Source organism: Anguilla rostrata, chromosome 8 (assembly GCF_018555375.3).
Source record: "Anguilla rostrata isolate EN2019 chromosome 8, ASM1855537v3, whole genome shotgun sequence".
Classification (NCBI taxonomy): Eukaryota; Metazoa; Chordata; class Actinopteri; order Anguilliformes; family Anguillidae; genus Anguilla; species Anguilla rostrata.
Window position 1 is genome coordinate 40,436,429 of NC_057940.1, and position 144,179 is coordinate 40,580,607.

The 144,179-nt window shown below is 42.3% G+C and overlaps 2 protein-coding genes across 4 annotated transcripts; both read left to right on the top strand.

The window, feature by feature from the left end:
* The first annotated feature begins 29,742 nt into the window (after positions 1-29,742).
* Positions 29,743-37,700, top strand: sem1 (SEM1 26S proteasome subunit). The gene is made up of 3 exons (XM_064348244.1): positions 29,743-29,903; positions 30,725-30,818; positions 37,505-37,700. The coding sequence occupies exons 1-3, from the start codon at positions 29,828-29,830 to the stop codon at positions 37,545-37,547; spliced, it is 213 nt and encodes a 70-aa protein (XP_064204314.1). The 5' UTR covers positions 29,743-29,827; the 3' UTR covers positions 37,548-37,700.
* An 18,782-nt stretch (positions 37,701-56,482) lies between these two features.
* On the top strand, positions 56,483-120,450 carry LOC135261706 (electrogenic aspartate/glutamate antiporter SLC25A13, mitochondrial). Of its 3 annotated transcripts, XM_064348246.1 has the most exons (19): positions 56,483-56,610; positions 58,205-58,258; positions 65,619-65,761; positions 83,403-83,518; positions 86,145-86,284; positions 89,699-89,845; positions 91,132-91,270; positions 92,829-92,922; positions 93,852-93,936; positions 97,217-97,301; positions 98,517-98,675; positions 100,178-100,230; positions 100,557-100,637; positions 106,075-106,215; positions 109,932-110,070; positions 111,915-112,073; positions 117,434-117,524; positions 118,459-118,671; positions 118,932-120,450. In XM_064348246.1, the coding sequence occupies exons 1-18, from the start codon at positions 56,599-56,601 to the stop codon at positions 118,634-118,636; spliced, it is 2,016 nt and encodes a 671-aa protein (XP_064204316.1). In that variant the 5' UTR covers positions 56,483-56,598; the 3' UTR covers positions 118,637-118,671; positions 118,932-120,450. The 3 variants fall into 3 exon arrangements, with proteins under 3 accessions (XP_064204316.1, XP_064204315.1, XP_064204318.1); XM_064348245.1 differs by having other exon boundaries at positions 118,459-120,450; XM_064348248.1 differs by lacking the exon at positions 56,483-56,610 and adding an exon at positions 60,934-60,984 and having other exon boundaries at positions 118,459-120,450.
* Positions 120,451-144,179: the final 23,729 nt, after the last annotated feature.

A 144,179-nucleotide genomic window follows, 5' to 3' on the forward strand; every position in this document is an offset into this window, starting at 1 on the left:
CGATCAAACCCCTCGTTCTGGATTGGGCGTGTTGTGTCTGGCTGAGCGAATGGTTTTAACATGCTTAAAAGAAAACGATTGGACAGTTTGGAAATCACCCTGGTTGTGAGCTATGTTTACTTCACCTCAGAGTGACGAAGAAACAGCGCTCCGCTGCGTTAGGGCCAAAGCAGCTACAAAAACCAGACCCTTTGTGTGAAAGTGTGTGTTTTTAAAATGTCTGGGTTTCAACAAATGTAAACTCCTAGTTATTGCCTTGGATATTTAAAAAACGATGTAAACCTCAACATAGATCATAAAGAAAAATAAAACATCTGTACATTGGAATACCTTTGTTTCAGACTATCACCACTAGAGCTGGACATATATTTGTTCAGGGTCACAAACATTGTCCAGTTTTAGTAGGGCAACCTTTATTGGATTTTTAAAAAAGAGGACAGGGGCAGGCAGTTGTTATGAACATAACACTAGGCTATTTGTTTGTTTAAAAATGATCCATGGAATAGAAAAACCTAACCAGACATTTTTAGGAATTTAGAAATCCCACCAGGATGGATATTTTCGATCCCAACATCCCAGAAATTTCTGGGAAAAAGGAGGGTGTTTGGACAGCCTAAAGGTGCGTGTATTGTTTGGCTATGAATTTCATAGTTTATAAACTGTTTATGCACTGAAGCTGCTTAATGACTGCTCAATGGACCAGTCTCCTGCACTACTGTTGACTGACAACATTGAAAAGCATTTTTAAAGTGGCAACCCTTAATATTTTCATATTTAAAAATGACATATGCGATATCTTTTCATGCTGGCAGACTTGCAGCAATATTGATTAAATGAGTAAGTATTCTGAGATTTCTCCTCTATTTGTCGTTTTTGACTGGTGGTGTTGGTGTTGGTGCTCTTGCGACCATCAGTCACCACCAATATTGCCAAATCCACCAAAACGGAATAATCCAGGATACCCTCTTTATGGAGGCCTTTGTTATTATTTTTTAGTTCTCCAGGCAACACAACATATTTATTTCAGCAGAAACTGGTGAAAAGGCTTCCTTCTCGCTGTAAATTTGTTTTTCAAAGTTAAGGCCAAAATGAAAATTTTGGGGCACTTTCCATTCAATTGCCTATTGGGAGGAAAAACTAGTAAAATTTTGATCACGATGTTCTAATACGAACTTTAGTTAACACCAAAGCTGCGGGAACATAATTCCATTTTCGTGAAGAAAGCAGCCAGAAACTGAACGAGAACTCTAGCCTGCTTGTTTCTAAGGAGCACAGTCCTACTGCATATGGAACTTGCAAAATATACCAGCTATCTAGGACTGGTTTTTGATTAGTTATCAGAGAGTACTAGGCCAACATTAGGATCTGACCAGGACATACTGTAAGTAGCATTTCTCTGTCTGGAAACACCAACAAAACTTTTTTGTGCATGTAAGCACTACATAGGGTCTACGCCTACTGTTCTTATGCCGGCTGGTTTTTAAGATACTGCCGCTACTAATTTGACATAAAGAAAAGCCATAATAAGGTTTAGCGACTATTCATAAATAACAAGCTACCCCAGTGGGAATTATTTAAATGGATCCCAGCTATGATTATTGACAAAACAGAAAGCCTTTCAAAAATAATTAATTTTCCACCATTCTACGTCTCCAGTGAGGTATACAGACATCTCCAAATTATTTTGTGGGAATTAAAAGTCTTCAGTCGACTCCTAGGGATAGGTGGCAGACTGAAGTGAGAATGCTCATAAGGGTGAAGTGAATTAAGCTGCAGCCCATAAAACTAAGTAGACCATACATTTAACTGCATAACACATCCATTTCCAAATTTTGGAGTAAGCGTATTTTTGAAGAAGGAATAAACGTATAGCTCCGCTTTACACTGATGACATAATTGCACTTGCAGACTGGGCAATAAAACTTTTAATGTTCCTACTAGGACGTGAAGGTTGCTGCCTCAAAAATGATCAGTGCTCTACTATATTGTCAGCATCATTTCAGCACAGCCAAAGCTGAAGTTTTATGGAAAAGGCAATATGTCTGTATGGAAGCCACAAAACAGATTAAAACTGATATTTCTCCCAAGGACTTTTGGGGTTGTTCAAAAACATAAAGGACACAATAAAGAGATTTTAAAATCACCTTATTAATGATAATGATGGGTCAAATATCAATTCAAGGTAGCATAACTGGCTCTGTGCAACTGATTTTTTATTATTGTAGTGAGCTATTCAGGATTGGTTTCTTGGAAGAAGTATGGGCACTTTTGTACAACAAAATATAATGGGGATATCATTCTAGCCATGACAACTCACACTTTGCTCAATGTGCCCCTCAGCTCTGAAAGGTAAGAAAGGTGAACAAGGAGTGACCAGGGTTCAGACTCAAGCCAGCAGCTGTGAGCTGTTTGCCTAACTAAAAATCTGTGTATCTATCGGTTATCTGACACAGCAAAACTCACATAAGTTAGCTCTCCACTGCACAATGTTAAGAGAAACGCTAAGACTTATTATTCTTCTTCATTTAAACACATTTTAATTAAATTATTTGATAGCAAATAGAACATTTTTCCCCATGTGACTACATGACAGTGATAAAATATGTGTTTAGCTTATTTGCAACACTGTATGATAATAGAACTCTACAGTACTTTTGAAAAGGGCTCTCCAGTAGATCACCAAGCCATAACGGCGCCGATGATATGATTGCAATCATTTTATAAAGAAGAGCCTAAAATAGCACAATTTCATGTATGCATGGGTAATATAGTCATCTTTCATATTTCTTTTCTTTTCAACAATGAGCTTTGTTCTATGACCAGGAAAAAAAGACAGCTACCATTGTTGCTAACACTGATAAAAAAGCAACTAAAATGAACTTTATTTAGTCAAACACTTTGTGATAGAAAAATCATTATGTAAAAAAATCTAAAATAGGATGTTCTTTTTAATAGCATAAGCTTACATTTAAGTAAAAATGTGTTTTTCACATGTTGTGTGATCAGGGCCAGATCTGAGAGTTGGCTGCTCAGCTGTTTTTTCTTGTGTGTGTTGTCATTAGTTCATGCACAAGAAAGCTAACAAAAGGTCAGGAGTTGATTCTAGGTGTGGAGTTTGCATTTGAAGTCTTTTGCTGCTGTCTCTCAAAGGACCACTGAAGTGTCAATGGCAGTAAAGCAGGTCATCATTAGACTGAAAATCGTAATAAATTAGGCATACCCAAAAGTGTGTCAAAATTAGCTGTTTGATACACTGTTAAGAAGCAAGAACGCACTGTCGAGCTGAGCAATAGCAAACAACCTGGTAGACCACGGAAGACCTTCTGAAAGAACAATATTTTCATTGAAAGAAGCCGATACCTTTCAAATGTGTAAAAAAGAGAGAAGACTACCCTACATCAACGGGTTAAAGATCAAAAAAAGTAAATTTGAAAAACTGGGAAAAGTGTTATGGACAGATGAGATGAGTATTATCCTGTGCCAAAGTGATGGAAAGAGGAGAGTGTGAGAAAGAAAAGAACCAAACACCTCCCAGTCTGTGATACATGGTGAAGGTTGTGTTATGGCTTGTGTAACTGCTACTGGAACTAGCTCACTTGTCTTTATTGATAATGTGACTGCTCACTGCAGCAGCAGCAGGATGCATTCTGAAGTGAAAACAAACATCTTGTCTGCTCTGATCCAAGCAAATGCCTCAAAACTCATTGGATGGCACTTCACCTTGCAGCAGGACAATGAGCCCACAAACGCTGCTAAAGCAATCAAGGAGATTTTCAGGGTCAAAAAACGGCTGGCCAAGTCAATTACCCAACCTAAATCCAACTGAACATGCATTTCACTTAATAAGACATGACTGAAGCCAGAAAGCCCCTGAAATAAAAGATGGCTGCCGTACAGGCCTGGCAGAGCATCACCAGGAAAGGCACCCAGCATCTGGGGATGTCTGTGAGTCGCAGACTTCAGGCAGTTCTGGAATGCAAAGCACTTGCAACCAAGTACTAAATATGATGAGTTAACTTAAGATTATGTACATTTGTTCAGTTACTTATGGTCATATAACATGGGGGGTGCAAAAAAGGCTGTAATTCCCCCATGGATCATGCACTCTGAGATGTAATGTCTGTAAATACCCTCAAATCAGAGCTAACAGTCTGCACATTAACCTCATGTTCATTGTTTCATTTCAAATCCAATGTGCTGGAGTACAGAACAAAAATTGTGTCACTGTCCAAATACTTACGGACTTCGCTGTATATAAAAACACACTGTAGCATACAAAGGATGAAAAAATCCTGTGAACTGCATGGCACGTACTGTGTCCTGAATAAAAAGCCCCCCCCCCCAAATCAGAGCAGTCTAGAACCAGGGCTGTGTGAGATATTGAATTTATGTGAAATACTGAAAGTGCTCAAAAACCACTTGTTTATGTTTTGAAATACTCAGAGTTTATAATGATATGAATTTAATTTAATTTAATTTAGAAAATTCTAGGAAAAACATAATTCTCCTCCAATGTTGCACTCTGTCTACCTCAAAGTACCCCCCCAAACAACAACAACAACAAAAATCTTTCCATTAATGCATTTTAAGTTGTCGACTTCAAGTAATTTTGAGTGAAAAACTAATCCAACATTCATTTCTTTGGTCTACCATAATGCGCACAGTAGAAGATTAACAAAGTGCATTGCAGTGAGTCTGAGACCTCAGTAACCTATACTAACTTGAAAGCCAGTGTGGTGTGCCACAAATTCAGGGCAATGCTGTATTCTACGCCTTTCCGTCATTAGAAACAGACCTATCATTGCTCACGCTGACATAAACATAACTGTTAGCAGCTACCTTACGCAGGCTAGTTGTTCATTGATTTATTGAAATGTCCCCCAAGGCCTGTGAAGTGGTCCCCAATCAGCAGTCTATTCAAATACTCGCATGCTTCTATGTAAGCTGGGTCTGACTGGACTCAAAGCCGGTTGTATTGATTTGTACTCGGGGTGCACCAATAATACAGACTCCCAATGCAGAAAACAGAGGAAAAGATAAAAGCAATGGAAAAAAAACCATTATATCATAACCTGATTGTGCTTGTTATTTGACCGTAGAACCATGAATGTGAAATGGATAGGTGGTTGAGAGGGCGTGCTTAATTAAGAATGCTTACATGTGTGGGTGGTGCTGGGATTCAGCGGGTTAACATGAACGAAGAGTTTAGGGTTCAATTGACTGCAATGAATTCTAAAAGACCATGAGAAATGCCAAGGTAATAAACCAACAGCACATTCAACAAACTGGGCCCAATGCTCATGACACAGACATTAATATGCCATTAAAATGCTGTATCATCAATACAGTGATGTACATAGAAATAATTTGCTGGAGACAATCCCAATAGAACAGAACCCCCTGTTAGCCTAACCAATTATAATATGGTTGAACTGCCATATAATCGAGGCCACATTCATATTTTTAATCTTGATAGCAACAAGATTTTTATGTTTTGCAGCATACAAGCTATCATTTCAGACAAAAACCTATGGCATCCTGGTGAGTGGATAAACCAGATAGCTAGTCTATAGCTACTGACTCTACTGTCCAGTAGCTAATATCATTTTGCCACTACTGTCCAGTAGCAGCTAAAATTAGCCTAGATGAGAAAAATGTCTTACAACAGTTAAATAATGTTAATATAACCCATTAGTATAACCCAAAATAAACTTAACTCGATACTATACTTCAGTCTATAAGGGGATTGTCCTCTGGTCCTTTCTATATAGTTATTGAACATTAGCTAGCTCACATTAGCCAAAGATTATTGAAAATGTACTAGTGCTGAAAAGGCACTGGGCTGCCCCAGCAACAAGCGCCTGTGAAAACAATTGTCCAGTGGACAATCTTTGGGAATCCTCTGCCAAATTTTAAGAAGTTGCTTCCCATTTTTTCAGTTAGTCATTCACGATGGGAGAATCTTCTTTTAGAGAATTCTTGCACAAATACCTCAGTTTGGTGTGCGTGAGTGACAATTAAAGCAAGTTTACTTTTCCTTTGTTATTGTGAGTGTATTTAGCTAAGAGATACATTTCTAATTTGCCATTTCTGTGAGAGAATTTTGGTTTAAGCTCAGCAGTTGACATATACAGTTTCCTGAATAACTGCGGTTAGCAGGTAGCAGTATGTTGAATGCTTATTGTAGCATTATGACTCATTATGTTACCAGAAGTGTGTATTCTGGGAATATACAATGCGTTTCATAACGTTTGGGATAAATAAATATTTATTGATTTGTCTTGGTACTCCACAATTTTAGATTTATAATCAAATAATTCACATGTGGTTGAAATGCATTCTCAGCTTTTATTTAAGGATATTTTATCCACATTGGTTTCACCATGTAGAAGTTGCTGCTCTTTTTATACACTCTTTCTATACATAGGTATTATTTACACATCATTGTGGAACAAATCTTTTTGGCTGGCTGTAGGCTTACGATGCCTAAAGCCATATTCAGGTTAACACAACAAACCTCTAAGAATTAAAACATAGAAGGACAAGTTTAGACACACACGAAGACAAATTATTTTGCCTGCAACCGGGATCACTGTCAAATTCTCCAAATGCTCCACCAGTAAGGATGGTATGCCTTTTTTTTTTTTTTTGTGAGACACAACCAAGAAGCCATTTCGGCCTTCTTGGGTAATAAAATGAGGGCAAAATTGAAATATATGGAGTGGGTACATGGATTTGAATAATTTAATAGCAAATTGTACAATGAGTTAAAAATAACTTTTCATTGGTTATAAAGTATTCTTATAATGCTTATAATAACATTAGTGCCTTGGCAGCAAATTACAACTGCATGATACAGATAAGGACGATTGAGAAGGTCTGGATAATATCAGGACATTGTGGCTCCCATTCAAAAAAAGCCCTGTTGCCCAGAATTATACATGTATTCACGCTGGTGCTCTTGTAAAATATTCAGATTAAAAAGCAATAACGCTTTTGGGACAAAGGCAAAACAGAGGCAAAGCTTTATTTAATTATTCGCTGTCGTGCTTTTTTTTTTTCTTTTTTTTTTTAGAATAGAGTAGGGGCATTTTTTTTCAGAAATCATCGGATGGAAGAGAGCTCACACTTTAGATTGCGCACTTAATCCCTTTATCTTCATTTCGGCCTCTTGTTGGCACTAAGCCGTCAAGGCTGGCTGGGTTTCAAGGTGAGAGAACAGAAAGGCAATTGAGCGCGGGCCGTGGCGGCTGACTGGAGGAGCCGGGCAGCCCTGCCAGAGGTTGCGGTGGAGGGCCGTTAATGAGCATTGTAAACCTCTTAAACGTAATCATCCGGGCTTCACCCTCCAGGTAATGCCTTTCGCATGCCTGTCCCCTGGCCCCCTGCTCGCCCGCGGAATTCTCTGAACCCCCGGAGCGCCGCACGGAGAAGAGGAGGACACTGGGACAGGAAGAGGCAGCCATTCCGGGAAGCGAGTGTGGAGGCCCAGCTTTGAGTTGATGGCGAGCGTCTCACCAGGTTACCACTGCCAGCTGGGCAGCAGCACAAAGGTGTCTTTTTGGGCCTGTGGAGAGTATTTACTTCTTGATTCACTCGAAATACGGTGAGTGGGAAAGTAATGAATTTCAGTCGATGACTGGTCACAGTAGAATACACATTGATTATCACTGTTGAAATTGTCGTGTTAAAAGAAAATCTATGACAATGCGTCACGTGGCACCGCATTTGGAGCAGTGAACTATAGATTTGTTTCTTCAAATCCCAGGTGGTGCACAGCTGTCCAAAATTGTCCTGTTCCCGTGGACTGAATGGATTTCCCAGGAAAAGAATCAGCTGAATACATGTGAATGAACATACAAATAAATAAGCTGAAAGTAAATTTGATTGAACATTGATAATGCACTACATTGGTATTGTACATGTTCAAAATGTAATTATAGAGAAACCAGCTTTGTGTTGTTTTCCCACAAGGTTGGTACTGATGGTGACATCTTTGTCTGCTGTCAGCTAAACTGTTAACTCCCTAGACTGTCTGAGTGGCTCGGAAGCCAACTGTGTAGCCAAACTTCCCCTAGCCCTATGACTCAGAAGCCAACTGCCAGATGCTTGGTACAAGAGCGGGTGACACCCTTTCTTTGTGCTAAACACTATGTGTTGGAGTATGGGCTGGGAGTCTGAAGTCACGGCGAATCACAGCTGGCTCTATCTCGGCCTCTTTTCCTCAGATTTCAGATGCATATGTACGATCTAGCTCCTCATGAGACATTAGTTATAGTCAGCGAGAGATGTCTTTACATGTGGAACAGTTTAGAGGAGTGCATGCGCTTCATCTGTGGTGCTAATGGTAAGGGTGTGTGGGATGCATGAACATGGAAAAAAAAACAACAAACACTGTGGAACCTCAGAGCTACTAGCACTTTGGGAATGGGGGCTGTTTGAAAGTTTGAAATGTCTGTAACTGTGAAAGTCAAAAATAACTTCATTTGAATATTGAATTGGCATAGTCAAATTACTGAAACTCTATTTAGAAAACAGCCTTCTCTCATTAAAAGTGTACAATTTCTAGATGAATGTCAACATATAGACAGTGCAGGAGTGTTTCCAGTTCTTTATCAATCGAAAGTATTTACTCGTTTCCGTTAAATACTCACTTTTTTTGCATCACTGAAATTAACAAAGATAATCTATGATAAGGAAGTTGGAAAGGCAGAATTCCATATGCTACTTCCTGGTTCATAACCTGTTTGGTTGACTGGTCAGTTCATAACTCTGTGGTCTGTATTTCTGAGGCTCTACGGCACGTTACTTTGTATCCTCAAAGGAAAGCGCTGGGTAAACACAGGCAATAAAAGCCAGTGTAATAAAATGGGAAGGGGGAGTTGATTAGTCGATTATTCCCTCTTAACAATATTGGGCTAACTGACTGACAAAACCATTGTTGTGCATCCCGTGGTGCTGAGCTAAGAACACAAATGGCGTATAGCAGACATGATAATGCTTGTAATATAATCACAGTAACGGGAGCAAAATGCTTTCGCTCTTTCTATTATGTCAGCGAGCAGGTGCCGAGCTGATGACGTTTTTGATGACTTGTTTCCTGTTTACAAATCCGCCACAGAAACAGCCCAGTAAAGCTCACTTTCGTTGTGTAGCACGTGTCCTGGGAATGAATGTACTTTCATGAGATTTATTAGCTTTCAACACAAAGTTAAACAAGCCAATGCTTACATAACCACATGGAAAATTGCCATAATAAATTATTAGGCACTTGTAGAAGGCTCAGGTATATACAAATCCAGTCAATTTTCCTGTTAATGTGAGCAAGGAGGCAAACAGCACAGGATAAATACCCCTCTGTTCTGTACTCTTGATTACAACAAATAAGTACTTTGCATAAGATGGAGGAGGGACATCTTTTGGAAGACGACGTACTATGCTTTTGTTAAATTTTTATAACGCAGTATGAAAATGCAGTTTAAACCAGTCACAATGGCTTACATGACCAGCAGTCATATGCCCCATTTAGAGCAGCCTCATTTAGACTGTGTTGTGACGACCTGACACAAATGCATTACAAGCAGTAAAAGGGTGACTAATAAATGCCTTTTATTTGGACTCTTTGAGGTAACTTCATTAAATCAGGCGATGTACGGCATACTTGGCTCCTATGACACATGTGAAAAGCCAAGAAAAACAAGGACTGTGGAGGTAGACGGTGTGTGTGTGAGTATCGGTGTCTCTCTCTCTCTAACTGTGTGTGTGTGTATGAGTGTGTGTGCATGTGTGTGCCTCTGTGTCTATGTGTGCATGTGTGTGTGTCTCTCTGTGTGTATGTGTGTGTGTATTTCTCTTTTTGTGTGTGCATGTGTGTGCCTCTGTGTCTATGTGTGTATGTATTTCTCTTTCTGTGTGTGTGTGTCTCGCTCTCTCTTTCTGTGTGTATGCGTGTGTGTACTTGTGTGTGTCTCTCTTTCTGTGTGTGCATGTGTGTGTGTGTGTCTCTGTGTGTATGTGTGTGTGTATTTCTCTTTTTGTGTGTGCGTGTGTGTGTCTATCTGTCTCTCTATGTGTACTGTATGTGTGTGTGTGTCTCTCTTTCTGTGTGTGTGTGTGTGTGTGTGTGTGCATGTGTGTGTATGTGTGCATGCTGCGTGTGTCTCTCTTTCTGTGTGTGTGTGTGTGTGTGTGTGTGTGCATGTGTGTGTATGTGTGCATGCTGCATGTGTCCTCTTTCTGTGTGTGTGTGTGTGTGTGTGCATGTGTGTGTATGTGTGTGTTTGTCTGCGTGTGAGGGGATTAAGACATTACAATAGCAGAGGCGTGGATTTTCTGTGCGCTGGATTCGCATTACGTGTACCGGCTTCTCCCTCAGGAGTCCTTTCACTACGCCGTGGCCTGGAGCCCAGCACAGACCTGGCTGCAAACATGGAGACGCTGGGCAGAGACACCTGGGCCCGCGGCGCGGTCTCCCCCTCTGCGCCCTGACAGGGCATTCGTCAGCAGAGCGGACGGCCCACCAGATCCATTAACACAAACAACCGGGCCGGCAACCGGGAGGAAGACGGCAATAACTTAGCGTCGGGCCCTGGCTTCGAGCGCGCTTTCACAGGGGAATACAATCAAGCCCACTTTCTTTTCACGCACCTGTAATAACGCTTTGCCCCAAATTCCCCCCACCCCCAACCCCAACCCCCAAACCCCCAAACCCAACCCAGCCAGCGTTCCTTCTCCAGGCTGGGAGTGTTTTTCCTCGAAAATCCTTGACTTGCGGATCGCAGATGAACTTGGCAAACGAAATGAGAAACAGGAAACACGTGCGAGGCAGAGTTTGCAGCCCGTGTTCGGGGGGTGAATCTTCTCCTGAAAACGACGCTCCGCGCTCCTGGTTTGAAGTGCGCGCCTCACTCGGAGTGCTTTTTACATTCGACATCTTTGTTTTTTTTTTCTCTCTCTCTCCCTCCGACGATTTTTCCCCCTTTCTGCTCGTAACGAAGCGCGGGATTTGACTTGGCGCTCTGAACAGTGGGGCCTTTTCTCGAACGGCAGCGTGACACCGCGAGGGGAGCGGATGAATGCGTGCTGTCAGGCTACGGGGAGAATGAAAGGAGAGGGAAGTCAGAAAGGAGAGATGTATGGGGAGGACAAAGCTACGCGGCGTAACTGCCAAACGCAGAGGCCCGGCCTCGCGGGGCACGGGGTGCCGATTCGGCGTGACAGCCCCGAGTGAGTCATCAAAGCCCCCTCTCCCCCCCTTCCCTTTAAAAACTCCTCCGGTGAGGACCCCTCGTCCGCTTAAAAGCCCAGTCCCCCAGATCTAGAAACGACATGCGAGCGGGCCTTTCCCCTCCTCTCTTGTGTCCCTAAAACAATGCCCTGCAGCACTCTTTCTCATGAATGGACAATTGCTTTCAGACACCGGATACTGGGCAGTTCCTTCTTTCCAGAAGTATCATTAACCTCCTTGATAATGACTTTTTTTTGGGGTTACATCATGTATTCCTTTAAAGCTCCCCTTGTTGTGATTTGACGTATTTAGAAAAGGGAAAGAGTCTAAGTCTTTCATATATCTCATATACCCCTATATGTATCTATCAAGTATAAATATGTCTGGAATTCATCTGTCAGTTGCATGCCAATGAATATATGTGAACAGCCTTGATTGGATTATACTGCAGGTGAAAAAGGAGATTTACATTACTATTCTTCTTCTTCTGCTTCTGCTGTGTATTTCCTGGTTTTCTCCTTGTTTTTCATCAATTTGGGCACTATGAATTACGTTGATGTGTGAGAAGAAATTGCAGAAATAAATATGGACTGAATGAAAGGTAGCAGTATTGGAGTTTCCAGGTGCTACAATCACAGTCTCATTTTTTACAAGAAAGGATGAAATACCAGATGTACAGCTCTGGTGTGATCGAACCTGTTAACAGCTGCTACAACCTTCTAAAATTCCAAACCCCTCTAAGGCCATGTATTTTAATTTAAATCAAAATTTCTATTTTTGGAAGATAAAGCTCTCCAGAAATTTTGTTTCAAGCAGGAAGTAACAGTGATTACATGGTGGAGTAATACTTAAAGTGTGGAAATAATTCTGTTTATGTTTGTGTGTGTGTGTGTGTGTGTGTGTGTGTGTGAGTGGACTGAAGGAGCATTTCTTTCCGTTCTGGATAAAACCTAAACCTGCCTAGTGCAGGGTTAAGAGGTCAGTATCACCTACAACTGGGCAAGCACATTTGATCTTTCATCTGCTGCTTCACAATGAGATTCAAAACAGACCCACCAAATCTCTTAATTGTAATCACAGAGGAAATCTATTAAGTTTCGTTTTCTTGTTTTCAGTAATTTTGCATGAATGACTGCCATCCAAAATTGCTGCAGCCATTCCCGGCTAGACGTGACATCACTCTGAAAGGCTGCAGGTAGACACACTGTGATGTGGCTCAGAGAGAAAAATGAAAACAAAACAAAGAAAAGAAAAAGGGAAATAACAAAAATTTACACAACAGGAACATAAAAGGTCAGAGAGGGAAACATCAAGCGCACATTTATGGTAATGACCCTGGAACATGAATGACCAGAAGCATGCATCTGAAGTTGCTTAAGTCCATGACAAGTGATAGCTGGGCCAGAGGAACCATTACAAAGCCATGATGTCTACAAACAGAGCTATTTTGGTTTTTCGCCACCGTTTAAATCTTGGAGAGTGTTGTCACCCGCACTTGTTGTTTTCAGAATCCAAAACAGACAAGCACCTCCCAACCAAAAGAACCAAGAGTCTGGGCTCAATGGCATTTCCAAGAGACATTAACTGGGTGCAGATGGGTGCAGATAACTCATGGAATCGATTAGCTGCAATGTCTGTGGTCCTCTCGTGTAATTATTAATGCCATTTAGGGACACGTTTTAAACCCAAGGAATTGATCTGTGCTGTTCTCACTACTGCAGTTAGAGAAAATGCTGTTTCTGCCAGAACAGAGGCAGATGAGAGTCTCTGACCTCTCTAGGGCATTGTTACTCAGCATCCATACCCCATCATAGGCAGGTTTATGTTCAAAGTGCACGGTGGCCTCTTGTTTTTCTCTCCCTTTAAATTTTTTTTTCTCATGCTCATTGAGACAAGAAGAATCATTCACAAAGAAGAAAGCAAGGGAGGGAAAGAAAGAGAAAAAATCTTCCCAGATTGACCAGATGTACAGCCGCTTGACAGCCCTAAGTCTTTTGCAGTGGGGGGATACACTGTACTCCACCAGAAAGAGAGAGAGAGAGAGCGAGACAGAGACAGAGAGAGAGCAAGAGAGAGAGAGAGAGAGAGAGAGAGAGAGAGCGAGACAGAGACAGAGAGAGGAAACTATCTCCAAATTTGGGGGTCAGGCCCTTGCCTGGGATGGGTGAAAACCGCGCACATGTCCTGAGAAAATACAGACGGGCGAGACGTCTGGGGCCCCCGCGCCCGTGCCGGGTCCTGAGAGGAATGTTCGGTCCCTGGGGGGCGTGTGCACAATGGGACCGCTTCATGGCCAGGGCGATCTCACCAGCCCGAGGCCATACGCTTCAACACATCAACACCCTCCCACTCCAGACAGAGGTTTCTACACAACCATTATTACCAAACAATGCTCAGTGTGATGGCGTACGCTAGGCTTTTACAAGCACCAATAAGGATAACGAGAAGAAAAACTCGTAAATGCGAAAGCTATTTTGAGTCCAGTTTAATTTCAAACGGATGTTTGTGCTTTTTTGTAAACAAGTAACAAATGTACCCCGTTTGCTTGAAATGAACGTTTAACATTTATTAAAGTGAGTATCTAGGGAACGAAAGACAAACAGGTAGTCTGCTCGGCTGTTGAGTGTTTAGGTATCATTTAAACATAATCGAGCACAGACAAAGCACTCCACATTTGAACGTATTAGTTGCAAAGCAATTTCTTCAATTTGTTGATTTAATTACACAATGTTTTGTAATCTCCATGCTCACACACAATTCTAGTAATCATTTGGGCTGGTAGACAAGGATCAAGGATCTTCAAAGGTTTTGGTTCAAAATCCCTCCAAATATGCCCTCCAACCACATCAAACATTATAGGAAATAGGAAATCATACAAGCTCTCTCCAGGGTTGCACCAAGTACAAATCACAGGGGTGCCAATAACTGTGAAACCTATTTTTTTCTTGTATTATCTTTTGGAAATAAATAATATGAAAAATGTGTTATTTCAGTTGATTGCATTGCACCATTAACAAAGTGCAATGTTTTCCATGAGGACAAATGACACTATATCTCAGTTATTTGTTTTCTGCAGTTGTTTTGCACATCTTTATCAAGAGTACCAATAATTCTGGACCTCACTAATATAATTACTTGAAGAACAGGCATTGTTATACACACTCTACACCACAAAGAGTATGCAATATCTTTCTGAATGGCCATTATCCTGAACTGCACATATTCATATTGTACAGAGTTTCTATTTTGAAGTCAATGCAAGTTTAATGACTGAATACTCTTTATATTTTCTTGAACAGTACTGAACATTTGAAATGCAATCATGCAGGAAAAAGCATAATCATCATCATCATCATCATCATCAATAAAAACATGTAGTATTCATTGAGCAGGTATGCAATAAGCCTGTAAATATTTCTGTGTAGCTTCTCACTCAGGCTTGATCTCAGGCTTGATCATCTCCCTCTTCCTTTCTTCAACTTATATAGGAGTTCAATCTAATAATAGTGCTGTTTATCTGTTTATTCCTGAAGACAGAATAAATACTCATTATAAGACTGTTTAACAATGGAAAACATGGAAAGATTGTACCAATAATGGAACAGGATAATATTGCCTTAAATCTACTACTCATTTAAATAATTGCAAAAGCAGTCTGTTCCAATGAATCAAAAATTAATGATCAATTCACAGGAAAAAAGAAAAAGAAAATATTTTTAGGATATGAAGAACCCCAAAATTATCAGTACATTCAGCTCAGTGTACATGACGCTTATAGTTCTTGCAGATCTTGTGCATCACGTGCTGCTTTGCATGCATCGAGATTACTGGCTTTAATTAAGCATCACACAATTGGTTGCCTCTCTGATCAAAAGCTTGTCATTTACACAGTGCGCAACCATTATAAAGATCTCAGCACTAATATTATTTTTGGAAACAGCTGTTACATTATTAGTTGCAGTAACAGCAGTTGTGGCAGCAAAATACAGTGGGTTATGAACAGCAAAGAAGCCTATTTGTGGACATGTTTCTTATCTTTTCTTGTGTGTCTGTCCATTATCACAATACTCTCTACCTGCTTAAGACCCCCCAGTGCTAGATGTAAAATTTGAACGGTAATCAGAGTAATTGGTCATGCTTGCCAATGTCATTTATAAATGACTTTAATGTCAAATGTGTACAACCCAACTCTGTTTTATTATGCCACCCCAACAACAACAGAAGAACTGTTTCGGTCAGCGTGACCTTTTTTCCCCAGATTTAGTCCTGCATGATTGAAGTTTGTCTATATAGGGATTAAAACAGATGCACAATATACAATAATAAAGTTTGTACACTGCTGCCGCATCTCACATGTAAATGTAACATTGATACAAAGCCAATCAGAGATGTAGTTTATAGAAAGTACCTGCGATTCATTCATGTGTTAAACAACAAAGTGATAGAAAGGGACTCAACCTTTGACTGTGGCCTGAATATAATAAAAGGTATGGGCAAATGATGATTGAATTCAGGCCTATGTCTACCTCAGTGGAAGATGCAAGACATCACTGTCCTTTATTATTTTAGCTGCATACAAATAGGATACAGGGAGAATTTAGGTCGATGCTGTTGTGGGTGTGTTATGGAAAACACCATACTGGCTTAAACGTTCTGGAAAAAAAGACACTTTTATGCTTTGCTGAACAACCATATCTTTGTTGCACTAGACTTAGTTGGACAATACACCTTCATGCAGTATATTTTGAATACTTATGGAATGTACATTAGCCTGTACTGAATGTGACATCAGGAGGAGGCAGAGCTTGTTCATAACTGTGAGTACCAAAACAAACAAAAGACTACCGTTTCACAGAACATTCTACATAAATGAATGCGACCACCAAACTGTCACTTTTACTTTTACTGTTACTTTTTGTTTACTTTTATTGCTTTAAAGTCAAAATAAAAGCAAAACCTGCCTAATCCCTCAGACAAGGTTTGGTGCAGGACAAACTGCAATTAGCTTTCAAGGTAGGCTGAGATGGAGGACTCTCTTTGGGACCTGCTTCAGTCTGACATTAAGGCTCCATCACTGACCCTGGCCAATTCCCCGAGTGAGAAATGCCCCGTACATACCCGAGGAAACCGGTTCAAAGACCAAAGGGAGACGCGGCGACACAGTCCCCAGCGTAGTTATAGGTTGGGAACAGGCCTCCATTTCCTCCTTCTTCCCTTCCTGCTATCTACAGTGCAAATCTGAAGCCTGTTATTATGATTCCTGTACTTGGCATATCTGAGGCCGATTTAGAACATCAACACCATCAATCACAAAGCAAAGGGCCAACCAGCTGGGTGAACCTTGCTGTCCAGCAGGGCTATTTGTCATCCGGGCACGTCTGATTCGCACGTAACGTTCGCTCGCTCCCAGGACAATTTTCTCCCTCCCCCCCTCCGGAGTATTCCGCCTGCCCTCCGGAAGCGCATGATTAGAGCCTTAAACCACTGGTCTGGAGCAGGTGGGGGGTGGGGGAGTTGCTTACTCATGCTCACTTCCGATGATTTTTTTGTTGTTGTTGTTTTGTTGTCTGAACTATTTATATGTTTTTTTTTTCTTGAGTTCCTGTCACGTAACAAGCGAAGATACATCTCGGAGCTTAGTCCTGTCACGCTGAGCATTATTAAAACAAAGCAAAAACCCTGAAAGTAGCGCATGCTTGCAGAGTAATGGTGATCAGCAGGTCCGAGAAACATCGTCTAAGATGGTCGCTATAATCACGCGAAGCAAAACAAATGCAAAACAAAAGTCTTCCAGTCTTCCTAACATTTCAACGTTATCGATCGTTTCAGCTTTAATTATTGTGCGAAGCTCTTGAGCCGTAGAGCCCTTGCAAACATTTTTAAATTGAATCTTACAACATACATCTTATGTAGAGGTGAAGGACTGATACAAATGGGACTTCATTTGTTTATTTGTATGTGTAAGCAAAAAACAACCTAATTGAATATTTGGGACATTCCTGAGATGGAACATTTCCAAATTAAGTTATGCAATAAATTTAAAATAATTTTTAAAATAGATTTATTCAGCCCTATATATGTTCATCGGTTATGATCTGTGTATTTGTATTCTTTGATTGGTGTCTAATTTTCTGAATTATTTATAGAAGAAAATCCTTATTTGTTAAACATTCAAAAGAACTGGGTATTTGGCAGACAGTTCTTTTGTCAGATGGAGCTTCAATGACAGTATGGACAATGGGGAGATTTGCATAGCCTCCTGCGCCTCTGTGAATGGCTTAGGAGTGTACGATTGTCTGAAAAAGTGGGCAACATCAGCAGATCCAATCTGCATCTCCGCGTAAATGACACTAATTATTAACATCATGTTCAGCTCACAGGCCATTGACCCAGCATTGTGTTCCTTTTAGGAGAAACTGGGAAGGGGGTGGGCGGGCCCGGAGAATGCCCAGAGACTGTATCTCAGACGAAAGGAGTTTTGAAAAAGGGAGGAACGGAAAGGGAAGTCAGAACGACAGAACTGATGTCATGTCGTCTCATCAATCAACCCATTTAACCCCCCCCCCCCGCCCATCCCCCATCCCCCCACGTTGTGAGTGCCGCTCCTCAGCTCCAGTTAGCTCTCCGTCCACCGGGGCCCCCCAGGGGCATAAAAGGCCTTGTTTGTGCGAACGGCTAAATGAAAGTGCACGCTTGTTCCCCCTGCGCACCCCCCGCGCCCCCCTCCCCCCGAACAAGTGCGGCTCAGTGCTGGGAGTGTGTCTGCCAGACCGGACTGGTCACGCTATCTCTGGGCCCTCTCTCGCTGCTGCGGCCAGCTGTGGAGGGAGAGAGAGAGAGACAGAGACAGAGAGAGAGAGAGAGAGAGAGAGAGAGAGGGGGGCGGCTGCAGGCAGACAGCAGGGAAAAGCACTTGGACAAGTGACAGCCTTCCTCATTCTCTGAGAATATAAAATCCATAGTCAACAAACTAGCATAACAAAAAAAAAAAAAAATACCTGCCGTGGAAATAGTTTATTTTAGGTCCTGGGCAGAGCTCTCTGCTGCACGTGGAAAGCAATATGTTTTGATGTCTCTTTTAAATCGCCAAAACGGAAACTATCTGGTCGAAGATGTAGGCGACTTACCATACTGCAACTCAGCTGGTGCAGACAGATCGCAAACAGGCAACCTGGGGGTTGCCTGTTGAATGAAGCCCTCCTTCCCAAGGTGATGCTATGGGCAATTATGAATTACTCCCAGCCTTCAATCTGGGCCATAGGGGGTATCACTGCACCACACACAGGTGCATTAGTCTTAACTAACTTAATCACAAAGGCACCAGTGTGCTGAATTAATTGATACCTCTGTAGTTTTGAGGCTCACAGGTAGATCCTAATGGATTAAGGACTATAAATCTCATGAACGTTTACATGAAAATACATCCACAATATTTCCATAGAAAACACAGATACGCCCCCTTACAGGTAAAAACAAATGTTTTTTACAGTAATTAAAATCTCAGTGAAAAATCTTCACCAACTCCCTTGAAACATCAACGTCTTATGAAATTTCGAAACGTCTTTCAAAACGTCTTTTTGAACCGTGAAAATTGAGTGGACCTTTGAGACAAATTTGATCATTTTTGCAAATTTTGTGCTTTGTTCAGAAATAAAATGTCTCTTTCAAGGAATTTGTTTGAAATATGAACCATCCATCCAAGCATTTCTGCAAATTAAAATTTAACTTTTTACAGTAACGTAACAACAGCTGCAATGCTTCTTTCAGTGGTCTTAAGCAACCTACCAGTCAAAAATAAAATCTGAAGCCAGATTACAAAAAATGAATTTGAAAATGTACAAGGACGCACGAGCCAAAGCAAACAACAGTTGGCAGCTGTTCAGAGTGTAGTCCAGGCTCCCCTTTGGAGCCTCTGTGCAGCGTGGAACCCTCAACAGAGCAGACCCATGCTCTCCCATTTACTGTACAGTCAAAACAAAGCACGGCCATATGCAGCTGCGAAAAAATGAAAGAAAGCACACAACCGTGTGACTAAACAGCCCTCCAGAGAACTGCAGTTAGCCACCTTTAACTGGAGACCTTGCTGTGCAACATAAGCTCAGTCCAAAGCCGCAGAAACGGTACTAGTACTACACACCAGAGCACATTCGCATGCACGTTTGCTTCTTGTCTGAGCTAGGAAGGATGTGAAAGTGTGAGGACCATCTGCACTTGAGTGCAGAGACGACATGTTTATTTTCATTTATTTATTTTATGAACACTAGTCCTCACAGAGAATTTCAATTGCCTGGCCCTAATTTGCAGAATTGCCACCCAATGTATTGTGCATTGGTAGGCAGAGAGTAATCTGCATAAGGCCTACATTTACATGAAAAGGAAACCCCCCACAATACGTTGTGCGCTTCCAAAAGACCCTTGAACCCATTCAAACAGGGAACAGAAAGGTGCTCTCAAATCACGATCCGCACAAGGAATTCACTTCACAAGAGACACCTTTTTCTGTTTCATGCACTTAAAAATGGAATTTACCTTTTTGTTTTTTGCCGTGACACACAGAATGAAAATCAATCAGTCATTTAGCTTTGATGTTAAATGACAGCTGAGATTTGCAACCGATAATCCTGATCTCTTAACATAATTCCAAAGTCAGGTTCTGTCGCTGTGTAAGGAAGATAAAGCCTGCCTGCTGTTGTTCAACTACAAACATGACAGACAGCATGACACACCAATCATACCCTGATGAATATCTTTTGCCTGCAGGGGAAAAAGCCAAAGCTGTCATGAAGCACTAGGAAATACATTTTTTTGGAATGTTGTGTGTGATTTATTGAAAGTCTTTGTTGAATGAGTGCTCGGATTCAATGCAGTTATAGTGCGGGTATGCGTGTGTGTGTGTGTGTGTGTGTCTGTGTGTATATTTATATACACATATACTATATATGACAGGTTTTTTAAATGGGATTTCCACATTAATAAAGCAATATTACAAACTGCAATTACATTGCAAGGAAAGAAAGAACTACACTTTTCCCAGACTTTTTTTAGGCCAATTTTCAAATCACACGCTGTAGTGGATTTTTGAATATCCACAGAGACACATTATCTTTTGCTCTAAAAATTGACATTACATTCTTTTAGACAGAGCAACATGTGCATATGGGGAAAGGGAAAAAAGCAACTTGGACCCTCTGCATTCTTGTTTCTTTGAAAAGTCTTAATGACAAATCACCACTTTCCCCTTCACCTCCTTGTGTTTCATCTGCTCTCTACCAAGGGTGTTCTGGTCTACTTAAACACTTGTCATTGGCCAAGTAGCTTATGTTTCGCCTGTGGGTATATTCTAAGAATTATTTTTGGTCGCTTGCCCTGAGTTCTGTTCACAAGTGGAGCTAAATGCATCTGCTTTCTTTAAAACTGAGATAGTGCTGTTTCCACAGTTTAGGTTTCCTCAGACTCCAGAATGGTGAAAGTTTGTTCAGTGATACTAATGATAAGGTGTAATCTAGCTCCAAAAAAAGGTTCATCATAACCAAAACTGTTGCCATGTTTGAAAGGTTTCAAGCATGGAAGGGGTGGAGAGGGTTAAAAACTAAATCAGTTTAAAACATTAGTCTGAACCCCAGTGGGCTTTGCAAACTTCCTAATTGGAATGGTTTAAGTTAAATAGATTTACCCACTTGGAAATTTAGGATTGATTTTAAACAGCGCACACTGAATCCTGCATAAGAAGTCAATGAAGGGGAAGAAACTATTAACAGACAGTAATTGCTTTGCCACTAGGAAGTTCTGGAACCGTGTTTGCATATTTCTGGACTGCTCAGTAGTACTTAGTCATCTCATGCACCTATTCTATGCAAAACGGGGTTTGGATTCCTTAATTTTTTAAATGATCCAGAATCAATCCATTGCATTCCAGATAGTTTTTTTGTATTTATATATTTAAATTGCAAAAGAACTGTCTCAGAAGATTTTTTCTGTGTTGGTTTGATTAGTGAGGAGGTGTAGTGAGTGAGGTGTAATCGTTAGCTGACTTATAAGTTGTTATCAAAGTAATTACATGGCTCTGTATGCTTTTACAAATCTACGAAAACAGATAAGGATGCATGGTAGAGCAGTCACTCTTTATTTTCGACTGCATTAATACAGACTGCATTTATGCAACCGATACTTTAGGAACACAGTGGGGTCAAAAAGTCATTGCTTTTCTGATGAGTGAAATCTCTGTCCTTAGATTTATCTCACAGTAAGGCATCTAGATAATAACAAAGCCAGTGTGTTGCCATCATTTTTTTAAATTAATGTTGGCCACTGAGACGTAAAATCCCAAAAAACAAATGGAAAAGCTGACTTCCTTCTGATCAAAAGTTTCTAAATCTCCATTTTATGGTGTGTGGATATATTGTAATGGACACATTTTTGTAAGCGATAATAATCCACTTTGTCATCACTAATATATTACATACTATATATAATAATAAATATAGTTATTTGACCCATTTTATTTAAATTTTGCACACTGAGCGCTCACTAACAGTCACTATCAGTCAAATGTAATGGTTAATAGAGGCTCATACTTATTGTGCACATCTTAACCTTGTCACATCACACAGATATATGGAATTCACACAAATGTGGTTCTGGGACTAAGACATATTGGTGGCATTGAGTGGGTGTTTTGCTAAAATGCTAATAATTACATCTCCAAATGACTGGACCAAGCTGTAAAAACAGAGATTCTGGGGTCCTGTAGGAGAAGAAAGAGGATTTGATGAGGGGAGACCCCCTAAAAGCAGCAAGGGGCTCCCATCGTGATCAGACAGGTTCCCCTGTTCCAATAAACAAAGGCCCAGGTGACAACCGGCGGCCTGCATCCCCGCTCATAGATCTAACAACTTAATAAGTGGCTGTTAGAGGTTTCCTGGACAAAGTCCAGAGCTCTAGGCCTCAGAAAAGAGGTCAATTTATCATTCCAGCCAATCAAATGCATTTCGAGGTTTTTGGGGACAGGCACATGTTGAGAGTTTTTTTTATATTTTATTTTATTTATTTTTTTTTTTACATTTTTATCGCTAAGCTGGCTAAATGGTCTAAACACATTCAAAGTGGCTTTTTTTGCTTTCGAACGCACATAGAAAGATACAAAATTTCTACCTTAACTTATTTTGTATCTGAAGACACCCAATGCCGTAGGGGACAGTGTTTACTGGTGAAGTTGGGCATTACCTTGTTGCTGTTTAATTTAATAATATGTTGCTGTCATGTCGACTGAAAGTGCCCAGTCAGTTACAGTAAATACTAACAGACAGTTTGTTCATAAAACCTTTTTTGATTTCCATAACGATGCCCTTTTGTGTCGAGAAAACGTGTTATTTTTAGGGTGAGACATTTGCTTATGATGTAACAGAAAGTAAACAATTCTGTACTAATTGATTTCATGTGTGTTAAATCTCACAGTTCCTGTCACGTCCGCAATTAGTTTTTCCTATGAAATACTGATATATAGAGTCACAGAACCAAACAAAATGGAAATTCTGTAAAATAAAAAAACATATATTTTTTAAACAGTAATCTCATATTCATGCTTTATATCCACTCAATTGTTTTTAAATATTCTGTTTTCAGATGTCACATCTGTCCCCAGTTACATGGGGTCATTTCAGAGCATATACCGCACTGGTAATATAGTGCTTCAACGTTATTTGCATTACGGTACAAAAAAAAAATGGCTTGAAATGGTTGCTGCCGCCATTTGGAATTCAAGAGGCAATCTGTCGTAATGCTCGGCTCCTTTCTCCAATCTTCATTTATGTGTTTGTTATCTCCCAAATAACTCTGGAATAATGATTTGTTTGCTGACACTTGGACACCTGGTGGAGTACCCAATTAGCTGGCTTTTCTGGTTACAAGAAAATTTTCCCAAATAAAAATCTTCCACATATGAAGTGGAACGAATAAATTAAATGTATTGTTTGAAGAATAAATTACTGGGATTGTTGCAATGATTGACAATTGCAATTTGGGTTTCAAAGAACTGAGCAGAAACAGGGAGTCTTTCAGTACATGGCATGCAAGCCATTCCAGATTTCACAGAGAAGCAGGTACAGCAAGTGTACTGAAGCTGTTGGTGTTGCTCTAAGCTGCTTCTAGTAAGACCAGACAAGGCTTAACGTGCTGTGTATTTGGAGCGATATCTCTATCCACTGGAATTGCCTGCAGGCTCATCTTACAATAAAAGTTCCTGCATATGTTTTCTGGAGAAAAGATAGATGTGTGTCAGATTACAAAATGCTCCTGAATTAATTTAAAGCAATATCAATACAAATCTGCATTGCCTTGGATTCTTGTTGCTGATTTGTTTATGCAAATGTGTCATATTAATGGGTAATGAAAATGATATTGGTAGAAACATCTTGCCTTCATGTGATTGAATCTAAAAGTGCAAAGCAAATCCAGTGCACATCAAAAATCAGCAAAATAAATAAAGAAATAAAAATTTAAAAAATAATAAAAATAATCATTGGTATGTGCGGAGACCCTGGTGAGGTATCGCCCTAATTACAAACAGACACAAATGAAAGGCATCACTGTCACCTGGGGCATGTTATGTCATTTGTTCTTAATACTCCCGGAATGACGGACAGAGGATGAGGAGGCATTAGAGCCGGCCACTTCATCACTCACTGAAGCGCTCGGTGAAGGACAGGCACTTGAGGCTGTCACACCGTGACCCGGAGAAAGCTGGAGAAACAAGGTGAGCTGCAGAAGGGGAGGCCGCTACCTCAGGCCCCTTACTTAAGGCATGCGACACCAGGCGGCGCACAAAAAGCCCCTTTGTGGCCCAGAGAGAAAAGAGCCCGAATGTTCTTCGGGAGGACGCATTTTCGGAGAGACAGGTCGCAAAATAACAACAGTTTTGCTTCAGGCCTGGATCAATACTGCGGCCCAGAATGGGGAAGGGAAGAAGAAAAAAAAAGGCCGAGGTGCGTAACCTGTTCGTGGAAAGACTGACATTTGTTGAATCTTTTAAAGTCTGAGTTTCGAATGAGAGCAAAATGCTAATGAATGTGCTCCCCTACTCTTTATGTGGCAGATCCTTAATGGTTGATAATTATATTACACTGACTGTAGGCCACTCCACTGAAGGGCCTGACAGATATTCTCATTCAAAAACAGAGAGGAAAAAAATTACATTTGTAGCAGGACTCTGGTGTAAGCACCATTTGGTATTTTGTATTTGGTATAAATGACATCACTTCCTGAAGACAGAGTGGAAGGTCTTCAGCGTCAAAGTTATTATTAATGACCTTTAATGACAGTTGTAAATAACTGTAATTGTATCATATTTAAAAACTCTTTTTGAAAACCACAGATACTCATTGTTTGACACAGCATGTTCACTGAATGTAAATAATATCATTTTATACAACTTTAATGAACCATTTGGGATTGACTAAGGGCTAAAGGCTCAACTAAAGCTAGTTTAAAAAAAGAAGAGAATGAAGATACAGAAATCCAACAGAACCCCTGAACGTGTTACACAGCAAACAGTTTTATCTAACAGAGACAACAAATACGTTAATATTAACAAACGCCCTCCTGATAAAGACGTCATTGTTCGCCGTCTTATTTTGAGATATGAACAAACCCCCTTCATAAAATGGGATGGTAACTGTCCAGTCTTGCAACACGAGATAGACCCCCCATATTTCATTACACTCTTGCTGATAGCATTTATCAGCAAAATCCTGATAAAAAAACAAAATATGCAACTTAAGCTCCGCCATAACTGAGCGGCTAAGGAGGACAGGATTACCTGGGGCTCCGCAGGACAAATATGGGATTGTATTGTCATGGAGACCTATTAGCCTGTTGGCAAACTGTACTTCAAGCCTCAGATGAAAGACCTTTTCAGGGCTGACAGAGGAAAAATATGAACCTTAAATTCTTCATGACAGACAGTTAAATGAAATGGTCTGCTGGGAAAACAGAAGATAACCACCCCACCCCCCCCCTCCCCCCCAAAAAAAACGTAACAAACACGCCTTTCCTTTACGCTCGGCACACATCTCTCCCACAAACACTGCACACACCCGTCACAACTGTTCTGATCACATCTTATTTTCCTCGGCCACAAGAAGGGTGTGTTTACCGCCAGTGGCTCTGGTACAAAATACAAAGGCCTGGACTTTGAGTGTGGGATCAGGTTCAATACAAAATCTTGACAGATGCATCCTGGAAGGATATCAACCCCCGCAGATTACCGAAGACCAAAGCAGACCTGTTTTTTTCTTTCTTTCTGAAATTAATCTTATTGATTGGCTGATTAGGCTGCTCTAATCTGTGGCGATCGCTCCCGACATCCCCTCAGAAATGTTTTTCCTGAATTTTTATCTCAGGAAAATCCTTTGCCACTCCATAATCTATCCAGGGAGCAGCTTGTACAGCGGTGGCAAGTTCTCAGATGGGGATAGGAAACACACACTTACGTTTAAAATTATTTATTTATTTAGCAGACGTACTTTTATCCAAAGCGACGTACAAAAGTGCATATCATGGTCATTGGAACAACTAAAAAACACACAAGAAACCACTGGATATTGAATTAAATGTTTCACAACTTAGTGTCACCGGGTTCCAGCAAACACTTAGTGTTTTGTCATTCTGAATACACACTCAGGCAGGTATTCACAAAGTGCTGCTGGGCGGGGCGCTGATCTAGGAGCAGGCTTCCCTTGTCCAGATCCGACCATTATCCATTTTGAGCCAAAGGCTAAACTGATCCTAGACCAGTGCTTCCATTCTGAGATGCTTTGCAAATACGGGCCTGAATCTTCTCACCCACTAAAGTTTGTTCAGAGCCTCACAAGCTTACAGTAAACCATAATGTTATGTGGGTAAATTCACAATTTTTAAAATTCATTTTCCTGAGAATTCAATTTTTGACATAAGGAAATGCATTTTTTTTCTAACAGCATGTCATTGGTGCGCTGCACCAGCGGCATGCTGTCTGATCAGTTACCACAGCTTTTCAAGGCAAATTCTCCGAAATGTCAATCAAACACGATCCCCGTGGAGGCACTTGCAGGCTAAGTTGGCAATCGGCCCCTGGCGGGCCGTGGCGGGACGGTTATCAGCCGTATGGCTCCAGCCCTGGGAGGCAGCGCCCATCCCCTATCAAGACGTTGTCACTTTCCCCTGCCGGACACGGAGCCCTGCCCCTAATCAAAGGGGGGGATCAGCGGGGAGAGAGCTGGGGGCGATGACGGCCAGGCTCTCACAGCGCACTGAACCCCCTCCCCCCCCATCCCCCGCCCCCCCTCCACTCCCCCACCTTCCACCCCCCTACCCCAACCCCCACCCCCCGCAGCCCAAAGGCCGTATCATGATCACCTGGCCGATAGGGCCGGGAACAGAGACTGGCAGTCTGGGCCGGGGTTCCCAGCGCAGACGCAGCGCGGGCCCGCCTCGGAGGCTCTATGAAAGGCATTCTCAGACGCGAGGAAAGGGCCCGGGAGTCAGTCTGGGCAGCCCACTGTCTGCCCCGGGAGACTGCAGGCGCCACGGTGAAACAGCAGTCTCAGGTATGCCCGGCAGACACCGCGGGCCCGCCCCGGCCCCTCACCTGAGCCTGAGAAGCTCTCCGCTATGAATGGGAGGCTAATGGCCGGCCCACGCCACTCATTCACTTCGGAGCTTTTGGCTCGCTTCCGTGGGAGAGCTCTGCTCACCGTCTGGAGCAAGCATGACCTTTGTGTGTGATCCAATAGGCCTTCAGTGCACATGCACCATGCATTGCGTATGTATTTATTTATGCATTATTTTTATCTTATGTGTAGTTAGCCTGTTGCTTTTATTTGAAGTTAAATGGCTGAACCTTTTTAAAAATCTGAAATCCCTCTCACATGTAAACTGCCTTGATTATTGAAAAATGACATAAGAAGGAAAAGAATGAAAATCAAACATGTGACAGCATATGAAACCACATGGCAAATTTTAAAGCAATGCATAAGGAATGTGGCATGTAAAACATTGCCATGTGCAGTGAAGAAATTGGTTACAGTTCCTTCCCTTATTTAGAATTTATAATAAAGATATTTAAAAATATAAATATTAGGCAGATTGTAATTAATTAATATAGCGCATACAGGGGAGAGCTGCACTTGGGATTACAATGTCTGGCAACTTCTGAAAATAGCAATTTATTATTTAATTTGATTGTTTTGTTACATTTAAAAAAGATGCAAAAGCATACCCGCAGACTATTTACATGTTTTACAGTTGTCATTGTCATTGCTTTTTCCTAATTTGTGTGCTTACAAAAAAAGCCTTAATGTGTAAACAAGGAATAGAATAAATCTATATATTTGGACTATTTGTTGCTATTCACCTACAGGGGTGAAAGATGTTAGTCTCCCTTGAATTGTTATATCTTGATTAGCATAGCAGCATTTTCAAATAATGTCCCACATAAGAAGGCTCTGGCCCGGAGGGGTCAGGTGAGTTTTGCTTTACACCGTCTGTAAAAACATAAAATGTGCAATGACTAAGTGGCCATCAGACCCCATCCATTGTGGCAGCATCATTTAAGGAGGTCAAAAAACATCACTGCCTTTCATATTAACTGTGCTTTCATATTCTCTGTACTTTGGGATTTGCAATGCCTTTAAGTTGTACAATTTCAGCATACACTAAATGATCACTTTTGTTCACTGCATGATTTATGAATATTGCCAATGAATGGTAGCCTTGTTCAATGAGAGTGCTTTGAAAACCATTGACCAAGGCTTGAGGCTGGCTCTTGTCTTAGTCTGGCCCTCAATGCCAGAAATGTATGGCCTAAGTCTAAGAGGGCAATACAATCCTTCTGCTTTGCCATATTGTCTATTATTTTCATAAAGGAATTTAAGGAAACCTTATTTTTTTCATTAGCTACACTGCATTACGGGTTTGAGAGGTCACAAAACAGACAGTGATAAATACAGACGGTTGACAATTTAAAGGAAACACCAAAATAAAGTGTCTTAGTAAGGTATTGGGGCACCACGAGCCACCAGAATAGCCTAAACACCTTGGCATAAATTCTACAAGTCTCTGGAACTCTCCTGGAGGGATGGAACATCATTCTTCCAAAAGTGTTCTCATTTAGTGTTCTGATGATGGTGGAGAGCGCCATCTAACACAATTGGATTGAGATCTGGTGACTGCGAAAGCCATAGCATATAATTCATATCATTTTCACAGTCATCAAACCATTCAGTGACCCCCTAGTGCCCAGTGGATGAGGAATTGTCATCCTGGAAGAGACCACTCCCATCAGGATAGAAATAAAGGTGATCACTCAGAATAACTTTGTATTGATTTGCAGTGACTCTTCCCTCTAAGGGGAGAAGTGGACCCAAACCATGCCAGGAATATGCCCCCCACAGCTCCACAGCATAACTGACACGGACCTTCACTGTAGGTCACATTCGCTGTGCCTTCTCGTGTATCCAGCAGCCAGTCGAGATGTAAAGATGGCTCTTGTACACTTTTTCCAGATCTCGAGCTGTGCTATGGTTGCATCACTAACTCAATGGCATACTTGATGAGGCTGCACTGCACTACTAAATCCTTGTTGTGCGACTGTTGCTGACCAGTCTATGGTCCTGCATTGACATTCTCAGTCACCTGAGGAAGAGTTGTTCTTTTGTTTTTCCTTCCGCACTAATGCACAAGCATCATGGTCATTGAATGTTCGCTTTTGACCACAATTTCCGACCCTATTTACTAATGTCTTCCCCATAGATCTAAATTGAGATGTCACTTAGTCACTGTGCCTGTTGAAACACTAGCCAGTTGAGCAGTCTTTGTGACTGAAGTTCCTGCCATCCGTGTCCCAATAATGAACCCTCTGTCAAAGTCACTTAGATCTTTTCCTCTTGCCATATTAATCTAAAATCGAGGTCAACTGGGCCTGCTCAGCATTTTTATACATGCTACAGAGCATGATAGGCTGTTAATTGCTTAATTTTATCATGAAGTACACCTGTATGGAAGCACCTACATTCTTTATGCTTTTTTATGATTTTTTCCCTTTAATTTGTCACCCATATATTTATAATTTATTGTTATTTATGCAGATGCACGCGGTCACATTTTAAAATATGAATTGAATAATTGCAACTGTTCTGACTAACCTGAATAACACAAGGTGAAAGGTAGGTATTGAAGCCTGTATCAGGATAAAAATATATATATATATAGATTGGCTTTCATACTTTGTAGACATTTTACAGACTTAATATCAAATTTCAACTAATTTATAAGACATAAAAAACTGGATTAATACTCTTCAACTTACTCGCGTATATTTTTTACTTACCCATGAGAATAGCGCAATTAAGTGAGATGGCTCTCCACTACAGGTTCTCTAAAAAGCACCTACAAAGCAAAACATACCCAGAAGCGTTACTCGCTTCTGCACGCGTGCGCAAACCGGCATATCCAAATCCTCTCTTTTACGACTGCTCATGCGCAGAGTTTGCGTCACAACCACCAGGCCTGACTTGTGTACGATAGAGAAACACTAGCTTGTGTGCACATCCGAAAGAAGCTAACGACATGTCGGAAAAGAAACAAACTGTGGATTTGGGACTTTTAGAGGAGGACGATGAGTTTGAAGAATTTCCAGCAGAAGGTATATTCAGTTTAAGAGGCAGTATGTATATCGGCTTAGTTTTACCGACCAGTTCTGTTCCTGTAGTAAAATTAAATGGGCTTACCAATCTAGAACAGGCAGTGACTCAGCTATGAACATAGCTTGCTAACTGTTCTGCCTTGCTAGGGGACCAGGCCGTTTGCCGTACTGCTGTTATCTAGCTACCTACTAGACAGCCATAACAAACTGGTGTAGCGCGCAAACGTTAGCTGTCTAGTTTACCTAGTTCAGTCAACTGATTTGCATACAAACCCAGTCTTGCACTCTGATCATTTTTGCTTAAGCTTAATGTTAACATTACTTAACATAGCTATCCAGCTACCACCTGAATGTAGCCAGCAAAGATATTTGAGTCTCTCTGGTCGCCAGTGCCTGAAATGTACTTGGCTAACTAGCCAGATAGCGTAGCTAGCTAGACAATTAGCTAGCTTTCTTTCCACGATAAAACGTTTAGGTAGTTTTGTTTGACTTACCCTTACATGTATTTCTGTTCATATGCCTAGCTGTCTATCTCTCTACTTTAGTGGCGTTTTGTAAAATCCCCAGCGCTGGCTTAGACAGTGTGCTCATACCCGTTGAACGCAGACATAACGTGACTGTTAGCAAACTATGCAGCATTGTTTCATTGGGCTCGGAGCTACTGACTATTTGTGTATTTTAATTTATTAAGGTAAGCTTATAGTAAAACATCTGTCCTTATGATATTAAAAGCACGTGATAGCTAGTTCTGTTGGAGCGAACATTTAAGGCCTAGTTGCCCGTCAGTTTTATGCCGACAAACATTATTTGTTTTCTTGTAGACTGGACTGGGTTGGATGAGGATGAAGATGCCCATGTTTGGGAAGATAATTGGGATGATGACAATGTTGAGGATGACTTCTCAAATCAACTGAGGTAAGGTTACTCCACAAACATTTAAGATGGTTTCACTTTGATAACGTTAAACTGGATGACTCTGTTGGCCTAGTAGTTCACTATGGTTCAGTCTGAACACAGAGGTGCATTCACATATTTCCATGACAACATCTTTTTTATAGTCTGAATCTTTTGTGCAGAATGAAGGGTTTCCACACCACTGTCGGCAAAGGAACAATTTACACAAAAGCACAAAATTTTAATTTTTACTCTCTATGGGCAATAGTGCTAACAACCAGAGCATGATAATACCCTGCATCACAAGAGTACCCCAAGACAAATTACTCCTGATGATGCATTGTAATGATATAAACAGCATTATAAATGGAATAGTTCCAGACAATGTTCCAGCTGTGCTACAATACACAATGTAGTAACAGCTATGATGTGGCACACCTTTTCACCTCACTGTGTATAATATCGCTGTGCACCCTTTACAAGAGATTGGACTATTGAGAATAGCTAAGAGTTATTAGGCCAACAACTTTTGACATTAGAGTAAGCTACAATTGAGAGCCTGTAATGAAAAATACAGTGCACCAAACCAAGACAATAATATGGACAGTTTTAACATTCCTTTTAATAAGAAAATGCAGTATTTGCAGCTGTTTATGGATAATATCAAAACGTAACTTGCTTGCAATTCTTATGCTGTGTTGTTCCTCCAAAAAAAGTCGACTGCTTTGCACATTTGCCACTTCTGTAAGTAACAACATCCAGATTAATATACCCTATGCAAATGTGAAGTTAGCTTGATAAGGCTGTTTCTAGTTTTTAAATATTATTTTATAGCAGTAGAGTGATCGAAAAGTTAAAAATGTGCAGACTAAGTAACTTTTCAAGTTTGCATAACCCGGTTCACTTTCCTCAAGCTCCCATTGTTCATTGTAAAGTGTTTGTTAGTGATGTTTCAGATGTTAGTGAAACGTTTGGTGGGGATTGTATAACACTGTATTTAAAGCTTATGAAAAAAATCTAATTTGAATGATATATATTACTGTCATACCTTAGTAAAAATATAAAACTTAATTGAAATAAAGCTTTATAATTTCATGTTGAAACTGAGGCTATTGACCAAGGAAAGGGAGAGAATGGCACACAGGGCAAGCCGCGTTCAAGGCAAGCATTTGTGCTGTCATAAGACATGGCATCAGTGGGGGAACATTGAGGGGAAGGCCGCAGCCTGCGGATGTGCAGGCGGCTCCTGTCTACTGAGTCTAGCACTGTTAGAAATGAACCTGTCAGTGTGCTAAAAAAAGGCACGATGAGCGCTTTATTTATGACCACGCCTGTTGAGCACCAAAGATAGCAAAATGACTGGGATGAGGACAGTAAGGAGAACATAGCCCCCGGAGATGAGGTCATTGTTGACAAGAAAAGTCACGTGACGTGTAAAAGTGCCTCTGCCTGTAACTGCATTTTGGGTCTCTCTGAAATCAGCATGTAGGGAGCAAGTTTTCAAGGGGTGACATGATTTAAAACAAAAGCAATTAATTTTTACAATAACAATAAAAATGTTGCATTTTAATGAATTTCCTGAAACATTGACAGGTGTGTTTAATTAACAGTGCTAGAAGTAGTTTAAGTTGAGCTGGGTAGATGGTCACTTGCTCATCACCAGACAATTGTTCCCCTTTCCCATATTTGTTTATTTCAGTCATTTAAAAAAATTAACTTTTCCCCCCTGGATTTTCCTTACTATTCTCTTACTGTATTTGCTGTTTAGGGTTTCGTTCTTGGCATGTAATCCCTTTGGTTATATAGCTTTGTTTGTTATTGTTGCTATAAGAATAAAATGGTCGTGTACATTGTCTTTCAAGATGAAGGTCTTAAGATGGGCACCTTATTTTGGCATGCAGGACATTACTAGATTGACAGAGGTTGTGCATTCACAAATAGACAAGTGATTTTGAAATCAACATGAGAAGTAGCTGAGGGTAAATACCAATATACACATTCTGTATCACACAGGAATGGAGTACATTCTGCTTGTCTCTTTGGGAGTCAGATATATAAATCTTAGGAGGGTCATCTTGTCAAGCAGAGTTTTCTGTATATCGTATGGTCTGGGTATTTAGTGTTTTCTGCAGAAAGCAAACAAACAAACATTTTAAAATGTTTTTTTGATGTATTTTTCCCTTTAAGTGCCTGAACTCTTGACAAAGCTGATAATGTTGGGCAGTTGATACACCAATGCATTATAACCAATGGCATGATAGTGCTTTCCAGCACGCATAGCTTTTAAAAATGGTGTGCTAACATATGGGCTTTCAGACAAAATGTTTTCACCACTTAGAAGGTTAAGGGTTAAAATGTTAAAATGTTCTTCTGAAGTGTTTATCCACAGACCACAGAGAAATTATAGCTCACCAAATGCATTGGCAACCAGTAAAGGAAGTATGAGAAATTAAAAGAAAAGAAAAGAAAAAGAAAGAATTACTGTCTCTGAGATACTTCTCCAGTGGGAAACGGATCCTTGTTATGTTTGGATTTTTGCACATAGTTCAGATGTATATACCAGTTTGCAAGGTTTTTCCTGGCTCAGAATAGGGCTTAGATGGGGACTTTGTGTGACGGCGACTGTGGTCAGCCTGGCTGTACTGCCACGGTCAACTCGACGCGTCGTCTCCCTAATTTAGCTATCTTTAGAACGTAAAGTTCTGGTCTTCCAGAGACCACCACAATGCATTGGTGTAGGCTATAAAAAAAGAAACGCGTGACAAAAATGAAACACTGGAACAACTTAAATATTTATTGAAGGGTTACATACTGGTATATGTAACCCTGGTTTTCAAATGTTGCAGGGTGTCCATGTCTCACATGTCAAACCGCACCTTAAACTGAATATGCTTTACAAAACTTAGTTTTGTGTAGTCAATTTTTTATTTAGATTTATACATTTTCTGCTTCCCCTGATTATGCATAGTAGATTATGGTTAGGGTGTCTTCTCACGAAGAAAATTGTTCGTCATCAAATCTAGATCTGGTTCCACAAACAATTTTTTTTAAATGTCAAGAGGAATGCTTGTTTTGTAAATAATGTCCGCACCACATTTTGCAGGTAGCATTCAAGAGGTCTGGGATACATTTATACCTCAGCAGGCGGTCTCTGGCTACAGTGTAAAGAGAAATTGCTCTTGGAATCTGACTAGTGAAATAAGTCATTAAGTCAGGTCATGGAGTAGGGGGTCTCTGGGGTGTTTCTGTCATTGCTAATGTGCTGATGTTTACACCTGAAATAATAATTAATTCGTGATTTTTGATATCATCACAGAATTATGCAGCATTTCTCTGTTAATATTAAATTGAAGTTGTGGGTAAATGTCGACTAGTCTGTTCTCCCTGTCCTGAATCAAAGTAGGCTATGTACTGATGTAAAGCTCTATTCTGCTGGCTGCTGGGTGGTTCATTCGGTTACAGCGCCACACTGTGGCGTGAAGTTTAGCCCCACAGGCCATGCCGGTGCCAGCTTTAGGCGGTAGCTTCATGGGCGATGTGCAGTTGGCGATTGCATTGCCCAGGGTATGGGAGGGATCCGCCAGTTTCTAGGACCACGTTTCTTCGCTCTTTATTGGCGCCTACTGGTCAGCCTGTGCCCTGCATGCTAAAAGCTGCAAATGAAAGGTCTTCCTCTGACTCCACTCTATGCGAGTTTAGCTGTATTATACAGTATAAAGAAACAGGCTGGTGGCACCACATGTTTTGGAGTGTCCACACTTTGCAGTGGGGTTCGTGCATGAACACGGCTGCAGTTGCAGATAATTTGGACATTTCTAATTTGGGTGGGAATTGGACATGTTCAGCGCACTGGGTAGTTTCTATATGGGTACTTTCTCATTATGCACAGAACAGACAAATGGATCTTTATATATCGAGTGAGCTCCATAATGTTCAGGACAAAGACATTTTTTCGTGATTTGACATTCTTGGCTGGCCAAGTCATTCACCTGATCTGAATCCTATTGGACATGTGTTTCATATGCTGGAGAGAGAAATCTAGGCTGGAGCAGGAGCTGAGGATGGCTACAGTACAGACAGAGCATCACCAGATAAGATACAATGGGTTGCAGACTTAAAGCAGTCATTGCATGCATTGCATTATTATTAGCCTGTATTTATACGGGGTAGGTTGACCTGTGTAAGCACGCCTATGCTGTCTGCATGTCTTTGGTCTGTGGACACGAACATGAAAACTCCACACAGAAAAGTATACATGGCGAAACCAACGTATATAAAAATACCCAAAAATAAAAGTTGAGAATGTGCACTTCAACCACCTGTGAATTGTTTGATTACAAGTCGAAAATTGTGGAGTACAGAGCCAAATCAAGAAAAGAGAAAATGTCTTTGTAGCAAACATTATGGAGCTCACAGTGTATATAAAGATCCATTCCTATGTTCTGTGCATAATGAGAAAATACTTTATTTTGTTTGCTAGGCTTGAATGTGTGATCTACAGATTACAGAGGGATTTTCTTAAGTGTAGCCCATGCTTTGAAATGATTACATCGATTTTACAGAATTATCCTCTATTTTAACTTTTAGCAAGCTGCGTCTTCTAATTTGTCAAGAAAGAGAACAAGTACGGCATGAGAAAATTGTGAGAATTTTGGGATTGCTTTCCAATGGATCATTTAGATAATTGAAATGCTTAAGTGAAATAAGTGAAAACCGTCACTGATATTATACTCCTAGATTGTGGCTTCTGCTACATGCATTTGCATAGCTGAAATGGTGTGGAATGTGTCCTCTTCACACTACATTTGGCAACGGTGTGAAGAGAAATGTAGCGGCAGACCGCGTTTCGCCAATGCTAGGTTTGGCAACAGGCAGATTCCGAACACATCAGAACTATAGTGTAAAGATGGCCTTTATGCGCTCTGCGGGAGAGAGTTTATCCAATCAGCAGAAGGGCGGGGGGTGGGGGGGAGTAGCCAGACATTCTACCCACCCCCACCATCAATACACGCTATGGAACGCTCTCCATTGCTCAACACAAACCTGGTGCCATCGGCATCACATTCAGCGCATTTTTCGACATTAAGAGATGCCGAACATTTGTGGCTGTGCGCGGTCTGATTTTACGTCTGTTTGTTTTCATTTTGTTTTCATGTTACGCGTGGCACTTACTTGAGAAGTACCTTTGAGAAAAACACTGTATTAATCTGCGCCGTTTATTATGATTACTGTTATTAAAATGGGAGGGATCCATTGGTTACAGGGGAGCGGTGTGGTAGATGGCTGTGTAAAGCCTTCAGCTAGGATATGTGCTGATAAATCGAGGTACTAATCATTGCTCAGGAGTGCTATGTGAACAGAGCAAGGAAGAAAAATCTCGCGATATAATTCACAGCAGTAATTTTAACAGACCGTAATATCTTTTAATGGCAATTTGCTTCTCATCAATTCTTGTCCTTGCTACAATAAAGAAATGTGTAGTCTGGACACAGTCCATGTATCCTTGACCATGAAATAAAGCTGGCGCTTTGATTTTAAAAGAGGCATAAATCCCCATGCTTTTGTGATCATAAAGTCAGCCTCGAAAAGATTTCCCTGCATATAAATCTTTCGCTTGTTGGTTCGATTCACATTTTCTCCCCAGCAGATAAACAAAAGCACTCAGTTTTTCCTCATTCTGGTGCAAAAGCCACAGTAAATGCAAAACAGCCATCGGCACTTGAGCAAAACATTTTACGGAGCGTTTACTTGTAAAACTCAATCGCTAAGGAGTTTCTTTAGGATTATAAAGCTAGTTGCCAAGCAACGTTCTCAAGGTGGTCTGAGACCACAATGGTCCCTCAATGAATGGTTGAGCCGTCTTTTAAATTACATGGTTTGACTTGACCGAGGGAAAAGTGTCTTCCCCAATAACTGGTGGTCACACACCAACATTTCAGGGTGGCCTGTGGCCTGATTCTTTGATAGGTAGAAGTGAAATGCCTTGGATTAATCCCATTTTGTAAATATCCTCCAGTTTATAAATTTAATGAACCCTGGTGGCTTCTTTGAGTGGCATCTCCAGAGTCATTTGATTTTATTATTCTTGTTACCCTGCTAGTTTTACTGGCTGAAGATGACCTGTTCACATTTTGTTTTGGAGTTGCTCTTGCTGTTGGTGAAGTAAATTTTGGTAGCATAGTTTGGTAGTGGTTGTAGTAGATTTATAATTTTGGCTGCCCTTTAACAAGCCTGAGTGTGCATCATTTCTCTTGTGTGTAGGGCCTTTCTTTTAATAACACGCGTTGTGTGAATGTTCGGGAAGGGCCGCAAAACAGGCCGCTTCAGCCTCGCTCAATGTTAAATTAAATCTTTAGAGATGTTGTGAATACCCCTGTTTGAGTATATTTTGGTGCAATATTTTTTTCCACGCTAGTTTTTAATTGCAACAAAGATTTCAGTATTGCCTGGTAGTGTTGACATTTTCTCAAATGAAAGTACAATAGACTAAATGTGTTCATGCCCTTCCTTTAGAAATTTTAAATTGCTAGTAGGCTCATTGCAGTTACTTTTTTTTTTTTTTCCTCCAGCCATGAAACTTTCTAATCATCTCATATTGATGCGTTCGTGTGTTTATTATATTGTTTCTTTTTATTAACCTTTTTATTTACAGTTTTATACATGACACTTTCTAATTATCACATTTGTAATTTTTTCCCCCTCTGCAGAGCTGAGCTTGAAAAACACGGCTACAAGATGGAGACGTCGTAGCTTCCGAAGCAACTATGAATATTGTATTCTGAATATGGACTTCCATGTTTGAATATTGTTCATTCATGTGTGGTTAGAACTTCAGTAGTTCACTTTTGATGCTTTCTTTTGTATTAAAACAACACTGGTAAAATAAAATGTTTGAAAACTGAATTGCAAATGTCGTCGGTTTTGCTGCCTTATTTAATTTAAATTAATGACAATGGCATTGGTTAATAAAAAGATGGAAAAAAAATTATTTTCAGCCTCGAATTTAGTCCGTCAGTCACGAGCCGGGAATGCGATTAAAAACACGTAACTGATGCTGCGAAAGGGCAGCATGGTCTTCACGTCGGAAATGTTGTTAGAGCATATGCAAAATCATGTATGAAAGAATGGGTATTTAAAAATATTATCAATAAAGATACTGTTTCTCATGCGCGAAATAAAACGCACCTTCCTATAGACTTGGCCAGTCGTATCCTTTTCTTTTTGTAAACAGTCATAAACGAGCAGCTCCACGAGTGGGCGAGAGCCTATCCCGTTAGGTGTCCCCTCCGAGACTGGGGCTTCGCGAAGTCTCTGATCGGGAGATTATCCAGTGCTATGTTTTCTGAGAGAGGGGGTGGTCACAGCATGTGGCCCAATCGGTCCTGCCCGGACCTGCCTTCTGTCATGTGGAAACCGGGCTACTCTTCCTTTGCGCAGCAGGTTCTCCCAGAGAACCACAGGCCAATTTGCTGAGCCGCGCTCCCAGCAAATGATTGTGCTGGATTTGGACTCTCAGCCTCTGTACTTTAATGAGCTGAAATCGATGCCAGTAAGAGATCGCTTACAGCAGGGAGAGGTTCCTCGTGCAATGCTCTGCTTTCGTGTTTTGTCTTGGTTAATTGGAATTAAAACAGCCTGTATGACAACAGCTTGGTTGTTCGCATTAATGCACCGCACACTATGTGCATTTATACTGCACCTTTAAACCGCTCCGTCCTATGACCTATTTTTAACGTTATACGACAGAGAACAGATGTAGGGCAACTGATTATTAGTGAAATTGTACGGATGGAAAAACTTGAGGAAGTAGCCCACCTGTAGGCCTGCAGATTTGCAATTTAAGTATATCCAGCCCTGCCCAAATTGTTTCTAATTTTAGTGACTTTCCCTGTCCATGTCTCAGATGTGAGGCTCTTTCATCATGAACGTCGGCTGTAGCCTCAGAGGTTAAAACTTCTCTTTCACCAGCGATTATCGCAAACGCTGTCATCTGCAAATGCGGCCGACAAAATCCATCAGAGAGCGGGGCCCAGAGAACAGGTGGAGCATTTTTCTATGCCTTTAAACGAACCAAAACTATAGCGTCCAAATACTGGCTTGAAAAAACACCACGCATCATTTAATAGGGTATTATATTTAAGGTATTTGTATCAATGTTCAACTGAATCAAATAGCCCAATACATTGTTCGGCGGGTTGTTTGACTTCTTTAAAATTATACATGCTTGTTCCGGATGCAAATATGATAATCCTTCACAGTAATAGCGTGTATCTGGCACTCTAGTTTTAAGAGAGCCTAGCCTAAGGAAAAAATGCTACCAAGTTGAATTAATTACTGCTCGTGAGTGACACTTAAAATAACAGCCTGAAACACTAGTGTGCAATACTTGGTTAACTTCCAGGATTTTCTTGCAATGTGTAAGGCTATAACCTTGCACATTGCATTATATTTGTGCACTTCTAGACATCAGGTAACACAGGCTGTTGGCAAGCATTCAACGGTGAACAACAAAAATTTGAACCGAAAAGTACACTGAGTGAATCTCTGGAGAGATAAATTGTGGTTGTGACAGCCACATCTGGAAGTATGAATTAAAAATAGCGCACCTTTATAACACGCCAGATCATATCCCTGACTGAAAATAAACTAGAAAAACAACACTAAAGCATGCAAATCCTCCTAGGCCATGAGATTAGGTCCTGTGTGCTCGATCATTATTTTAATTGTTGGGAAGTTACTGAAGTGTGTAAATCAGTAAGCGGGGGCAGCGACGGTGAATCTGTGGCCATTTTGTTTGTGCCAAAAAGCGGAAGACTGGCCTCTTGTGTTTGACACACACTATTTATGTGGCACCTGTGTCTTTGCAAGTAGGCTAGTATTCAGTTACCGAATCTTTGACAATGAAGCAGACGTTTTTATTGACGTCTTTGTGACCCTTTGGTGTATTCCGCTGTGCTTTCCTTTTGCGTTTCTTATTAATTGCGGGTATTTACACCTTTGTATTTCAGACTTGACCCAGAAGATTTTTTTCAGGCCCGAGCTCTATGCTTCCCCTGGACCTCAGTGTCACATTATTGATCACAAGCTTGCGCTGTTACTTGACCCCCCTCCCAGCCCCCACCAAATGAAACGTGCAGCAGACTAGCTTGTGTTTATTTTCGTAATATTGTTATCTTCTTTTGTCCTGGCTATATTTCGCCGAACATTGTATCATAAAGTGTGTGGTCTGCAGTGGTTTTTCACTGATGCTATAACAACAGTTTCGCCTCATCCGCTCTCAGAAAAATTGTTATTATTTTGACAGTAGGCTATCCGATTGTGACTCAAATCAGGTGGACCTACGCACTGACTGTCGTGTATAAAACTAAGATCATGCATCTATGCATTCCACAATAACAGCATTATTTTGGAGGCTGTCGTTAATTTGTGAATACAAAGCCATAAATCCTGTTTTATATACACGTGTACAATCAAATGAACGTGTTGAAGATAACACGGAGTTATGGATCAGTCCTGTTGTGGTCATGGCGTTCCCACCTTGACGACACGCCAGCGCTGGTTTTTACGCAGGAGCTGGTGAGCGGCTGTCGTTCCGGGAGCACTCGACCACAGTGAGCCTCTCCACAAGCCAAGAAAGACGGGGGCCATTGTGCGGTAGCACGCAGCTGCTACAATAATAGGCCTAATTGCACATTTCTTTTGTGGGGTGAAATTAGTGGCAAAAACAGCTACAATGCCCAAACCCCGAGAAAAATGACTCATGGGGTGACTGCTGCCAGTGAGGCACATATCCACCACCCACAGCTCCGCATCCCACACCTGCACTCGCGCACAAGCAAACACGGATAATAAGGTGTAATTACTTCAAAAATAATAATAAGTGCTCCCGATGTGACAATAGCATGCCTGTTTATCGCGAGAGGGAATAATAACTTGTGAGGACACAGAGGCGCACCTCTCTTCCTTCCCAAAAGCCCTAGGACGCCGTGTCAGCGTCTAAGTCCGTTTCATTGTGTCGTCCCGTTATTCTTGCGATCACAGCGACTGACAATGGCAGTGAATGCCGTCTTCGCAGTTTGATATCTAGACATAGCCAATAATGAACCAGGATGTGCGGGTGGCTGCCGAGCGACAACGTTCCTTGTTATTTGCATTGCAAACCCAAAAATGAACAACTAATACAAAATGTAGCCAAAACATTACGTGTGATACGCACGATGCGGAGAACGGCAGAATAATTGTATTTCATTACTGTAGGCCTATTGGAGTAATAGGTTCTTGTAGAATTATTGGAATATTATTAGAGGGATCTGATGTTCTCACACAAAATACAAAATTATGGTAATGTCAGAAAAATCACCATCAGTGGTGGCAGGAGTCACTGCAATAATAATAACATTAGTTGTAGTGTCGCTCCGTTTTATCGTTTATTTGATAATACTGAAAGTTATGCTTCTCTGGATTAAAAAAAAAAAAAATTCGGTTGATTTTCAAGTAAGAAAGTAGGGAGTCACGGAATTGTTCAGCTGGAAAACCTGGATAAATCCATCCCTTTGATCCGGAGGGCTACATAGGACTGGCTTATAAATGTTTATTTGCAAGCTGTGTCTATAAAGCCTCAATTCAATTTCATGATAAATTTAAATAAGCATCACAATGAGAAAGATATGTACGTTATACTTTTTACTAGTGATTCAGCCATGCAACTGTGGTAAAACCTCCTAACAAAACCCAAAGCACACAACTTATGAGAAAAGTTGTATATGAAAAGGTTTTTATTTTGTCTACAGTTTTGACATTTTATTCAATGTATTTCAAACGATGACGCAATATTTAATTGAGCAATTTCTAGAATATGGAAATTGGTCGAGTGATATGTGTGAATATGCTTCCACAAGAACACACGCGCACTACCACTTAACAAACCCCCAGAACCGTACCATGCATGGTCAAAGCAGGGTGGTTAAACAAACCATCCTCTAATCTTATTGGTTAAGCTCTCATTTGCATGTCCTAACCCAACGCGATTGCTGTGTTTCGTTTAACGAGTTTTATGTGGTATGCAAATAATCAATACTAATGTAACTTTTTTTTCAAAATGCATAATAAACTTGAGACGTAAACAAAGACTGGCTGTCATTTCAATTTTCGTGGGACTTCAAGAGTGTATTCAGCACTGTTAAGTGGTGCTGATGACTCCTTGCAGGGTTTTGCAAACAGACATATCATTGATATGTTTGTGCACCCCTGCAACAAAGGCAAATGTAGGATTGAGAATTTGTGGTACTTAATATAAACTAATTCATACATTTTGTGATCATATTTTAACATTTCAAATAATTTTGAGGGAAGTGAATTACTATGCCATGGCTGCAATGAGTACTGTAAAAAAAAAAAGAGTATTGTACCTTATCGGGCCTATATTTAGTAGTTGTTTCAATGACCTTTGGTGTGTTCCAGTGACCTTTGGTATGCACTTATTGTACGTCGTTTTAGATGAAAGCTTTTGCCACATAAATGTAATGTAATATAATGCAATATAGAAGCATACTCCATCTGAGCCCAAAATATTGCACTCATATTTGAATATAAAGTTCTCATTAGATGTGCTAACTGGTAAATAATATATTGTGGTTTCACTGGCCTTTGGACAAATCAGATCAATGATAGTCACAAACTCCAGATGCTTTTTGGCAAGGTAATAAATCTGTACCTGAAACAAAATGGGAACCACAGACCTTGACCTATCTGTATAGCTGTGCACAAATGTCTGTTCTGGGGACATTGGTGTGGGCCTTGCGTTATTGCACTAAGCCAATTCTATGTTTACTTGCAATGCAAATATTGAGGATGCACTGCATTTAATGAGCAATTTCATAAAACATAGAAGGTTGAAGTTACATCATAACAAATTATACATAAATTAAATCTTATTATAAAAGACAGCTTGAAATTTGCAAATATTTTATTGGGTAATTATTGAACCTTAATTTAGGCTATACAAGCTCATACTTTCTCTATTACAGCATGTGGAAAAATACATTATGCAGTGTACATGCACAAACAGCCATATGTATAGCATGTTTTGAAAGTTACACAGCTTTAACTTATTAACTAATTCTGCATGGACAGAGGAAACCATTTTAACCACATGGTCCTTAATGCAATGAAAAGCCATTTAATATAATAACAAAATCAATATACTCATAATAATGGCAAAATGAAATTGCTGCCCTGGTGCAGGTTGTGGAGAAAGGCTCGTTCCTCATTTCACATTGGGGAAGTAAAGTTGAACGTAATTAGAGGTTACTGACACTGGCTTAATGTTCCACAAGAATTGTCTTTATACTGTCATTAGGCTTCAATTGTGTCAGATAGCTGAGTGGGCTCGAAGAGGCAGGGACGGTTCATGTGACGTCTTCAGCCTGCTCCCTACTGTGATGCTGCAGCCATCTGCACCTACATCGATAGCCAGCAATTATGGTTTGTTTGCTGTTTTTATTCATTTTTGGCCATTGTGTTTGTAAGCATGCACACAAAAGCCAGTCCACTGAACATAATGGCCCTGGACAGTAAGGGAAAAATTAACAGAGCAATTTAAGTGCAGGGAAGCTCTGCTGAGCAATTAGCCGCTCTTGATGTTATCATCACTGCTAAATTATCACTGGCCTAATAGTTGTAATTAATTAATCATCTCACTCATTTGCGCGCTCTTGCACGCTCTATAAATGTATGGTAGAGGCACTGTGACTCCCATGGACTGTTGCTTCTGATATTCATCCATCCATCCATTTTATGAAGCGCTTACTCCTGATCACGGTCATGGGAATCTATCCCAGTATTCATTGGGTGAATGGCAGGAATACACCCTGGAGAGGTCACCAATTCATCGCAGGCACTCACACACCATTCACTCACACATTCATACCTCAAGGAAAATTTACCTGACCTGCATGTCTTTGGACTGTGAGAGGAAACCGGAGCACCCATAGGAAACCCATGCAAACTCCATACAGGAAGGCTCTCTGCCATCATTTCAACTTGGTTTCTTCTTGCTGTGAGGCGACAGCGATATGCTCTCTACCCCTGTGCTGTCCCTCTTCTGACATTCTTTTCTGACAGTAGCACTATGACATTACATGTCATCTTTTTATATACATGGTTAAATTTACAAATGAAGTGCTGAAAATAACAAATGTTTTGAGTGCAGTTAAACAAGACCTTCGATGCTCTTTATCCTAAATGAATTAAGGATAAAGTAATTAACTCATGTCACTTGTGCATTGCTATGGATGGGATGCGATGCATCAATGCAGGTGGTTTTATTGTCCATTGTTGAGAGTTCTTGAAGCCAACAGAAGATTGGCATAATTTAAGACAACAACAACAGCGAAAACAGCCTGAAAACAGCCTTTGGTCAAAAAGACTGGGAGGGCTTGGCATACTGACTGTCTGTGGTGCTGGTTCAATGAGGAAACGATTAATCATGTGAGTGGTTGTCTGCTTGCAAGACGAGAACATTCTCACTCCCCCACTACTATTGCAGGAAATAATTCCAGCTAACAGTTAGGACTTGCCAGTGGCTCTCTTTTGCTTATCCGTCAAATCTAAGAAATTAGATAGCGTATAAATGGATATCTTTTTGATATGAGCATTCTTCATCTTACAAATCTCTTGTCTCCTGTCAAATTGAAACAAGCTGTATCTTGCAATTTAACTGTGATGTAAAATAGATGCATGGCTTTAGTTTATCCATAGAATGTGTAATGTCAACACTGGTATGACTCTCCAGACTCTGAGATGAAAATGTTATCACTTTTTTTTTTTTTGGTTTTCTATATGATAAACAAAACATGGATTAACAAGCACATTGGTTTGTTTTGGGGGAAGTATAGTCATCCTTAATTTAACTATTCATCTTCTGAGTGGCAAACTCTTTTAAATGTGAGCCAACACAGGCTGAACCGACCAAATGAGAAAGGAAATTTGTAGTTTATTCTTGCTTCTACGCCTGGATTTAAGGGGCAAAAAAAAATAGATGTGACTCAGGCAAACAAAGAGCCGGTGTGTGTTTCAGGAGTGAGGGTCTGGGCTGTATCATCCAAACTTGTCAAAATTAGGAGTGACACAGGTTACTCAAAAGGTCTCTGCAGAGAAATAGTATTGAGTCTGCTGGGAAAACGGCTCACAATCATTGGTTGCCCTCTATCACATGTTTTCAAATCAGCAAGGAAAGAATGTACTTGTTTTACCTCTGCCATTTCATTGTGGTGATTGTGTTCTATAACTTTGCCCAGTGAGTGACATATTACTTGATCTTGCAGGTAACCTTTTGGGTAGGTGGATTGTATGGAAGCTTCGAAAAAACTGGGAATTGGCCCCTCAAATATCTGGGATTTCCTTAAATGAGACTGGGACATAAGCATTCTGGTATGTTCCTCGGTGTAGTCCGATCCTAGGTTAGTGATCAGTAAATGGCACCTGCTTACAAGTTGGAGTGGCAGGGCATCAGAATTCACAAAATCCCAAATTTTACATTTATTTCATATATTTCCATTCCGTTGCTACATTGTTGAAATTGCCCCATAGTTCTTGTAGAAGGCAAAATATGTATGACATTGGAAGCTGAGGTTATTTATTCTGGTTTTTTGTTTTTTTTGTTTTTTGCATGTTTAGTGAAATTTAATAGGTTGTGCTTGCGTGCATGTGTGTGTGTATGTGTTTGTGTGTGTGTGGGGGGTGGGTTGGTGAGTGGGTGGGTGGGTGGGGGATTTAGAGTTAGAAGCTTAAAAGATTATTCCAAGTGTCGGGCCGATGTAAAAAGAGGAAAAACAGGTGGAATGTTCTTAAACAAGAGCAGCGTTGACATTTACATATAAAACTGGTTAGGACTGCATTCTCTCAGCCTCCTTCTCAGGTTTCCCATTTGCAGAATAACATGCTCAGAATGAGCAGAGTGAGTGTATACACATCCTTACTCAGTAAATAAATAAACAAATCATTTAATGGCACATACAGGCATTACTGGCATAATGGTGGTGGCCAAATATGCCTTTAAGTGACCGCGTTGATGTTTCCATGTTTTCTTCAGTACCGGTAAGTATGCAGGGCATCTGTCATTAAAATATTTTGCAATTGAATGGATTAATGCTGATGGTTTTAAATTGGATATGTTGCTTCCATTAAGCATTAAAACCAGTGCAAAATATTCTTCTGTGCTTGTGAATATAAACTTAAAATATCATATTTTTTTTGTATTTTCTGTATATCACTGGTGCTGTAAGTATGTCATGTGTCCTGGTTAAAATACATTTAAGCAATAGATAATACGACTGAAATCTAGGGATTAGTTGGACATTTTTACATGTATTGCTTGCAGCTTGGATGTATTTAATAAACACATACATGCATATATCCGGTCTTGCATATCTCCTGTGTTGACCATTCCACTTAAAAGTGAAAAAGTAAAGCTATTCTAGACCCACCATTACACTTTTTCAGTCAATTTATTGAACTGAAGGCGTTTTCCCTTCAATGCAGTTACATTGTACCCTTCAGACTTACAACAGAACAATGCAAGTAATTACTCTGAATTTTTACAAGTGCAGTCAGAATGCTAGAAATGTAGGATACTTCCTTGGTGATTCTTGTTTTGCATTTTGTTTCTTTCTGTGATGACTCAACTGTAACCATGAGAACCAGAGATACTCTGCATGTTCTGTCTCAGAGTACAAAGGGAAAAAAAATAAGACTTCAACTTGATTTTGTGCTCGCATGGAACAGTGTGTTTTATTGAAAATATGAGTTTCTTGGGAATAAAGAAACTTCTTTTGTAAATGCTGACAATACTATTTGTCAGATGAAATATGATAACTGACGGTCGTTTCATATGTAGCATATTGACTGAAATAACAACGCTAAAGCAAAGTTAAACGGTTTATGGAGACCCTAGTGAATCCATGATTTCAGGTGTAATTGCGACTGAAATTCAAAACCGTTGGTGTATTTGTCTGTGCCAGTATCCTTCAGATTTAGTCTTAATTCTCTTTGGTGCGTTCATTTTAATTCCATTTATCTGAGGGGCTTATGGTGCGGCCTGTCAAAATGCCTCCCCTAGTTTTATTATTTGAAGGTCCAGGTGGTGGGCTTTCAGGAAGGGGAAAAGGAAAGGACTAAGAGATTAGCCAGCACGCTCATTTCATTCCAAGACAAATGCTCCTCTGATGATTTCCCACAGTGAATTTAGCAAGCGCCGTGGTCAGAGATTACGAAGAAGTCCTGGAATCTTTAAGACAACTGCCACAGCACTGCAGAGGGGGAAAGCCCCGAGGCCCAGCCCCAGCCCCAGCCCCCCCCCCACCCCCCGCCCCCACCCCTTTTTTTTTTCCACAGAACGCCTGGTTTTAGTGTTTGCGCGTCACATCTGGGTTCATTTAACCACGCTGGAGAGGAGGACCCCGCATCCTCTTGGGTTGCAGGTTTGAGTGGGGGGCTCTGTTTCGAGCGTCGGGAGCGCCCGCCTGGACCTTCTCAAGCGGCCTGGGCGCATCCGCCCATCCCTCCTGAGGGGCAATTTCGCCCATCCCAGATGCCCCGCGCATGTTTAGTGTAGGTCTTCATTTGAGCTGAAAGATGTTAAACAGATCCATTCAGAAGCCCGTCTCCTTGAGGTTCTTAATAGGGGGAACCGAGCAGGGCTGGGGGAGCAGAATGTAAACTGAGCAGCACCCATGAAATGAGGATAAAATCATTGGCGATCCCTCGGCGTTTCCTGACATGGCCCCCTCCACCCCAGCCCCACCCTTCTGAGAACTTCAGAGGAGCTCAATCAATCTGTTACCTTGGCGATTAAAGCAAATGACTTCTCTGAGTAGAAGCACTGCATATAGGATTGGTCCTCATTGTGAAACTAATGTCAGAGTTGTTTATTTTGTTCGATGTTTGAATGAAACCAGTGTGGATATGACCGTTGAGTCAGTCATCATCTTGTTATTTTAACATGGATTTACTTTAATGTAAACAAAAAGAGCCTACCATAGCCAATTATATACTGTGTCAATCCCTGCCATTTTTACACACAATACATTTTGTGTCACATTTTTAGATTTTAGCTACCATATGCCTGATAGATATATGAGACTTATTCAAGGTAAACAACTTGATGCATGTGTTATGCATTCACTGTATGAGGTGTAGGATTGCTCAGACATTGTGTATTGACAGAATGCAATTTTGCTTGTGCAAGATGTTTTGTGTTTCATGCAGTCAAATTGTCAGATGGAAATGTGGTTCATTTCCTTATGAACAAGTTAAATTAGATGTTAACAACACATTTGGAGGCTATTTGGGGGATTTGATTATATGTTTTGTTTTGAATCCTATAAGGTTTGCTGTTATGAAGAACTTGACATTTGTAATGTGTGGAAAAAAATGGATTTCTCTATGACGATGTACAGTGCATTTTCAGTTAAATAATCAGTGGGTAGCCCTAACACCCCCTTTCAAAATACAGATGCACGCAGAAGGTGATTATCGAAGAACTGGAAATGTAATCATTCACCCCCTGGCAAAATTATGTCTGCTGGACTCCCCTCCCAGTAATGAATTCCTGGCTATACCACTGACCTTCAGTGCAGTGCTTTTGTTGACACTCTTTATGTATGAGGCAATGCTGTGCTTAGCTGTTCACCAAGAAGTAGTCTTTTGAATAATAGCTGTCTTATCTCGGTCCTTTCCAAAGACGGGTGCTTTATCAACCCACCATGCCTTATGCTGATGCAGTACGTATGTACGTGTGAAAAAAAAAACTCTAAATGGCTTCGAGGTGCACACTGAATGTGTAATGTAACTTGTTCTTCAGCGTGTTGCAAAATAACAGAGGCAAGTAGTGAACAGTGTGTCCATTTCAGTTTCCTGTTAGATCGGCTTGTTCACTTTGCCTCATCGTGTTTTTGATTAGCGATATCTGCCATCCCAACACATTCACATGTGAGAGCCGAAAGCGGCTCCAAAACTCCTTCTCCTTCCACCTTCTTAACTCATACTTTTCTCTTTTTCTTTCTTTTTCTTTGCTACACTGCAAGATGTGGAGAACCCATAGTTTCTCTTTTAATGTGCATTTATGATCTAAATATAGTCAGAGCGAATGCATTATAAACCTAAGCATAGGCCAAATCCAACACAGCGCCTTACAAATTGATTCGCGATAATGCATCGACTTTTAAATTCCCTCAGGTATAGCGTAAAGAATAATAATAATAATGGATTGCATTTGTATAATGGTCTATAATGATCTCTTTTCATCTCAAAGTGCTTTATAGTGAAGGGGGGAAACTCACCTCAACCACCACCAATGAGTATCACCCATTCGGGCGATGTACAGCTGCCTTTTTGCTCTAGAATGCTCACCTGCTGAGACAATGTTTTCTATTGGAAAGCATATTTTGCTTATTCATTGTGTGAGCGAGATCTAAGCCCCCTTTGTAGGATGTAGTATGTAGCCATTTATCCAAAGCCATTTAGTGTCCAGACTATAGCCTGTGTGTGTCCTGAGAGCTTCCACAGAAGGGTTACCATAGATTATTTGAGGACAAATTACTCCTCCTGATGATTTTTTTTTTACCCTTGCTCTCATTTTGGGTCAAACTGACTCAGTTTAAACTTTTAGTAAAAGAGTAATGACACTTTTGAGAGACGTATTTCATAACCAGTGATTAAACCAGTGTAAATTTGGTTCTTGTTTTTTAAAGAATTTGTTGTTTATTAGCTATTCTTGCTTTATGTTTTATTAATAATAAAATAATTGACAATAAGTTCGAAACAATAAATATCAACAATAAATATTATATTATATATATTATATTATCTACTGCATGAAAGCCTTGTTTCATTTGAACTTTTCACAGATAACCATGATTTATGTCTCCCATCCCTTCATTATAGTAGATTTAAATAAATCACTTCTTTTCCACAATAACAATCAATGACACTTTCATTATTAAATGTGACCTAGTAGAGATAAATGCAATCATTAACCATATACAGTATTTTTGCATAAATCTATGTCTTGACCCAGACTAGCAGTTTCACTCGTGCTAATAAGTAAACATAACACAAAAGTTAAACCATTTTTGATTAACATGCTTGTTTCTTGGACCGAATGAGCCACTGCATGATGTCATTCCATACTCACACATCATATTTCTCCCTAAGGCTTAAACAACCCTTGGCATGGAAACTGTAACGTCAAAATTAATAAATGTGTTCATTTTTATGACCGGCGAGTCCAGCATTCAGTTCCATTTTTCGCACACAATTTTTCTAACAACCGTAATATTTCGGAGGGTTTGAATTAACCCTTAAATGTAAACCGTTTTTCATTGAAGGGGAACAGGACGGTCTGGTCTTCTTTTGTTAATTGTGCTTTACAATAAAGGGTAACAATGGGGAAGGGACCACAGCTAAGAAAGTGCCACGGCCGGATGGGGAATCACACATGGCTTCAGAGTCAGCTGCTCCACAGACTGCACCACACGTCTTGCCGCAGATGTATAAATGTAACATTTTTTTAGTCAAACATTGCAATAATATCAGATCCCCATGTTTGTGGGCCGCCCCAGTCCTTTCTGGATCTTCAAATTTGGTTTTCTTGCTACTGATCAAAAACCGTTTATGATACTTCAAATTACTCTTGGAATTGCCCTTGTATAGATAATCGGCAAATGCAATAGTATTATGTTTAGACCCCTGCATTTTATAAAATGCTCTATTTGTTGTAAAAGGGTGTAAGATCAAACAAAATTGGATTTATGTGAACACACTCTACATCCCCACTTGAGCAAATAAATTCTCATTTAAATCAATCTGTGCAATTTACAATGTAACCCCTCACATTATGGTGTTCCCACATTCAAACATTATAGCATTCATGCCATTATAATCTCAACATATAAGGATGGATTCTTTTGAGTTTTCAAAATAGGCTATTTTTTCCACGTCTTTTGGCAACTTTATCTCACCAGCAGAATCAAGGTGCAAATTAATATTTAAGGGGCCGGGCTTACAGAAAATGGTTGTATAACTTTGCTAATGGAAAACGGTGAGGCTGCTCAAAATGTTAACCTTTTTTTTCTGTGGGCGCAAATAGTCTCCACGCCTGATACTCCACTGAATCTCATTTTCATATCATGAATACATCTCAGATGCCTTTCTGTTTGAACCTTGTTTTCAACATGACCCAGTGTCACAGCGGGAAGAAAAACCCATCCGCAAGTTAAATGCAAAAACCTGCACGGCAATATCAACCTTATGGTGAAAAAATCTATACGTGGCTGATGGACAAGAGCAAAATATAAGACGAGGTTCACTTATGTCAGTGCTTGACAAGAAAGAAATAATAGCAATGAAATTGTCAGCATTCTCAAATGAGGGAACACTTCTAAAATACTCCCCATGCCTTGGTTCCTTTAAATAGAAATTATTTGACCTTTGGGCCTCAAGGGTCTACCATCATTGACCGTTAATAGATACGCTCTGGTAGGAAAAGCAAAAAGTGGTCTAATCACTTGTTTATACCAAGGCTATTTAAAACACTGTGTCCGGATGGCTAAATATAGGCACTTCGCCGAAAACAGCCACCCACCCCCATCTTGGTTGTGGTTCTGCCTTCTTCCCGGAGGGCAAGAGAAGTCATTCCCGAGACTCAGAAGCTCTTAGGTTTTAGAACCTATGACAAAACCACCAATTCTTTGCAGAAAACAGGACAACTTGACAATAGGTTTTTGGGCTCCTTGTATTATACTGTTCTAAATAGCTGATGACGAGATTTGAAATCATTCCAAACAATCAAAAAACGATCATCTCAAGACAAAATCTTTGTTGTTGACATTACAAAATTATGCCTTATGCTGTCACTTAAAACAGAAAACGAACAGGGATAATGACTGGAAGCATATAAATAAGTGTAACCTTCTAAAGATTATTATCAAAAGCCAGGATAAGAATAACAAAAATGTCTACCAAGAAAATAACATGAATTATTAGATAGGGCACTGTACCAGGTTTTATTCACCTATAAAATCAAATGGACTAAACAACATTAAATCCTTTGACATGTTCAGAAGTAGAATGTGGCCAGTAGATTTTAGTTCATAAAACATTACTGACAGCTATTTTCTAATAAGTGATAGAGAGCTGTGCCATCAATATTTGTGGAAGAGGAATTTCCTGGTAGAGCCTATTTTGAAGGAGCAGATGACCTGCTGAGAAAAATACTGTGGTTCATGCTGTTACTCTGAGACTCCAAGAAGCCACTGACAAAAAAGCTATGAATTATTTTGTGCGCAAAATGCATTTTCTTTGAAGACCATCTGCCATTAGAGCCCTTTTGCTCCCTTTTAAATTGTTTTTTATGCTGTGAGTAATGTTAACCTTTGCTTTTGTAGTTACGGAATTCTCTTTTTTTTTGTCACAAAGCATACAGCAGCTGCAATGCCTGGAAATAAAGTAGAAGAACCATTAAACACTGGATAAAAGGATGTCTGATGGCAAAGATGGCCTCAGCTCTCTTGCATGTGATTTATACACACACACACACACACACACGTATATAATCAGGGCACTATAACATATTTATGTTATGTATATTAAAGTGATCACGTTTAGTACTTTGTTGCACATTTTTTGCATGGAATGACTGCTAGAAGTCTGTGACCATTACATCACCAGGTGCTGAATATCTTCTGTGGTGATGCTCTGCCAGGCTTGCACTGCAGCCATCTTCAGCTCCTGTTTGTTTCAAGGGCTAGTTGGCTTAAATATTATCTTCAGCATATGAAACACATGTTCAATTGGATTCAGATCAGGTGACTGTTATGTTACTGTAGGATAAAGCACTGTTCAATGAGTTTGGAGGAATTTGGTTAAGCTTGCGCAAATAAAACGCTTCTGAACACTTCAGAATTCATTCTGCCGCTGCTGTCAGCAGTTACATCATCACTGAAGACAAAGGAGTCATTATTTCTGGCAGCCATACATGACCAAACCATAACAAACCCGCTACCATGTTTTACTGATGAGGGAGGATTATTTGGATCTTGGGCAGTTCATTTTGGTCACCACACTTTGCTCTTGCCATCAACCTGACACAAGTGAATCTGGTCTCATCTGTCCACAAGACCTTTTTCCAGACCTCTGTAGGCTCTTTTAGATACTTCTTAGCAAACTATAACTTGCCCATGCTGTTTTTGCAGCTAACTAGTGGTTTTCATCTTGCAATGTAGCCTCTGCAGTTCTGATTGTGAAGTCTTCTACTGACAATAGTCACTGACACAGCCACGCCTGCCTCCTGAAGAATGTTTCTGATCTGTCAGACAGGTGTTTGCAGGTTTTTCTTCATCATGGTGAGAATTCTTTGTTCATCAACTGCCGAGCTCTTCCTTGGCCTACCAGAACTGTTACAACTACTGAGCTTACCAGTGCTTCCTTTCTTTTTAATGATGTTCTAAACAGTTGATTTTGGTAAGCCAAATGTTTGGCCGACATCTCTCTCCGACTTTTTTATTTTTATTTCTCAGCCTCATAATGGCTTCCATGACTTGCACTGGCGCAACTTCGGTCCTCATGCATAAAAACTATGCATAAACGTGCTGTAATTCCTATACAAATTAATGGATATTGCTGTAAATACCCTCAAATTAAACCTGACAGTGCCCATTAACCTCATATTCATTGTTTTATTTTAAATCCAGTGCGTTGAAATACTGAGCCAAGATGACATGAAATGTGTCAGTGGAGAAGAACAGTCTGAGGACACTAGTAAAGAAAAGTGTGTCGGTATTTATTGAAGGTCAACAATAGATAATACTTGGTGTGTCTGCCGTTGGCCTTGATTACTGCCTTCTCTCAGCTTGGCGGTAATTCTACCAGTTTATGCAGCACCTCCCTCTTCAGCTGCTCTCACAGATGTTCGATTGAGCCCATGTCTGGTGACTGTGGTGCATGCCATCCTAATAAGATCCCCTTGTTCTCAGTAATGTATTCTTGAATAAGAAGTGTAATTGGAGTATTATAATTACATTATTCTTTGATGAATAATGAAAACACCCAGGACTTGATAGTGTCCTCAGACTGTGTGGTCTGTGAAACATGTTGCAATGATAGATTATATGGTCCACATCTAATCTTCTAATGTGAATTGACAAAATACATGTCTCAGTACTAGAAATCACATATTTATATATTTCACTTTAGGGAGCAAGAGTAATGCCATGACCACATACATTGGGACACAATGTTCTCTTTATTGAAATATACATTTGTGAATCAAACATTGGCATTAACTCAACAGTAAAATTGTAAAGGCTGTAGAGAATTTGTAATAGTTCATTGTCAAATTTAAGGATGACATCTTGTCATCTCACACATCTGATTGTCATTTGCTTTCAGAAAACATTTACCAATCCAATGAGAATGGGTTTTGAGACCATTCACTGCCAGTCCACATTTTTTCCAAACACAGAAAAACCACTGAGACCTTTTTTTCTGTGTTCTTTCAATTTAAGAATTTGTAAGCCACATTTGAGAACTTCATTAAAACCCTGCATGCAGAGTCATTCATACAATGTAAGGTCATTTGCTGAAAATGATAAAATGCTTTACATACATTGTAAATGACAAATGAAATGATTTTCTGCCTAAGCCCAGGTGAGTAATAGCACATACGTTGTGATGAGAATAAAACACCACTGGTTGATGGTCAGCAAACATTTTATTCGCACTTGAATATTGATTCAGTTTTAGGAACCACAAGATGAAACATACCGCAATCATAACGAGCCTTGGTCGTCCGCTCAGGACTCCCACTGATAAAGGCCCATTTTGAATCAGATTTTTCCCAGATGTATTCATGTTAAGTCCTTAAATGGACAAGTCAGCTGCAAGCATTTGGTTTAGAATGACAAATGAAAAACCCCAGACATGTTTTGTGCCTATGATGTACTGGTTTAAATATGGCATGAATGAATGTCATCAAAATGTCATCTTACACTTAAATCTGCATATGGCATACAGGGTAACAAAGTGGACATGTCACAACATAAGCTAAGAAAACACATGACTGCAATTTTTTGATGTGCAGCTTATGTGTGGTTCCAGATTTTTGTGTAAATGACTAAAATGAGCTAACAGAATTTGAAGCAATGATTGGGTCAAGGTTATGGCAAATGCCACTGCAAGTAGTACTGAGGAAAGGAAATGACTGCAACCTATGAGAAGAAATTTAAGTTGCTATTTCACAGTTCTCTCTTTTTTTTTTTTACAACTTCAGCCCCACTGTTCTAATGCATGAATGGGCCTCGTGGTCTGGTATAAAATCCAGAGAGTACCAGTGGCTGGCAGCCTGATGGGGCCATGCACAGTTAGCGCTAGCATCACCCAGGAAAGAAAGAGTTCAGTCGGCTGGGATTACAAAATGTTATTTCTCACTTAGAGCACTAACAGATTTTATGACTCCGACCTGCCAAGTCAGCTATGCAACATGAAATTCACAAGGGCACTGCAAAGAGGTTGCAGCAGTTATGACATGTGAACTCTTGCCAATAAACTATATCACTTTATCACTTCACTCAAGGCAATTGTCTACGATCATATAGCTAATGACAGTGCAGGTACTGTGTAACTAATATGTCAATTATTGGATAACTGAGTTATACTTTATATTTTCTACCCTGATGGGTCAGGGACTTGGTAATAGCAGTGCTGAATTCACCACAAATAAATGTCCATTGGGAAAATATTAATAGTAACATAGTGCTATATTGCCATTAATAAATGTAATGCATAGCGTTTACAACACTAAAGCTTTGTATCTAAGGGAGGATGCAAATGAAGGCAGTTTAAGAGAAAGTCCTCTGCCTGCAAAGTGCGGTAGGTATATCTCAAAGCCGCACTAACCGTTGCACATTTACTTCAACATACATCGCATGACTGATGACTGATTTAACCAAGGCCATTCAGTCTCAATGGAATTTTTAAATATTTGTCAATATGGATATTATCTTACATAATAATTCTGTAACAAAATGTCATATAATATACTACGTCTCTTTCCAAGTTGAAGAATTTAGGAGCACACTAATGTATTCCAATTAGTAGCTGTGCAATTATTTTTCTAATTAGCACAAATAAATTTTCAGGAATTTGGAAAATGGAGCACTGTAGAGCCTTGCCATATGCTAAAGCTAATACAGTAATGTCAGGACTAAGTTAGGTAGTTAAAGGTAGATTTTAGTGATTAGCTGTAACCATGCCTTTTCCGCCCTGCCTACAAAGCTTGGACCATGCCCAGAGAGAAGCTCTAGTGTCAGAACCATTGGCATATGCCACTGGCACTGTGCAGTCCCTTAGGGCGACAACCAACCCTGGGCTACACAATTCAGAAATTAAGTGGTGGGTGTGATTTATGTTGCGCTTTGGGGACACAACCGTCTTGTTAAGGGCCACCAAATCCGGAGGGCCGGCTCTGCCTAGCATTACCGTATGAACTAGTGTGCTAGCAAGACATCTAATTACTTAAATTGCAACCTTTGCAACTACCCTTGTTCAACGCTGTAGAGGAAAAGTGCAGTGCGTATTTGGTGTGTCTACCACGTGCATTACAGCGAGGTCACATACCCCGTGACGTGAACAGTTCAGCCTCTTTCGTTTTTCTTTTCTATTTTATCCGTGATCCACACGTGATTTAGCTACACGTTTACGTCATCACGCACAAGGAAGTGAGCTTGGAGGGAGTTGTAAGCTAAGCATGGCTGCAAAGGTAAGCACAGTTTTAGCTAGAAATTAGATTGCTGCACATTGGCTGTCAACGTCGGTCTTTTCATATGAACTAGGAATACATGCATTTATGTTAGTCAGTCCCAAGTAAGCTTTTATCCTGTGAAAGCATATCCCTCTCCCATACATTTAGCCAGCTAGCCAGGTAAGAGATGATGTCCGACGTCAGGGTCAATGACATTGAGACATTAACAGCCAGTGAACTGAGGCTGTTTTAGTACCGAAAAAATGAATGTTTTACCCAGTAGAGTAAGGTTACAACAGCATGCATTGTTTTCATTTCAAGTTTACTATCCCCCGGAATTCCACCTCTGTGAACTTGACATGATTATGCTTTGCCATTGAGTTTAACCGGGCAAAGAGCAAATGTTATCTCTTGCCTGAGCTGATTAACGTTAGCTATCACACTTACCAAAGGCTACACGAACAGATCTAGCAAATGTAGCCATAAATGTAGAATGTGTCGTAGGTTTTTATTTTAGCGAGCTACCTATTGCAACTCTACGGCTACTGTTACTGTAGCTGATTAACCAGCCAGCTTACCGTTCAAGTGATTGCGTAACAGTATACTTTGTATACCTATTACGTTGTTTTAGCTGAGATAGGCTACAGTTGAAATTAGTTAGCTTGCTTGGCAAGAAAACGGCTGACTGTAGGTGAACTTGCTACTTATTTAGCCATTTACTGTTTGCCAATAAGCCTAACTTTATTTAACTTACGGTAAGCCAATAAGCTATCAGGTGGCCATACTATTGAACGAATGTTCTCGTACAGATCTCTCTGTGACAAAAAAATATTATTCACCTACTTTCCCTCACGTTTTTCATCGCATAACTGATTTATTGACGTACTTCTTTAAATTATTTAGGTTCATTTCATGTTAGTTGCCCTTAACTTCCTGTAGCCAACATGCTTTACTCTCACTCAAAATGGGTCCCGGATCTCCACTTTGTTCATTACATTTCGATTATTGCTGCTACCTTTGAGGTCCTCTCCAAAATTTTCACACCACTGCCCACAGCTTGTCTAAACACAGCAACCCTTCTCCAAACTAAAATCAGTAGAGCAAAACATTTGACCAGCAGGCTCCTTTAATGCAGCCGGGCTTACTGTATCTACCTTTCATTTGATACATTACCTATTTTTCAAGCTAGATACATTAGTTGTTTTCTTCATGGAAAAAAAAAGAGTCCATCTGTGAAAGCTCAAACATCATCTGGGGAACAAGTTAGAGATTTGTGATTACGTTATTTAAATTAGGAAGTTATTTGATGTGTGGTTAAATCTAGAGGGGAGATCAAACAACTAAATACAAGCAATAAGATGTAGGCAATGTCCTAAACTAGTATGTGATGATGAGACACCCCTGTGTTTGCAAATAGATTCCTTGTTTGACTTCTTAGTCTCCATTTCTCCTTGATAATATGGATATGTATGGCAATTAAGCCAATGTTTACAGAATCAGAACAGTGTACTGTCAAATTCATAATAGAATTACTATTGATGGCTGTTGATGCATTAGCCTGATGTACAGTATTTGTGTATTTAAGGGCATTATTGTATGAATTAATTTGCAGGTAGTTTTCCCCAGAAGGGCTGATCCAGCTGAGCTGAAGTCTATTTTTTTAAAGGTAGGTTTTCAAAATGTTTTCAAACATTGAGTATGTCTAAGTCTTGTTAAAATTCTCAGATAAATGTACAATGAGTTTCTTTACACTTAAGTGGTCCATTTTGTTTGTCCACAGCATGACTTGGCTCCATTATATGCAGTTATTTTCTGAAGAAAATGTATTCTGATTATCTTAGGGTTAACACTACATTTAAGGACATGTGATAAGAGAAAATTGAAACACCCGATTACAGTAATATATTTAAAAAGCTAAATGTTTTGTACTCTGGCTGGCAATTTTTTAAAAGCGTTATTAGCCCTATAACCTGTGCCAAGAGCCTTGAAAAGGTCAGACTTTGGAAATTGACATTGTTTACAGTTGTGTAATAGAGGGCTCCATCAGAGCCTTTGTGTTGTCTTCCTCCTCTGGTGAGTGAACTCAGCAGGAGCCTTGAGCGGCAGGTGCTGGCTTTAATTATTGCCTGCTACATTGCAGCCAGAGAAAATGTCAACAATGCTGAGGGAAAAATGAAATGACAAATAAAATGGGCCATTGTGTGTGTGTATAATATATATAAGATGTGCATTTTTGTATTGTATTATGTATATACAATATAATATATTCATACATGAGAGGTGGAAAAAATGCCGATAATGATTTCAGCTTAGATTTTTGATAACCATGAACAAATATACAAAATAAACTGGATGAAATTTCCGCATTAGTGTTCTAACCTACGATAAAGTGGGTTTACCAGTGGACAAGTACAATGACCTGTGTGTCACCAATCATTGTATTCAATGGTGACATTACAAGAACATTGATTTCTCTCTGGGAAATCATATTACCAGAAATGTGCCAAATCATCAGAGAGTTGTTTCACACCAGGAAAGTACCGGATGTGTGCAACAATTGGGCTGTCTGTGTGTGTCCATTCATAAGTATGAGGGCATTATTTTTGGTATTAATTTGTATATATTAGCAATATTTAAGGTGAATTAATGGCTGGACCAGTGGGGTTGGGGGGGGGGGGGGCTGCAGGGATCTGGAGGAGTTTAGATGTGTGGGGTAAAGGGAATTGTGGAGCTTTATGTGTCAGCATTGTCTCTATAGTGGTGTGAAGTCAAGGAAGCATCAGTAAACACTTAACTGTGAGTGCCATCCATACTGCATTGAGACCTGAGCAATCATGCTCAACCTCATTTCTTCACTGGAAACTGGTTCCTCCCTATACGTCTGTGGTTCACTCCTGACTTACTATCATGCTGGAACTGATTGAAGTGTGACATCATCATTGAACACAGCCTTGGATCACTTTGCATTGGGCCAGTGCCTGTTGAAATATCTTTGCACCCAGGAACAATGCTGACCGAAGTACAGTTGAGTAGCTCTGATTAGCTCTTCCTGGAGCCACTCTCTTGGTGCTTGGGAGGAGCCCATCTCATCTCACTCTGTGGCATTCACATGTCCCTGTGTCAATTTGGGATGGGTAGTATTGTTCATCCTCTAGATGCTTCAGTTGGGTGTATCAGGCTTGTGCTGTCATGGTGACTGTGGGTGCTGTGATCATCATTGTCCTGTGCTCAACATGTCTTAGTTTATCTGTGAATACTAGTTGACCGTGGAAATTGACATTCCTGCTGTATTCCTTTGGCCTCGTCTCTTCAACCTTGTGACAATTGTAGCACTGTGGTCCACAAGTAGTTCATGATTAGCGTTCTCAGGCGTATACGCACAAACATCACATATCCAAATGCAAAGAATAAATCTCATTTTTTGTGTGTAACTGTACATAGAGTAACTGTAAATTTGCTCACAATTGAAGTATTTGAGCCTCTTCATCCCAAGAAGTAACCCTTTTGTTTGGGAAAACTACCGTATGCCACCAAAATACGCCAAAGAGCTGAGGAGGAATAATGACACGCCAAAAAAACCTGCTAGCATCGTCAATCCTCCCACCAAATATAGCAACAGACTGGTTACTTCTGACATCCTGCCATTTGTCAGGTTTTCTGCAGAAATTATTAAATTATTGATATATGTTTATCTCTCTTTAGAAAATTATCATCTCAGTGCCTTGCTTAGGTGGACTCATTCAGAAATTAAATGTACAAAATACTATAATCGACAGATGTTAGAACAACTTAGCTGGATTCTCCATGCAATGAATGTCAGCTTTCCAGCACTAAGCTGCACCAAGAGCTAAATAATGTTCCCTAGATGCGCATGGCCAAATTATATGGACAGTGACAGAATACAAAAACAGTCAGAGAAAGGAAAAATCTCTTGGTCATGGGATTCCATGAGGGTGTGGAGGGCAGGGACACTGGGTTTTCTGAAAAAAATGGCTTCCAGAAATCCTAGGGCTACCGGGTGCTTCTGAGCTAGAGGGAACGCATCACAAGCTGCAGAGGCCCCTGCCCAAGCATGGGAGGCCTACGCTATTGGTTCTCATACTTCTCCTTTACAGAGACAGTGTGAGAATACTGGAAGCATGGAAGAAAGCCAAGCTCTTCTACAGCAACTCAAAAATAACGATTTTCCCTGACTTGTCACCCATCTTCACAATATAAGAATGGCTTTCAATTTGCTGAAGACGCTGCTTTGGCAAGCGGAAGTGAAGTATGGAATCCCTTACCCAGCCACTTTTAGGGTGGATACACAGACTGCTGGAGCATGGTTCTCTGTCTCTGCAGAGCAGCCGAAACTTCTCCTGGAGCAATATCCAGATGTTTCTTCGTACCTGAGTGAGTAGAGTATGTGTTGGCATGGTAACCCGTTCAGTAGCTGGCTATGCATGTCTTGGACAAAGAGATTGTTCGTTCATTTGCCAGTTTAATTTGGCTGCCTACTGAAGCATGGCCTAAGATTTATTTTTCACAAATGCTTTTTGCTAGCTATGAATGGCTAACAATAGCTAGCAACAAATATCAATATCAATAGCTAGCTAGCTAACTTTGAATTGAACCGTACACAACATATATTTTTGTTTGATTTACTTTGATAGTTTTTAACTGATACTATTGGAACATCTTTCATATTTGGTCATTACATATGCGCCCAGCTGTTATGCAGTGCATTGCTATGATTAGAAAGAGATTTTTCTTCCTCTTTGGTCACTTCAAATTTGACTTGTCAAACTCATACTTTTCTTTGAACCTTTCCAATGAATTTTTGCCAAATTGTGCCTTCCCTTTTTATTGGACTCACAGATAATTTTGCTAGCTTATAGGTTAGCATCATTTTAATTTGAATTGGACTGTATTCAGCATGTTTTTGGTTTGCTTTGTCTTGATGCTTTTATTTGTGATGCCAAACGAATATTGTTGTATTTTTTATAGTCTCTGTTCTCACCTTTTCTGTTGAGCGCATGCTGTCATCTTTAAAGTGGATGGAGAATACGAGGACTTGTAAATGCATGGTGACAGAAGATAGTATTGGGCACTTGCTTGACTGAATATTGAGAAAAGATATTTAAAGGGACACCCAAAAATCTAATTAAGGTACTGTGTGTTTTCACACAGTATTATCTATTCATCCATATAGTTTTGCTGAGATTTGATGAATTTCCTAGGTATCCGCTGTAGCTCATCTTGATGCAACGGACCTCAATAGATAGTTTTTGTAACCTCAAAGCACCAAAAATGTCCATTTCAATTTCAATTCAACAGCAACATATTTTTTCCAAATAAAATTCCATGGAGCTTGGTTTTGCATGGTTTCATCAGAAACTGCTTTCTCTACAGAAGTAGGCCATCTGTGTTTATCCGCACAAGTCTCAACCAAAGCGTGCACTGCCAACATTTTTTAAAAACATTGTTACAACATTGTTTTTACAATGTTGATGCTGCGCCACAGAATACTGGCATTTGGTTGAGACTTTGGTTGAGACTTTGCACACAATCTGGGTTAGTGGAAGCATACCTTAATTACATCTTTAAGCATTCTCCTCCTGACAAAGGGTCACTTGCAAATTCTTTTTTCTTTAACGATAGACACCCCACCAGGTTCACCAGAAATTGTGTATTTAAATTCTATATAGTTGCTGATTTGGGTCTGACACATTTTATTTATATACCAAGAAGATATTACAACAATAGCCAGTGATTGTCTTTTTTAAAATTTACTCTCCACTTCTCTTACTTGGTTTAATGTAAGGCTACATTTTCACTGCATGTGTATTTGCATAGAAGTAGTATCCTCCTGTGATTGCTTTGCTTAGATTTTATTAGATTGTAGGGTGGTTTACATGAGTGTGCCCCTTATCAGACCCCCAAAGAAGAACAGACTGTGTTTATGGTGCTGACAGGGAGTTAGAAAAGTTTGATGAAGAGATGGTGCTATTGCCCCAATGCTGCACAGTTGCAATCATTTACTGAGTTGAAATAGCGCAATGTAAACCTTAGGTTTTCCATATAAAGTGTAATCATATTTGGTGTTGTTGGAACCTCGATGTCATGGGGAACAAGTTGGTGTCAGTGATGGTGTGGTACAGTGATGCTAAATAAAGACATTGGAACAGTTCAAAAGTGAACTGTAGGTGATGCAAGTTATCTATGAGTCAGTAGCCAACTGTGCTACAAAGGTTAACCTGGTTTGATAGGGTTACAGAGGTAATGCAAGCAGGGTCATGGATGTTACTGCGGTTTTGTTGTGATTGTGTATTTTTTCCTGGATTTGGGGTTTTTCTGTGATCCTTGAGTATATAAGGGGGAAAGTGGAATGGTTCAAGGAGACTTGTCACTATTAGCCTACTTCTTACATGTCATTCACATATATCCATTTCACTACTCACATTTTGCAGTGAACCATTGTATATTGCTATTATTGAACACACTGTATAATACATTGCATTCACTTGAACCTGGCCTCCTTGACTCTAAACCACTACACACCTTGTGGTTTTATAGTCCTAATATACATGTCCTCCCTGTAGTCACTTGCCTATATGCTAGTGCCATTGCAAGATACACAATTGTATATTTGTATAGAGGCACGTCCGTATCTACCGAAATAGATAGCGATCTGTATAGAGCCGCACTGGTACAAAGAAGCTTTAGCCCCTCAATTTGCAGTCTCTTTCTATGTGTAACTGTTAGCACAGAGGAAAGGTTAAAACATTATTCTGGAATCAGATAACCAAGATAACATTAAATTAATACCATTCCAGTTATGCACCAGGTAAGACTAAGTGTGTGCCTTTGCCACTCAGATACTTCCACTGTTTGGTGTGTTTGAGGGGATCATGTAAGAATGTGTTACTTACAATTCCAACATCACATAACCTTGTCCTTCGCAAGAGATGGAGCTTTGGCTCTCATTTACTAAATGATGCTGACATTAACATCTTCTTTAATACAAATTAAAACTCAGCTGCTCCTGACATTCAGTGGAACTCTATGAGGGCCTGCTAAAGGGCCTCCATTTCACACACAAAATGGCCATGCCTTGGAAACAGACATAGAGCCCCAGAAAGAACACCTGGAATCAGACAATAAAGTGATTTACCAGCAACTTTAAGGTAAAAAAACTGGAATACGATACCCCTAATACACTACTGTCTGAGACTTATTTGCAGTAAATGGCAAACTGAAACTATGAACAGGGGGCAATACACAACACTTAAACTGACCATACTACCACCAGGTGATATGAACTGCCTTTTTGGGTTACTAAAAATCTGGCCATCCAGGGTTGCCACTCAAAGAAAATGAAGCAGCTTTTTCATAAGGATGAATTGTCAGCTCCGACTGATGACACGAGGGATGCTCTTGACCTGGAAATTACAGAAGAAGAAGTAATGGAAGCCATGTCAAAACTTGCCTCAGGAAGTCCCCAGGCTTATACAAACTCCCTATGGAGTTGTATGAATGTTTCTTCCTAAATTGCTGGACCCTATGCTCACTATATGCAACCACGCCATAGAGACAGATAAACTCCCAGAGTCATTAGAACAAGCCCTGATTGTAGTTCTGCCCCAGCCGGGAAAATACCCATGATGTGACACACTGCTGTTCCCAATTGTCGTTACCATCAAACGTCTAGCTTGTTTCTCTTTTACCCAGAAAATTTCAGGTACTTTCCAAAGTCCTAGAATTGTGACTAGAAAAGTTGCACCAGATCTAGTGTATATGGACCAGACTGGGTTCATTCAAAACCATTCATACATATGGACCAGACTGGATTCATTAAAAACCATTCATATATATAAAATGTGAGAACCTTATCATCCATTGCTCTAAATTAGACATGAAGCCATGTGTTGCAGTATCATTTGTATCTTTAGATTCTGAAAAAGCATTTGACTGGGTCAATTGGCAATATTTGTTTGAAACAATGGGTAAGATGATCAGCTGCCCCTGATTCCTAGATCTGGTTAAACTGCTTTACAGACACCTGGACTCAAGCCAAGTGCCGAACTTGCCCTGGAATGGTGGGGACTATGCATAAAAAGTACTGTAATTTCAACATGGTGAAACCAAAATGTATAAAAATACTCTTTTGTTAAAAGCTGAGAATGTGTGGTTTAATCATATGTGACATGTTTGTTTACAAATCTAAAATTGTGGAGTACAGAGCCAGATCGAAAAAAAAAACAACAACTTTGTCCCAGGCATTATGGAGCTCACTGTATCTGTTCCTACTCTTATAGAGACTTTTTCTGAATATGGGTTTATCTTTAAGCTTATTTTGGAACAGTGTAGTGTAGGCACTTGGTTTACTACAGTGGCCATTTCTGCTGATTGACGGTTTGCATTGCTAGGTGATTCAACTTTGTTAACTAGGTAGTGAGCTTAGATTCATAAAGATAGCTTTTGCTACAGCTAATCAATACATGGCTGTTTTGCTGGATGGATGAGCAACCTCCCACTACCACAAGGTAGCTAACAGAACTAGCGTCCTCTGTGCCTAGTGCGAAAATGATGTATAATCTGAAGCTGAAACCCAGGAAATTGGGTAAAAATCTGGGGGGGATTCACTGCCTCCATAGAGGCCGCTCACCTCCGAATAAAAGAATAGATGCAGCCAGAATGTTTTGTTTGTAACCCGCCTTTGATCTGTTGGCCCTCTAATATAATTTGAGTGCCTTTTGTTTGTTTTATTCTTTTTGAATGGATTTTTTAAGTGTGGGGGAATAGGTGTAGGTTAAAGGGGTGGGGGGTTAGGGGAGGAAAGAGGGAGGGTGGGTGAGGGAGGGAGGAATTCCGAATGAGTGGCATGGGCCTTGTTTGCCTGATTCTCATGTGAATTTTCCTGTTCATAATATTCAAAAAGATTCAATAAATCCAGTTTTTTTTAAAAAAAGTTTAAATTAAAAGCAATGCAGAAAATATTGTTTTCTTATTGTATTTAAATTACTTGTGAATATGTTTCTTTGCAGTATGCAAGCATTCAGAAAAATGAAGAGCACTTCATGTCTCCCGAGGACTTCGTCTGTCGGTTTCTCCATGCGCACACGGACGTCAGGCTGTCTGAGGGGGCTGTAAACTTGCTGGCAGGTGTTGTTGACCAGACCAAAGATGGGTAGGTACCTGCTCCGCCTGGCCGAAAGTTTCCTCACTGTTACAGAAACAAGCCCAGTTGTGTTCCCGCATAGTCCAAAATACAAACTATTTCACCTTGTTTTTTTGGTTGCATCTTGTCAGTTTTGTCAGCATTTGTTGACATTGCATTGGTAGTTGGGTTGAGCGGTATACTGGTATTAACGCGAATATCAGTATGGCACTGTGCCACAATATGGATTTTGCCATAACTTGGATATTGTGGCAAATCGTTTTTAAAAATTAGGCATCGGAACTTGTGTGATGGAACATTTACGTTAAAACACAGGACCAGAGTAAAATCAAAGTCTGGGAATCTGCATTTTGTTTGAAATCATATTGGCCTATCTTAAGGCGGCAGGCGTGCTAGATATTCTAAGTAGTGCTAACTGTAAAACCAACAAGAGAAATCAGCTAACGTTATTCTAAAAGAGATTATGTTAGTTGTTACAGGTCGTTGTGCTGATCTTTGTGCTCAATGTTTGCCTGAAGTCTGTCATCCATATGAGTCACTGGGCACTAAGTCTTTTTCCTGGTAACGCTCTTTCAGGCCTGTACTGCTGCCATCTTCGGTTCCTGTTTGTGTACGAGAATTTTCTTTTGGCAGTGAAATGCATGTTCAGAATAGGTGATGGACATGGCCAGTCAAGAACATTCCACTTTTTTGCCAAAAAAAATTCCTTGGTTGCTTTAACAGTGTTTATGGGGTGATTTCCCTGCTGCAAGGTTATGCATTGTCCAATGAGTTTTGAGGCATTTGGCTGGATTTCAGATAAGATTAGATGGTTCTATACACTTCAGAAGTCATCCTGCTGCCATCAGCAGTCACATTATCAATAAAGACAAATGAGCCAGTTCCAGTGGCAGCCATACATGCTCAAGCCCCATAACACTACTTTCACCATGTTTCAAAGATGAGGAGGTGCTTTGGATCTTGAGCAGTTCCTTTCTTTCTCCACACTTTTCTCTCGCCACCACTTTGGTACTGAGTAATACTCATCTGATTTGTCCGTAAGGTTTTGTTCCAGAACTCTACAGGTTTTTAATATATCTTTTAGCGAACTCTGATCTGGTTATTTTGTTCTTGAGGCTTGCGGTGGATCTTGTAGTGAACCCTCTGAGGTTATGCTGGTGTAGCCTCTTTATTGTAGTTTTTGACACATGAGTGTGTACATTCTGAAGGGTGTTCTTGATGTCTTCAACAGGTAAAAAGAGGTTTTTCATCACAATTGAAAGTATTCTCCGGTCATCTACTACAGTGGTCCTCTGTGGTCTACCAGGTTTTTTGATATTGCTGAGCTCACCAGTGCAACAATGTGCAGTACCAAAAAGTAGATTTTGACACACCTAATGTTTTAGCCATTTCTCTGATCAATTTATTCTAATCTTTCCTCCCCATGATGGCATGCTTTACTGGTATTGAGTGTTCCTTGCTCCTAATGTTGAGAGACAACCGCAGCAGTAACAGACTCCAAATGTAAATTCTGAATCTAGAATCAACTCTAGACCTTTCCTTCGCTTTCTTGTGTTTGCAACAACACACAGCTGACCAAGAAACAGCTGAGCAGCCTAATTTCCAAATAATTTTGTTCCCCAAAATGTGGGGAGTGTTGTAAAAAGGGCTGCAATTGTTTACCTGATATTTATGTAAATACCCACACATTAAAGCTGACAGTCCACTCTTTAATCTCATATTCAGAGCCAAAACAACAAAAACTGTGTCACTGTCCAAGCATTTGCGTTCTGAAATGTATGTTATTTTTTGTTATACACTTTATATAGTGATTAGTAAAAATAATGTCAGTTTTTATATCAATTTTATTGGATAATAAAAACAATTGTGTTGAAAAATGTTAGCTTTGTTGCAGGAGTTTAAAAATTGTTCAGTAAAATGTTATCGAGTATACTGATTCACGTATTAATCTTTCTGGTTTTATAAACTAGGAATGATTCTGAATTTTAAAAAATCTACATTGTGATCTCATACCATTATTGCAATGCAAACAGTGCTAAATATTGTGCTGTGAATTTTAGGCCACATCGCCCGCTCCTAGTGGATAGTAACTAACAGACGACTGAATTTTTTTTTTAAAGTTAACAAGATGTTACCCTGATCAATTTTCCCATATTGCTGTCAGCTTGTGTCATCATTTCTTCTGCTTTTCTCATTGGGTCAGTAATTACAAGTTACCGCCAACTGGGGCATTCAGCACTGGGGTAAGATAATGGCGCAGCTGTTCTGTAGTCCTGGCTCCGCACATGTCTGTTCCCACACAGACAGAGCTCCACCTCTCCATTGTGCTGAGCATAAATGTTAAAGGAAGCATTTTACGAAAATAAAGGCATGAAGGGGAAATATTGCATTATGTTTATTTGTTCTCTTTTCTCTTTAATATAGTTGATTGGCTGTGTGGATGGTGGAAATCAGTCACATAAACCTTAGCTAAAGGGGTTTTTAAAAAAATTGGAAACGCTGTTCAGTTCATTGTTGTGAACAGTAACAATTTCATTTTCAGTAAAAAATATGGACAAATGGCTTACATTGTATTTTGAAAATGAAAATGCAAAACTTTGACAAAGCTCCCCCCACTTCCCCCTAAATGTACAAATTTAATAGTAAAAAACAAAACAATCTGCTGTTTTTGAGGGGTATGTGAAGTGTGAACTGTGGCCCATATTACAAGGTAAATGCTAAAGTATCTTGAAGCCACATAATGTAAACAAACAAGTTGCAAAAAATGAAAAATATTACCACTAAGTTCTGGTATTTGTAACTGTGGTATGTTTTTTCTCTCTGCTAACTGTTGGTACATGAGGCATTATGTTTTCAGCTGCTTTTAGTCCAGTTAAGCAGGTTCTGGTCCTTGCCTATTGACCATTATGTCGTGCTAAAATGTTGGGATTATGATGAAACTTGACACAAAAGTTGTCCTCACTGTTTCCTGACAAGCCGTGTCAATTTTCAAATTACAGCCTCAGTGGTAAAGGTGAGATTCATAGTGGTTTAGGATTGTTTCTGGATTTTCTTTCCATAAACACGAACAAGCAGGAACAACTGGTTTCTGTGAGAAGTCAAAATAAAAGTAGTAAAGGCTTTAGATTATTCTTTTTTCTAGTGTACAGTTTAACCCATTTATTCATGCAAGGGTTTTAATTGTATACACTTTAGAACAGTGCTGATCTTCAAGCTAAGTGGACACCTGCCAAAGTATGGTATCCTGGTCTTTTTTATTACATGCACAATTACAGTCCTCTTTCATTTAATATAGCTACTGTAACTTTCCATTATTGATTCTCAGAAGATTATTGTTTTGTTGACCTCCTCAGTGGCATTAAACACATTGGACTGTGTGTCTGTGTGTTTGTGTGTGTGTGTGCGTGGTGCATGGATGGGCCTCATGGTCTCAGATTGAATCCGGACCATCCCAGTGCTGACTATAGAGACAGAGAGCAGTTAATTCCCGCCCACACCAGAGGGGAAAACAATTCATCGCTCTCCATTGACTTTGTATTGCGTGAAGGTGCCTCCTTGTTACTTTCGTCTGCTAGCAAACAACAGAAAAATGCCTAAAAGCTGGTGTGTGGTGCGATGCACTACCAGCTGGGTAAAGGACACAGAACTAATTTTTTATAAGCTGCCGAACCGAAAAACCTGTTCTAACATTGGAGTCTAGTGGCGTGTCAGCTAGCAAGCTAGCTACAGGCTACAGTACGTTACTGTCATTCGAAATAATTTGGAGTTGGCTAGCGACGTTGTTTCAACAAGCTTGTAGATGGCTAAGGGGAAGGGGAAGCTAAAATGATAGCTACTTAGCTAGCGTTAATAAAATTGCAGGTAATAAGTAGCTAACGTTAGCTAAGTTCTGGCTGCCATGTTTAAACTACGGTTAATTTCTGCATCAGTTTCCCCAGAAGCCCCCCGAGCCAAAGGCAAATACCGTTTTTCAGAGACCATTATAACATTGTCGCTACGCTGAAGTAGCAAGCTAGGGTTAAACTAACGCAGGTAGACATAGGGTGCTAAAATAATCCTTTGACATGCTTAAATCTAATGTTTTTAGCTAGCTACAGGCATTTTGTTAGCGTTTCAGCCCTTGGTTGCATATTGTGGCGCTGATTGTTTCCCCTCCGGTGGGCGTGGTTTTCAGAGTATGACGCGTTGCGCTCTGTCTCTATGCCATAGGTCATAGGTCAGTGCGCAATTATTGATAATGTTGCCCAGGATATCCGAGAGTTCCGTTGGTTAGGGCTCCGCGTATCATCGCAATCTGGTGACCCACAATGGTCAGTCTGTATGTTAAAGCTGCATATGAAAGGTGTTCCACTGACTCCACTCGGTGCAAGCTTAGCTATAGTTTGTGATGTGAAAAGAAACAGGTGGTGACATCCTGTGTTTCGGAGGAGATCCGCGGATGTCCAGTCTCTTCATCACAGTATTTATGACTATACTAATGTATTTCGCTAACTTGCACATTTAGCTAGTGATAGTACAACCATGAGTATAATGGTACCTAAGCTTGTAGACTTTGAACAGCTGAGTAAGCTCTACTATTCCCTACTTTTCATTTTGAAAGAAAACATATGAAAACCTGTGTTGTGTTCTGAATGATTTGATTCCATTTTGCTAATTTCATAACATTTTTTTCAAATAAGTGAAAATTAGATTGGCATTGGCAATGGGATTTTTTCTTCTCTGCTTTACCAAAACTGTGACCCAATGCTGAGTTTTGTAAACATATATGAAATTATGGAGATATATGCATATATGTCACTTTTGATACATACATATATATATATATATATATATATATATATTTTTTACATGTATAGTTGAGGGGATCATTAACAGTTTGTATACAATTTAAACAACATCGTCCAGTGTTACATATGCAAAGAACACTACATGGCGAAAACCAAAATCCAAAATTATGGGCATTAATATGGAGTTGGTTCACCCTTTTCTGCTATAACAACCTTCACTCTTCTGGAAGGCTTTATACACTAGGTGTTTGAGCATTGCTGCTGGGATTTGCTTCCATTCAGCCATAAGAGCATTAGTGAGGTTGGGTGCTGATTGGGCAATTAGGCCTGGCTCGCAGTTGGCTTTCCAGTTAATTGCAAAGGTGTTGGATGGGGTTGAGGTCAGGGCTCTTCACAGGCCAGTCAAGTTTTTCCACACCGATCTCCACAAAACCATTTCTATATGGACCTTGCTGTGTGCCCGGGGGCATTGTAATGCTGAAACAGGATAGGGCCTTCACCAAACTGTTGCCACTAAGTTGGAAGCAAAGAATTGTCTAGAATTGTTGAGAATTGACATTGGATTAAGATTTGCCTTCACTGGAATTGAGGGGCCTAGCCCAAACCATGAAAAACGGGCCCAGACCAAGGGGTGTCTAGATGCTTTTGGTCATATAATGTATGTGTGGGAGAGTTGTAACAGAGGTGAGGTACAATTGTAACAATGAAAAATCATTAACATCTGTGGTATTTACCAGACAAAATGCTGTTCATTCAAAAGCGCATACTGTGCATGGATAATAAAATGAGCAACCAATTAGGAAGGTTGTGCTTTTTACATTTATTGACAAAAAAAATATGTTGGCGAGATTTTATGAGTTGTGGTTGCTTCATGTTTTAAATACATTTATTTAGATCATTTATTACCTGTGTCCAAAACAGTATAGCTTTGACTTGTATTACTTGACTTTCAGAACTCATCCAATCCCGCTTAGTTCTTGTGTTCTTGGCTAGAAATAGCTGTATGAAATTGTACCTTATTGAACCTGTGTTTGTAGTTGTCCAATGACCATGATATGCACTTTTGTACATCGCTTTGAATAAAAGCGTCTGCTAAATAAATGTAATGTAATGTAGTTCAGTTAGGCCGTGCTATTGTTGTGAATGAATGGACTCATGTTATAATTTTTCTTTCTTTCATTTGGGCAGAACTGAGTCATTTTACTGCTGTGAATGTGGTCACTGGCATTGTATGATCTTCCCTGCTTTTATTTTGTTTGATGAAACTTCAATATACTGTCGTCATTATTATAACATGGCATGTTTAAGCTATTTATCTACAGGTTTAATGAGAAATTAAATCTGGTCCATAATAAACCTTTTAAGCATTGTTTTAATTCTGTTAGAAGAAAATTTGAAGAAACGCAAACAAATTTCTCTTATTTATGAGATTTGTTCTACCTCAATTTTTAATTAAAAGTGATAGTCCAACTCTGCACCTCTCGCAAAAGAATATCTTGTGAGAAACATCTGATTAATATGATTATCCTCATCTTCCATTGCAGAAATTGGCAGTACGCCCTGCACAATGCGCATGGCCCTTAAAGGGAATGAAAAGAGGTTGTTTGATTGGCTGTTAATAAATCCGACTGCACCACACCCACTGGTAATATAATAAGTGTAACCCAGCCCTGTTTCCAGGTGCGCCATGTGCTTTGTGCTGTCCCCTCCTCGTCTCTGGTCTCGAAAATGCCAACATTCACTAGCCGCGCCCATGTGCCCCGCCATTGACTGTGCCCATGTGCCGTGCGACAGTGGGTCTGGAATACAGAGCCCGATTGCGCTTACTGGGGTTCCTTGTAGTGGTTTGCAGAAATGGCTTTGTAACCCTTCCCAGACTGATACGTTTCAACAACTTTTTACTCATTTCTTCTGGAATTCCCTTTGATCGAGGCATAGTATGCTTGTAGATACTTTGTGGTGACTACGTCACTCTGATGGTGAGGTTCAGTACGAGTGACGTTTAGAGTTAATAGGGGTGGCTGTGTTCAATCAGCTGAATCTGATTATTAATTCAATTTGGTTAATTGGTTGATTGACTAACTAAGCGGTCAATTACTTTCACATGGTTGATATGGATGTTTGATAACTTTTCATTAAATAAATGAAATAATAATTTAAAAAATGTGTTTTGTGTTTACACAGTTTTTTTTGTCTAATGTTACATTTTGCCTAAAGATCTGAAACCATTCAGTGTGACAAATATGCAATAATTGAGGAAATCAGGAAAGGGGCAAAGAATGTTTCACGGCAGTGTACGTATGAGTGTGTTTGTGTGTATTTATTTTTTCCTCCACAGAACACACCCTTTGTCTGTAAAGAAATAGAGACTTTCCACATGCACTTCACGTGTATCCATTTCATATGTTAAATGCAAGTTTTTTTGAAGGCTTAATAAATGAAAGGCCAGAACTTTTATACATAAAGAGCCTCTTAGATGCTGTCCATTTCAATGGCCTAATTCATCTTATACATTAATATGTATGTTTTTAATAATACATAATGACAGTCAATAAAATGTTAGGGTAAGTCAGAGAGAAAATTCGTTACCCTGGCAACTACGGGCGTTCGGCAGAGAGCAGAGTGCATGTGGTCATGTTGCACACATTATTAGAGCTGCTTTAAACAGGGAGTCACACATGCACTGTAATTGCCTGTGAAAAATTGCCATTCAGCTCTTGCATTGTGTGGTTCATAATGCAGATAAATGCTTGCATTACTGCTCATAAGGGATAAGTCTATTAGGACTCACGGGTAGATTTGTATCTACTTCTGATTTGGGGGTGCTGCAAATAATAAGCACCAAAATTACTGGTTTAATCAACCCACAGAATGGACTTAAATGCAGCTGAATGCTATACATTTGACATTATCCTCTTAATGTGTGCTTTGGTTTTGCAAGCTTTTGATGTGTTTATCAGTCCTAAGAAAGAAAAAAAATGTATGTAGAGGCAAAATAACATACAAGTTGCATATATTCAGTGTAACATATGTCATATTTGTATTTTGGGACAGCGCTGTTCAAAATATAAAACATATGTTGACCTTTCAAAGCTCAAGCAAGAGTCAGTGTTGGTATTGTACGTGTAATCTTTGATGTGTTTTTTCTGTCTTTCATTTAATCATATAATCCACCAATATGGATGCTAAGTCTTTTTTTTGTTGACCATTGGTACAATGTTTCAACTGTAATTTTGATACAGTACTTAAGTTATAGCCAAGTAACATTTGAAAAATTAATTGCCAAAAATGTCTGAGGCTTCTGAACACCTGTCATATAGTCTGAAATGTAAAACATTCTCCTTAACTTTATTGTTATGTCCCTTCTCTCCTTTCCACAATCTGTAAAATGTAGCTCTGGAACATACCCCTTTGTACAATGCTATGCTTAGTATGACTCTTATCATACAGTATGTAGGCTATGTATATTTATGCATTTATGTGTATATATAGCCAACATACTGTAAGGGTAATATTGAGCATAATGCACACACACACACACACACTCACACTCACATTCATTATATATATACACCATAATGTTTCAGCCAAAAAGACATTTGGCTCTGTACTCAACAGTTTTAGATTTTTAATCCAACAATTGACATGTGGATTTTATTAAAGGGTATATATATATATATATATATATATATATATCACTTTTATCAGAGTGATACTGACCTACAAATGCCTTCAAACTTATTGAATGGCCTAAAAGAGCCTGCACGCTCTTTTGGGTAGTTTTTTGCAAATTACAACCTGACCATCCTGTTTTTGCAGCTAACTAGAGGTTTGCATCTTGCAGTATAGCCCATGTCTGTGAATTCTTCTGCGGACTGTAGTCACTCAGTGGGTTTACATGATGTTTGAAAAAGTCGATTTATTGTATTAGTCCGGCTAAAACTGGACTTCATGTAACATCATGTAAACATCGTAGTCCGACTGAAATCGTACAAAGTCAAATTTTTCAAAGTCGGACTAACATACCATACATACATATAATGCAGTTCTGGGTCGATTTACTACGGCATGTATACGCTTCAATCGGACTACAATTGGCCTAGGCGTTCTGCGCATGTTCCGTAATTTACATAGCAACTTTACGCTCACGATGGCCAAGCGGAATCGATAACGTTTCAGAAAAATATATAACTTCTACTGGGACTTTTGCCGTTTATTGAGGGTGTGACTGAAAATTTCGGTGCCGCTGACTATAATCAAATGTTTTTTCACATTTATCATTTGATTGAGCAAATAGCCTGCCATTCAAAGTACATTTTTATGGATTAGTGCTGTCCGATTGTACTTCACATTAACCTTATATGGCGATCGATAAAGGCTAACAGCACAGTACCACTTAATTATTGTCACTTCTATCACCACTGTAATGAACTAAAAAAAAAGGCAACAACTTTTTCGGTGAGAAATGCATTGTCGAGCTCACGCGCATACACTGCTGGTGACATTCTAAAGCTCCGTTTTGCTATCGCAACTAAAGGAGTTAAATATCCTAAATACATGGATGGAGGAAAAACGAGGAATGATTCAAACTATTCAAAAAAGTTGCGACAAAATTGGAGGAAGCAGGATTTATGAGAAGCCTTAGTCAGACACATCTTGGTCAATAATTTGATTCTTTCCGAGTCATGTATATTGGGACAACGACAATAATCCAATTAAATCTCATCTTTGGCCAAATCGAGCTATTAATATAGCTCAATTTCAACTGTGCATGTAAACGTACTGACTGACACAACCACGGCTGCCTCCTGAAGAGTGTTTCTGATCTGTCATGCAGGTGTTTGTAGGGTTTTTTTCATTATGGTAAGAATACTGGTCATCAACTGTAGAGGTCTTCCTTGGCCTACTAAGCCCTTTGTCGTTACTGAGCTCACCGGTGCTCTCTTTCTTTTTACAATGTTCCAGCCAGTTGATTTAGGTAAGCCTAAGGTCTCTTGACTGTTTTTTTTTTCTTCTTATTTCTAAGCCTCATAATGGCTTCTTTGACTTTCTGTCCTCATGTTGACAAACACCAATAACAGGTTCCAAAGATAATAAAAAGCCTAGAATCAAGACTAGTTACTGAAAGCTCTCTTATACTTGCACTAAGGAAGCAGTTGAACACACCTGACCGATCAGAAACACTTGTGATGCCATTTGTCCCAAACATTATGGTGCCCTGAAATGGAGAACGGGGAACGGGGGCTATTTATAAAATGTTCAGTCATTTCTACATGGTGATACTAAAATGTAGAATCTGATCTTTTGTTTGATTACAAGTCTAAAATTGTAGAGTACTGAGCCAAATCAAGAAAAAATATTTATCTGGTCATATTTTTAATATGTATATGAGTGGCCATTTTATATTTGTATCATTCTCATGGAAATGTATGCTTATGTGTTACATTTCCATAGCTCAGGGTGCTATAGCACTATCACATTATAGGTGGTTTGGAATGGAAAGTAGCCATTGATTTTTACATTCTGGTCATTATTAACTGAAATGAGTTACAGGGGAGTGGCCATGATGGAGGTGTAAGGTCTCTTAGCCAATCGGAACTCCTGCAGCGAGGGTCTCAGGCACAGTGACTGCACAGTTGATAGACCGTAGGGTGGAAAGCAGTGGTGGCTGTCACCAAAACTACTGATACACATCACTGAGGAATTAGAGACGTACAAATCCAAATTGTAGGGATTCAGTCTTCTGCATTTATGAATGCAAAGTGGGCCATTAGTCAATTAACTTCAAATTCATGTCACCATGAAATGCATGAGCCATTTGCATAAGGTTTGCTTGTGAAGGCAGATGAACTGAAAGCTAGAATAAGATTGTGAAAGCTTCCTACTGTCCCATGTATTGTACTTCAGTAAGTAGTCCCCTGGGAACTTGGGGAACGGGTTAGATTTTGGCAAGTATAGCAGGCTACAAGAACATCTAACAACCATGCCACATTAGTGTAGATTTCCATTATGACATTCCATTATACAACTTTTCACATGGTATTTTACTTGCGCAAAGACAGAACAGAGCACCTCTGGGAGGAAATTATGTGCTATTATGCATCTTGACTGAACTTTTATTGAAAATGTTTTACTTCCAGTGACATCGATTCTTTTTCTAAGACACGAATGCTGTTTTCTGTAAATATTGTATTTTAGCGAGTGGGTTGAAACAGAAAAAAGATCAACGTATGCATGATTTCACGGGGCAGGTAACAAAATGAAGAATTTGTGGTTTGCTGAAAATTTACCGTGGGTTCTGTTGTTTGGCTGCCGAATGATATCACACAAAATTGCATAAAACGTGTTATCAGATTCGGTAGGTGGGGTTGGGGGCTGTGGAACCTGTTAGCAGTGATTGGCTCTGCCGAGTTATGTCATTTTTATATAAGCCTTTTCAAGTCTTCCAAACCTCGGGAAGTCTTCGGCTCACACTTTGGGTATTGATTACTGATGCTCCTGTCACATATTTTTCCATTAATTGAATACTCCGTATTATGCAAACAGTTTTTTAATTAAATGCAGAACAATAAATCCTCTCTTCCCCCGAATGGCTGATTATCATAAATGTGATTCCCCTGTCATTACCATTTCATTGCCGCGGCAGCCAGTGATTACCCTGGCACCGAGACTGCTCTCTGAATGTGGGATATTCCTGACATTCCCCGTGTAGTTCACTGCTGAAGCTGTGAAAGCCGCGCTGGTGGGAGGGGATTTTACTTGTTAGCATCCCTGTGCTTGGACAGGACGTTCAGGTGGAAACCTTCAATGTCATCCCTTCCGTGTTAAGCGAAAACTCGCTTTGGCGATGTTCGTCTTTGGCGAAACCCAATGATTAAACGGCCCAAAAGAAAAACCTACAATCATTACTGTGTGTTTTTTTTTTTTTTTGGACAATTTTTTTATGGCCGATTTGGAGGGGCCGGTTGTCCCTCTTGTCACCGCCGTTGCCGCGCCACCCGCGCCCGTGCGAAGAGCACTGCGTCCGAAGCGTGCGCTCCTCTCCCGCGCGCTCTCTCGCGAGCCACGGGCCGCTTCGCACGTCGCAGGCCTCACAGGAGCGCCGGCGCTGATTGGAGGAGACGCGCGCCTCTCGCCGTCGACAGCCGGTCGCCTGTGGGAGCCTGGCGTGCGTCGGGAGGAGCCGGCGCGGTGGAAACCCCTCGGAACCCTGGCTGACTTAAACTATCCCCTGGCGGGATTAGTCCAATTTGGCCCCCGCCACTGTGGGCCCGCAGCCGTGGTTGGCTAATGACACGGCTGAGACTCAAACCCTCGCCGACGGGGCCCAGTAGGCCCTCCTGGCAGCCGTGTTTACCGGCGGAACCAAACAGGAAGCCTGTAATTGATATATTCAAATTTCACTGTAATTGTATTCGCTGCTGCCATTGCAGCTCGCCAAACGTTAGAGGTCTGGATCAAAAAGGTGATTTTTAGTGTTTTAACGCTAACATTTAAAAAATGTTTTTAAAAAAACATGTTCTCCTGTTCTTGTGGAAATTGAGTATTTCTCAATATATTGTACATTTATGGACTTGTTTGAAAACATAATGAGAAATTTATTTCACCGCAGTGTTTTTTTGAGAAACATATTTGAAGACTACAATAATTTGTTATATGGGCCCATATTTTAGGAAGTATTATTTTCACACTATACGGGCACCATCTTGATTATACATTTTGTTTCATTTGATTTTAGTATATTTTTTTTCAGTAAGGATGAGAACTACTGTTAACCATGTCTTGCCAAACAGGGCGTATTAACTGTCCTCTTCCTTACCATTTTGACATGTTTGATTTAAATAATATAAATAGAACGTCAGATTTTTCTTTTGGCATTAATATAAAGGAAATTATGTCGTGTCATAAAACCGATTTTGGAAATCGTTCTACAGCCAGCCTCTTATTTCACTGTCTTTTGAAACCCGTGCTGCAGAAGTCTGAAAATCAGTTATTCAGTTCGTGTGCACATGTAGACTTCCCCGCTGACTCTAAGATGTGTCAGGCGTTTTTTTTTTTTGATGGGAAACTCTTCAAGTGTGAAACTCCTTGTCTCCCACGGGTTAAAACTTTGTAAAGAGGACATGCTGGGAAAATAGCAGTCCCCTGACCATGTGCATTCAGTCCGGGCAGGAGGGTTTGCTCCGAAAAGCAAACCAAACTGCAGTCGTCACTGGGGGGTGGGGGTGCGGGTGGGGGGCTGGCTGCTGCTGTCAGTGGCTGCGGTGTAGACCGAGCTTATCGGGCTCGTAGTGTCTTTTCACCGAGGTTAAGCCGCATTAGCATAGCCAAATGTGTATTTTTTTAATGTTACCATTTTCTTAGGGCTTATTAAAGCTACTCCAGCAATAATGATCCAGAAAGAAATTCTGAACAAAAATTTGAGTGAAGAAGTGGGTCAGAACTGGGGCTCAAGCTGAGATGATCTTTCTGGGATCTCTGTTGCTTTTTTCCTGTCGTCTTCAGAATAGCTGGCTACCTTTTGTTAATCTCTGGAACTGCCTCTATCTCTGATATGCTAAAAGCTTAAATTTGAAGCATCATTGAAATTAAATGCAAACTGTCTTTTCGATTTTACATTTTCTTATTTGGGTCTAAAAGAGAGCAAATTTCAAGTATACAGGGACAATACTGTAATACAACATGGTATTTTGGTTGTACCAGTGGTGAATAAAAACATAGCTATACTGAGGATTCATTAATTTATTCTCCTCTTAAAAACAGAAATGATAGAAAAGGGTACTAAATGTCTTAAATGGTCTTTCCTTGAAATACCTGCATCTGAGTATAGTTATATCAAATTCTTTTGCCCAAAGACGCCTTGTGGCCTTCTGAACTGAAGCCAAACTTGCAGACTACAGTGCATAAATAACCAGTTAAGTTAATCAGAGATCATCAAGACCCTCTCTACAGGAGTTCCGATTGGCTAAGAGACCTTACACCTCCATCATGGGCACTCCCCTGCAACTCCTTTCAATTAATAATGACCAGGATGTAAAAATCAATGGCTGATTATTTTCTATTCTAACAAACCTATAATTTCAGATGAGTGTACCACATCAATTAAATACAATCTGGACTTAGGTTGTAATAAGGTTCTTTGTACTTAAAATTAACATTTTTTTGGAAGACTACTCATGCTGTAGCTTTCTGAGTTGGGATTATGGTAATTATGAGATCATTAATCAATGCCTGTGCCTCTTTGAAAACTATAAGTGTATTAGCAGGTGTAACCCCGGGTATTAGCCAGATAGGTCACCCAGTAGCCTTCGATGTTTAAACATTGAACAGCACGAGTTGTTTCTGAGCAGTTCTTAAAATCCATATGAAATACAGGCACCCAGATGCCACATTGAGGAACAGTCTTGGATTGAACATAGATTATGATTGATGTGCACAGCAACATAACATGAAATTGTCTATCAAAAAGTAGTTTGTATGTCTAAAATGTTTGTAAAAAATCTGGTACAATTTCCATGGCGAAATACAATTGGACTTCCTCTCAGAGTGTATGTGAGTTTTTCACAAAGAGTGGCAGCTAAGCTCAGAAATGCATTAAGTTGCTTAAAATGAAAGTGAAATGCTATCAAAAATAATGTCCTATTTTTATTTGCAGTGCTTGTGTCCCACTTGAGAACCAAAGAAACCCTTTTAATGCTGAGTTCTCTATGAGATGTATAAGGAACTAATAAAATGCACTGCTGCATTTGTGACCGTATTATGGATATGTACCCTGAGGCGACCACTACACACTCACGTTTCTGGTTATACAAATATAGATGACTCTGTTGGTTCGGTGCCATATTAGTTGATGGTTCGGAGATATCCCAGATTGGTTTTTATTATTTTGTCTTGATTTGGTCTCTGTTAAAGGGAGATTGTGTTTTCCTTTGACTTAATTCCTTGCTGTTGTTTTCTCGTAGTCAAGGCACTGCTAAACCAACCATCATAATCTTCATCCTGAGTGCAGTCACTGGAGAACAATTGACCCAGTGTTTGTTATTATTTTTGCGTTTAGGAGGAACTCCTATTCGGGCTAACGCATAGCGCATACAAATGCAGAGAACAGTGTGCATATAGAAATGCTTATTACTAATCGAAGGAGAAGCGGATTGTGTTGTTAATAACAATTAGCTGAAGAAAAGCCGGGTGTTAATTGTAACACGGTGAAGGTAATGATATAATCCCAGCCAAATATAATCACGCGCAGTTGCAGGTCTCCTTACAGGACTGGGTCCTGTTTTCAGTACGGGTGGAAGACGGAAGAGGTGTGTGTTTGGGTTAAGGAGGCCATGGACAGTGGTGAGGGACTGTTTTTTAGGACGGCGTGTACTTTGTTCTATCACATGGGTACTGTAGGTGTTTAATTTGCCTTACAGTGCAGATAGATGTTTTGATGTGTCATTAAGATGCTGTTGACAGTCTCTAGAGAATCTGTTCTCTAAATGTTCTGATTAAATAAATAAAAAAAAACTAAAATGGTTTGAAAAACATTGCTTTGTGTATGCATCCTTTTCCTTGGACAGCAATAAAGCATAATTGTCATGGACTGTGCAGACAATAATTCTAATTCTGATATTATCCCTTAAAAACCATTTAAACTTTACTAAGGCTTTTTCTTAGGAATTCAGTTCTGTTCTGTAGGGAGGTGTAATTTATCAGGTTCATTTGTGTCAGAATGAATCAAACACTGCTTACATGTTGTGTGTGTCTATACGTGTGTCTGCGCATGGTATACACTGATGTATATCTCCTCAACATAGCGGTTTAATACTGTACCTCTCCCATCCACTCTGACTGTAGCCTGAAGTTTTAACGTTTCTGGTTATATATAGTAAAACAATAACTTGACTCCACGATGGGTCAGCTCACTATGCCCAGAGACAAACTGTTCTCATTCCTGTTTGAATTTCATCAGGAACAAAATGAATTTAGAGTGGCTACAAAAATGAAATCATTGCCTCTCATGGCCTTGAAATGAATCGCAAATGCATGGTATGGACTGTCCTTTAGAGCTGACTTCACTTCATCATTTCAGTTGTGAAATGTACAACAGACACCTTTCAGACCCCTTCCCACAGAAAATTTGACCTGGATTTTTGAGTCCAGAAGAGTTTTCTTATAGTTTTTTTTTTTAATTGGCATGGGTGCTGAAACTGACTGATTAGTTAGAAGAGAGCTAGAACACTGTGATGTGGGGGTCAATCTTCATATATCTTAGCCCCAACCAAAACCTTTATTTACACTGTCGACAGATTAAAATGTGTTTTCTGTTCTATTGAAATAGAATGAAGGGAATGCAGACTCTGCATGTACAGCACGTCAGCGCAAACACATGCTTGTACATTTCTTGCACTGGTAACCCCTGTAGTCCAACAGAATAAATTTGGGGGGGGGGGTTGTTATATGGGTTATGCAGTGGCATTTTTACTCTGAGATTGTCATGGGTCCATGTAGTATCATTTAAGAACACTTTACTGAAAAATATTCTTGAATGTTACCCAGGGAATTGCAAATCATGTGCTCTGCCATCACACTGGTCATTTCTGTGCCAATACGCCATTGTCTATACAGAACATTAAAATGCCATTATGAATATTTTTGAAAATGGAAAATATGTGCACGTGTAGTCAGAAGTATTGTGACATACTATAAGTTCTAACCAAATGAATGCCTTGGCATGCGCAGGTGGGTCTGTTTTTATATGTAAATAGAGGGGAATGTGGGCCTGCCAAACATAAGGAATACAATGTCAGAGTCTTGCTGGTAATTTTAATAAGAGCAGTAACAGTTATGGTGATTGAGTCTCATTCTGTTCTCCAGCATGTTTATAATAGAATTGTGATTTTAAATCATAGGTTCAGTTGGTGTAAAACATTACTTGCAGGAGGAGGGGGGGGTGTCACATGGTGGAGTAGGGTGGGGGCCTTTGGGCAGGGAAATCCAGGCCAATTATCAAGTTAAATGCAAGTTGCACATTGTGAACTGAAAATATGGAGCTGACTTCCAAGATTGTGAAACAACAACTTTCAGTGCCTTTACACTGTACTAAGAGCAGGTTTTGGAACACATTACCAGGTTTCTGGTATTATTGTTACAAGATGGACAAGGAAAGCCAGAACATTTTAATTGTTCACAAGATGGCGATGGGTACATTGCATTACTACTGTATGCATTGGAATGTATGTATGCTATGGAAATGAATTTGTATTTGCATGTATACCCCATAAGCTATTGCGTATACATCACATTTGATACTCACTATGTAAACTACATTTAAATCGATGAAGCAGTCCTCACCAAAGTCATCCTCATGTTATTTCAGTACTGTATTTTTATTACTCATTTTAATACAATATTGTAGTTGAATCCAGAGTGCTTGAACAGACAATTGGCCAATTATGTCGTTTTGTTTTGGCTTCCATTTACACCCAGTTCTGCACACTGAATGTAGAACTGAAATAGCAATATTTTGTGCAGAATTGTTTAATATTCATAATTACTGTACAGCATTGCAGTGGGTGTCAAGAGTGTTCTGTACAAGTGTGCTCTTGCCTTTTGTTTCACTGTGGAGAACCGATCGCAGTATTGCACTCGCACGCATTGATTACTTGTTGATATTTCATTCATGAATCATTGGGAAAATCAACCTCTGCCTTTTGTTCTGGAAAAACGTACCTGGATCATCAGGATCACATTATCTTACTTATTAACAACGGTCTGTACAGCGCAGTAGCGTCTTGGTGTTGCGTCTGTGACTCTTGAACTTGAACTGTGAAATTTCTCCAGGCTCTTAAACTTCTTTTTGTCGTCTTCTCTTTCAGGTTGATTTCCTTCCAGGAGTTTCTTGCGTTTGAGTCTGTGTTGTGTTCTCCGGACGCACTCTTCATGGTCGCCTTCCAGCTGTTTGACAAAACCGGAAACGGAGTGGCAACGTTCGGTAACTTTTTTAAATCACGTGTCAGTGACTTTTCGTTCCATCATTTAAGAACGTGAGAGTGTTTCTGAAGAACATTTGTTTAACCATCGTGACCACTGTAAGAAGAAAAAGTCAGTTTATAATTGTCTAATTCTCTGTGGATATATTTGACAATTTGCAGCCATGTTACATGTTGTGCAAGAAGAATAATTAGCAATGATTGTTTGGCAGCTTTATTAGGTGCTGCAAAGTTTTTGTCTTTTGAGTTTCCTTGCCCCCCTCCCCCCCACGTACACAAACACACACACACACACAAGAATAAAATGTAAATGTAATTAATTTATTAATGATATACTATATATTATTATTTTTTATTTATTTTATTGTATAATATGTAAATATGAGATTTAAATCAGTTGTTTCCCTAAGGGTTATAATGCTTTTAAGGCTATCTGCTTCATTATAATGACCTAATTCTAAAGGTATTGTGTGGAGAGTACTGTATGTAATGACCCTTCCATGTGTATAGCATGTGATTGACATCATTACCTTAATGCTGCCAAGCACAAAGGTGTAGGCAATGCATATTTTAAATTGCCTAATTAATTTAAATGACCTCATTTTGCCTCGCGTGTACATGCTACGTGAACCCAGCTTTAAATGTGCCTCACAGAAGCGCAGAGAGAAAGAAAATTCAGTAATTGTTCCAGTCAGTAGGGAGTACGATCATTACGGTTGATTTTATGCACATATTTAAATTTTCGTATTTAAAAGCTTTAATTAAAATATTTAATTGAGACATTTCGGTTTCATAATTAAAAGGTCTGTTGTTATTTGTGCCTTTTAAAGGTTAATGAATGTACTTAATGGTACAGTATATCGAAAAGCGAGCGAAAAAATTTTTTTAGCTGTGGAAAAACGGGATGGCACGTGACGGGTGTCACACGTGTTGCATGCTTCAGCATTTCCAGCGCCGAATCTCCGCCATAATTTCAAATAAATAAAAAAAAAATTAATCACCGTGGACACGGATTAATGTTAATGTCCGTACTTGTGACACATTTTATGTTTGTTTTTTTTTTAGCTTTCATTACCTTGAATAGCTGTTCTCGGGGAACGAAAAGGACTCGCGGCTTTATAACCGCATTAACAGAATTAATTGCGTCAGCTTGCTTGTGTTAAAGGAGAGTTTGTTTTTCCAGTGCATAAATGGGACCTGAAACTGTCCGTTTTTTACATTTCCTTTGATTTTCCTTTTTTTTTCATGCTGGATACAGGGGGGAAAAAAAAGAAATACGAAATGACGGGAGGATTTTAATCTTAGCCTTTTTTTCCCCTCTTTCTTTTTTTGAATCAAGCTGTAACCGGTGGAATAGAGTCAATAAACACGCAACATGAAATGCACGCAACTTTGATTGTGCATTAGCCAACAAGAAAAAAAAAAATTCACAGCCTTGAGTGCTGACAGGTACATAAAAGCTGATAATATAAATGCAGAGTCTGAAATAACGCAGCAGTGTTACTCTGTAGTAATGCTGTATATTTATTGCCTCATTATGGAGTCAGACCTGCCTGAGCTGTCTTGTTCCAGAGACAGACAGCCTGGATGAAATTTTCACTCAGATTCCACCCCCACACACTCTTCCCCCCCACACCCCCCACCCCTCCATTGCTGTTTGAAATGCTGTTTGTTTTAAACGTAATAAGAAACAGGTTGCCGTCTTATCGAATTGTTTTATTTCGGTGCTCTGACCTCACGTCAGATGTGTCCTACCTGTATTGTCTGTCGTCCTTCAATAATAGGCTTTTCCTCTAATCTAGAAAACCATGCTACCTAATCTTTGCTTCGAGGACTTGCTTGTCTTTTTAATTCCTTGAACTTTGCAGCTGTGGTTGTGTTGCTTAATTTTTTACAGTGGTAACGGTCATCCCGAAAACAGCTGCTTTCATGCTACTGTCTTTATGCGCGTGCTTGAGGCTTTATCTGGAAATGCTTTCAGGTTCAAGATGCCATTGGAAGAGGATGTTGGGCCGTTCAGGAAACGCATGCAAATTTGCACGCATGTTTAATCGTTACCTTTCAAATTAGCTTTTGAATAATACTAATTGTGTCCAGGGAACAGATTGAAAAGGAATGCCAGCGCTCCTGACATGATGGATTGAACCACAGTGCTTATGCAGACATTACTTTTTTTATTATTCCTTCAGTTTTGGTTTTCCGAAACTTTGGGCAGTCAGAAATATCAGGGGCTCAAGCCTACCTTTTTCCATTTCTGTTCAGATAAACTTGTGTAGTTTTAAAAGAAGACTCTTTCTGAGGAACACCGAGCATAGCCTTTGGGTATTTAAGAACTGACCTTGAAAATCATGTGGGTGTTTTAAGACCTTGAATATGAGACATTGAATCACGTAATCAATACGGGAAATCAATAAGGAAAGCAGACTTCTTTTCTCTAGCTTAAAAGCAACACCTAGCGAAAAGGGGCGCTTGCATTTTGGAAGGCTGGCAGACAATCACTTGATGATCACACGCGTTGTCGTCTTTGTTTGGTGAGATGCTATGGTCGTATTTACCTGTGATCATGTAGTTAGCTAGTTTTTTTTTTTTTTTAACTGAACGTTGTTCCTCTCGTTTTCTCTCCTTCAGATGATGTGAAGCAGGTTTTTGGCCAGACCACTATTCATCAGCACATTCCTTTTAACTGGGACTCGGAGTTCATGCAGCTGCACTTTGGCAAGGAGCGAAAGAAGCACCTCTCGTATGGAGAGTTCACACAGTTCCTACTGGTACGCCTGTTCTACCACGTATCCATTCTCCTCTTGAGAAAAAATAGTCCTCTTAATTGCTGAATAGCTTTACCAAGCACCTCTTAATTTTGCCTTGATTCCAAGTGCGTTCTAGAGAATCTGTACTGGTCCCCTGGATGCAGAGCTCAGTTTGTTGTCTCTCCTGCCAGACCTGCACACAAAGTCATAACGGCCGGTGCACCTTTTTCTCAACACAATAAAGCATATTGACTTTGTTAAGCATTAATGAAACACCGAGCTTGTATTTCTGCGGGAGCAGTTGGCTTTTATTAGATGACGTAGTCGTGGCACCAACTGCTCCTTGCAAACAGGTAGAAATGTTTCTCTATAAGTGATATTATCAGCGGGCGCTGCGGCATTCCTTTTGTATTTGTGGTGTGCGAGCCATTCCAATATAATGTCTAGACCTGGAATCGGGCAGCGGGAGAGGTGAGCCATGCCAAGTTTGCATCTACCCTCACTACGTTTGAATGAGCTTTTTATATTGCCGTTAACATGGACCAGATGGGTGAGGGAACATGCCGCGGAACACACCGACACTGTCTCGCTGGTGGAGACGTTTTTCACAGGCACGCTTTCCCCCCGTGACTCCCAGTTGTTTTCCAGCACCTCGTTCCAAAAGAGACCTAGCTGCAGGAACACACGGCCGCGATTGCCAAACGGACATTTCCTGTTACGTCGGCTTTATTTAGTTATCGGATTCCTCGGCCGCTGGTCCTTGCGATAGAACTGTATGTGAGTGGGGGGAAAAAAAGAAAACAAAATGTGTCATTATTTTTTACATCCAGGGACTTTCTGATGGCGTGTACTTTGCTTGTCAGTCTGGGGAAAGATATCCTGCAATTCTTATGATGGGGGATTGACAAGCCAGGTGAAGATTAGCAGTGAAGCATCTCAACAATTCTGCTAACATTTTATGGGGGAAATGGTTCTAAACCAACTACATAATATTGTAACTGTTTGGGAATATTTTACTGGTACCAAAAGCCTTTTGTGGGTGGAAGCAAACCCTGAGAACCTGAGAGAGATGGCTGTTGTTAATGACCTGGAATGCATCCGAACACACAGGAACTTATCTCCACAGCCCCGGTGTCGTACAGTAAATGTTCCGCTGTAGACGTCCTCGGTCCAGGTTTGTTCCTCCAAGGAACATTTCCTTTAATCAGACTGATACGCTTATTGTCCAAATGGCAAACATCCAGGTGAACACAGGGCTAGATTATATAAGAAGCGTTTCTGTATCAAAATTCTGGCAAAGGATTATCTTTGTTGTCTTGCGAAAATTATCTGGAAAAGGAGTTTTGGAATTCTCTGGAAAGTTAAATGTGGTTCTTTGTATGTGGTCCTGACCTCATTCAACTGTATTCATTATGATTCAGATGTTAGGCTAACATACGTGTAGCAAAAGCACATTGTAGCTATGCTGTAATTAGACCTCGCATTATTATAATAGCATTTCTAACTGGTCTTTTTTTTCCTTCTTTTTTTAACACGTTGTGTAAGAAAAAAAAAAAAAGACCTCCCGAAGAGAATTTGTAACGTTTTTCCTTCAAAGGTATTTCATTGTTTCAGTTCAGGTAAAATGTCAAGACTCACTAAATAATTATGGCAAACAGAAAAATGACAAATGTTTTTCCTCAAATCTAAGAACGTTTAAATGCAATAAAACAGTGGTGGTGTCAACATTGGGGTTTTTTAAACTAGTAAATGCCTGCAGTACCTCCAAACTATAAAGCCCACCAGCAAACCACATCTCCAGGCCCGCACAGTTGCGTAATTTAAGGCTTGAACGACTAAAACGGTAAACTGCAAGATTATGTGCCACGATTGTTTTGCAGCTGTCTCTCAAACATTTTTAATTTAATCTAGCTGTTGGTCTGGCATTTTTCTGCCCCAGAGTTTTTGTCTTGTTTTGACTACTCCACACTAACTCTATCTTGTCAATTTTTTTTTTTTTGTTCCTGCCGCATTTGCACTATTATTGTCTTGTTCTTTCTTTTTTTTTGCTGGGTCAATTTTAATGGTGTCTTTTCAGTTGCAGCGCAATTTTTGTAAATATCTCTGGCCCTTTTTTGTAGACCTATTTTTTTAAAGACTCCTGGCACGGTTTTCATTGTGGGGGTAAAGCAATTACAATAACCTCGGCTAATGAAGAGTTTTCACGGTAATCTTAGTGGTGACAACTGACGTTTCTCACAGACGGGCATAGGTGCTTATCGTATCCTGCCATTTTAAACGTTGAATTGCTGATTTTCTTTTATGGCATGTCAATCTTGAAACCGCAGCGTCTTTTCAGTTTTCAGGTGGTCTGTGACTGTATACTGCTGTCTGTTGTTTTGCTGTTGCCTTGAATTGAGTCGATAGCTTCAGGTGCTGAATATTGGTCTATTAATCCATCGAAAAAAATACCTTCTTTTAATGCTATTTGTTCTTTTAATGCGTCGTGCGTTGTAACTTTGTGTAAGGAATTCATGTTTATGTAACTACCTATAATTTGTGCACATAATTGTATACATAATGACGTATAATAAGAATAGGTTCAATATGAAGGTATTGTTAGTTATTTATTGTTATAATCCAGTAATTGCACTTCATTTTCAATATGAGATATTACTAGGTATTATCAAACACTGTTCTTAAACCTTCGAAGAAATTGTGGCCTTTGTAAGCCCACGTGTGACTGTGTCAGTGTTACCCATTGTCTTAAAGAAGCACTTTTTTGCGGGGCTGTTGTGTGGCACTGCGAGCCTTGAGGTGTGATTAGGTGTCGTGGCAGCACGTTGAGCACGTATACCCTGGGGTGTGTTTAATCAAGGCCTCGGATAATCTGAGAAACACACCAACACACGGCTCAAGAGCAAATGACTGCAGCTCCACCAACTGCCGACTCTCAGTAACTGAGAGGGAAAATGGCGGCAAGGGCCTCATCGTGTCTCGTGTGAACTCCAGGGGCAGTGAGGCCCTTTCTTCACTATTCCCAAGTCCAAACCTGCATGGTAAATAGCTCAAGTCTTAGTTTCCCCACTGAAATATATAAATAAATTGATTAATAAATAAACTATGTAACCTGAAAATTATGTACAATCAGGGGGAAATTTTACTTCACAATGGCAAGTTTTGTAATGGACATATTATGCCTGCTCAAAATAGCATCTTGTAATTTGGAGACAACATTTTGGAGTTACAAGGTTTCATTGTCACAAAGGTCTACAGCATGCCCTCTCGATATCTGAAAAGCAAAAGATATTTAAATAAATGAAAAATCCCGTGGAAAAGGACTTCCAGTGTTTGTTTAGTTTTTGTTTCAGTCTCAAGAACTAGTTTCTGCATTCTGAGCCGGATGGCTCTCCCGCCAGCCAGTTTCCATAACTCAGTGTCTCCATGACTACACAGGAAATGCAACTGGAGCATGCAAGGCAGGCTTTCATCCAGAGGGACAAGGCCCGAACCGGCACTATCACTGCCCTGGACTTCCGGGACATCATGGTCACCATCCGGCCGCACATGCTGACGCCGTTTGTGGAGGAGTCCTTGGTCGCCGTGAGTCCAACTCGGTCGCCGCGACTAGCGAGTAGCCGCGAGCGGACCGCGAGCCTATTTCAGTGACGGAATCGACCATAAATCGAGCAGCCAATTCCCTCCAGTGCTTCACCCTATTTTAGAGGGGTTTTTTTTCCCCCCTTTATTTTTCCCCTTCGAGCACGGAGGTTTTCTGGTTTATGCGCGCAGCCCTCCACACAAACGCCGCCGCTCGTGCCCTCTGTCATTTTCTCTCAGCATCTGCCTCAGAGACCAGGGAGCTACGCTACCGTTAGTAAACACGCTCCCGCAGAAGCGATCGGAAATGAATTAGAGGTAACGTTCCCCTAAACTCCAGCTTTAAACACCTCGTCCTCTCATTTACGGGCCGCACATGAAGACTGGAAGAACCAGACCCGGTGTCTGTGAAACAGTTTTCTCTTTAAACGACCGTCGTACTGATCAGACCGGTGGAAAGGTGTTGGCTTACCGACAGAGGTCGGTTGAACCTGCCCAGTTAGGGAGCGTTTTCTGTTGTGCTGTAGGTCGACAGAAGTGTTTGAGGGGTACCTGTTTTGGTAGCTTCAGGCAAGACACTGTAAAGCTTACACTGCCATCTAGTGAGGGGTTGTTAGTGTGTTCCTCCCCACCCCCCACTGAATAACATAGCAGGTCACACATTTTTAACCTCCTAACTAGTCCAGTGGGCTCATTTATGTAGGCCAGGGGGGAATTCATTTTTGAATTTGATATAAAACCAAATCTGATTAAACCAAACAAGCAAACGGCTGAGAAATTAGCTTTTGTTTTTATGTGAGTGTAAGTAATGCTATGAAACCGCGTAGAAACCTGTCCTTCTGTGATGAGAGAGGAGGCTGCAGGCTTCAGGAATTTTAATTTGCATGCTGAGGCACAACACTTGCAGATTCTATTTTTGAGTCTTATTTCTTTTTTATTTTGTTTCCTGTTTATTAGGTGCCACTTCTCATGAAACATCTTAATTAAAACGGTTCTAGAACTTGGATCCTCTTAAATTACTACTGGGCTTCAAGCAGTAATTCTCCTCTGTATTTATTTAATTCCTGTAGGCATTGATGGTTACAAATTCTGTTAATGATTAGCGATCGATCCCTTTTTTCCCCGCTTTATCCTAAAAAAAAATAATCCAGGAGCCAGTTGATTCCCTCCGCCCCCCCCAAAATGTGTTACATATTGTTTGTGCATGTTTTTGCCATAAAACAGGACTGCATTCATGATTTTTTTTGCCCCCACATCCTCCCCTTGCTCTTGTTTGTACCCCCCTTCAGGTCGCTGGTGGTGGCACGTCCCACCAGGTCAGCTTCTCCTACTTCAGTGGCTTTAATTCTCTGCTGAACAACATGGAGCTCATGAGGAAGATCTACTCCACTCTGGCCGGGAGTCGCAAAGACGTCGAGGTCACTAAAGGTCGGTCGCAGTTTGCTTCCTCTATTTTTTCTTTTGTCCCTCCCCCACCCCCCCGTCCCCGTCCCCGACCGCGACCCCGCCTCACCCCCGCTGCCCTTTGTGTGGACGTGCCTGCCGGACGCGGCCCGGCACACACAAGAGGCCGATTTCCGCCGCCCCCGGTCCGTCTGCGATCCGCGGCGGTGTCTTCGCCACTTCCTCCCGGAACCTCCCCGTGCGCACCCCCGCCCCCTCCTCTGCTCGCCACTCAGTGTAAAAAAAAGGGGGAACCCCACAGGGAAATGGACAGAGGGGAGGGTTTCTCGAAAAGGGCCCCGAGTTTCGCCAGGCCCTGCGCCCGGTCGGTGAACCACGGAGCGGCCCGGGCCGAAACGCGTTGCCGGCGCCGCCGCCGAGCACGCCCGCGCCCCGCCCCGCCCCGCGCCGCTCGGAATGCGATGCTATCTGCCCCGCGGTGCCCCTCCGGGACGGCCCGCGTGCAGATTTACACGTCCCCCTCGCCCTCCGTCTCCAGCACGTCCCCTTCTGATTAGTACCTCATGTGGCGCTGGAGGAACCTTTGGGGGAAAAAAAAAAAAAAAAAAACCACAAATACCACCGGCCCCCAGCCCGCCGGCGAAGCCCCGCCCACCCCACCCCCGCCTGCACGTGCGGGCGCTCGTGTGGCCGCCTTCGCACTTGTGCGGGTGCCACACAATACAGGTAGAGACAGCCGGCCGGGGTTGCTTGCCGTCGAGTGTCCTTGTTCCCATTAGGTGACCGTAGATGAACCGTGATGGTCTCACATGTGCGCAGTGGTTAAGGAAGCGTACAGAGGGGGGGGGGGGGGGGACTTGTGGGCTGAAAGTGTTTACTGCTTAAGAGTAAACATGAGCTCTGCTGCATTGTATAGAGCGACGCACCAACCATGTAACAGCATACTGCTGCTCTTGAGTCACTGGATGCCAGTAATGGGACTCGCTATATATTGGTTCCTGGTTTGGGTTCAATGTGGTCTCCATTCTGGAACTGCTCTGCAGTTCTGTGGTTTAATCCATGTGGATTTGGAGACGTTCGTAAAACAATGAACCTGATTTAGGCAACCAAAAAAAAAAAAAAAGGCATAAAGAAATAACATGCTTGAAGGAATCCTTTAAATTGTTTCAGCGTATCAGTGTAAATTTGGGTGGTAATTTTCTGAAATGATGGTGGAAGGAGAACAATAACACCAGTAATAATAATTATTATGAAGAATAATTGATATCAAGATAGGAGTGGTACAAAGGCAGGCAAGACCATGCTGCATGAATGAACGTGTGTGTTCGCACTTGTGTGTGTGTGTGTGTGTGTGTGTGTGTGTGTGTGTGTGCATATGTGTGTGTGTGTGTGTGTGTGTGTGTGTGTATGTGTGTGTGTGCACGCGCACTTGTGTGGATACTCAGTATAATCAGGATTTAGTTGTTACTTAAGTTAATTTTGTAGTGTGGGTGATGTATTGTGTTTTCGTAACTGTATTTTCAGTTAGTACTGTACCCCAAAGAGAGGGCTGATGCCCTGTGCTCTGTCTCCCTTGCCTCAGAGGAGTTCATCATAGCGGCGCAGAGGTTTGGTCAGGTGACCCCCATGGAGGTGGACATCCTGTTTAAGCTGGCTGACCTGTCTGAGCCGCGGGGGTGAGTACAGCAGCGTGGCCCTCTCAGCCACCGTACTACAGGAAACGGTGATGTCACCACTTTATCCGCGCGTCTTTAATTACATCACACTGCGGCGGCTAACTGTCCCCTTTGTCTGTGATGGACATTATAAGCTTTATTCATACACGTCGGCCATGTTTGGTAGAGGCATTATCAAATATGGTTTTTAATACCTTTAAACAATGCTAAGATGCCATGTGCTATTCTTGAATAAATCCGCTCGCTTTGCTGTTTGGCCTTTCCCCCCTCTTTGCTTTTGTAAATTGCTGCCCTTTTTAATTAAAGCAAGATGATTCCTCTCTTTGGTGCTTCATCTGAAAAAGAGTGATGACCTGAACTCAGCCATTTTAATGATATAAACGACAGCTTATAATATTTCATGAAGCGTTTGTATTACCGAGCACAGAGATGATGCACTGTGGTAAAGCAGGATCAGCGATGTACAGGCTGAATTTGCGCCGACCGTAGGCTTGTCCCTGGGCCTGTCGCTGACCAAACTGATTGGAAAAACGGTCGACGTGATCAAAGGAAGTCGAGACGTCCGCTCGGACCGTCCGGATAAGGGGGTTTCGCGAGCTAAGCCCGCCGGCTTGGCGTTTCTGAGGGAAATTGAGGCGCGGCTCACGGATGTTACTGTACGCGGATCGCTTTCCTTACATCAGCGCCGTCCTCGCGCACCGGTAATTGCTTCTCTGGCGTGCACCTGATCGTTATGTCCTGCGCAACGCTATACTTTAATCGCCGCCGGCCCTGATTGGAGATGCCAGAGATAATCGTTCCCATGACGGTCGGAATTCTCGTCCGGGGTCCGGGAACGCCGCGCGGGCCCTGTGTTCGGAGGAAGCCCCGCCCCTCTTCTGCCCTGTAGCGCCCCGCGGTCAGCTGACTGAATTCTCCCTTCCCCGCAGGCGCGTGGGCCTCGTCGACATCGAACAGATCGCGCCGTTGGAGGAGGGGGCTCTTCCGTACAACCTTGCCGAGGTCCAGAGACAGGTAAAAAAAGAACTAAATCTTTCTGTGCCACGGTGTGCTTTCCTGTGAAGTACATTTCTTTCATACATATTGTTTATTGGGAGCTTTTGAGCTGTGTGTCCAGCATAAACAGTTGTTGTCACTGCTGTGACATGGCCTGTTAACTGGAATCGGGGCGTCAAACTCCCCATTGCCAAATTTTAAGAGCAGGTCGCATATAAGCTGCCACTTGAGACCACCAGGGAGGGAGAGCTTCAGTTGGCGGTATTGCCTTCACCTCCTTTTGCAAGTACAGCTCCACTTTTTGTTCAGGTGCGTGCAGTCTGTCTGTGGTAAGTGCAGAGGAAGTGTACTCCTCCTGACTAGGGCTGTGAATGAATGTCTGAATATTCGGCTACTCGATTTAAATTTAAAACTCTGCCAATGCAAACAAATAAGGAGCGTTTAATTCATTTTCATAAAATTTGTAGCCTATGATGAAACTGTTTAACTATGTTAAAACGCACTAAAAATGTAGATGTTACCCCTTCCAAATTCAAACGGACAACATTAGACAAATGGCGGTTGACAAATCCAAGTGAGCAAAGTTAGCCTACTGCCAGTAACGTTTGCGTTAGCTGATCTGCTAGCCAACACAAAGCAAAATCATCGTAGCGCATCGTGGAATTATTTCATTCAAGCAAGCAGCGAGAATGTGAAGTGCAAATTGTGCGGCACAGTAATAATATTCACAGGCGGAACAGCTAGCACTCAGAATGCTATGAAAGCAAAGCACACGTCACATCCTGCCCTCGCCAGCACAGACACGGGACAACTGTCATCTCGACGGTCGTCTCTGATCTCTTTAGTATCTAAATACTGTTTAAGTTGAGAAAACGAGTATCCAAGTACCGTTGAGTAGAGAAAACGAGTATCCAAGTACCATTTGAGTAGAGAAAATGAGTATCCAAATACTGTTTTAATAGAGAAAACGAGTATCCAAATACTGTTTGAGTAGAGAAAACGAGTATCCAAATACTGTTTGAGTAGAGAAAACAAGTATCCAAATACTGTTTGAGTAGAGAAATCGAGTATCCAAATACTGTTTGAGTAGTGAATACGAGTAACCAAATACTGTTTGAGTAGTGAAAACGAGCATCCAGATACTGTGTGAGTAGTGAAAAGAGTATCCGATTGCCACATTATTCATTATTCACATCCCTACTGCCGGCACAATGACTGCGTAGCTGAGCTGGTGGACTGCAGTGTGACAGGGAGTGGCAGCTGGCTGTGTGCGTCTCAGAGGAAGCAAATGCCAGTCTGCACTGTTTGGAGTTGACAGAGGAAGTAGCAGTGGTGGGCTTATATACACATTTGAAAAAGATCTATAATGATTACTGTTGTTTTTTTACTTGAATTGTTTTCAGCTACTAGCACATGGTGGGCTATAGTCACCTGCTAGATGATGTAATCCACACAAGTTTATATTCAACCATATATTTTCTAGTATAAATTTAGTTTTCACCATTCTGCTATTGCGGTTTTTGGGGTCCAGGTATTGCGCAATTGAAGCCAAGCTTTGAACTGCCTTGTTAATTTGCTGTTTATCTGTACATTTTTTTTTGTCTAAACGTCTATTTCAGGTTGACACAAATTTTGTTCCTGTCTATGGAGGCACCTTCGGCCTAACTTTGGCTGAAAGGTGTTGAAGTGCAGGACTGTTCTACAGGGAGAGAAGTGTGCTGTAAACGCTGAAATGTGTGTTATTGCAGATTACGGAGGCTTACGCGGTAATCGCTGTAAACGCGGGCCGTCTCCTCCGGCTCCCCGCTGCAGTTTCCGCAGCCGCGTGACTTCACCGCTCCCGCCCCGGCCCCGCGGGCTGCAGCGAGCTACCTCCAGCGGTTCGGTCGGCCGGCGCGGAAAAGAGCTGCCTCTTTTTCAGGCAGCAATTTGGTCTGGCACAAGAATTCTCAAACAGAAAAAGTCGTAAATTGTCCCCCCCCCTCCTCCCCCCCCCCCACCCCCCCCTCCACACACGCCTCCCCGTCTTCCAGCCGTCCAAGATCGTTTTCGTTTTCAGATGTGCAGACGAGGGAAATGAAAAACGACGGAGCGGGTCGAGAACGGCGGCTCGGCGGTGGCGGGGGGGCGGGGGGGGGGGGGCTGGGGGCGGAGGAGGGGGGTTGGGTTGGGGTTGGAGAGGGCTGGTGGGTGGGGGTTGGGGGGGGTGAGGCAGGATGTTCCTTTCTGTCAGAAGTGCTCCCAGACTGCGCGGGGCGAAGCGGCTCCCTCCGCGCCTGGCTGGTTCCGGTCGGGGCAGAGCGGAGACGCCGGGGCCTACCGCAGCCAGCCGAGGGGAGGGTTTGGCCCGCGGCCCGGGCCCCCTCGCCCCCGCCAGCCCCCGGACCCCCCGCCGGAGCGCCAACCACGAGCGGGACCGCGGCGCGGCGGCGTGGGGGTTGGGGGTTGGGGGAGGGGCCCCGCGGACGGAACTCCGAAGACTCCCGGCAGGTAGCGACAGGTACCCGCGGCGCGGAGAGGGCGGGGCACGGCGCTTGGCTGGCCGCTAACGCTCCGGTCGCGCTCCCGCGCGGGTTCGAATCGCCCGAGGCCTCTTGGCCCCGTCCGCTTGACTAACACACGCAGAATGGCGCAGCAGCCCCAGGTCTGGGGAGAATCGAACCTGGACTTAAATCACAGCTTGTTTTTGTTTGTAATTTTTCTTTTCCCTCCTCCTTTCATTAATTCAGCAAAGCAAATTGCAGGAGTTTGCTTCGCAACAGAACGGAATGCGCTCAACAGAAGCACGCAAGGATCTGTCACAGCCTTAACAAACTGAAAGTCAGATCACTTAATGACCAGCTGCTTTGTTTAGTTAAATGGTGTGTGTGTGTGTGTGTGTGTGTGTGTGTGTGAGAGAGAGTAACGAGAAGAACTGTCTGCATTCTCTGCATGATTCCTGAACATGCACACCGAACTTCTTCAAATTAAGCTTTTTAACTCAAAAAAAGCAAAAAAAAAAAAAAAGCCCAGGGCATGATAATCATTAAGCATGTTGAGGCTTTTTTTTTTCTCCGAGACTGAAACATGTGGAATCGGAATGGGTGGCAATGCTACCGCTAGGCTTTCTATGACTGGAAATGACTGGAAATGTTATTCTGGGGTGGGTCGAGTCAGGCTAACCCCAGAGATTGTCCTGAAACCATGAATGCCCGCCCCCCCCTCTGCTGCCCTTTCGACAGCCGTTTGACTCTCTTCCCGTCTCTCTGTCTCTGCCCCCCCCCCCCCCCCCCCCCCCCCACCCCCCACATCTGAGCAGCAGTCCACCGGCGAGGTGTCCCGCCCCTTCCTCGTCCAGGCAGCCGAGTCCGCCTACAGGTTCGGCTTGGGCTCAATCGCTGGAGGTGGGTCACGGATCGTTGTGTTCCTAAACCCCCTCATCCACCCCCCCCCTCCCCCCCTGCATAACCTGCCCCCCCTCATCCACCCCCCCTGCACTCCCTCTCCCCCCCCCCCCCCCCCCACCTAACTTTCCTCCCCCCTCCACTCACCCCCCCCCGCACTCCACTTTTCCCACCCCACATAACCTGCCCCCCCCCGGCCCAGCCCCCAGCCCCCCGTAGGGCCTCACGGGGTAAGCGGCACAAAGCTGCCCCATTGCCTTCAGAAGGCGACGTCTCCCAGGGCGGGGGCGGTGGGCGTGTCCCGCGGGAACCTTGTGTGCAGATTCTTTTGTACCTGTCACTGATCAGAGGCTTTTCGGAGGTGGTGCCTCCTTGCCTGGTTTGGCTCCAGACGGGCTTCACCCAGAGACAGGTTAATAAGGAGGTAGCGCCCTTCAGTACCCTTTTTAATTAAAACCCGTCAGCATCGCAGCCCTTTGTAGCTAGCGCAGTTTTTTTTTTTTTTTCTCTTTTTTTTTTTTTTTTTTTTTTTGGAGATGAGGTCTAATTGATGAGTTTAAAGTCATGTGACTTCTTTGTTTTAGATTTTTTTTTTGTGCGTCCTTTTGCGCCCCCTCTCGGCCCCCCGTTGTAGGCCCCAACGCAGGTCATTTTTTTATTTTGCTGGGTTTGGGCGTTCAAGGTTATACACTTAAACGCCTGTCCAATTGCTCGCGGCAAGTAAAACTGTTCAGCCGCTTGCCTGGACAGGGCTGGTTCGTAATTCTAGGACAGAAGCCTGAGTCGCGTCTGAGAAAAAAAATGTTACAAGGCCAGTGTCACATTGGTTACTGAGACCACTGACCAATCATAGAATCAGGAACATTAGTACAGTAAGGTCTTGACTGATGCCACAGATATTACTGCGGAACAGACTTACCTGACAGTTGAATCTCTCACTCATTATGTGTTCAGTTTTAAATAACGGGAGATTTTAATTAATTAATTTTTTTGTTGGGGGGGTGGGGGGGGGGGTTGGATGTGTTAATCTTATTACAGAGGCTTTGAGTTTTTTATGCAACAAGTAAACTTTGCCATATCGGAGCAGTATAAATGTAGTTTGAGCAAGTAGATTTCTTACCAACATGGCCGACCGGACAAGTGTGGGGAAAAAACAAACCCTTAACGCTGAACCCTGCTTTGTAACCGGTCTCTCTCTCTCTCTCTCGCCCTCAGCTGTGGGCGCCACCGCGGTGTACCCCATCGACCTGGTGAAGACCCGCATGCAGAACCAGCGCACGTCGGGCTCCTTCGTCGGGGAGCTGATGTACAAGAGCAGCTTCGACTGCTTCAAGAAGGTGGTGCGCTACGAGGGCTTCTTCGGCCTCTACAGAGGTCAGTCTCCGAAAAACCGCGAAACCGTTACGCGGACAGGGGGTCGGGGGTCCCGGCGACCGCTATCCCTTTGTTTCTACGACGGCTCACGCGGAGGCCGCGAAAAACGGGGCGGCCGTTGCGTCGGCGTCCTTCCCGAGCGAAGGGGCGGAGAGAAGCGCGCGTGGAGGCCGTGCCTGCGTAGTGGCCGCCGTCCGCGGCGCTCGGGTAGCGAGCGCTCGGCGCCTCTCTCTCTCTCTCTCTGTGAGGATGACGGCCGTGGAGGCCACACCGCTAAAGCTAGGATAAGAATTCGGGGCTAGACGGAACGTGCTAAAGCTTTATCTGACGCCCGTTACCTTTCCCCGGCTCACAAAGGCTTCCTCCTGCCGCTTGCTGTTCGAATCTGAGAAATAGAAACGAGCGAACGATTGCAGGGACGGTTTCTTTTGTGCGCGCTGGGTTCTGAAAGACTTTCCGAGGCAGAGGAACACAGCGAAAATGGCGGTACGTGTTCCGTTTCACACCGGAGCTCGTTCCAGCTCTGGAGCTCCTCGCGGCTTCTTTAACGGCTCGGTCGGGGTCTTGTGTCGCGCACATGCGAGGCATTAACGGCGGCCCGACCGCACGCCTCCTGGATGAGTGACGCCGCGCCCGCGCGAGCGTGCTGGAAACGCGGAATGAGGACTCTGACTAATGGTTTTCATAACTGTTCAAGAATCGGTTTTCTACTTTGCTGGAAGCTGGATTTACATACCGCGTATAGAGTTTCCAGGCGTCGCGAAACGGCGAAGTTAGATGCTTCCAAAAATAAAATTCAAAGATCAGTCTCCCGCCGCCCCCTCCTCCCCTCCCCTCCCCCCCGTCTCTCTCTCTCTCTCTCTCTCTCTCAGTTCTCCTGAAATCGGTTAAGTGCTTCCACGTTGAAATCAAACGGTTGCGAAAGACGCACGTGGATCCGATTTGCTCTGAAACAGTAGCCCTGATGATGTCATTGTCTCAGGACCCTGTCTAATTAACCCGGCGGAGTCGAGTGCCAATCCGAGCGGCTCGGCGGCGAGCGGCGTCAGGAGAAGCGCTCTCGGGCGGCCACGCCCGCGTTTCATTATCATACGCCAAAGCCGGTGTAATGATACCTTTCCGCCCGGTGTCTGCGAGGCGTCGCCGCGCTCTCAAACCCCCCCGTCATCCGTCTGTTTGTTACTCGAAGGAGGTGGGAGGGGCTCTCTGTGAGCTCAAAATGTGATTAATTGGTTTATCTTTAACCGGCTGGAACTTTTGCATTGTAATTTGGTAAACTGGAGAGAGTGTATGGAGGCGTATAGTTTCTTTCACGTCGTAGCCCTCTTAAAAGGTTTGATGTCTAAACGTTTCACGTCAGTCTCTCTGATTAGCTCGGGGTTATAAGACTCGTTGGATGCCGTGGGCCTAGGGCTGTGTTGAGGAAACTCTGCAGCCCGCGAGTCCTGCTTCCTGGCCTCGCTCTGTTTTTTTTTTTTAATCGTCGTGTTTCCTAATTATAGGTCTGGTACCGCAGCTTCTGGGTGTGGCTCCAGAGAAGGCCATAAAGCTTACAGTAAGTGCCTCGTTCCACCGCACGCGCTTAATCCAAATCAAAATGGTGCCTGCTGCCTTTTCCAGGGGACACATTTCATCTAGGAATAGCTTTTGTTTCCCTCTATATCCTCTCTGAAGGTCGGTTTAGCCGCTGCGGCCTAGCACATCAGCAGGGAAGCTGGAGTTCATTGGCAATAAAAAAAAAGGACTTATATTTTGCGTCTTGCATTATTTCTGACTATTGTAGCCTCGCATACAGTCCTAAATCACGATGCTGTGCCGCTAATGTAGTAGTGGCTTGTACAGAATGTGCTTGTGTTTGATATTTCGATGGTTATGTTACAGGTGAATGATTTTGTCCGAGGAAAAACTGTCCAGAAGGATGGAACGATCCCACTTCCCGCTGAAATCCTTGCTGGCGGATGTGTGAGTAACACCCTTAGACTACACATTAACAAGGCGGTCAAATCGCTGACACAGTAGCGCCACTGCTTTCAGTCATTATCTGGAAAAACAAATAATTCGTTCATTACACACCACGTATAATCGCTGGTTTGAGTGTGTGTTTGAGTTGATTTCGAACCACCTTCTGCACACATCCCATCATTCCACAGTTTGACGTCTTACTTGGCCAATGTCAAGCATACGAATGTGTTTCTCTTTGTTGGGTTTTGTTAGTGAATGTAAGTGCTAGAAGGCACCTAATTTTAGGCACCTTGCATAATTTTATCGTTTATTGTAAGTTGAAACAAAACAGAGGGAAAGCGAAAGTTGCGAAAGGGAAAATGGTCAAGTGAGTGTAGCAGTGTGATACAGGCCAAGCAGTGTTGTACATTTAGAGAGAAAGCCTGTTTGTTTGTAAGACACTCCCCTCAATCCGGTTAAACTCAGTTAGCTACTGTGAGGCCAACTGCGACACAGTCAAACCTTGTCCAACCTTTCCGAGATTAATTCAGTGCCATATTTTTGAAAATGGCTCGCTATGATGAGGTACGGCAGAGGAAGTGAAACGTTGCAGCCGGTGAAGATGACCTTTCCCTGAGTGATTGACACCGTGGGCTGTGCCTCAGTGGACATGATGAAGTGCGCATTCCTGACTTCATACGTGACATTGTTCTTTGGGTCAGACCTTCATTGACGTCTGTCACTTAGCTATGCATGCAGAGCTTGAAAACTCTGTTCTGTGAATGCTTGAATCGATTAATTCATCGGCATTTAATTGCTGCAACTTGCGGCAAATTTAATATCACTAATCAATTTCATCTTCACCTGCCTGCAAGATGGGTTGTTAATGGTGGACTTGTCTTCCTGTGAAAGTAGCACGTTGCTTTATTGCACCAAGAGACCTTCCTGAACAAAACTGGCCAACAGGTAGGCTAATCTACCAGATAGCAGAGTTAGCATAGATGTGAGTCAGCGTGGGAACATCTGCAGAATGTGACTTCCCCCCTGGAGAAACAGGCTGGGGACCTATGACAAAGCTAAGTGTGCTAATTGTGAGTAATAGAATAACATTCATCTATCAGAGCACCAGACTGGCTTGATTGAATCCAGCTAAACTTCTGTCTTATGTGGCCAAGTGATTTTGATTGAATCCAGGGCCACGCAATATCTGGATTAGTCTTGCTCTGGCCGTGCACAGTTTCAGTTTACTCCGAAAAATGGCGTACGCGCCATCTAGCGCGACATGCGCGCGCCCGTCTTTTTAAAAAAAGGTGGTCGTACGTTCATCGTGCAGTTTGCGATGCGTCGAATCCCCCCGTGGTCTCCGTTTGATGTCAGTCACTGAGCGTATTGGATTTTCTGGGAGCCCGGGCGAATCTTTGTGAGGATCTGTGAAGGGGGTGGGGGGGAGGAGTCAGACAGGTACTTCTCCCCCCAGGCAGCGGCTGTAGATTAGCGAGCGTGCCTTGTGTCTGGAGCGCAGACGGCCAGATCGGGGCTTTTGTGCCTGCCACATGAGACGGACAGACGGGACGGCTACCTGAGAGAGCCAGCGCGTTTGATCAGTGACCTGTCAGGGGCCGGCAGGTAAGGCCCAAGCCCCCCCCCAGCCGACTCCCCTCACGTCAGCGCCCCTCAATGAAAGGAGGCCTTTCATTCCTTTTTTTTTTTTTTTTTTCTGAAGCCAATGGGCCAAACACAGAGTTTCAGGACAATTTATACCTAGAAATGCGCCTTCTGTACATTTTCTTGCGCGTACTTTTTTACCTTTTATTTTTTTACATTTGACTGGGCATCAGAAATGTAATAAAGTATTTGAAAAAGTACGTATAAAGGCGCGAGTAGCTAAAACACAAATGCGGTCAGAATATGAAAGTGCGGCAGACGCGGGAGGCGTGCGTGTCCGCTCGCCACGTTAGGCCGGTGTCAGAACGTTTCTTCTCTTCGAGTTCTCGTTGATTCAGCAGATTCTCGTGACGGGTCCATCGGCGCTGCCAGAGCCCGCGGAATTTGCCCTGGCGAGCCTTTTTCGTTCGGGTGCTGGCTTCTCCCGGCCTGTGCCTCGCGCTCCCGAATCCTTGCTTATTTATGTTTAATAAATGCTAAACGGAATTGTTTATTTGATCGAAGTAAAACGGAGTTTAAAAAAAAAAGAAAAAAAAAGCTGCGATCTGCCAACAGTGGGCGCGGTTCCGCAGTGCTATTGGAAAATATGGGGTGCTGCAGGGAGAGGGATTTAGGAAACGAACGGGGCGCTCGCTGAGAGAGGGAAGCGTGTTAATAAAGCGCCCGGCCTATCGAAAGCCGCACGCGGAAAACCGGCGGCACAGCGCCCCCTCTCTTCGTCTCGCCGAAATTGGCACTTTTGAGACGCGGCGTGCGTTTAAGTGCCGCTGAGGCATGATGGTTATTTGGTAAGGACGTCAGGCTCCGCTGACGGACGCGCTGGCACTACGCTTATCTCCGGTCGGGCCGGCCCTCGTCGAAGCTCAAAATACGCGCCTGCGAGCCGGAAAGGGGCGGAAATTACGCGCGCAGAATAAACGCTTTGTTAATTTTCAGTCAACGGATCGCTCTCCGCCGCGATATGAACAGCTGTAAAAAAAATATAAAGCGCGTCAGAGCCTTCCACTTGCGCACGTTCGTAATTCTGGCCAAAAAAAATGTGCGAAGCGAGTTTATTTTCCTTCAGCCCGTGAGCGCCCGTTAGCCATGCCTAGGAGGCACCTGTGAAAGTGTAAGTGATTATTAATGGAGGATATCTAATGTTTGCTCCTGGCTTTAAAGCGGCTGTGTGGCTTTTTGAGCGCGTGTGTGGAAGTGGGAACTGCTGACGTGAGAGAGGGCCTCCGCGTGGCCCTCCTGACCCGGGCGTTCAGGCGGCCTGTCCCAGCGCGGCTACTCGAGCGTGCCTGCGCAGTTTCTCCAGTCCCTCAGGAGATCGCCCTGCCTTGTAATTACCGGGAATTAGCCGCCCCGCTCTGACTTTGTCTCTTGTAATCAAATATGCGCCTTTCTTTCAACAAACTACCTGCTGTTTTGTAAACTCTTTTTTTTTGTTGAAAAAAAAGAGAGAGAAAAAAAGGCCAGGACCCCCTTTCCCCGTTCCCTGAATCGCATAAATTAAAATGAATTGTTTTCTAATTATTACGTTTTGTTCTTTCCCCCTCCCCCCGACCGTTCAATCTTTTATTGTTCAATTGCTGTTGAGGTCGATTGATTATTCAATTTGGCAGTCTCTGGTATGCCTGTGGTTCACTGTACAGTTTTTGACATTTAACAGGTTTGGTGTTCAATTTTTTATGAGCCAGTGAAGAACGACAAACAAAAATGTCTCTGCATAAGTAGACACGTCTGTTCTCTAAATTTAATTTATTTAAATTATGTCCAACTGTCGAATGCAAGTTCCCCTACTAGTAATTACTAGTTATTTTGTATGGAAGAGCGAAGTTTGGGTCTTTCACTCATTCCTGTTTAAAGAGTGCCTTCAATAAAGAGATTGCATCTTTTTCTAAAAATATGGTAGCACTTATAAAAAGGACTTTTAACTGAACACGGGCGTAGATTTGAGACCAATTTAATGCCTTCCCGTAAGATATAAATACACAAACAATTCAGCATTCATATACTCCGGCAAAAAAGCAAACAGTGCATGCCTTTTTATGGGTACCCAAACGAAGAAGAAATCCATGGAAACTGATTTCTATCTAATTGCTTTCTGGCGCTTTCTGCGCACAGTGTTAGTAACCAGGAGCAACAGGAAAAAAGATAGGGCGAGAAATAAGAGCAGGCCTGAAATGTTCTTTCTTTTTATCATTCTGAAGAGGCGGCAGCCAGCCAGGTTTTCAGAGCCTGAAAGTGTGGCTGCATTCAGAGATAGCACATGAAGGAGCCACTGTTTTAATAACGGTAAACGTACCTGAGCGCCTTCACTGAAATGCAGTACGCGTCCATGCATACACATACGCGTACACACATAATTATGTGGAACTGGAGAGGTCAAACACCACACAAAGAGGGGACAATCATTTCAAATAAAGAAAGAAGAAACTCCTCTTTAGCTAGAACTTGCCTTAAATGTCATTTATAATTCTAGTTTGGGAGGTTTTGGCTCTTTAATCAAGTCCACCCTCTTGCCGTTTCCTCAGCATTCAGCCTGAAAGGGAAGAAGATGAGCATTGTGTGCAGCGGTGGTATTCCTGTAACCAGCACATTCTGGTGGGAAGCCTGCTGCCCAGGGGCTGCACGCAGCACACACACACTGCATGTGACTCAAATATCAACATATAATAAAGTCCGATTTGATGCGATGGACCCAGACGCAGCCTCCTCTGTACACCCGTAGCGTCCTGTTAGCGGCGAGCGGCCTAGCCTTCCTGGAGGGCTGCACTCGTGGCCTGAATTCTCTTCTGCAGACGCATGAGCACGTATGCCACTACACCTGCTGTGGTTTCACATGGGTTAAGTAGCTAATTCCCTAATAACGTTCTCAGGTTAACAAAATAAAACAATACATGAAGTGACGCATTCCACAATTTACTGAGACTTGCTGATTGCTACACTAAATATGTATGACTGCCCCCACAAAACTATCTGCATCTCTGTTTGGATAATTATGTGAAAAATGCACGGTTTTCCCAAAAAGCACAAATGCACAACTCATTTGAGTGACCCTTTTTTAATGCTAGATATTTCAGCCAGCAGACAAATTATTAGAGAAAGTGGAGTATGATTACTACCTGATATACAGGTATCTATATATTAATTCAATAACTGTGGGCAAGAACAGAAATGGAGTATTAATGAGAATTACTGGCAATATTTCTCTTCACATGGACTTCAGGGCGATCTGATTTATTTTAAGTTACTGAATAAAATGGAGCTCAGTTCAAATACTGTTGCTGTGATCTGTTGCTAGCCAGCTTGCTCGTGTATTGCTAGCAGTGAGCTAGCTGGCTTCCACGTGACTGGCTGGATGTGAGAATTACAGGTTATGATCCACTCTCAAAAATTCACTCTTTTCTTTCCCCGTGGGTGCTCTTTGCTGATCAAAGAGAAACGGGAATGATACTAATTACATACTGCCCAAAAGAGTTCTGTTCTTGGAAATGAAACTTATTTTTAAGGCCCTTTATGTGTACATATCCATATATTGTATTTAGATTCGGGGACATGTCTTTAAAAAATGCTGTCTTGGCTATTGCCTGTGCATCTGGAGACTGTGTTTTAAGGAGTCGTCTTCAGACGCATAGCGATGAATGCAGAAGCCTCTTAAAACCAGCTGTTGCAGGTGTTGTGCTGCGGCATGCGACTGTAGGTGCAGTGACATGTTAATGTAGGTTATTCTCCAGAGGGGCGGTGACGGGCGGGAGCGGAGCGGAGCGCTGTGTAAATCTCCTCTTCCCCCCCCCGCGTCCAGGCCGGCGGCTCCCAGGTGATCTTCACCAACCCGCTGGAGATCGTGAAGATCCGGCTGCAGGTCGCCGGGGAGATCACCACGGGCCCCCGGGTCAGCGCGCTGTCCGTCATGCGGGACCTGGGCTTCTTCGGCCTCTACAAGGTGGGTCTCGGTCAGGCGTGGCCGCCGGCCCCCCTCCCGGGAAGCTCGCTACTGCCCCCTGGTGCTGCTCTCTGGATAGAGCGGTTGGGTTCTGCCCCTGGCCATTGATCTTCACTTATGAATTGCCAGTCATGTCTCTAATTTTATTTTTAAGTGGTTTGTTACCTGCAACAGTATTATTTACCCTTATATATTATATACTGTATATAAGGGTAAGTGCACATGTAAATATATATGATATGCATATATTTTATATAAATATTTGTTTATTATACAATTATAATATATAACATATAATATATAAAATAAATGACGTTATAATATTACAATATTATCTACGATGACATATACAGTATAATATCATAGTATAATATTCATGCTTTCCCATGTTAATGCAATGCAAACAGGTCCACAGTCTTCTCTGTGGTCTTTTGACTCAGCGATTGGTGCTTAAAAGTAGGAGCACACACTTCTGATTATTTTTCTGCAGGAATGATGTATTCTTCCTCAGTAAAGAGGAAGGTGAAACAAAACGTGGAAGATTGACCATGCTGCTCTGTACTTGAGCTGCTACAGAATTGCAGTGCAGCCCATTTATGGTGCTGGTGCGATGCACTGGTGAACAATCCAACTGCACTGATTTGTATAATGGGAGACGCATGATTTGTAATTCAGTTGCCTTGTGAGTGTGTAAATGAGGCCGTTATCCGCACGCCCTTGTATGTGTATGTAGAAACAACAGGAAGGCCTGCTTCCTGTTGAAGAGTCGCTCACACATGCAGAGTCATTTATTTTATGGAAAGATAGTAAAACACTGTTCAGTGTATGTTTTCTAGTAGAAGTGATTAAGATTATACACACACACACACACACACACATAATACATATAAGATTGTATTAAAAGAACACTGAAATATAACAGTATCTATATAAGATGATAAAATACTTAAAATGCTAAACCTTAGCCATATCACAGTCTGCTCTGGCTTAAGACTGCGATGCTAAAGGCATTGGTGATAGCCATCCAGCCAGGTGCGTCTCAGGTGCTGTTCTGCCGCACTCCTGCGATTCTGGCTCGCCTCTCTCCCTCGCATTCTCCAGTATCTGAGACACAGGGTGCTCAGCGGCCCGTTTATTTAGCAGCGAGCTCCCAGCAGGCCTGGGAACGCTAACGTGCTAACGGGCCGCTCTGGACGACGGGCGCCCAGCCGGAACAACGGCGGAGAACCTCGGCCTCAGTTTGGATGCTAACGCTAACGCGTCCTGTTGGGCTTGTTGTGGGCCGTAGTAAACAGGGTCTGAGGGGACCGTTTGCAGCTGAACGGAGTCGAGCCTGCCCGGAGATTAAAAGAGATCATTCCGGAAGGCTGGAGAGCCGAGGCAGCGGGTAGCACGCGTTTAATGTAAACAGACGCCTGTAAAGCGCGACAATGGCAGTAGTAATGCTGAGTCCCAAAGAGATTCGGCCATTTTATTTTAAATTTTTCTAATGTAAATGCTGTGTGGATCGGTCAGAACCTTCAGCAATTTAAAGGTTAAGTGATACATGTTAATGTATGCGTTTAACAGTTCCCAGATTAAAAGCAACATTTGAATAAACTCTGGGTGAATGAAAGGGTATTATTAGTGAACATTTCGGCTATTAATTTAGCTCTGTTTGATTTGCCAATAGTGCTCCTATTTTGTTCTCGCAATGAAAACATAGATTCCACAGGTGATTGTCAGCAGCTTTTACCTGTCTGTAAGGGGGTAGGAAACAGGGGCTAGAGTATAGTTTTAATAGAGAAGATGTGTATCGCTTGTGTGTGTGTCTGTCTGTGTGATTGTATGTGTGTGTGTATGTGTGTGTGTATGTGTGTGTGTGTGTGTGTGTGTGTGTGTGATGTGTGGTGTGTGTGTGTGTGTGGTGTGTGTGATGTGGGGGTGTGTGTGTGTGTGTATGTGTGTGTGTGTGTGTGTGTGTGTGTGTGTGTGTGAGTGTGTATGTGTGTGTGTGTATGTGTGTGTGTGTATGTGTGTGCATGTGTGTGTGTGTGTCTGCGCGCACGTTAAGAATGTCAAACCCATTGCCACCCCTGCCTGCCTTCTGTCCCCCGTACAGACAGACAATGCGCATTCACTGCGGGAGACGAGCTCCGGCCTGCCGTCTCCCAGACCGACTGTCTCCTCCAGCCCGGCCCTGCGTGCACAGAGCTGTCTTTGTCACTCTAATTACCCTGCTTTTCTCCTTCAGGGGAAGAGAGAGCGTGTGGGGGGGGGGACTGCGGGGGCTCACGACCAGCGCCGCCGCCGTTATACATTTTAACTAAGAGCAGGGCCTTCTCCCACACGGCACCTCCCTCACGCTTCGCCCACGAGACCGGCCGGTGCCTTCGGCCCGCGAGACCGCCGAGAGGTGAACCGCGATTGGCCGACGTCGTCAGAGCCGCGCCGCCGCGCCCTGAACGGCCTTTTCCGCCAGCGCACCGCCAAAGCGGCGCAGATGGTACGGACGGAGGAAGTCCTGATTTATGAAGGGGGTGGGGTGAGGTGGGGTGGTGGGGGCGATGTTATCTGGCGGTTTTCAGCAGGTAGTCCGCTCCTGTATGGGGGGGGGGGGGGGCAGCTCGGGGTAAGAGATACCGCAGGAATCCCCGCTACCTGTGTCCGCCGCGCGGATTAACCTGGAAGTTAAATGAAGCCTGTCTAAAATTGCACATCGCTTGGCATTAAACCGTTTTGCTGAAGGGAAAATCTCTCCCATTTCCTTCCCTTGGACGGCTGCCAGGGAGGGGACATGAGATGTTTCTTTGTTTATGAACGGGAAGGCCGTACAGTCAGAAGTCATCGAGTATTGAAATAAGTGTCTGAAAATAAACTCCCAGTGATGCTGTTTACATCATTATGCGACACACATCAGGTCCGAGCCTCATACGAGACCCAGGTTATGCCAGCACGCCCACGCAGGGAAACATTTGTTTTTGATTGGCCTGAACTTAGTTCCCCTAACCGAGGGGTTGATTCAGTCAGAGCACAAAATGGCTTTCTTTGCATTTTCTGCAAGAAACAAAAGAAGGCAGTTTACATTTCTGCCATAATGGAAACATTTTATATTCTGCCATGATCGAATAACTACTTTTGTGAGGAGAAACAACACTAACCAGAATTATTAAAATTTTATTGGTTAAAAGCACTTTAACTCTTGAAGTACCACATCCCCACCGCTGATGTTTTTATTTTGTTGTTTTTAGAATTCCTGTTGTTCATTTTAAGAAGGTATACTGTTCTGAATTTAGATTGGCAGAGCTATTTAAAGTCAGCCTTTTCTGCTAAGACACAGAATTCAGTTATCTGTGCTCAAAATTAAAACAGATTAACATTGCACTGCGCATCCAAACATATCTCTGCACTGTGCATTCATGTCTGTATTTTTAACAGCTTTCTGTTTTTCATATTTTATACCCCATCTTGGTTTATTTGTATTTTTATTTTTGTTGTGTCATTGTCTATACTGTGTGTAGGCCAATGTCTGCTTGTATATTAATACTTCTGCAAAGCTAAATGCCCAAACGTGGAGCAAAATGCATTGCAAATTGTATAGAATTGTTTAGAAATTGCCTGCAAAAATGACTTTTCCACTGAGAATCTTTTTTTAAAAGAAAAAGGGCTTAAGGGAGAACAGTCTGGAGTAGCGCTGTTTACACCGGTCTCTCTCCTCTGCTTCCTCCCTCCCCCAGGGCGCGAAGGCCTGCTTCCTGCGCGACATCCCCTTCTCGGCCATCTACTTCCCCTGCTACGCGCACACCAAGGCGGCCCTGTCGGACCAGGACGGGCGCGTGGGGCCGGGGAGGCTGCTGCTGGCGGGGGCCCTGGCGGGTGAGTGGCCCCGCGCGGGCCCGCCGGTAGCCAGCCGGCGACCGCTGTCTCCGCCGCGGTCGCCTAATTAGAGCGTTGGGCCGCCCGGGCCGGGTTTTCCGAGCGCCGCGTCTCCGCCAAGGAGCCGGGATGTTTTCCACTTTTAATACGCGGGGGCCTGGCAGCTCCCTGCGCCGCGCGGGGGCACAGGGAGCAGAGGCAGCCCCGCTGGGGGGGTAAACAGACCCTTCGGCAGCGGTGGAACCACGCAGAAAACCTCCGCCAAAGTCCTCCTATGCATTTCTGCTTTCTTGTTGTTGTTTTTGTGCTTCCTGCATAGAGGAATATGTGGAGCCTGCTTTTCACTTCGATATATATATTTCACTTTAGCGGTATTTCCGTGGTGAGAGCAGATATCGCTATAAAGACAATAAATACGGCCAAGCCAATATGGTTTGGAGCGCAAAGGAAAACGAATGAATACATTTCTTGCAGCCTCCCATGCGATTGATAGGTCGATATTTCTTCCTCCCGACTTTTGTCTGGACAAAAGGCCAAACGGAACATTTCTCGAAATGTGGAAAGACATTAGTTTGCGCGGAAAGATTTTTATTTTATTTTTTTTTCCGCGGTTTTTTCAACAGGAGCTACGGTTTAGGCTAATACCCTTAAGGGTCGCGTGTTTAATAATTTAGCGGGTTCCCTGTTGTTTTTTTGTCACCTGTTTCTCGACATTGGGAGGAAATCATTTCTGAAGGAAATTGTTTCGCTTATTTGGCGATTTACAATCTGCGCAGGAAATTGAATCGCGCGCTCCGTCTGCGGTTTCTGCACGGTGGCTTCTCAGCGGACGTCCCTTACGCAGGACAGCTGATACTGGCGTACAGGGCCCGCAGCTCGTTTGCACAGCTGCCTTTTTTTTGTGTTTTTTACAGGTGTGATTGGGGCGAATCGCCTGGCTTTAGGGTACGGGAGCGGCCTCCTCTCTGTGATTGGGACCCGTGACCCTCTCTTCCGGCCTGCGCTTCGGGTTCGAAAGAGACCGCGAGGCTTTCGACTGTGGGAGTGGCGGTTCACGGCCAATGTTTGCGCCCCCCATCCCCCCACCCCCCGCCCCTTCTAATTCGCTATGCCGGGGGGGGGGGGGGGGGAGGAAATGAAGCAGACCGCGCTCCCTCCTCGGCAATCAGCGGACGACATCGGCGGCGATTAAAAGCCGCCGCCGCCGACGAGGAGTAATTTCCCTCTCTCGTTCAGCAAAAAAAAAAAAAAAAAGGGGCGGGGCCGGCGAGACGTTGCGAGCCAATGGCGGCGTAGCTCAGGCGAACGGGCTGCAGCGTAGCGCTCTGCCCCGCCCCGTTCGGCGCCTCTCTGCAGGGGCTCCCGAGGGCCCTTACGTAGGTGAGGGGCTCTCGGGCCCCGCGGCCCCGCGTCTCCACGAGGAGCACTCAAACGCTTCATTTGGGCGTTGAGTAAAAAGGGCCCTGCAGCATCTATAAGGGCCCGTAATGGGAACGACAGGCCCGGGGAGGGGGGGGGGGGCTCGGTCAATTGGGGCATCTCCCCCCCCCCCCCCGGCAAACTCGTAAAAGGGTGAAAGATCGAAATATTATATTGGAGGGGGGGGGTTGGGGGGGGGGGGTGTTTAACGGCGAACGCGCTAATGCACCGCCCGCTCGGTCACGTTATAACCAGGAAAGTCACGCCAGCGCTGAAGCGTTGGAGAACCGGTGATATCTGTATTCAGATGTTTTTTTTTTGGTTTTGGGGCATTAGGGTTGGGGGAAAGCGTGGGTTGGGGGTGATGTGATTGGTTGTCGGGGGAAATGAACCCCTCAGGTGAAGCTGTGTGTGCTCCCCCTCAGGCATGCCCGCTGCCTCTCTGGTGACCCCTGCTGATGTTATCAAGACCCGCCTGCAAGTGGCCGCTCGTGCTGGCCAGACCACGTACAATGGGCTTCTTGACTGCTTCTGGAAAATCCTGAGGGAAGAAGGGCCTCGAGCTTTCTGGAAAGGAGCCGGAGGTACACATCCACATCTGTACACTGAGTGTGCTAACCTAATGCCTGTATAATGCCTGTGTGTGTATATATGTATAAAATATATAAAATATACAGTGAAGTCAGTATTTGGGCAGTGAAACAATTTTGGTTTTGGTTTTGGCTCCAGCACATTGGATTTGAAATGCATCGATGTATATGATGTTAAAGTGCAGACTCAGCTTTAATTTGTGAGTGTTTACATCCGTGTTCGTTGACCTATGGAGGAATTGCAGCGTTTTTTCATACATAGTCCCCCCATTTTGGAGAACCAAAATTACTTGGACAATAACCTTCTCAGCTGTTTCTTGGCCAGCTGTGTGTTGTTGCATAATAGGCCTATTTCACAAGATGGCGACCAAAACCGGATGTAGGGATACTTCGTTTCCAGTTACCGTTGCTACGGACGCAAGTCCATTTCTGACAGCGAAAAATTGAGCCTAAACAGCACCTCAAACACCAACATCGCAAGTTATTCAAATAGTTTAAGCAGCTCACCTGTACTCTTTGCGCGGTTTGGAGAATTGCCTCAGGTTGTAAACAGGAGCAGAGAAACATGGTTAAGAGATTCTTTTCTATTTTTCTAGCTCTTTGGGCCATTCCCTGTGAAATTTGGTGCCCCTACTTGAAAGGTCCTAATACCAAGAAAATAAGGACCCCTTAATGAAATCCGAATTATTGCCTTATTCAAATTTTAATTATTTAACGTTTTTGTTTGCTTATCCTTGATTGTACTGTCAAATTTTACTGATGCTAATGTTAAACTTGTTTTTCTCACTCAGTAGCCCATGAAGAAAAAAAAAGAAATTATTCAAAAAATAAAAACGGCTGTCTTGTGATATGCCTGATTATATCTGCACCATCTTTATATATTCAAAATTGTAATTTATATATTCAGAATTGTTATTTATATATTCGGGAATTAAATTGATATATTCAGAAATTGTACTTATATATTCAGAATTGTTATTTATATATTCGGGAATTGAATTTATATATTCGGGAATTGAATTTATATATTCAGAAATTGTACTTATATATTCAGAATTTAATTTATATATTCGGGAATTGAATTTATATATTCAGAAATTGTACTTATATATTCAGAATTGAATTTATATATTCGGGAATTGAATTTATATATTCAGAAATTGTATTTATATATTCAGAATTGAATTTATATATTCAGGAATTGAATTTATATATTCAGAAATTGTATTTATATATTCAGAATTGAATTTATATATTCGGGAATTGAATTTATATATTCAGAAATTGTATTTATATATTCAGAATTGAATTCATATATTCAGAATTGAATTTATATATTCGGGAATTGAATTTATATATTCAGAAATTGAATTTATATATTCAGAATTGAATTTATATATTCGGGAATTGAATTTATATATTCAGGAATTGTATTTATATATTCAGAATTGAATTTATATATTCGGGAATTGAATTTATATATTCAGAATTGTATTTATATATTCAGAATTGAATTTATATATTCAGAATTGAATTTATATATTCGGGAATTGAATTTATATATTCAGAAATTGTATTTATATATTCAGAATTGAATTTATATATTCGGGAATTGAATTTATATATTCAGAAATTGTATTTATATATTCAGAATTGAATTTATATATTCGGGAATTGAATTTATATATTCAGAAATTGTATTTATATATTCAATGAATTATATTCGAATGATTATATATTCAGAATTGAATTTATATATTCAGAAATTGATTTATATATTCAGAATTGAATTTATATATTCAGAATTGAATTTATATATTCAGAAATTGTATTTATATATTCAGAATTGAATTTATATATTGGGGAATTGAATTTATATATTGAGGAATTGAATTTATATATTTGGGAATTGAATTTATATATATTCAGAAATTGTATTTATATATTCGGGAATTGAATTTCTATATTCGGGAATTGAATTTATATATTCAGGAATTGTACTTATATATTCAGAATTGTACTCATATATTCAGAATTGAATTTATATATTCGGAAATTGTACTTATATATTCAGAATTGATTTTATATATTCGGGAAAGATGGCTAGCGGCAGTGCGCCTGTCATGACAGTTCCACCAAACATAAGCTCTACCACTCTTTGAGAAACAAAAAATAATAATTCATGTGTGTTAATACTTTGCCCTTGGTTATATAATCAAGACAACATTGTCAAAAACACGTTTGGAATGTCATAAAATCAGTTAGCGAGCTATATGTTATGTTATGATTAGCAAATTACATTTTAGACTGCTAGCTTGTTAGCAAGCACATATTTGGATATTCAACGTTGAAACTGCAGATGCACGTTTATTTTAGTTGTTAATTGTAATTACAAAATGTATTGATGGACATCGCGACAAGCCTACTTAAGATATATCAGCTGATTTAAAAATGTGTGGGTAGTTTTTATCAGCGATGAAAACAAACAGCTCGGTAGTGAACTGAACACCATTACACAGGCGATCTGACAAGCAATATAAATCTTTATTAGAACAAGTACAGCACAAACAGCATGTCACAAAATAGTAACGGTAGTACAAAACTTAGTTCAGAGATATTTCACTTCGGTATAATAACATAAGTAATTTTGTAGAGCCTAACACATTGTACTTGCATAGCATTTGCCTCCCCTGCTGACCGTCAACGTTAACAGAATCGCTTTTCCTCGCAGTTGTCAGGCTCCCTATTCATTCATTTTCGGGACAACCGAGAGGAACAGAGACGCTGTTAACGGACAGCAGATGTTGCTTCACGCTACGAAAACACAATGGAGTCGCCTCCAGAAAAGAATTTATGTTATGTCGAAGTGCAACATCTCTTTAATCGGCTAACTTGATGTGGTTAGCAGGCTAGCTATTTAGCTTTCTTGTGAACCAGAGCTAACGTTATACTTACCTTCATAACCGAATATAAACTTCTCAAAAAAGAATTTATAGCCCTTGTCCAGTTTAGACCGCTTAACGTTCACTGGCAATGCTTCGACAATGCGGATAACATCGGACAGTGAACTTTGGCAGAGCTATCAGGGACTGTGAGAACACACGTCGCTGTTTAGGCTCAATTTTTCGCTGTCAGAAATGGACTTGCGTCCATAGCAACGGTAACCGGAAACAAAGTATCCCTACATCCGGTTTTGGTCGCCATCTTGTGAAATAGGCCTATTAGTTCATGCACAAGAAAGCTAACAAAAGGTCGAGAGTTGATTCTGGGTGTGGAGACTGCAGTCTGTTGCTGTTGTCGCTCGAAATGGCCGTAAAGCAGGCTTTACATCTTTGGATGTGTCAAAATAGACTTTGTATGGTTGCCACTGGTACTGACTTACTTGACTTTATTGATGCTGACAGCAGCAGCAGGATGAATTCTGAAGTATACAAAAACACCTTATCTGCTCAGATCCAACCAAATGCCTCTAAACTCATTGGATGCTGCTTCACCTTGCAGCAGGACCCCAAATGTGTTTCACATGCTGAAGACATGTTCATTTATAAGATCATGTTAATTTGTCGAAACTCCTTTGGTCCCCTAAAATGAGAGGGGACTGTGAATAAAAAGGACTATAATTTCTACATGGATCACTGAGTATGGATGTAAATATGCTTAAATTAAAGCTGACAGTCTGAATTACTTACCTCATATATACGTTTGACCAAAAGTATCTGGACACCCCTTGGTCTGTGGTTGTTTTTCATGGTTTGGGCTAGACCCCTTAGTTCCAGTGAAGGCAAATTGTCATGCTACAGCATGCAATCACGTTATACATGATTCTGTGCTTCCCCCACCGTTTGTGGAAGGCTCTTTCCTGTTTCAGCAATGACAATGCCCCCCAGGCGCACATATAGAAATGGTTTTGTCGAGAACAGCGTGGGAGAACTTGACTGGTCTGCACAGAGCCCTGACCCCACCCCAATCCAACACTTTTGAGATCAATTGGAAAGCCAACTGCGAGCCAGGCATAATTGCCCAATCAGTGCCCGACCTCACTAATGCTCGCCTGGCTAAATGGAAGAAAATCCCTGCAGCGATGCTGTAATATCTAGTATAAAGCCTTCCCAGAAGAGTTTTTTTATAGCGGCTAAGGGTGAACCAACTCCGTATTAATGTCCATAATTTTGGTAGAGATGTTGGATGTCAGGTGTCCACATACTTTTGGCCATGTACTATCAGTAAGAGATAAACCACGACATGATGTGCATATACAAGAATATACGGCACGATGGTGGTGGTCGTTAACCACCCTGAAGTGCCATATATTGTTGTATATGCACTGGCATGGAGTGGTTTATGTCTCTTGTACCATGGCTAGAACTGAAATGCTTGAAAAAATTTAATGGTGTTTTAAAAACTTATAACCAGGTACAAAATTAAAACATTATGTACACCTCTGCCTCTTAGCTATATGTAGTTCCTCTGCTTACTGTTGATGGCATCAGAGTTCCAATTCTGCAGTTGACTATCACCTAAACCATGGGAATAGAGAAAAGACATTTAACAATGAAAAACGAAGTGCATATTAACTTTTGGTAGGATGCTATATTGCTAGCTCTTATTATCATCGAGGTAGCTGCATGGCACACACAGTATGTCACTAGTAGTTACAAAAGCGCCATATTTATAGAATAGGTTTTCAATTACAGATTGGCATACCATAGTGCATTTAGTTTCTGTATCGTTAAGGGATATAGCAGCCAGTCGTCTATGTCATTCACTCTAATCCACATGACTACGCTACGTTAACATTTCCAAACTTAATACATACTTCACCTCTGACCAAAAAAATGCTTAGCTAGATGCAATGTGTTGCAGCTAAGAAATTGGCTGGATAAAAATGCTTTTTATTTGTATATTTAAACTTTATTTAAGCTATTGAGTTTGTGAATCAGCTGTGCAATAACCTGTTGCTATTGTTATATTTTCACTCATTTATTTCTGGATGCGGATGCAGAAATCTTGAATGTGTCAACCATTTTGGTACCTATTGATTTCTAAGCCAACAATTTGAAAGTTATTGGGCAGTGATTTCGAACTGCGCAAAAACCATTACATACTGATACACTTCCACACTTTCTGCATGTATTTTTTTTCTATAACCTTCATCAGCTGTTTTGGGCATTTTCAATATTTATATTTTCACTGTCTTATTATATAATAATATAATAATGCATAATTGATATATAATATTAAGATATAATAATATAATAGAAATATAACAATTAGAGTAGTTCAAAGAAAGATAATGACACAAATATTTGAACTTCTATGGTTAAATGTGCTCATATCTTGTGTACTCATTGCAGCTCGAGTGTTCCGTTCCTCACCGCAGTTTGGAGTCACTCTGGTGACCTATGAGCTGCTGCAGAGATGGTTCTACGTGGACTTCGGTGGACAGTAAGTTTTTCCGCCACTCCATTTTGATCTTAAGCAAAATGGCTTTTCGCACGCCGTGGCATTAGGTATATTACCTTGCCTGAATACCATTTGAGGCGGGGACCTTTCTAGGTTTTCATCTTTTAGAGAACATGACAAAAATGGCAGCTGCTAAAAAAAAAAGAATGTGGTGATCTAAATGCCACAAAAATTTGCAACTATTTGAAAGGTATGATCTTCCAAGAGGGCAGTTTCTAAGAAATTGCCATCATTTGCAACACTTGAACTTTGCTTTTAATGGTGGGAGATGTCTTGTTACAGGAATAGTGTTTAAGGCCTGATTGAATATGGCTTGTAGGTGCTTTGTCCCTTCAGTAATCCCAGAATGCCGTCAACCAAACGGCCTATAAAAAGTCAGCTGACTGCTTGAAGCCCTCCCACTGGGAATCAGTGTGGCATTTCCATAAAGGCTTTGCCCATGAGCTCTCTAAGCACTGGCACCAGCCAGTGAAAGCCAGAGCAGGAAGAAATGGCTTTATGCGGGTGGAGTCCAGCGTTCAGCCTGTCCTTCTTGTCAGAAATTCCCTCATGTTCTCATGGAGCTAAAAGTGTCGCCATCATGGTGTGCGCAAAGCCTGCACGCGCACCCACATCTTCTGTTGATGTGTCGGTTATCTGAAGTGGTTTTGCCTTGTGGACCTCGCAAAAGACCATTCGGCTAATATTGGTTAGGAGGGCTTTAAAAATAGATCTCTTTTTGTCCTTAGTGGAGAGGTCAAGAGCAGCCGAAATGCAAACAAACTTGAAAACCGGCACGGAATTCTTTATTTGTGGTTCCATTGCACTTAGGGAAAAAAAGACCTTGGTTGCTCCCTGTTTTTTAATATTCAGCTAAACTGTTTATTTTGAGTGGCGGAAAATGTAGAACATGAAAACCCGCTCTCTTTTACCACAGAAAACCAGTTGGCGCGGAACCCACCCCCAAATCTCGAATCAGCCTGCCGGCACCGAATCCGGACCATATCGGGGGTTTCAGGTTGGCGGTGGCCACGTTTGCGGGAATCGAGAGTAAATACGGGCTCCATCTTCCGCGGTTCAGTGTACCAGCGCCTCCCTCCGCGGATCACCCCTGAGAGGACATGCACCACCCACACACACCCACACACACGCACACACACATACCACACACGCACGCACACACGCACACACGTACCACACACACACACACACCCACACACCCACCACGCACACACACATACCACACACGCACGCACACACGCACACACGTACCACACACACGCACGCACACACGCACACACGTACCACACACACACACGCACACACACACACACGCGTACCACACATGCACGCACACACACACACACACGTACCACACATGCACGCACACACACAAACACACACACACAGATACCACACACGCACGCACACACACACACACACACACACACGCACACACACACACACACATACCACACACACACACACACACACACACACACACACGCACACACACACACACCTGCTCTGTGCCTCTTCTCAGCCCATCCTATGAAAGCAGAAGTGCTTCCTACAGAGTGGCTGTAGTCAATATCTTACTGACAGAATCACACCATGACTAGTACAATACTCACACCATTAAATTAGTATTAAAGATTGGATTTAAAGTATTTTTTTAGTAATATTTATCACTATATGACATTATATTGCTGTAAAAGTTATACTTGCAAAAGTGCTGGTATGTTACCGGTATAAATACTGTAGTATCCTGTGTACTGTCAACTGTCTCGTTCACTATTAACTTTTTGAGGAGTGAGATGTTTATTCATGTGGCCATGTAATTGTCTCATATCTCACATGTTTTCTTGGAAGAAGAGGTTTTTCCAACCACATGAGTTATAACTCGCTTAGTGATTTTGGGTTGATTATCGTTGCTAGCAAACAATCCATCCAGCAGAAAGCACTCCTAACTGGTTTTCAGGTTTGACTAGGTTTAGTTAAGGTCACGTCCAAACAGATGCAAATGAGTGTAAATGGTATACGGATTATATAAATGATGTAACCATTGTAATTTAATGGTTAAATGCAACTATCAGCAAAACTTGTGATAAGAAAGCACAGGGACTTCCGGGTGGAATTACTGTGATCAGAGAATTTAAAAAAAATGCTTCATAACAACAACATGCAGCTGTTCCTTTGTTCAGGAAGCATATTAATTGCTGCAAAATTATGTAATTGAATCTTTAAAGGAGTGGTATCATGACATAAATAGCGAATAATTGTAAAACTTGAATGTAATTTAATTTTAATTATTTAAAGAATTCTAAAGTAGCAATATGTGAGTGATTGTGTTGAATCTTGGTCTATTTTTAGAGTGAAAATGACTGTAGTGTCTGTCTTTACTGTGTGTTACTGAGATGTGAATAACAGTCAGGCCCAGCCAATGAGACTGCATTGTTTCTCAGTCAGAAGGTGGTAACTGCAGAAATGATTAATCACTGTCAATTTGATTCTCTAATTTAATTTTATGTTTTGCAGAGCGGTGATACATTAGCGCGTGTATGGTGTGTCGTACGTGTGCCTTAGGCTATGTATGGCAGGAATGTGTGTACCAATACAAAAGAGTAATAATGTACTGTTATACCTACATATATACTAATACATATGCTAATGCTAACAGACAAGTGCCTCATCTTTGCCACTTGTCAAGAGAAATGTATTTATTTTCATTTATACTTTGACCAATCCTGAAGTTACTACACATTTCATTTATTTTGTCAACGTGGTTTAATTCAGCATAGCAACACACAGTTTGCTAGTGGAAGGTGCTTAACCACTAGTCTTGCTGACAATTTTGTCTGAAGTACAACATTATCTGATTATGCTGGACTGAAATAAATGAACTGAAATATATTTCTTTCAACCAAAATGTGTATTTTTTTTTTGTCAATGTAGACGAATTAATCAAATGGGACATTTTTTAAAAAATGGAAATCTCATTTATAAGTCATTTAAGGTGCAAAGGTCATGCTTTGGTAGCATTTTAAATTTGCAATGGAGAGTATTTAACAGAATCTGAAGGCCAATATGTGTGTAGCACTTAGCATAATGCGAAATAGAAATTATTTTAATCTGCTCAGACGCTCTTTTCGAAACGCATCAAATTGAACTGAGTGCTCTTGTGGAAAACCGCCCCCTGTTAATTTGATCAAGAAGAGTGTCGATCTGTGCGAAAACAACGCGTTCGTTGTTGAACTGTCGCACGTCCGGCGGCGGCGGCGGACTCCGCTAACACACCCCGCCGCGTCTCAACCTGCGCGCGGGCGCGGCGGAGGTGGCCTGGCCCCGACCGGAGGGGGGCCGGCCGACGAGCCGTCACGTCGAAACCCGCCCGGGAAGTCTTCCTCCAGCGCCCCTCCTCCGGGCTGAGGAGAGCGCTTGTGTACCGAGAGGAAGCGGGGCAATCAGCTGAAGCACAAACACTCGAGTCGCGCGCCGTCTCTGGCCACTCCACGGCTCTTTGTCTTCGCCCTGAAGTGTGTCAGTCTCAATCAGAGCCGCCCGTCAGAGCGTGCGCCGAGGGGGGGGGGGGGGCTTTTCGTTTTAGCGCACGCCGTTCCTGAGACGAGGCGCACCCCTTACGTCCCACCCCCAGACCGAACCGAGCCGGACTCTTTTGTCTGTCCTTGGTCGTGGCCAGAAACCGCTTGCTTGCTTTACCATTTCTGGAAGGTTTGGGGAAGTCCGTGCATTGATCGCCTCCGCGTCTAAAACCGTTGCGTGGCTGGAGTCGGGTGACCCTCGTGGTGGATCCCCTTGTTCGGCTGAAAGGAGGTCCCGTGAGCTGCCTCCCGTCCCTAAACGCAGCGGAGCCCCTGGGGTTTCAGTGGCGCGTCTGCCTCCTCCATTTCGCTGTTTGTTTCAGGCTTCACAGAACGGGTTCCGGCAGGCCGCGCTCTGTAATGCAGCTCTGTTTGAGTCCTCTTGGATATCTTGCTGGGTTAACGGGGCTTTGCCTGATTGCTCGATTCAAGATGAAAATCTATATGCCTGGGATAGACTCGCCATTGGCTTCCACCCAGGAGAGTGTCTGAAACCCCCTTCTATACCCCCTTCAATCAGAGCAGAAGAGCAGCAGTGGTTTTCTTCAGGATTAAAAAGGCACCTAGGAATAAAAGGGTTCCATAGGAGAGAAAGTCAGAAATAAATGTTTTGTCATACCGTGCATTTACAGAAATTATCATTAAAACGGGCTAATGATTTGTGTCCTTGACACAACTCGCAGTTGTCCTTTTTAAAAATCCTGCAGTCTGGTCAGATTGATGTAAAACAAGATGTAGTAAGTGTGAAGTAAAAGTATAGTAAGTGTGATAAGGAATAGGCTCAGAGAGCAGTTCTAGACATGAGATCAGGCCCCGCTGTGGTGCAGACGAGGTTTTATGAGGAACGTTTTGAACGCTTTTTCACGCAAGAGAACACCGCATACGACTCACCAGCTTCATCTGAGTTCCCCGTAGTCTGATGCATCACATTCAATTATGAAGGATAAGCTGTGGGAAGAATAATCACTGCATTAATTTGGGTAAGGCAGAAGTCATGGTTCAGTTCACCTTCTTTTATTTATTTTGAATGTAGTACCGCATAACCAAAATAGTACTGATGTTTCATTTGGGCATTTACCAGGAGGTGCAGTAGGCCCATCGATTAGGCAATCAACCTAACATAGTGGTTTTGTGTTGCATATGACACCCTACAACCTGTCTCAGGTTGAAAAAATTACATAAACACGTTTCATCCAGGAGTTAAGTGCGGGAACACGTACAGCCTACGAACCTGCTGAATATAGGATACTCGTGTGAAAAATCCTGGCCGCGGTCCTGTGCTGAGAAAATTATATTTTCATACCGTCCTTGAAAGGCTCATTATGCTTTAATAGCAGAGCCTTTCTCTGTAAATAACAGAAATCACCAGAATTTTAAATAAATATACTAGTTTGCGCGATAGCTAGCATGCCAGGTTTTGGCTTTATTTGGAAAAGGGAGCCATGCTTGCTTGTAACCGGGAGTGAAATTGCAGAGCGTGTGCCAGCCTGGCAGAGCAGATGAGGCTGTAATCAGTAGATTAGGAGTCTGTTTGTGCTCGCTGTCCAGGTGCCCCTGTGTCTAGAGGGGTTTTGAGTAACGTTTTGGTTTTGGCCCAGCAAGACGTTCAACCGTTCCACCCTCTCTGGTACCCCTCAGTTATTGCTGATCTCTGCCTACATTAGTGGAGGGTTTTTTTTTTGTTGTTGGATTGGATAGGTAGGGTGCTACCAGGTTTGGGGGGGGTTTGGGAGGGGGCAGACAGAAAGATTCCCCTCACAGCACCACACTGCCACCAAACCCCTTCCTTCCCTTTTCCAGGCCGAGCTCACAGGAACAGGAAACTCAAAACCTAGCAGAAACGTGGCTCTGGGAGCAGAAGGCTCCACAAACCAACAGGGGGAATGATATGAGCTGTGACTCATGGTGCTAGAGGTTCAGATTCCTGAACGAGGTCCCAGAGTATGGTCCGTGAGACTTCTTCACCTCTGCGGTCCGGATAATAGGCCAAACTCCCTGTCTTCTCTGACCACCCCTCCCCCATTTCTGAATATCCAGAAATATTCCATCCCTTGTGGACAGCCTGTTTCCATTTTCAAACCCCGGTCCGACCACACATGACCACTCCTGCATATCTTCAAAGCCTCATCCCTCTTAGCACCCCTGCTCACCCTAACCCACTACCTCCCTGCTTGTTCTTCCCCCATACTGACCCATAGCAGGAACCTGCTTGCTTTCATTTCCTCAGTAGTGAAACAATCTGGCTCTGTCACAGCAGAAACTCAGACTGCAGTGGATTGACACTCAGGGGCTACAGCTGCATTAGCGCTTCTGGGAAAACTGTTCTGTCTTTGTGAAATATTACCTGTTATTTCAGTGGCAATATCTGTGCTTTGTCTTTTCAACATTGTGCTTCATATGGTTTGTTGAGTTTTTTTTTTTTTTCTTGCTTACACTGCAACCCCTGGAAGAAGAGTGTCTGCCAAGTGAGTGATGAACTTAAACCGAACGTCTAGAAATGTAAACTGTTGACGCGCAAACGACAGATCGTTAGCGAGATACGGTCAGCAGCGTATATTTCAACAGTCATATTTTCACCAATTGCACCCTGAGTGAATAACTTGTAAGGTGAAGTCGCCCATCAGCTGTGATGAGAAGTAACTGTGCAGTCTGTGTACTCAATTATCCTAACTGTCAGAATTACAGTGTTTCTCTGAAGAGGGCTTAGCAAGAGAGACATAGCATTTTCAGCCTAAACATTTGCCTTTTAATCATGCATTTAATCATGCCACATGCCGATTTCATCCATTTAACCCTTCAATTATATAAGGTATTTTTTTCCCCTACAGATTCATATGAACTCATACTCCATTGACTGGGGCTTGGCTATACATCGTTTTATCTGAGTCAGTATAAAAAATGTTTGAATTTTTTACAGGGAATATTGTGTCAAAATGCAGTTGAGATCAGGAGATGATTTTGTGACGTCGATTTAATGGAAACGCCGCTGTGAAAGATGCAATGTAAAAGATGGCTGTTGCCACCCAGGCTGAAACCATTTACAGGGTATAATTAGAGAGAAAATGAAGGAGGACGCCTCAATCACTGGCTAAGATAAGACTAAGTGAGGACGCAAATGTGATTCACTGCGAAGCACCACAATGGACTTTAAAATTGCACCAAAATGCACATAAAAAGAGTTACATTAATTTAATAAGGGTAGGTCTACAGTACTTTGGTCTCCAAGAAATACGCAGATTTGTTCCATTAGAGTAATTAAATTTGAGACGCTATGCATAAATGAAAAAACAGTGCGTCCCAAGCCAGAATGGATTTTTAAGTTGCAAAGTGCATTGTGGGTAAAGTGTACTTGCCATTACTTCTTCTCCTAACGGAAGCAGTGGCACTTTCTTATTGGAGAAGGCCTTGTAAAGGCTCACGGATGTTTTCTGCCCCCTACCCCTCCCTCCCCCTGTTCCCCCCTGCACTCACCCACACGGTTCAGACATCAAACCCTTCAACCTCGCTCGCTTTATTGATGACCCACCATTATCATTAACCCAAAACCACACGTCAAACCGTTCACTCTGCAATTACAGCGCGGTGCGGGACTAAAATTAGAAACCCACACGCAAGAAAACCCAAAAAAAGAAACCAGTCAAAAAGAGCTCAACGAAACACGGAGTCTCAGTGGCGGTTGAGTCAAGTATTGAAGAAAAAAACAAAAGTAAATCAAACACCCGCTGCGAGGTTGGAGCATCTATAAACACAGAACTCGGTTTCTTCGGTTGTACGTCCACCGAGCTTCTGAAGCTGGAGTTCCATGGCTTGGCTTGTCCATCCAGAGTTCTGTTTCAGTGCCACTGCGTTCTGATGCATTCACGAGGAAGCTGCAGCTTTGAATGGAATTGTTTATTGCGCTGTATTATTACTTTCGGGTGACGCAATTTATATTCGGTGCTTAGTTACGTATTTCCAACACACTCAGACAGAAGAATGCGAGACGAAGTGCTCGCTAACAACGTACGTGTACTCGGCATTGGCTGAGCAGAATTTGTGTGTTGAGAGATCAAGGTGTGTTCCTGTAGCAGGGCAGTGGTGTGGTGCTCATAGGAACCCCTCCCATGTCTTAGATCAAGAGCTGGAGTAAACCGCACACTCACCCCCCCGACTCCCCCCCCCCCCACCTCACCTGCTGACCCACCCCCCCCCCCCTGCTGAATGCTCCCTGACACAGATCAGGGGTGGATCAGCCCACTGTAGAATGTCGCGTTTAGCGTATGTCCTGAACTATAGTGGCTGCTTCCTGTGTCCAGGTTCAAACTACTGTAGCATGAAGGGCTTCTTTGTTAACTTCGATGTGACGAGTAAGCATTTTGTTCACGCGACATGTGGCCCCTAGCAATGGCAAAAATCTTAGAATGTCCTGAATCAGGGCCTTGCTCCCAACTCATTTGTGGTGCTTTGTACTTTAAACATGAGGTTTTTAATGAATTAAAATATGAACGAATGACAAATAGCAAGAATAATCTAAGGAAATGGATTCAAGAGGACGGAGCTCTGTCAGAGGACAGGGAAGAAGGAGCGGAGATGAACAAAACAGACCACCGGAGATTATAGATGACATGAGTAATTCATCTGAAACATGTCATACGAGAGATGGAAACCTCAGACGTGCGTAGGCTAATGCGAGAGCTGCTTCCCTTTAAAGGGGCTAACCACAAACTGCGCAGTATTAGCGAACGGCTTCTCTAAAAGTCAACTGCAAGGTTGAATTGTCTGTGCATTGTATGCACAAATTGAAAGCATCTGGCCTCTGCTAATGGCAGTATGGCAAATTTTAAGTTGATAACAATGGCGGTATGCTGCTATTAGCTTACCAGCTGTGTGCAAGTGAATGTTTCCAATAAAATAACATTGTTGGTGAAGTCAAGACATCCTGTAATTCGCTTCCTCTTGCATTTTTACACTTAGAGGCTTCCTTTCAGAGATGGGTACAGCAAGACAACGGAAGAGCTGGATTCAGGACAGGGAGTCCATACTCCTCTCTTAATTCACTATTAACCCCTGACAAAGGACGTTGTTCCAAATCACTTCAAACCTGTGTCATTATAGATGCTACCGCAGGTAATTTATTGGTACTGGCTCTTAAATATGTAAAACGGGGTTCAACAATGTGGTGGTTGGGGCGCTGGGCATCTAATGTTAGAACTATGCTGTTTGAAAATTCAAAAATGAGTTAAATAGCTGATCATCTGGCTCTCAAAATTTAAAGCAGAGATTTTATAGGAGTCATAATAGATGTCGTACTATCGGAATTAGCCCTCTCTTCCTGTGGCCCGTTATACCCATTATGCCCATAAAGGACAGTGGCTCAACCTGTGAGCTTCTCACTGTGGAAGTTGCTCTTGTTTAAAGAGATCCTGACAGTGCTAAAGTGGCGCACTAGTGGCGTACAATGCCGTCTGAACCTCCGCCAACGGCAACAGTTTAAGCCTGAGAGCCTTCTCTCTTGTGAAGCTGCTCTTGTTTAAAAAGAGATCCTCCTGGCAGCGCCGGAGTGGCACGCCGGCGGCGGACGCCCATTGATGTTAACGCGACCGGCCCCTGGAAAGCGAACCAGGCGTGTTATTTTCGTTCCAGTTCCGTAGGAATCCATACGTGAGCCCCCCGCCCCCCCCACCCCCGCCCACCGTTGGCAGACGTAATGACACATATACGAGCAACAAAAAAAAGAAACTGCAGAGAGAGGCTAAAATGGGAGCGCTCGTCAGTCACGCCAAGATCTCGCTCCGTGCCTTATAATTAGAGGGGCGGGGCCTGCAGCTGCCCCGGACACTTCTGAGCATCACTGTCCGCTGGGAGCGTGAGCGGCGCTTCCCTTTATCCCCCCCCCGCCGTCTGCGGCTCGGCGAGGAGGCTTCAGGCCCACGGTGACTCACGGGGTCGAGGCCTGAGGCCTGAGGCCTTGAAGCCCCGAGGCCCTAGAAGCCTTCGCCCCCTCTCCGTCTGTGTGCCCGGGGGCCGGTCTTACCGCAGAGCGCCTGTCACCTTCCTTCGTGACTTCTCGGCTGCGTGTCTGGCATTTTTCCTCCATTTCAGTCGCTGGTGTGCGTGCGTAGGTTACGCAAGCGAGAAAGAGGAATGAAAAACGCTCGAGCGCTTTGCTGAAATTAAGTGCGGTCGGATCGAAGCTGGGACGTTTTGTGCTTTGCCTCTTTGAAACGAGCACGTTTTAAGCGCTTAGCGATTTTTAGACGCCTCGTATTTATTGTCGCATCTGCTTGCTATTGATTTCAGTCGATATGCAGCGCGCTGATGTACCATTTTAGAGAGTAAAATGAATACAATGCTTCAGCACTGCACAGTCCTGTCTGAAAACTAGCCAATATGTAATAGAAAGTAGTTTACCAAGAAAATGTTTATTGTATTTAAGAGCATCCCATTTTCACATGCAGACTGAATTATTTTCCAGGATTTTTGTAACAACACGGTTATTGTACCTGTGTATTTTAAGGGAATGATAGAGAGAGTTTTAATTAAAAAAAAAAAAAAAAATCAATTAAAAAAAAATGATTCCCTGACTGTAAAAAACAATTTCCCCTGACCTGTCGTCTCAGTGATTTAATAAGAGCTGGCCGGAAAGGGCCATGGAGAAGTGACTTCTCGTTTTGATGAAAGTCTGGCGGGACGCCAAAGTGGTTCATCTCAGGAACCAGAGGGTTGCCAGGAGCCAAAATGAAACACCCCTCGACAAAGTCCTGCGAGGGGCGGGGGGGCGGTGAGGGGCGGTGAGGGGGCGGTGCAGGGCGCCTCACCTTGGCGTCGTTACTCAGGTTTGGCGGTTCCAGACGTCCCAGCTCTCTCTCTCTCTCTCACGGCGGCGGCGGCGGCGAGGAGGGTTGGGGCCTCGCTGGAGACCACATGACGTCGCAGACATAGTCGGCATTGTCTTCAAAGGGGCTGAGCAACTTGTTGTGCTTCGAGGCGGAGGGAGCTGGAAGACTGAGTGGCGCTACTGCAGCCTTGGGGCTGTCTGGGATTGGCTAATTAAAACCTTTGTACGCTCGCAGAGTGTCATAAAAAAAGGCAGGAGATGAAAGTCTCCGAAAGGTGTACTGTAACTTCGGCGTAACAGCTGTCTGCGGCGAGTAAATAAGAGAGGGAGGACGAGAGAGGGAGGAGGAGGAGGAGGAGGGGTAAAGGAGAGGGAGAGAGAGAAGACCCCCTCTGAATTCCAGAGGGTTGCTCAACTCATTCCGGACAGGTGAAGGGGGGGGGGGGAGGGGGGAGAGTCTCCTCGCGCTGGCGGGCTTCCAGGTTCCCGCGCAGGGCCGCCGCGGCAGCCGCTGGAATGTGGCCCCTGACTCTCGACTCTGCCGTCTGGGGCCGACGGGAATTATGAGCCTCCGTGAGAGAGAACAACAGCCAGCGCAAGGAATGCAGCGAGGATGCCTGGGCCACGACAGACACACTTTAAGAGCTGGCACCTCCTCCCCAACCCCCCACCGCACGCACACACACACACACACACACAAGCACGCACACACATGCACACACGCGCGCGCACACACGCACCATTGTGACTTTCACCTTCATTACCGTTTGAGCTCATGTAGGTGCAGATTGTATAGTAGGTGAGAATTACATAGCAATTGAAGAGAGAATAATCTGGGACGTATTTTAGTACAATGTTTTACTGCCTGCAATTATTCACAGGCCGTTTCCATGCAGAATATAATGATCGTGTGTTACGCTGTGCTCGCAATGTATTTTTTCTTTGTCCTATGTGAAATATGACATGAATGGTCCTTTTGCGTGGTGCAGCACACGTGTGGCAGACCTGGAGGTTCTTTGGTTTGGCAACCAAGGGAGTAGAGAGAATGGGGGGGGGGGTGTTCATCTAAAAACCAGCAACCAATTTGGACTGGTTGCAAATTTTTAACAAAAAATCTACTGGAACCAGATGGTAACTGATTTTTATAAGTTAAGTGCTGAACAACAACACAAGCATGCAGATATAGCATGCTCCTGGTCTAGCATGCTGACTGTCATTCACTAGAGTATGCTGTTATTCACGTTGTTCCAGAAAACACCATCCCACACAATACCAAGAAGCAGTGCGTGTGCATCTCTCGATCAAATTCATGTGCGTGTTTCAGTAATTCTGTATGACATTTCGGTCTCCATTCATCTGAACTGATGACCTTTCTTGGCTCCCACTGTCTGCCACTTGACAGTTGGGACTTTTCAAAATGACTGAGTTGTGGTGACAGATAACCCAGACGAGCCCCTCTGAACTGGATTCATCCACAAAATGCTGACTTCAGGCCTCAGTTTAAGAATAAATGTGAAAGCTTGCTCTGCCAGAGTACATAGCTTATTCAGACACGACATTTCTCATGTACAATGTCAGTGGTTTATCGTAGTCTTGCACTTCTTATCAACACTGGGCTCCTTTGACAGGGAAATTGTTAAAGGCTTGGATCATTAATTTAATGCATCCATCCATGGCCACAAGGAACTAAATCAGCAATCGTTTAAAATGTTTTTTTTCTTCTTCCGAAACTACTAGTTTCTGAACAAAAGCTGCAATTGCTGGTGTACATCAGACCGTGATTTATTCTTTAAACGTTTCGGTGCGACGCGACGGTTGGAGAACGGCCTCCCGTTGCCGCGCTTAATGTGCGGCAGCTCACCAAATCCCGAAGGCGCCACAAAATGAAGTCGCTCATTATCCTCCCCGAGGAATTTCTGAGTCCGTCTGCAGGTTTCGACTGGCGCGCGAGAAATCAGGCGGCGGCGCTCGGAGAGCAGGTGATCCTGCGGTCCGAAAAAAAACACATCAGAGCCGCGAGAGACGTCTGTGTGATGTCTGAAACGCGGTCTGCGCGCCCACCCACCACACCGCTCAGTCAGAGCCGCGAAATGCCTCATTCCAAAATTAAATTTGAATTGCAATGAGATCAACGTAGCGACCAATTTGCCTTCATCCCTCCTGGCAAAGTTAATATCCCTCTCTCCCCCCCCCAACACATGATGTAAATGATATGCCATTACCAAACCGGGAACTTTTTGATGAAGAACACCAGGACAACAGAAAATTATTGTGGAATACGTGAATGTGCCCGGCTTGAGACCTGACTGCAAATCAGGAGAAAGTGTTACCCAGCTGGAAATGTGATTTGAGGAGAATAAAATCCAGCTCCTCTCCCCCTGCATACTGCAGGGTATCAATACCAAACCCCGAGCAGTGGTTATTCTTAACTTTATTGTTATTTGAAATATGTATTTTTTTTTTTTTTTTTTTTGTAGGGAGGGTTTGGAATTACCATTTGATTGTTATTAACCACATGGAAAAAAAGTTATTTTTTATATAACCATAAAAAACTGAATAAAAGTACAGAAGAAGTACAAATCAAACTGTTCACTCCAGAGATAACAGAAACCACACGTGGCTTATGCTAAAAGCAAGTATAAGTGTGTAAATCAATTTTTGGCTGTATAATCACCCCTTTTAAACATTATTTCCTCCCTACCCCCTTTTTATTATTGAAAAATATTTCTCAGAAATAATCTTTTCAACCTCCAAATAAGTTGTTTGTACGTAACATGCAGAGGAAGCATTTGGTGTTTATCTCAGCATATGACTCATAGATGATTAACTTCAGGGCTACAGCACCCTTGCTATAATGTATATGAACTATATTCATTTGAACATGATGCCTTTTTTTTTGGTTGTCCAAATATAAATATGCACACAAAATCATGACTTCACCGTAACCTCTTTTATTCTTAATCACACACAGATTTAAGCAATTGGTATCTGTCTGGTGTCTGGTGTCTTCTTCATACCTGTAGAAAAACCACAAAGGCAAAAAAAAAAGTCATGCGACACGTTTAAAGAAATATACGCAGCCAAAACAAGCGTTGCAGTCAGGTGTGAGGTGAACTCCTCGCTTAAAACTCAGCCCCCGCTTCTCGGGTTCTCTCCGGGCCCAGAATGTTCGCGGCCGCAGTGTTTGCGGGAGGTTCAGAGGCACGTCTGCGCACGCCTCTCACGCTTTTTTGAACCTCGTCGTTAGAGAAGTGTGTTACGTTTCCTACGGCGTTCAGCCGTGGTCTGGAGCGAACCTCTGGGGATGCCCTAAATAAGCAGGAGTCTATCGGTGAAGGTGAAGGTGGGAACGGCAGCGCAGGCACGAGTCGGGAGGCACCCGCGGCTGCATTCTTGCGGTTCCGTTCGAAGGCTGGGAAATTCCCCCCCCCGACTCCAGGCTTTCGCGCTGAGTTACTGGCGGCTTCGGGGGGGACCGGTGCAATGGAGTCGAGCCTGAGTGCTGTAGGCAGCAGCTCTCAAACGTATAGCGCACTTATTTCAAGTAAACCATGGGCACCAGGAAGTCATAGCGATACGGGCTATACAGTTTGACATAGGGGTGTGCAGGGATGACGCTGTCTCCGTTTGTATATGTGTCTGTATAAACAGTGCATTATGTGGGCATTTCCGAATATGATACAGGTTTAGATGCACCCTTAGTGGGAAAGATAGGTCAGGTGTGGACCTTATAGGCCATGGCAGTGTTGTGGAACAAATTAGATGGCTACTTCAGGGTGAAATAGTACAAATGTAGTACTTCAAATACAAAAAAAAACATATGATCACTTCAGGCTCTGGGATTCATAAAAGATACTTATCAGAGACGTGTTGAGATGATAGATTCATATTTAGAGAGCTTGTTAAACGGGACTCTTCTCTGGTCTGGCGGCTGGGGTTCCTTCACTCGAGCTGTCTCCTCCCTCTCCCCCAGCTCTGTCCCGTTGCCCTCCGGCTGGGCCCTCCCTCGCCGAGACCACAGCCTCCCTCTCCCTTGGTGGATGCGAGCCAGACCTCTGTCTCCAGGGGGAAAGGGCAGAAAGAGAGAATTATGTCTGTACAGGCAGCTCCGCCCGCCCCTCTCCGTGCGGTTTTGAAACTCTTTCAAGAACGCGGCCCTCCTTCCTTCCCCTGTCACTGGATACATCTCGCTGCCTGCAGAATGGCCAGCACCCTCGTACAAACACACAGGCCTGTATTACAACCAGCAACCTCGTACAAACACACAGGCCTGTATTACAACCAGCACCCTCGTACAAACACACAGGCCTGTATTACAACCAGCAACCTCGTACAAACACACAGGCCTGTATTACAACCAGCAACCTCGTACAAACACACAGGCCTGTATTACAACCAGCACCCTCGTACAAACACACAGGCCTGTATTACAACCAGCACCCTCGTACAAACACACAGGCCTGTATTACAACCAGCAACCTCGTACAAACACACAGGCCTGTATTACAACCAGCACCCACACACAAACACACAGGCCTGCAGTACAACCAGCACCCTCGTACAAACACACAGGCATGCAGTACAACCAGCACTCTCACACAAACACACAGGCATGCAGTACAACCAGCACTCTCACACAAACACACAGGCCTGCAGTACAACCAGCACCCTCGTACAAACACACAGGCCTGCAGTACAGCCAGCACCCTCGTACAAATACACAGGCCTGCATTACAACCAGCACCCTCGTACAAACACACGGGCATGTAGTACAACCAACACTCTCACACAAACACACAGGCATGCAGTACAACCAGCACTCCACACAAACACACAGGCCTGCAGTACAACCAGCACCCTCGTACAAACACACAGGCCTGCAGTACAGCCAGCACCCTCGTACAAATACACAGGCCTGCATTACAACCAGCACCCTCGTACAAACACACGGGCATGTAGTACAACCAACACTCTCACACAAACACACAGGCATGCAGTACAACCAGCACTCTCACACAAACACACAGGCCTGCAGTACAACCAGCACCCTCGTACAAACACACAGGCCTGCAGTACAGCCAGCACCCTCGTACAAATACACAGGCCTGCAGAACAACCAGCACCCTCACACAAACACACAGGCCTGCAGTACAACCAGCACCCTCGTACAAACACACAGGCATGCAGTACAGCCAGCACTCTCACACAAACACACAGGCCTGCAGTACAACCAGCACCCTCGTACAAACACACAGGCCTGCAGTACAGCCAGCACCCTCGTACAAATACACAGGCCTGCATTACAACAAGCACTCTCACACAAACAAGCAGACTGTCTGCAGTATACCCAGCGCCCTCCTATAAACAAGCAGACTGGCTGGAAGACAACAAACACCTTCCTAAAAACACAGGCCTGCAGTACAACCAGCACCTTCCTAGAAACAAGCAAACTCTCTGCAGTGCAACCAGAACCCTCCTACAAACAAGCGGACTGACTGCAGCACAACCAGCACCCTCCTACAAACAAGCAGACTACCTGCAGTACAGCCAGCACCCTCCTAAAAACAAGCAGACTACCTGCAGTACAGCCAGCACCCTCCTACATACAAGCACAAACTTGCACAAACTGTTACTAGTTGTTACCTACATAGCCTATATAATCCCTTTATAACACCTTCATTATGATTCATAACGCTTGACATACCAGTAAGAATAAACTGCTCCAAACTGCATGTAATGTGTATGCTAAGTGCAGCTTTCTGTGGGCTTTGCTTGCTTGTCTGCATTGTTTAGGTTGCATCTTTAGACCTTGTCTGCCAACATTATTATTTGCTTCATATGCCATGCAGTAGTAGTGCTTGAGAAGTGTTCTCCTCCCTTACCATTGGTCCATCAGCATACACCATAATCACGTTGTCCCCTCTATCACACACTCATTTTAATTGCAGTGTACAGGATTCTGAGAAATGGAAACTTGGACACTGTTTATTGTTCTGATTGGATGACTCAGATGTGTTGCCTGTTTTTTTAAATTTTATTTTCCCCAAAATTGGCATACTCAACAACAATGTCCATCAAACTGCTGCAAAACCTTTCATGAATTCCCGAAGGCCACACACTATTGCACGGCTGCCCAAGCCTGCTCCTGGAGGTCTACCGTCCTGTAGGTTGTCATTTCAGTCCTAATTTGGGACACCCGATTGTACTAATCAGCAGCTCAACGAGATATCCAGCCGTTAAATGTGTCCGTCCTCCGAACAAAGTTGGTAGCCAGCTGACCACTTCCTCCCACATTGCAATCTCACAGCTAAGCTGCCAAGACGATGGTGCCAGAGGACCGCAGAACTGCTGCACGTAGAGGCTTGCCCCCTTTACTGGAGGAGTCAGCAGGAAGCTCTGAGGTGGGGTTTGCTGACTGAAGCCCGCATTCTCTGGTTGATACTGTTGCCTGGCGGGAATCGCGAGCACAAGTCGCCGTTAACGTGGTCAGGATTCAGTCCAGGCCATAGGGTACACTACTGCACTCTGCAGAAGTGCCTCAGGCAACGACAACACACAAAATCTTTTATTTCACCTATACGCAAGAGACATGTGGTACAGTGTGTGTGCCATTTTAAGCAGTCCTTAGTAATGAAATGTAAAACAGACAAAAAAAATCATAGGTAACAAATTCTCATTTGACAGTGACTAGACATACAATACTCACGTACGTCTATGTGCGCGCCACACCCCTGAAGCACTGCAACAATGCAAAGTCTGTATCAATTGATGAGATAGGGCCACATAATAGCCCCTTACTTAAACTTGGCTCTGGCATTCCGTGCTGTGTAAATACAGTGGATTGTATAATTCATTATGTCATTATTGCCATCAAATTGATTTTTGTTTTTCAACAATGGCCCCTTTCAACACGCTTGGGTGAAGCGGGGCCTGAGCGTGGACTTTCATTACCGAAGCCCGGAGAATAAAACTTCAGCATGTATGGCATTCGGCAGCGTAGCGAGGAAGCACAATCCAGCCATGCACGTCTCATTTTGGCTTTATTGCCGTGGTTATCCAGCGGAGAAAGGGCCCTTTGTTGGGCGTGCGGTGTCCGCGGCGACGGACAGAGGCGCCCTCTTAACAGGGGTCCTCCTGTGACTGCGGTTGTCCCAGAGCGGGATCTGCCTCGAGTAATCGCTCCGCCCCGCCCCGCCTCGCCCCAGCCAACCACACCCACCCCCCTACCCCCTCCCCTCCACCGGGCCGCCACCAGGTTCGGGTGAAATCGAGCGAATCGGACCGACACCACGTGGAGGAGAGGAGAGAGAGAGAGAGGGAGGGAGAGAGAGAGAGAGAGAGAGAGAGAGAGAGAGAGAAGTTTACCGTACGGGCCGCTCGGGAGGGCCGGGACAATGGCCTCGATTGTGGCTCGGCCGGTTTTACGTTACGGGATCGAATATGGCGGCCGCTCGAGCGGAAAAGCGCAGCCTCCGTCGCCACGGCCTTGAACTCCCTTTCATCTTGTCTTTATTGAGTTCTCCCTCAGCCGCCCGCGACTGTCCGGTCCGCCCCGCGCTGAGCCGCGGCATCGCGCGGCCCGGTTTGTTTTTTTTAAATATTTTGTTATTTTGTCCATCGTCCGTCAACATTTTCTTACTGGAACCCGTAATTGTGTCCGGGTATTTTTTTTTTCATCGTTGTCGAAAAAATTGAAATGAAATAGATGTTTCTTTATCTACGGTTATTTCGGCTTATTGTCGGTGCCGTGCAAAAAACCGTCTCCTGCGAATGCTAGGCAACAGAGAGACGCGAGCTTTTGTGCGATTCGGACGGTGCGTTTTATTTTTTCGACGAGCGCACGTCATGCCATTCATATCCTGAGCTGAACCTCCTGTGTAATTACTTGAGATGCGTTTGTATACTCTGAAGGTCCGAAGGCCCGCTCCGGGCTCGATGAATACTGGGCAGCGGGTTAGAAGTGAACCGGCATTGTTTTCTTTCCGGGGCCTCCCAGTTTGTGCTGCGAAGTGACTGGCACTCTTTCCCACAACACCGTCTGCCGCCAAGTCATGCGCCCCGAGTTCATTTTAAAGTGACTGGAAAACAAACCGGAGGAAAGGAAAACACGCTTCTTTCTTTTCTTTCCCTCTGAAAATACGGCTTCTAAAAAGGCCACAGAAGAGCCTCAGATGTGTGGCGGTTTAAAGGCTTCTCAAAATAAACTCAGTTCGGGGGAGAAAAAAAAAATAAAGTCGCATTTGGCATCGAGAAAAATCATAAGAGATGTTTATTTACACATAGAAACTGCATAGAAATCTGGTTTAAGGCTTAATGCTCTGGGTTACAATATTTGATGGTCGAACCAAAAGTATTTATAAATTTAGAAATGAAGACTCGAATGACTGACTGCATGACTGACTGAAGCTTTTAACATGACATCTCATTGGAGGAAAATATGGAAAAATTTTGATTTTGAACAGATGCCATTGCAATGTATGGAATAATTCCATTGAATTACAGAGGGTCTCCAGCTAATATTACATTTAATGAATTTCCAAACGGACATTCTATATCTCTATCTCAGACTATACAATATAAAAAAATCAAGCTACCTACATAAAATGCTTTACATGTGCTTCATTTAAACGTACAATTTGTCCAGCAGTACAGTTCCTATAAAAATCATACATTTTGCCATGTGTAAGCTATTCCCCATCTCTGCATGGGTTTGAAACCCACTGCTGCCGTTGGTATAATTAAACCATAATGTGTTACTCAAGAATTGTTTGAGAAATAAAGGAGATGAGGAGGATTATTGTTCTGTTCTGTAGAGTATTACTTTGTTACTCTTGTATTAATAAAGGGCTAGCTTATGATTACAGTGAATCATTTTCCAGCTGAAAATGTGGGGAGTGAGCATAGCTACAGTATTCTCTCAGCCTCTTTGGAAAGAAGCAAACGTACCTCTCCTTTCTCCCATTTGCACAATTCAAACACTTCCACACCTCAGCGCATATCTTAATTATTAACTCGGAAGTTTCCGGTATTTAACCAAATTTATCCATATCATTATTACTTCAACATTAATGTTTTAATGATGAAAATATTTTCTCAGGACGGCTGCCATTTCCCTCTTTTGGCTCCACGACGCATCCGAGGCGGGCCTGTCTTGCCCCGGCCTGTCCACGCCGTCCGAACTCCGCCCTTCTGACGTACTGCCCTCGCGCCGCACTGATTAAAGCACGACTACCGGCCTTTCCGCCCCCTCCCCCCCTCCCCCCTCCCCCCCCCCCACAGCCCTCAGACATGAGGTCCACTCATGTCTCTGATTAGCAGAAATCCGATGCTCGATGTTCGCGCGCGCGCCGAGAGCATAAAGTTCCTTAAACGCATCATCGCTGCAATCAGAGCGGCAGGGCTGACCCTGACCTCACTGCTGTGGCCACTGGCTAAGCGAGCGCCCCTTAAGCAAGAGCTTTATTACTCCGGTAATAAACATGAGCCGGCCCCACCACAACACACGGCTCGCAGTTCCTCTATGATGCCATTAATCAAGAGCTTAATGAACTATCATAACTATAAGACCCAGCCCAACTGAGCCATTCAAACCGCTAACCAGGCTCAAATAACATGGCCTCCTCCGTATCAAAGAATGCTTTCTCTCTGCGCCAAAAATGCAAAGATCCTCCGTTTGTTGCTACACATAATTAGCATTGCTATCATATTGCAGGACCAGTTGATCCCGTAAGTGTCGTTCAAGAGTGAGAATTTGTAAATAATAAATTTGTGCAAGAATTTGCTAAATGTATTTTCGAATTTACTGTGGATCACAGCATCTTGATAAATCAGCGACGCGTTATTAGGTTTCGAACTTTCACATTTTGAAAGGTAAACCCCTTTTATTTCCTTGAAATATTAGTCTCAAATTGAGGGATGTCGAGCATTTCATTTTCAACACGATATTTCAAAATGTCTTGGGAAAGCCACATGAAAGAGTTGCATTGAGTCAGAGACAAGAAACAGCAAAACTGCTCCATCAATCTAATCTCCTCAGGTCCTGTGGAAGTTGGCAGCATGAGGAAAATCTCTTTACTTTTTTGTTCAGTGGCTGGTATTAGAGTTGTCAGGACAACGCACACTATATAAACAATAAGCTGTGGGCAAATATGCATTCTTTTGCTGTCAATTTTATACAAAATGTTTAGGTCTGTGCAGTCAAGAAAAAATATTTTTTCTTACGTGTAACGTGTCCAGCAACATGTCCTGATGCTTTTTTTTGGTTTGAGCTTTGTGCTTGATATTGTGTTATATTCATAATACATAATAATAATGCAAAACATTTAAGGAGAGCCAAACATATTTAAAAAGTGATCTACCTATGTTTTCTGCTTCTAAAACCCTGCTATGGCTGGCTACTTTCTTTTCACTTCAATTAGTCCCAACAGCCCAGATTATAAACTCCACCAAAGAAAAATTAAGCTACATATGAAAAGAGTTTCCCTGAACTGATGTCATATGAAAGTACGCACTCATGAAATTAAATACAAAATGCCTAAAGCTTGTGTTGCTGTTCATGAAAAATGGCTCCCTTGTTTTTCAAAGAGGAGATCTCCTTTATAAATGGGCTTGTACTGTATCTTCTCAGGTAAATTCTCCCTCCATAACCCATATCCCCTCCCCTCCCCCCTCCAAAATACATGCACATCCCATCACATAGTCCACAGGGCAATGGAGCAGTTCCAAACATACCCTAGCACTGTCCTTGAGTTGATTTTGATACACAGTGACAGTGTGAAAGTTCAGTTTGTATGCTGCTGTTCTGCATTCCGCACATGTATAATGGCTTACGCCAAAATAACTTAACAAAAATGCTTGAAAATGTATGGTATGTATTTCAAAATCTTTTTTGTCGCTCGCAGTTTAAAGATAACAAATTACGTAATTAAAATTCAAAGTAAGTCAAAGTTGTATATTTTTTCTATATACCTACTGTCAGTGCTCTTATTTTACTATCTCACTCTAAAGAACAAATTATGAGAGTTTTTTAAGAATGATAAGTGGTTCCAGCAGACACAATTATATTAATAGGAAGTGTTCTGTAGAGACCGATACACAAGGCTAACCCTTGATGAGAGATGGCACAGGGAAGTAGATCAGGGAGGAAAACACTCTCTCCTTTGTTACCCTTTTGTTGAAAATGTTAAACCCATTTGTCAGGGAAGGAATTGCCGTCGGACAGACAGTACATTCACAAACGCGGGTCCAGAGTCTCCTTTCCAGCACCGCAATCATATGTTTTCCAGAGTACGTTATCGAATCCAGATGGGCTCTGCAGCCTTCCAGTGGCATCTCTTTTACAACACCCTGCAGACTTTGTCACTCCGTGGTTTTGGCGCGGAGCACGTAATACCATATCTCTGTTTCGCAAAAAAAATATATAAAATATAAAAAATAGAATAAATATATAAATGAGTAAGTCCCCGTGCATACGGCCAGGCGTTCTGCATTCAGGGCATTTCACAACACTTCAGACCCTTTCTGTTCGTACCGAAGACAGCGCACCAGCGCGGCAGGCCTCTGCAACGTTAATGGCAGCTCGTAATCCTCGTCAGTACCCAGGCGCATTAAGCTCTGCTGAGTCACCCAGAAGGAATTCATTGTGCAAACTGCTAATTTGAAAAATGTTGTTTCAAGGGGCTATTAAAATTTCAAGTCCTGTGATTGAAAAGAGTCTCATTTCAGAAGTTAAGAATCCGCCCACTTACTAAGGGTTTTTATAGAGAAATCATTGAAAGTCAACTGATGATTAATAATTTTGCAGGTATTAGAATTATTACTGTTGTTGACATTGTGGCATGTACTGATGTTTGAGGAGAAACATGTCTATCAAAAGATAAACTGTGGTCAATGCACTCTGAAAAAATAGTATCTGAATAAATGGTCAAATGTGGAATATCATGTAAGGAACACACACATTTTTAAATGTCATTCAAAAATTTGCATGTATGTGAAAAGGTAGTGTATATAAAAATATATCTGTGGGTGACACGGTGGTGCAGTGGCCTCACAGCAAGAAGGTCCTGGGTTCGAATCCCGGCGTTGGCCTTTCTGTGTGGAGTTTGTATGTTTATCCTCATATCCACGTGGGTTTCCTCTGAGTACTCCGGTTTCCTCCCACAGTCCAAAGACATGCAGGTAGGCGAATTGGAGACTCTAAATTGCCCGATCATATGATAGTGTGAGTGAATGGGGAGTGAATGGTGTGTGCGCCCTGCGATAGATTGGCGACCTGTCCAGGGTTTATTCCTGCCTCTCGCCCAATGTACACTCATATAGGCTCCAGCACCCCTGACCCTTTTCTTCAAATATATTGTATATATTTTGAGATAATGTATTTATTGCATTAAGTATTTTTTTATGCAGATATTGCAGATATTGTGTTTTCGTGAAAGAATACACAAGGCAAGGGTAAAGCTAGCCCTTATGATTTTCATAAAGGGTTGCAGCTTGTATCTTGTAATCACCTTTTGGTGACTGTTCCTCTACATGTATTTTAATTGTAGGCCTTTGTTTTAAAAGGTTTTCAAAAGAGGATTCTGAAGATGAAGTATTTTATATAACATGATATTGTGGGTTTGAATTTTTTATTTTCAAAATCCAGTGAATGAAGCCTTTTTCCTTCTTTTACACAGTTTCACAACATTTGGCACCAAAAAAGACTTGCAGCGAAGTCCCCAATGAAAAATGAAGGATACTAATAAAATGCTGTGGAAAACGATGTGATGTGACTAAAGCAGGTCGGTTTTAGAGAGCGCCATTGATGTGGCATAACCCAGGCCACTTGAGAAGGCCTGTGATGTTCCCAATATACACAAAGCGCCCAAGAGGGGTGACGTGGACCCAGCCCAGTCTGAGGCTGTGGAGGAGCACAAGCTCACCGCACCGGCCCCCGGCCCCCAGTCCCCGGCCCCCAGCCCCCGGCCGCAGGACCCAGCCCCCAGCCCCTGGCCGCAGGACCCAGCCATGATAGGCCATCAAGGCACCACAGCCATGGTGGTTTGTGGCTGCCACCAAAGAAGGTTCCAGAAGGAGGAAAGGGCAGACAGGAGGGAGAGAGAGGGGGGGGTCAAGACAGTACAGTTGGAGACAGAGATGCATTTCTCATTTATTGTGAAATATATATTTCAATAGATTGTATAAAATTATAAAGAACTTCTCTTCCTTGACAAAGAATGAAGAACTGCAAATCCTTTTAGAAGAAGGAGCGATAATAATAATAATAATAATAATTGTATTTTGCACTACTATACACTTTGGCCATATTTACCGTATTAAGTATTCCCTGCCAATAAAGAATTAGCGTAGGGGGTAAAGCTTATGATATATATGTGACATAAGTACCTAATCAAAATGGGAAAAATGAAAGTCCGGTCTTGTTTAATATTCATATAAATGAGGTAACGGTGTTACTGGAACAATCTAACATTTCTGGCCGCGCTGTGAACAACACAGAAGTTACATTTCTGCTCTGCGCAGATGGCCTGGTGCTGCTGTCGCCCACGGCACAGGGGCTACAGCAGTATCTGGACCTGCTGGAGAAGTGCTGTCAAAACCAGGCCTTGACAGTAAATTTGAAAAAGACAAAAATTATGGTCTTTCTGAAAACAGCTCAGATCTCCGTAAAGCAAATGCTACTTTACTGTAGAAAAACTGCTACTTTACCTGGAACTTTGTCTAAGTTATGATTACCTTGGACTAAAAATCAGTGCGTCAGTAAGTTTTGGCCTAGCTGTCAATTAATTGAAAGGAAAGGCCCGTAGAGTATTTAATACAATTAAAAGGAGGTTCCATAAAATAAATATTCTCATTAGAATTTGGACAAAAATATTTGATAGTGTTTTAAAGCTAATTGTGTTATGGAATTGAAATATGGGGTCCAGTCAGTCAGCAAGGCTACATTGGTTGTGAATAACATCCAACTAAAATTCAGCATTCAGATATCTGTAAACAAAAATATCCAACTGGTAAACAGGCACACTCGTGAATAATGCATGCAGGGTTGAATTAACTCTAAAAACCCAAGAGGTCAGCACAGGAAAGTGTCTCCTCACCAGCTATTTCTGAACCTATCTAAACTGAGTCATACCAATGCAAATCAGCTTTAGGTCCGCACTGGTTCACAACTGGCAATTAGAGTCAACCAAACTATGAAAAGAATCAAAAGCATATATGCAACACTGGAAGACCAGCACAAAATCCCAAAATAAACTGAATTGCTATCGAGCCCTAAACAAAGAATATACACATGCAGAGTATCTCTCTGTCAGAGCTATAGAGCAGAGACAGATACTGGCCAAGTACAGGCTCAGTAAACCACACCTTGGCAAGTGAAAAAAGTAGACATAAAAAGTCAAGGTTTCCCAAAGAAAAAAATGTTTATGTGGTCACAGTAAGACAGGAGAGGTGGAGACAGAGATGCACTTCCTCCAGGACTGCAGGGAATATTCTGAAATCAGAAAAAGTATATTTCAGCAAATTTTCTAAATTTGTAAACATATTTCCTTCCCTGACTAATGCGGAAAAAAACGCTCAACAGCCCCACTTGCAGTACAATATGTTTCAGCCTGTCATAACCTGAGGGACAGTGAGTAACCACCAGCAAATACAGGAGAACCACTGTACAGGTAATATAGCATACAATTTATTATCTGTTTATATATATATATATATACTGTATATAGTATGAAGCAGTATTAAATATTTAAATGTGCTGTATTTTTTATCATCCTATTTGAAACCGTATATAATGCTTCAGCAATGCTTACTGTAGAGTATTTCATGCCAATAAAGCCTATTGAATTGAACCGAAATGAGAAAGAACGCGGTAGAGTGGGAGAAAGGAAAGAATGAGGGAGAGGACAGGAAGGGACGAGGGAGGTACACGGCGCATGAAAGGCTCCCTGCGGCCGAATCTGGAAAATTGTTCAAAAAATGCCGAAATCCAGTGCGGCGGAGCCAAGAGAGGAGTGTGTGTGTGACCGAAAGCACAGGATGAAGGGCGGCAGTAGATTTTTTGTTTTGTGGTTTGGGGGTTAAATCACAGTACATGCTCGCACATTAAGATCCCTCTGACCGCCGGGCAACGAGAAAGGGACGACACTGTTTGCAGTAGACCCAAAGCAAAACAATATATGAATCCCCCCCCCCTGTTCTTTCATCCTTTTCCAGTGAAAAGTACGAGTCGTGTGCCAAAACGTTTTTTTTTTTTTCCATGAAAAAGCCATGGCAGTGCCCCAGGCCACACTCACAAAGGGAAGAAGGCCACGAGGTGCTATTCATTTTCAACCACCGGCAAAACCGCATGCCTTTCTATTCCAGCCATTTGCGACTCCGGTGCCTCAAAGTCCACTTCCAGCCCAGGGAAAGGTCGACGTGTGAGCGTCCATTTTAATATACGCTCGAGACTGCTGCGGGATGATGAGTTTTTAATGCAACAGGCTGTTCTGTGAAAGAACAGCTAATTCCACTTTTGTTCATTGATATGTGTCTTCACCGTAATTAAATGAGTTTCTAGTTGCGCTCGTATCCCAATTAGCAGGAGGAAAGGTGACTGTGTCAATTTTTTTACCACAAAATCATCGACTAAAGGCAAGAGTACACAAATACGGAGAACAGAGATCTGGTCTGATCGATGTATCAGCTATGGAGAAGAACAAAATCGTGCTTAAGGCATTCTAATCTACATTTCACTATATTTAGCCAATATACCGGGAGGTAAATTTTTTTTTTAAAATCATTAAACGTTAAGAAGATAATGGGATAACCATTTTTGTGGTCATTGGCACAGTTTATGAAATTATTCTCTAAATCAATTTCACATTACAGAAGCTTGCTTTCACAGAACACAGTTTTATACGCATGCGATATCCCCTAACTGAAAGCAGGTGAGCATTTAGCCAGCCATGCTAATGAGTTGCAGTTGCTGTGGAACAGGCTATTAACATGATATATTTCTCTTGCGTTACTGGCTCATATTTAATAAATGTGTCATTTTAATTTAGAATTTCATTCACAGTACTGAGAAAGAAAATAATGAATGAGAGAAATATGCCCTGAGTTAACTATTACTGACTGTCCTCCAGCCAATAAGGAAATGTAGTAATCTTGTGAACAAAGCCTGTTCCCGAAAACCAAAGCCATGCCACTGGAATACCATACAGCTGAAAAAAAAAGCAATTGTGCGCTTGGGCCTCGTCT

What these genes read in the sequence shown, in the direction of transcription:
- sem1 (XM_064348244.1), top strand. Translation starts at nt 29,828, where the DNA reads ATGTCGGAAAAGAAACAAACTGTGGATTTGGGACTTTTAGAGGAGGAC. An exon ending in TGAAGAATTTCCAGCAGAAG is followed by an intron (nt 29,904 to 30,724) that starts GTATATTCAGTT and finishes GTTTTCTTGTAG; the next exon opens with ACTGGACTGGGTTGGATGAG. An exon ending in GACTTCTCAAATCAACTGAG is followed by an intron (nt 30,819 to 37,504) that starts GTAAGGTTACTC and finishes CCCCCTCTGCAG; the next exon opens with AGCTGAGCTTGAAAAACACG.
- LOC135261706 (XM_064348245.1), top strand. An exon ending in CTTCTTCGGCCTCTACAGAG is followed by an intron (nt 98,676 to 100,177) that starts GTCAGTCTCCGA and finishes TCCTAATTATAG; the next exon opens with GTCTGGTACCGCAGCTTCTG. An exon ending in AAATCCTTGCTGGCGGATGT is followed by an intron (nt 100,638 to 106,074) that starts GTGAGTAACACC and finishes CCCCGCGTCCAG; the next exon opens with GCCGGCGGCTCCCAGGTGAT.